The following is a 109983-nucleotide window of genomic DNA, read 5'->3' as shown; positions in this document are numbered from 1 at the left end:
CTGTAAACCAGGCTCATTTGTGATCCGTATCAGCTAAAGTGAACTCTTGGGAAAGATGGTGGTCCTCTCCTGTACCCTGGGTGAGAGACGCAATACCACAATGCTCCCAGGGCTAATGCTTATCTCAAAGTCCAACTCCTACTTGAAAGCGCTTGCTGACTCTCCCAGAAGGATGCCATCTACAAAGACAGTAAGAGAACACTCTCTCTAAGCTACTGTCCAGGCAGGTAATTACAAGAGTTGACAGTGGACCACAGAAAATTGCTGAGTGTAGTCTTTGAGTCTGAATTCATCTTCTAACGATTCATCTTGCGTCTAGACTGCATTTCCTTTGCTTATAAGAATATCCATGGCTCTACTAATATAACAATATCTAATACCTTTTCTCTACTGAAAAGGGGTATTAGCCAGTCCTGATGGAAATTAAATAGATTGAATATATTTTTGACAGGCCTGTGTTGACTACAACTTACCTCCTTTTATTACTCTCCTTTTTTAAAGTACTTACAAATACTTGGCTAGATTTTTAGTTCCAGTATTTTTCCATGCATTGAATCAAAGCTGACTCATCGATAATAATTCCTTTTCAGTCCCTTTAAAGATAGACACTAACTTTATCATTTTCTGCCCTTCTGCAGTAATATCCAATGTCCCTGATGTTAAAAAAATCTATTCAGTTTTTCTGCTAGGCAAACTGTAAGTACTAACAAACTCTCTGCTTGACCCTGTGAGATCATGTCAATTAACTTGATCCTGTTGGATCATGTAAAAAAAAGAAAGTAAGTATTTAATTTTTCACTTAAATCAGAATTAGATATATGGGCATAATTCTATATATTCTACATAGCTACACATAACATTAAAAAATTATTTTAAAATAGAGGTTAAAAGGTAAAACAATAATAGTTGTATTTTCGAGTTCCCAGGTAAGAGGGAAAAAATTAGTATTGGAAAAGAGGGATAAATATGTAAGATATAAGAAGAAAAAGAAGAATAGAAGGGGGGAAAGAGCTAAAACTGACAGGAGAAAGAATCAAAGAGAAAACAAGGCATGACCAAGTAGTAAATTCTATAAAAAGACATATAGGCAACAGACAACAGAAATAGCCTCAGTCACATTATTACAGCAGAAAAAAAACATCAGCATAACAAAAAAAAAAAAGAAAAAAGAAAAAGAAAGACAGATGAGAGCAAGTAGAACAAAAAAAGTGTTATCAAATCTGGATTTAAAGTGGCTTTTAAAATGTCACCATACTCAACATTTATTCTTTAGGATAAAACTACTAAGAAAAATGTTCAAAACTGTATTTTAAAATAATTTTAACAACTTCAAAGGTACTTAATTTTTGTTTTGCAGCTTTGGCTAGTATATTATTTCTCATTTGGTTCACAATAAGACAAATTCTCCAAGTTAGCACAGCTTCACCAAAAGAGAGAAGAAACAGAAAGAAACAGATTTAACGATACCAAGGTCACTCTTCCTTATGTTCCTTGGCCACACACTGCTTCTGAATCCCTTACACCAGCAGGGCTGGCAGAAATATTCTGCTTAGCTTCTCATTAAGCAAAGGACTACTATTGGTTTACAAAGCCTTTTTCTACTGGAGAATCAAGCCCTATGTTTATTCTTAATTTTTAATTTGCTGCAGCCATATATAAAGTATAGGGAATCCTTATCTGGAACGAAGGAGGCTGTCCAGTTTACACTTAACACATGATATGCAATAGAAAGTTGACATATGCATATGTATATGTATAAATAATTATGCATAGAAAACCCTTTTATATATTTGAGGCATCAGATGTTGTAGCATCATCTTATACTCTTTCTGTGGAAAGCTTCCCTCAAAGTTCTGTGATCCCTATACATCCACAAATCTTTACTAAAACATTTAGCTTATAACCTGCAATGTTTTTCAGGTTTGGGGTTTTTTTTCACATCTCCCCGTGTTTCATGGAAATTTCCAGTAGTCCTGAAATAGTGTTTTGTACAGTCCCCCAATCATCGTACTTGGCAAATCTTTAATGACATTGCTGTGGTATTTTGAAGATCATCCAGTGACTTTTGCAGAGCATCTCTATAGTGCAGAGACAATGGGATACAGCACCCTCTCTGACGGTGGCACTGTACCATCCTCACTCCCTGATACTGCAGCACCAAGCAGAGAAGACTCTTATGCCAGATTCTTTTTATGCTAGTTTTACTTATCCTGGTAAATAAACAAGGCAGAATCCAAAGCGTGTGGAAAGGCAGCTCTTTAAAAGATCAGTTAAGGAAACATAAAATAATAATTGGAAAATAGAGATTATTAAGATAAACTGAAGTTCTCCCAGATCACCTTTGCTAATCTGATAAAACAACACGGTTCCATCCCTGCCACCAACAAGTATGAAAGTGTTGTCTGCAGAACACAATTTGTCTGCTGTGATGAGAAAACTTATCAGCAAGCATCCAGTAAAATTAAGAACACAAGTGAGATTTTTCAAGAAAGAAGTGAGTAAGGCAATAGGGAGGATATGAAGTTGCTGACACTGAATTTTTGCATCCAGCACTCCTTTTGGTTGAGCCAAAAAGCTATTTGCAGACAAATAATAAATGCATAAAGCCAAGTAGTAAGTGTCATGTCATGATGCTGTCACATTGCTTTTTTGTGTGAAACAAAAACCTTTGCAAATGTTAATTACACTTCAGGAATCGTTTATGAAAAAATTATTTTTAACAGAATTTAGAGAGGAAAGAATAACATCACACAGAAGTGAAATAATACAAGGTCACGCAGCAAGCCAGTGAAGTGACTGGTCGCTCAGTCAGTTCCCCTGGTCCTGAATTATGCAATGATTTCTCAGGATACCTCAGAGTGATATGAGCAGGGGTATCGCAGAGGAGAAAATATTAAAAGGACACTCTCAGTCCTCAGCTCCACAAGGTGGGATGGTCGCTAATTATTACCAAGCTTCTCCATTTGGCATTGTGCAGGGGACTTTGGCAATGCTCATTTTCCAGGTTCTTACATATTCACATTTCCCCTTCTCTATTTTCCATCTGTACCAGCTTCACTGTTCAGATTCAATACTGAGGACTTAAGGAGGAAAAAAAAAAAAAAAAAAAATCTTCAGGGTTATCACCAGCAGCTTTTCAGACAGATGTTAACATACTCAGTACTTGGGAAACTATTGGCAAAACTGAATGTAATGGAGATAAACTAAGAAAGAAACAGTGAAATTATTTTAATGTACACTCTGGAAAAAAAAAAAACACCAGTCACATTTACTAACCAAAGTTGAATTAGTGACTTTCTCGCATCGTCCTACTCGTTAAGGCAAATGTATGATTGGATATTCTGAAAGTGCAATAGCTTGCTGATAAAATAGGGGAGTAACGACACCGGTCATCGTGGAAGCAGTTTCCATAGCAGCAGTTGCCATGCCACTTGAACACAGAGTACCAGCGTGGTTTGGGAAGAGTGCGCTGTGTGCTGCACAGTGCTGGCTTGCTCAAAGTTTGACGTCTCATTCTTCCACGCTTGCGAAAAGGAAGATGCTTTAAGTGAATTAGGAGATGTGCACCAGCCTGCCAGACTAAACCCCAAGTAATTACGGAGAATAGAAAACTGCTCCAGGGTATATGCTCAGTTACGTGAATACGCGATTCACTGTACATACAGGATAACTATACATTGGCAAGTAGTACAGACAACCTGCCATTGGTGCTGTATGGGTTTCAGGGTGCTTACACTGGACAAGCAATGCAGTCTAACTCATGCACTCCCAAGTACGAACCAAAATGCAGTGAAAGGAGAGGATCACAAGAAGATTTACTTTGAAAGGATATGTCTGATCAAACAAAAAGGATAATACGAAACATCATTGGATCCAGTTGAGATGGAGATCAAATTGCATTAAAATCATGTAAAAGCCCCTTCTACTAGTGTATTTGAAACGTTGTGAAGAAATCTCAAAACTCTACACATTTCACAATCAATTTAAGGTAATAAAAACTGTGGTGACTTTGTGTGGTAAGCATACTGAGGCAAACAAATGCTTGAGGGCTGCCAGATGCACTTTCTACTCTAATTCTCCAATTTCAGATTCCCTTGAGCATTCAGTTGGGTGCCTAAGGGAGACAAATCATTTTGCTGCTACGAACTTTTGATGGAACTTTGTTTCTGTACTCCAAATTAACTAACAGGATACACAGCCTGTGATTACAAATCTTCTTACTGGAATTACTCACACCACGGTTCCTCAAAGCTTATTACCCCCACAATCTGTGTCAAAGACTTGGACGAAAATAGAATGACTTTTCTGTATTCCTTTAAACATAACTGCTTGTTTTTTAAGGATCAGTGTAAACTTGGGTGTGTCTGAAAATTTAATTCTGGAGGAGGGAGGTCAAGATAGGATGATAGAAACAAATTTCTCCTGCACACACATATGCTGTGATATACAGTCTGTGTCAGTTCCTTCATGAGAACTATTTCACTGCAGACAGATGCTGTACAGCATTAAAAATGATCTAATTATGCTGGTTATGGAAAATCACTAGAAGCTAACCATCTTTTAGAGTAGGTGGAGCCTCCTACATCTGAACTGCATTAAGTAGGATGAGATGGACCTCCACAATCTGCTTTCCAAGTCTAGGCCTTGGGAACTCTCTTCTATCCCCTTTTATAGGAGCTAAAAATTGATGGGCCAGTTTCCCAGGGGAGATAAGCAGGGAAATAGTTCTCTACTTCCAGCAAGATTTTAATAAATTAATGCCTGTCCCATTTTAAAGAAAAAAAAAAACAAACCCCCCTCCCCCCAACAACTAATCTTCACATTTAGATTAGAAAACATTGTAATGAATGTTTATAGTTTATTAAACTGTTACGAGGACATAGCATGCTATTTATAAAGTGCCAGATTTGTACAAATACAGAGATTTGGCAGTCATCATGAACAACCATTTCCCTTTTCTTCCCATTTCTGGCCCTCACACTTTGAGGTGCTGAATACTCAGACATCTTGTGGAAAGCTTGGACAAACTCACAATTAGATCCTTCCAGGATCAGACTGAATGGTAATTGCCAAGTAAACCTCCTATCCACCCCCCTAAGCTACTGCAAAGCTGCAACACTGCTCCACAGAGCCTATTTCATCCCAGCAGCAGCACACCAGATTCCTCCTACTGTGACTTACAGTGTATCTTTGGGCTTTGCCAATGCCTCCTGCCCACTTCACCTTGACGATCCGAGAGCCTGGCGAACTAGGAACCCATTGACAACCCAACATCTAGAGTTTTCTTCTTCCTTTCTGTGCAGTGGGAAGAAAAACGTTGCATTGCTCTACTGGATACACCTCCATAACTGCTGAGGTAGGACTTCAAATGCCTCCCACTGGAGGACATAAATGGACATTGAAAAATACATAAAGAAATTGACTCACTAATGCACTGCAGAAAGCCTGCTGGTTACTTTGGTTTCTTTAAAGCTTACTGTTAAATTGAGTGGCGGGAGGGGATTCCAGGCTTTATTATTGCCTGCCCCAGAAGCACCAGTGTGTGGAAATCAGCTTTCCTGTCAGAAAAGAAAAATCTGTGGGATGTGGGACAAAGCAGACAATGGAAAAATATACTACACATAAATATGTGTGATGTTTCCTATAATCCCTAGGAAACTGAAAATGACAGCATCAAGTCGGATACTGACTTCTATTTGTGAAGTAGCACCCTTTAATACCAAGGGGCAGGAGCATCTGCTTTGAGGTGGGATTGAGGGGGGAGGCAGAGTCTGTTGTGCGAGGGGAAAAGTATCATCCTGGCTTCTTCAAAGGTCATCCTTACCGAGCTTTTTATCAACAGACAACTTTCTAAAAATAATGCAGCAAGTAGGATCACTATCAGAGAAAGGTAGAAAATAACCCTGACGTTAGTATATCCTGCTCAGAAAGTCATTCCTAGATGAGCTAAATTTATTGTGCCATTGGACACAGTGAGATCTTTTAATTAATCAGTAAAACATTGAGAATGTGATAAATTGAATATAAATAGGGCTTATATTTGCCAGTTTTCATTCCATATGGACAAATGCTTCTACTTGCAGAAGAGTCAAAAATCTGTAATTATGAACAACTTGCTTGGCTTCACTGTTGAGGTTCCTGGGCTGTTTGGGATTTTTGGTTTGGTTTTTTTTTTCATTCCATTGACATTTTTAAATAAAATCAAGTCCAACATATATGGAAAGAAAAATCTGAAGCAAAGAGTAGTGACTTTGCCTCTCAGGAACTGATATTTTCATAGCTACAACATATTTACTGATGACCTGACATTTTTAGTGTAAAAGCTACGTAACTTCAGATTCCACCAGTTTCAGCTGGTGTTTGCAATACATGTATTAACAAATCCACGGCCAGCAGACAGCTACACAGACATGCTTGTGAGAATGAGAGACAAACCCAGACAAATCAGCTACCAAAACACAAGAGATTATGTGGACTATAAGCAATTCCAGCACTGCTAGTCACAGACCTCTCAAACACTGCCTTCACTGAAGTTATGTTTCTCAGCCTGCTTTGCATTAAAATACATATATATATGTATATATATTTATTGAGTTGTAAATGGAAACCATTGTGGCAACATGCTATGAAATGATCCTTGGATTTCAGAAGGTAAGGCTGATCATTCAATTAAATGGATTGAGGAATGCAAGGGTATTATACCAGTTCTGCTTGAAAGGAGCAATTAATGATAGCCTAGGTTCTCAAACTAGATATTTAGGTTGAATCTAAAGGGGAAGGAGCTCATAGGATGTTTTCAAGTACAGTATTAAAATAATGTTCTGATGCTACTTTTGTTAGGATTTTTTTATTATTATTTTGTATCTTTTCAAGATTAGACTCACAGCTGGGTTTTTTTATTTTTCTTTTTTTGCAGGGGGAGGTCATAGGTTTAAACAATATTGCTGTCTAGGTTAAAAACAGACCTGCAATATGCTTTAGGCTAAAATGTAATTTGCTTTGCATCATTAAGTTGTAACAAAGACAGCTTTAAAGGGTTGCCCTGAATCTGTGAGATTCTGCCAAAAATCAAAAGAAATCTTCATTGTAATACCCAGTTCCTGCTGTGAAGGATCCACAAAACACACTGTGCAGAACTGACATAGATGAAATCTCTCTGAAGAAACATTTACTAGCTCAGCCAATGAGCCCTTCATGTTCCACGAGCTTCAAATGGTCTAAATACAGCATTTTCCTTCACTATTTTTGATCTCCAGAGCATTTTATCTGAGGAGCAGGCTGTGGTAGAAGAGCCAGCTCTTGAAAATAGCCTATTTTTTATCACCTCTCTGACGACAGGAGTTAGTTTGTTAAAAGATTATCATTTTTTTTAAATACACACTCACAGAGAAACAACATTTGATTGGAAAAATAATTCCAATGCTGAAAGGCAAATCGCCCATAAATTCAAGTAGAAAATAGATGAGGTCCTGAAAGTAGTTTCCATGGAATCAGTGAAAACTACTGACGTAGGAAATAAAATTCTGTTCCAAAAAGCAAAGTCGTTTTACCCAAGGGCATTTTAGACTTCACTCATGCCAAAGAGCATCAGGAGGTGATGACCACGCCATTCTAGGAAGTCCTGAGTAAGGACACAGTATCAAGTGGTAAGGCTGTGGGTGAGACAGAAACGTTTAAGATTGTATTGGCTCTTTATTCCCATGAGTCCCAGAGAAGCTGATTTGTTATCAGCAGTAACAGCCTTTGTGCCTAAGAGAAGGGGACGATACAGGAAGCATATGCTCCAAGCTATTTATGAGGATGTTGCCAGAAACGGGTGTAACATTTTGAACGTGGTGACCTGCACCTTTAGATTATAATTATATGTGAAGTCATAAACTGGACAGAAAGGACATGTTAGAGGCACATAGAAAGGAAATATAATGAAAACGATTAATACGTGATAGTTTCCAATCCATTATTTTCTCAGGAAAAGAAAAAAAAAGCATATTCCAGAGCTCTTGGACTCCACCTTTTAGTTCCTTTAGTCAGGAACAACTATATTCAGCTCAAATTTCTGTTTTATCTACTCTAATGACAAACATCTCATCCAGCAGCAGAGTTAATATTTGCTCTAGAGATAGCTACGTATCTCTGGCAATGATTAGGGAATGACTGGGATATAAGAACTGCACTGCTGAGTTCTGTGTCAATGGGGGCTGCCAATGCTTACTTTCAGATACCTATGGACTGTTCATCCCCTTCTAGTATCACTCAGAACAAACTGTCAGTGAATTTATGCCAATTTCTACATAACTTAGGGAATGAGCTTCGTAACATAAGAGTAAGCTGGGGTGAGGTGGCTGAAATAAAATAACATTTAAGATTCAGCTCACATTCTCCTCAGTTATATCAGACATACAAAACTATTTTAATACAATACTCACTACCAATTTCCTTTGTCTTTGCTCTGATACTCCCCAGATCTACTTCCTCCCTGGCCCCAAGAGTCACTAGAGCTGTGGGTATTTGATGCCTATGACTATAGTTTCTCTGGGTTTATTTTCTGTATTACCTTTCTTTCTAGATCCAAATAATAGAACTGACTATTTTACTAGATTGAGTTTCTAATGACAGATGGTTTTCGACATCCAGATTCTACCATTTAGGTCCTTCCATAAAACGTTAATTTTTACTTGGCTTGCAGATTAGCAGTAAGCACAATTTAAAACAAAATAAGAAAAAAGTTGGATAGAAAAAGCTTAAAAAGTCTACTTTATGAAAGAATAGGAAACATTTTAATAAACCTACACATATTTCTGGAAGACTTTGTCACAATTATAGTGCTTGTTAGAGAGACCTGGAATTCTCATTCATTCAATTTTCCACAGAAAACTCATATCCTACTAAAATTATCTTGATGTACACATCAAAAAAACATGAGCTGTTACACATCAGAAGTGGCTGTGGGTTTTTTTACCAGATTGGGTGATCAGCTGGCACTGCTGTCTGATCATATGGACTTCTGCATAGGAAAGCAGTTTTTCTTTGTACAAATACATTAAGCAAGAGTTTCAGACATAAAACCACAAATAGCATTGATGTGGTATTTAGCAAGGAGGAGTCCTCTGTTAAGACCTTCATTCCAGTTACTTATTATGGAAGAAACAGATGGAATTCAATTTTTGCCCAACTGTTATGAACCATGAATATCTTTTCAGTCAATGCTGAGGGAGTACGAAGATGTAACAAAACAGTCTGGAGACCAAAATATAAAATATGATTCAACTTGCAGAATAAATACAACCATCTCCTGAGTTGTTGATTCCACCATGACTCCCTCACACATACTAGGCCACCAGCTTGCAAAAATATAGTTTTAGACCTTTGCTGCTATATATGTTCTGGCATAATAATTTCAATCCAATTAAAAGCCGTAATTCAAAGCCACTGAAATCAATCAGCACATCTCCTTTGATGTCAAAGGTTTTATTGGCCCTAAGAAATCTGATATTTAGGTCTTTGTTTGCCATTCTTGCAGATGGTCTTTGGCTTTAACCTCAGTTTTCTTACTTGCCTTTCATACTATTCCATCATCGTGATTTTTTCTTCCAAACCTTTCCTCTAATTCAGGATATGAGCTTTCTTGTTTACTTCTAGTGGCTGAAACTCACCCTTCATAGTAATTATACTTTTCTTTTGGGGATTATTGCAGCTTCTGGTATTGTCAAAACAGAAATATTTAGTTGCAACACCACTGCATGCTTTCCATATTACCTGTGAGAACCAGTTGCATTAAATGTGGTTTACATTTTCAGTCATTTAAAAGGGGTGGGGGGGACAGACGGACTAAGCTAAAAAATGTGTTCACAGTCTGTTTTCTCCATGCTGGATCCTTCTCTCTCTCAAGCCAGTTGGAGGTTTGCCACTGATTTAAATAGGAGATTGGTAGGGCTCTAAATCAACTTTTCTGAGATGTGCCCCCATATTTTTTTTTTAAACATCGCCCTGATTATTTTCCAACATTTTCTTCTACCATTCTGGAATACAATATAAATCAGAGAACTTTCTCTTTGTTGTTTGTCACATGTTTTCCTGGAAAATTCATAGTGGGGATTTAAAGGAAGAAGATCAGCAATACATGCAAGATGTGTATACACATTTTTCTTTTGAACTCACATCTAAGGTGGTCTTCAGTGATCTATGATTTTTCCTATTGTATGCGGAGTGACTCATTCAGACTTTGGCACTCTTCAATATTTTCCTGCTGTTTGAAAAAAAAAAAAAAAAAAAAGGAGTGTGAAGAGGCCTACGCAGACTGGCTCCATCTGCGCTTCCTCACCGGCTCCCGGGCTGTCGGAAAGTCAAGGACAGCCAACGCTCCTCATGTTCCAGCATCACTTGCTCTTAACGGGCCATTGTTTCCCTAAACGCTATTATTGTTTCAGGTTGTCACTTAAAGGAGATGTTACATTTATGGTTACTTCAGAAATGCCAGGTCACTCTGCCCTCAGAAGCTGTGTTTATAACTTTACCTTTTGCAGAGGATAGCTGGCTGACACCTCTGCTGGCTGCAGTTAAAGGATAGCTGTAAAAAAATTCTTCTTTTACCTAGTGGCTGTTAGGGTTTTTATTTCCCCTCATGCTCCATGCTAAGCTGTGAGGTTTGCACAGCCACCTCCGCCACTATAAAGAGGAATGTTAATTTCCTTTATAAATTAAAAGATGTTTCATAGCTGAGGTTTGAAGGAGCCGGGAGTGGAAATCTCTGTGAAGCTACAGAAAGGTTTTTGTGGGGAGTAGGCAATCGAGCAAAAGAATTTGTTGAATTGCTGTATAGATCATTAGTTAATTATAGGTCTTAATCATCTGCATATTGCAGAAAACAGCAATGCTGCAAATCAGATCCACTCAGCCAGCTTACAGACTGGCATAAAACTGAGAAGTAAATGTATGGGTAGTTCATAAGCATAATCATCGCTAATCTGGTAGCACTGCTGCACATAATGATATTCAGAAAGTGAATCTGATGCATATGACACAACTTTAATAATACTAGGGAAAACAAAATACAGATGTTCCTAAAGTTAAGGAATTGATAAACAAATGTCCGGAACATTAAAAGAAGATTAAAAAGAATTTACCATCTGCAATAACCTAAAAGAATAATAAATCTGACAACCTGAGCTGAACATTTAAAATGTATTTGTATATTTTCCAAATTGCTGTGCTGTTATGAGGAGGAAAGAAAAAGAAAAAAAAAAAATAAAAATCTTTCTCAAACTAAACTATCCTACATTCATCAACCTCTCTCATTATCCAAGGCTCTCACCACACTTGGCTCACAGGTGCCAGACCACAGCACAAGCCATCAGTTGGAGTCCTTCACCCAAGGACTTTCAGCTGCTGTGGAGCACCCATTATGCCCAATTTAGTTCTTCTGACAGTTACATTCATCCTCGGGGGGGGGAGGGGATACACGAATTCATATGACATGAAATATAATCAAAAAAAATGAGATTCAATTCCTATTCTGGGACATTCGCAGAATACTCAAGTTACAACTTTCTGAACAAGTTTGGGGAATGGTCCACGAATGCCCTCATCCAACACCTAGTGGGATCAGGAGAAATTCTTCCACTTGCCTGAGAGGACTTTTTCTTTTTAAATAGGGTCAGTATAGATCAGATTAAATCATTTTTGTGCAAATCTCATGCAGGTCATTATGAAACACCTTCTCATGATGCAATTTCTTTCCCTTTATTTTTGTTGAGCAAGTTATTTCTACTCAGTAGGGTTGTGTAGCCTATTACATGATGCAGATACACGAGACAACTATTAAGTAAGGCTAAGAATTGCTTGCTCCCTACCACAGGGGTCTCTGTCACTACCAACTATGAAAAGAGTAACAGAAAATAACCAGCATCCATGCATCACGTTCAGTCAAAAAATCCCATTGAACGTTTAACTTGAATTAACTCAAGCCCACAAATTACTAAAAAGCGTAGAGCCTACCAACCTAACCATGCAACTGAGCAGTGGAAAACTGTCAGTAAGACAAGCAAAGGCAGTGAATCTGAACAAAACATGTTTTTTAAGTAACCACAAAATAAGCTTCTGGAGCTGTACTGTTGATGAAAAGATACAAAACTACAGCTGCCAGCCCATCTTCAGCAACTATCTTCATCATCACTATGACACCACTTGTCCTTACAGCAGTTAAGAGTCTGCAGTGGACCCCCTCACACTCTTTCTGCAAAACAGTCATTTTGCAAAATAAAGGGTGCTCCAGAGCTAAGAGAAAAGAAATGCATGAACACATTCACTAGCGTGTCTGTCTTTTCTTGGAGCGGGCTTCATAAGCTTCACAAGAGATGAGTTTATGGTTCTGGAATAGTTAAGGCCCCTCTGTTGAACTCAAATTCAATAAACAGATGAAAACATGTATAATTAAGAGAAGACAGACCACTGGCTTTCCAGAAGCAGGAAGTACTCTGCACTTGCAGCAATTTCCAGGACCCTGTAGCACTGGAAATGTAGAAGGCCTGTGCCCAAAAGCCCTCTGCTCTCACCTGCACGTGTCAAGCTGAGCCAGGTGATGCTTCAGTCTATATAGAAGCTGTCGATTTGCTTTACTGAACTGTCCACTTCCATCTTCCCCCATCTTTTACTGCAGCTGAAGGGGTAATCAAGGCATACATTGGTTTGTGCATACAAGCCACCTAAGCTGTGCACACAAGCCACCTAAGTTGTGCACTCAGTGCCTCTTGTATAGAGTTTCTTTGCATTTCCTGACTGCCATATCTGCTCATTGTGCATCATGTATTTAGATGTTTAGTGTTTTGTGGCAGGAACCATCTGTTTGCTGTGAAGAATAGCTAATGAAATAGGTATCCCATCACTAACTGAGACATCTGGTTGTTACTTCACTATTAATTACAAAGAGGAAATCTTGCTTTTCATTTTTTAATAGAAAATGTGTTATTGGTTTTTATTTTGTTTTGTGTCGGTTGTTTTTGTGAGTTTGTTTTGGGTTTTTTTTTTTAAGATCTCTAATGAGACAAATAACACACCTTTGCTGAATGGCAATAGAAAAGTCACTGTAAAAGAAGCTTGCTTACCTCTTCAAAAGCACATTTATATTCTTGCACCACTGGAGATTATGTACATAATATTCAGCAGGTGACAGGGATCCAAGCTGACCATCACCAAAAATTAAACTGCTTTGTGATCCCTTCCTCTTGCATAAATGTGTTTGTATCGTGTCTTATAATGGACACGGTCTGATTAATAATTTTCAATAATAAAGCAGCACTATATTTCCAAGGAAGCCAGGGTTCCTTTTCTGAGTAAAGTAACTAGCAGTCTGCAATAGGACAGATACCTGAACAGAAAGTGATTGGAAGACTAGTGGCAAGGGGGGAAATATGTATTTAATGGAAAAGAAATATGTATTCTGGTCCAAATAATGTGTCCCTACAAATTTACGCAGTCTAGATGATGCACTAGAATTAGATTAACACAACATTGCTCATTTCCAAGTGCAAAGGCTGCGTGCAGAAAATGCTTAATGACAATACTAAGAGGAAACTTGCTGAAGCAGTAAGACACAGATGGCCAGAATTCAGTACTGAAACACCACAGGAGTCAAGTTGTACTGGGGCTGAGATGAGATTTCCCTGTGCACTGATCTGCTCTGTAGAGGACAAAGAGTGATTGTGCCTACTCCAGAGAAAGAAGGAAACGTTAGAACAGCTATGTGCAGCAGATTTAAGGATGGAGATGTGCCAGAAGAAGGTTTAAAATTTGTTTCTCTTGCCAATAATGAGCAAGCAGATTGAACATTTTAACATATAGTTATCATTCTACATATAGTTAAAAGAAGAAAGAAAAATACCTTGCAAAAATCTCTGTATAAAAAGACCCTGGTGACAAGGAACACATCAATAAATTATTTGATATTGCTGGATTTATACTGTAGATGCTTTGGGCATTCTTTGCAAATTAATACTATGTCTGCGTTGAGATGCAAAAATTTCTTTTGCTCTCACTTGATATGAACAGGATTTAGGGATTGGTTTAAAATAAAGGGTATTGTGAAGGAAGGGTGGGGTTAAGCCCTAGGGAAATCAAAATCATCTCATTGGCTTTACTACAAAAAAAATTTGGATAACATTGGGGCAAGTCATTCAGTTTCATTGGATTGGTTCTTTATCTACTTAATACTGAGATTAGAATAATAATATTTCTTCCCTTCTGCTTTCATGTGACTTGTGTATTTCACTCCCTTGGAGATGGTGTTTTCAGCAATACTGGCTTCTCCTAGCATAACAGCTCACAAATCTAGGCTGGAAACTTTAGGAATCATAATTCTAACACAAGGCATGTTTGTAAACCTATCATTTTCTAGTAGATTAATTGGACAGCAGAAGAAAAATAGCTCAGAGGTAAGCACAAGAATAACACACAGGGACTCATTTTTAACACTTTTATATGAACACTGTTATTTCCATACAGAACTATCTATGATACCTTTAAATACTGCACTGAATGCAGATGTAACATGTTTATCCTCACAGCAGGGTGGAATTGCTCAGCTGGCAGGAGGCATTGCAGGTAATTTAAAGCAAAAATGTTTCTGGATTATAGACATTCATGCTAAAGATTTAAATAGTCCCCTGAAATCAAAGTTGATGAGCAAGTTTGCCCTGCCATAAATCTTGAATACAAGGTACAATTACTGCCACTTCAGAGCAACAGGTACTGCCCTTTAATGTAGTTTCAGGTTATTGGACTCCGTTTTTCAACTATGATCAGCGAAATAAGGTCTGAGGAAGGCAGAGGAGAAACAGTGCATTTACTTTGAAATGGAGAAGTAGAGACAACACAAAATGTATGAGCAGCACTTTCTAAGTAGTGGTCTGTTACACCTGCCATCAGCACATTTTCAAATGTGTTCCTGAACAAGGGAAGATAGTACATAGTCCCAAGTTATTTACACACAATATGTCAAAAGTACCTTAATAGAGTCATTTTTAAATGAGTGGCATGCCAGTGTTTAACCTTTTTATTTACTACAGAGAGAGAGGAGGCTTCTTTGGTTCCATACATGTAGACATCTATATCCAAGAGACATTTTAGAAGTTTGAAATGAGACAAACTCTCTGTAGTTTTCTTGCTAGTTTTGTCAAGAAGTTATTCAGAAAGCTATGAAATACTTTATACAAAGTGTCACTCAAAACCATGTGAAACTCACTGCTCTACTACAATCAAGAGACTTCTCCTCCTATCACTAAATTAAAGCCTATATTCAAATATCTATTCTGGGTACTGCAGATTATTGATATTTCATCACAGAAACTTTCATAAGGTAAATTCTACAGCCTTAGAGAATTAAATTGAAGACAGTCATAATGAAACATGGAATTAAACCTATAATTCATATTTGATTGCAGAATTTTGCAACTGTCTTATTCATTATGCTGAGCTTTCCAGTGCTAGACCATAGAATATGCTGGGGACAGTCAGCATTGTAATCAAACATCCAGACACACAATCCCAGACATTGACAATACGTACATGCCTTTATGATGTGTGATTTAGGGCTCACTCAAATCCCAGGAAAGGTCATAATCAGTGTCTTGTTGGTACTGGCATGCACTCAGGTAGCTGAAGTGTCTGTCAGCATCAATGAGGTCAAGTGCTTAATAAATGTAACAGACAGAAAAGTAACATTTAAGGAGAGTTAAAGATGGATGCATCTATCTATCTAAATTACAGACCTGTGTAGTTCATGTTTACTTGTAAAGAGAGAAAGGTTCTGAGAAAGGAACAGAATAAGTAAACACTAAGTAAGGTTTTTGTCAGAGTAAAAATAATTGTCTGGGTTAACAGGTTTGTCCTGTAAGATATTAGTCTGTTCCAGTGCTCACTTTCTCACAAACTCAGTGCTGTGCTTGGCTACCAGCAGATCCTCCTGCCCCCAGGGCTCTTCATCTGCTTAGCAAATACAGCTTCAGCAAGCTCCATGTTCAGTCTGACGTGCACACTGCCTCTGTCCTTTGCTTTTTATTGCTCTTAGGTTACATAAATACTGTGATCTCCTTATAAGAAAACAGCCTATAAAATCTATATCTAATATTACACACTTTTCACAAAATAAATATACGTGGATGGGCACATGAAAGCCAGGCACAGAACAAGACAGAAGTATATGCAATTAATACATTGTAAAGGTGGTGATGACTGGGCACTTTCATTTTCAATACCTCAGCCAAAAAGTACCAGTTTTTCAGATGTGGAGAAATAACTGGATTGTAATTATGATAATTAGACAAGTGTATATAATCATTGATCCTGAACACATATTAATGCAAAATATGTGCATATTTGCTATCGTTAATTGTGCAGTGTCCTTGCTCTTCAGGCTGGCTCAAGCCATTGTACTACACCGCAAGTTCTAAGATAGCTAAGAATTAAATCGTAGTTAACACTAAATAATCTCATACTACTCAAAAGCCAGGGTTGCCAAAATTGCAACCTTCAGATTCTTTTTATGATGTTTATACATGGCCTTTTTAGTCCTCAGCAGAACTGGCTGCTTGCCACAGCTGCTGCAGCCACCAAGTCCCTCCCAGAGATGCCAGAAATTAAGATCTGCACTAGGGTCAGTCCCAGGGGTACCACATCACAGCCATCAGCAGGGGTAGTGAGAGCCTACTCTTCACCAGACAGAGAGGAGATGCCAGCTGGTAACAGAGATAACAGATATCCTGGCCTGATGCGCAACCTGCAAACCAAAGACAGGCAGTCAAAAAAGCCCAGTCACCAGCTCTCTGATACAAAAGAGGGAGGCCAGGGCTGCCGATACCATCCTGACCGGCAGTGTTTGGCTGTGACAGCAACCAAACTGCACAGGGATAGGAAAGTGCTTCGCACATGTATGCTGAAACAGGATTCATTGAGTAGGCCTGGCATCCACTGACTGCTCTCATGAAGAGCAAAGCCAGGTGCCAGAGACCGAAAGTTATGTTGCCTGAAATAATTGTTAGACAAGTCAGCTGCATTAGTCCCTCTCAACAATTCGTTCAGTAATGGTGCTGAATTCTCCCTGGTTGTAAGCTTGCATACACCAAGTGCGTCCTGTAACTGACACCAAATTAAAAGGTACCATGGCACAGACTACTTTTGTTATAAGGCCCTTAGCCTAGGTCCAAACTATTAGGTACAGTCCATGAAAAATTCTTGTTTCCTATTCCCACATACTTCTCAAAAATAATTATAAACAGTTCATAGTGCTGTGACATTGGACAATTGAATTTTAGAAGTAAACTAATCCAAGACTTTTTCTGATCATAGATCACTGCTTCCAGAACCATGCAATCTAATAAAAAAAAGGATATGTACCATTGAATGTGGCTATACCATGTAATAACAGTAAAGACAATACCGCTTTCTCCACTATTCATAAAGCCTTCCTTTAAGCAGTCCCAGCTCTCAAGATATCACCAAGCATCTTGTTTCATAACCCCTTAATCAGAATATTTTTTATTTCCACTTTTTCTGTGATTCAAATTTTTCTACAGAAAACAATAGAGAGAGAGTTTCAGTACAAATCAGGTTGGTTTCTTTTTAATCTGTTTTTGAGAATTCCTTCCTATTGCATAACGTGTATAGATTATTTACAGTCTATAACTTTCAAGTACTCTCAGATACAGCTCAGAGGCTAATAATACCTTGAAGGCACATTCACCAATACATGGAAAAACTAAATTTAAGACCCACTGCCTGGTGGCTTTGAACAGACTGAGAGAACTGTGGTTTCAACAGGAAAACTGAAGTCATTCTCCTACTGAAGTGGTAGTTTTCAAAATAGATGTCTTGTAGTGAACCCCACCAGTCCTGTCCAGATGTCCTTCAGTCACATTTAAAAGACCATTTAGATAGGGAAGAGAATTGACCAAATTTAAGGACCCGCAAACAGCCTGAACACACAAAATTTAGAGTGTATGTCTGCCCGACAAGCTCTTCTTCCTTAAGGAAGAATGAGTGACTGCTGTCTGACGTTCATCATTGCTAGAAGCATCTACACAGAATAATACAGAGTCTTTCTGGATCATCCCAGACAATCAACAAATACTGCTTGGACATACTGCTCTGAGCCATGCTAATTCATAGGAGTTGACATTTGGATATTTATTTAGATAGATGCAGATGACAGAACAGGAATTCTTTAAACCAGTTCTACCTTTGTTTGAGGTTGTATTCACTTGGTCAATAAGACAGAATAAGATTATTATTAATAAATCAATGTATTCTGTTGGCTGGCTCCTGACAAGCTGGTATTTTTCAGTGTTGCTGTTCTCCAAGTTCCCATCTTTTCATGATTATTTTGCTCCCCTGCAATCTTTCTTACTTTCTTCTGGATACCCTGGGAAATGTCTGGATTCTGCATGATTAAAGTTAATGGGAGCTTTGCCATCAGCTTCAGTGAACATGCAATCATGCTCTGTGCCAAATTCCGTAAACATTCTAGTAAGCCACAACACCTGTTTTCCTTCTCCTCCCATGCCCCATTTCTCTTCATTGCACATTTTTTCTCTGCTCTGACACCTATTAATCCATGCACTCTATCCAATCCATCATATTCATCTTTCTTCACCAGTTATGTTGTCCTAGCTCTATGGCTGGAATTAGTAGGAGAGTGTGAACTCAGTTATAAAAGTGCTACTTTTCATACTGCCAAAATAATGTCAGTGCATCACAGAACACGAGTCCAAAATGGTATGCAATATCTTTTCATGCATCTTGATCTGATTTTAATTTTACTTCCAGTCCCACTTGGAAAATCACCACCCTTTACATTTATTTCTAAGATGTTCTTATACCCAAGTGTTAAATCTTTGCCATTGTTCAGTTTGTTGAATTCCAGCCTCCTTCTTCCTAGCAAATGTAATGAACATACTTTATTATTTCTGCCAAAACGTTTCAATATTTAAACTTCAGCAGTTCTTCATTCCTTGTGCTAAAACCCTCCCTGGGATTTTTAGTTTAAGTCCTCCCAAGTTTAATTAAAGACATGTCTTCTAAAAACACCTATTGAGACAAGCAGAACAAGTGAAACTATCTTAGGAAAGCATAGAGCTTCAGCTTTAAATTAATAGTGACTAAACAGAGCGAAAGCAAAGATGATCATTTGGGAACAATCACTCGGGTCAACAGTCTCAAATACGGATTAATCACGGGGGGGGAAGGAAAAAAAAAAAGCGCTTTGGGAACAGTTGGTTCCTTATTGAAGCAAGACCTACTGCTCCGTCTCTTTAGCATATCCTCCCATTTGTTAAGACCTTTCATTAGTTGTGTGAATGTAATCCACTACTTCATCTCCAAAATGCGTGACAGGCCAAGCAGCAGGTGAAGGACATCCTTTATTCAGCTCCTTCTGACTTTGACTTTATTAGAGTGATACATCATTCAGGATTCAAATTAATGTCTATCCCAAGAGACGTATTGTATGGCTCGATATTTACTCTAAAGTGTTCTTTGAATTTGCTGTCTATAGAAACAAAGTATACTGCCATTATCAGAAAATTTATCTTCCCCTACCGGAGACTGTTCTGTGAAACCCAGGCTTGTACTCCTGGTAGTTTATAAGATGTAATTTTTTTCCCCTCCCACATTTTTCTTGGGAAAAATAAAGCCTGAGCAGCTATAGTACTAAGCAAATAGCAAAATGCTGTATGTCCATTCAAAATCTAGCTAGACAACCACAATTCAGAGTACAACTGCTAAATGCTCATTGTTCACTCACTGCTTTTATAAGAAGTTAAGACACTGCCTAAGAGAGGCAATGACGTCAAATATTTCATAATAGTACCACTGGAGCTGATGTTTATCTCTTTATAACTAATCCCAAATACAAAATATCAAGCAGCTTAATCCAATCCAGCATCAGCACCAGATTGCTGGGGTCTCTGTTAAAGTAACCTGAACCGATGAGTCAAAGAAATCACATTGCAGTCTTGTTGCCGCCACTGTACCATACTTAATTTTTAATCAGCTGACAAATGACATCTTACCATTATTGTTTTTTCTTCTGAAGATCAGACTCAAGACTAAGAGAAGCAAAGTAGTTCTGAAACACTTGAACCAGAGCTGAGTTTAAACAGCAACATCCACACAAACAGAAAACCACATAGGTAGATTCTTTTCAATTTCTACCAGGTAGATGTAAAAGCAAAGTACTGAAGCACCACCCTCAAATGCAGAAAAGTGTATTTTCTCCTGAGCAGCACAAGCAGACCAGAGACAAAAGGAACACTAGAGCCTTCACAGCAAGCCCCATTACCATTCACTGGCTCCCAGAGCTACTATTCCTTCCCCATCATCCAGATCAGGGCAGCATTCACTGCAGATGCCCTGATGGGGCTAGATGTGTTACTCTGTGTTGGTTTTACTTCCTTATCTTAATTTCTATTAGCAATTCCTCTTTTCAGCCCTCTGTTAGGCACACGATTCTTTTCAGTAATCAATATGTCTAAAATTAAGTAGTGGTTTAAGCTCTCGGGAAATTCAAAAGAACGTTGGGTAATATTCAAGTTGTTTTACGGGCACAGAGGTTGGGAAACATGTATTTACTGCGATATTTTATCCAAATAAATCCTTTATAGTTAAAGAATATATTTTTAGGGATTTTTTTCCCCCTATTTACAAGTTGGAAAAAAAGAAGCCAGTACGCCAAATGTTAACTTTCGTGGCATTTTTTTAAGTTTTTCTTTAATTTTTTTTAAATTTTTTACAGTTGATTACAAGATTCAGTTTTAGATGTTATTAAACCGTGGAGAGAAAGATCTGCTTCAGGGTAAGTTTTATTCTGTGTCACTATGCTGTAAAATAGTACTACTTAAAATATTTCTCATCCAAGTTTCTTTCTGTTTTGAGGGTTTGTTCTGTACAGTGATCAACATCAGTGTAATTGATATTCTGTCAATCCCTTAATCCACATTCGCGCACACACACATACTATAAACCTGCGAGTTTATAGCAGTGCAATTTACTTCAGCATCAACTGAACTGTACAAAACCTACTTGCACATCAATGGAATCACCCATTGTGGATTGGTTTTGTGTAGACAGGGAGTAAATCACCTGATAATCTAATGAGGATGGATTGTGTAAATAGTTCCACAAAGAGCAAATGTGCATAGATAGGGCAATAAATTGGAATGATCGATGGGACAAGCACCACGGTAAGATCAAAGACGCGAGGCTGCAGCAAGCTTTTTAATCACCAGACCTCGCACTGCCATTAACCACTTCCCGTAAATGCTCTCTCAGCACTCCGGATTGGAGATTTTTTACTTCTTGCTGCCTTACACCATTCAAGTTCAGTAGGACACAGGCTCCAGCAGCACCAGAAACCAGGTGAAGTGCAAACAAGACCGTTCTGAAGCCATGTCTGCTTGAGCTGGGCAGCTCTGCATGCTGCTACCTGAGGGCTTTGCCACCCTGGCTTCCCCCCAAGCTTGTCTGCAGTGCTCACGGTCTTCTCTTTCCCGGGAAGAGTTATTAGCTAAAATTGTGACTGCACGTTGAGGGGACCAGGACAACATGAGCTGACACCTCCCCATCCCCAAACCTTCAGTGCTGTACCATGCTTTGTTTCACAACGAACCACGGCTCAGCACATGGAATGAGCACAGGATGCTGCCCATCTCCCCTCATGATCTTAACATTACTGTGCTTAAAGTGCCTGCCACTGTATCTTGGGTTTGTTGTTGGTTTAAGCTTCCACGTTCTCCCTCTGAAAAGCTGCTCATTCTCCATTTCCTCTCCTCAGCTACTGTCTCCTCCACCCCCAAACCCATTACCTCCGCTATTCCCTTCCCAAATTTCTCCTAACCTTTATCCTTCCCACATCAATAACCCATTGCCAATTTAACCCCATATTTTCTTCTCTGCGTCTGCTTGAGTTTGCAATATCACTGCCTTACCACCCGCCAGAAACTTCTTCCTAAACCTGAGCTCCCTTCTCAGGTGCCCTCCATTATTTCATCTTCCCCAAATGTTTCTTTCATTCCTCAACAGTAGTCAGCTGCTACAGCAACTGCTTCTTTCTCATCCTTCTAATTATTGCAATGAATCTGTACAAGATGCCAAAAGAGAGTGCTGAAATGCAATGAGAAATAAGTTTGAAGTACTCACTGCTCTTCCTCCACCAGATAGAAAGGAGGACATTTTAATTACCTGGAGCTTTGCAAATACTCAGATTATCAAACGATCTCTGGTTCTAAAACTGTTCATGATCCTAAAGATATTTCAGCTACCAGCAGTCACAAAATGCAGCTTCGTAGAGAGGAGAGAGAAAAAAAAGAAAGAAAGAAAGAAGGTGTTCTTTTCACCTAATTCATACATACGACATTACAATTTTATCAACATTTAATATTTTATTTTTTATGTCTACCATCTCTAATCCTTTATCTTTGCGTTTTAATTTCCTTCCACTTAAAGACTTAAAAGCATGCTGGCTGTGCCTCTTTAGAAAAAGGCCATCTTAGCTTTATATGCAGCATAAACACAACCTTTGCTTAGGGGGAGGAAGAGTGAATTCAGCACACAACATAGGCATGATGTACTTTTCAATACTTTTTTTTTTAAGAATCAGTGTCTTAAATATACCAAAATATTAAAGAAAGTTTATACTGAAGAAAAAGAGCCACATATTTGTATACTGAAGAAAAAGAAACATATTTCTTCGTGTTCAGGGGTTGGAGAGGCAGTGCTTTTTTTTGTTTGATTGTTTTGTTTTGGCTTTTCCTCTCCTCTCCAGTGTTTAGGGCAGGAAGATTAGAGATTCTCAATGAAATTTTTAAGATAAACCTGAATGCCTTTTTCACTCTGAGAACATAACCATTACCACCAGCTCAGCAAGGTGGTGTGGTTTTTTGTTGGGTTTTGGGGTTTTTACATGATTTTGGAAGAAGTTTCAAAAAACCCCATACTTTTCACTGCCCACATGGTATCCTCAGGCACATTTAACAGAAGTCTGACTTCCAGATACCATAGCTCTTAATGAGCTCATTCACAAGGCAGGCTCCCTCAGTAAGCTGAGACATCAAGGCAAACGCAAATGCTTGAAGAAACAATTGCTCAACAAAGGGTTGCAGGATTTTCTCTGAAATATGCAGGTCAAATTACTGGAAATGTGGAGTCGAAAATTATTACTACTTAGATTTTTTGGATTTTTCTTGTTTTCGAGGTAATAGCCATGTCACTTTTCTCTCTGGGAATTTCAGTCAGCTGCTGTGTCTTCTAAACTTAAGAGCTTTGCAGATCACCATAAGTACTGTGGGCATTTCTTACTAAATTGGTCAAGATTTGCTTTTAACTCCACGGTTAATCCATTTTATCCTGGAAGACAGAAAGCCAGATAGCAAAGCTGTCCAGTCTGAACATTGTAACTAGCCAGATGCAAAAGATTTGCAGTGGGATGTATTTGTACAACAGGTTTCCTTTTTGGAAATAGAATCACATAATTTTAAAAAAATCCTTATGGGGAAGCCTTTGAACTTAAAGGAAGGGAACTACATCACCAACCAACCCAAAGACTTGATGGGCCAGTGTAAATCCAACCTAAACAGAAAACAAATACACGCTACTGCAACAATCACCACAGTCTGACTATATGTCTAACTTACAACAAAGCAAAAAAAGAGAAAATTCACATCAGATTTGTTACGTTTCACATAACAAACTGTAAATAGCAACAAAATGAAAACAAAATTTCAGCTGGAAATTGCAAAGCAGTAATGGGCTGAGATTCAGTAACTGCCACAGAGCCTGAGCTGACACTCCACTGCAAAACAGTTATTTTAGCATTTCAGTCATCTGTGACTTACTAAATGCTTCTTAATTTTGAGTTATGTTGGAGAATTTGTGATCAAAGAGGGACACGTGCAAGTTTTCATTTTTTATCTCAACAAGTCAGTCATTCTGGAATCAAATCAGTTTACCACTGAAACAAAATTTAATTTTTTATTTTCCTCTTGCTTGAGGAAGTCACTCTGCAGAATTTGCTAGTAAGAACTGTGAAAATTACTTATATGGAAGACTTCTGTCTTGAGGCTAAACCAATTACGCTGACCTTTCACTCCTTACCTCATATACATTCTTTATATGTTAAAATAAAATAACATATGGAATGGCTCCTGCTTTTTTCCAACACTTGGAACTGTGCAGTACCTTATAAAGCATGGAAATTATCTGATATATAATATTCTGATGACATAAGACTATAGCCCCAAAATTATAGAGTGAAACAATATGTCTGCACAAGTTGCCTTGCTTTTCTACACTCAAGTGAAGACTGCTCCTCGCTTGTGTAAAAAAGTTAATTGTATAAAATTAATCTCTTTAATATATTAATCTCTTGCTCTATATGCAGGTGTGAAGCCATCTTTCACCCAAGGCTATTAACCTTATACTTCAAAGGAATCTCTCACTCAGAAACCAAAAGGACAAATGTCTTTGTGTCAAAGTGTCAAATCAAAACATAAATCAAACAATAGAGGTTAAAATACATTTTCTAACCAGCTGTGGTTAAAGTACAGGTATTTTTAATATATATTTAATAGGCTTTAAAAATTTGTATTTTTAACTTGCTGACAATATGACATAACAAAATGTCTCAAATGTAAGATGCCCCATGGTATTTGTGGCATTAGGAATGGAGGAATTTATGCTGTGACCCCTTCAGCAATTAAAAGCACCAAAAGGATTTCATGGAGAATTTTCAACTGACTTTTATCTAAGGCCATACTACCCGGTTAGGGAAGGCATTTTCCATAAATTAATGACTTAATTCTGGTTTCACTTTTGCTTTCTGTTTCACTTTAAAAGAAAACCCTGAGGCTAGCAATACTGCAGTACAATGCAAACCCATGCTGGTTTGTAATAGAGGGCTGTGTTCAAGGATAGCTCCACTGTTGACCTCAACTGCAAGAGCAGGTTCTTGCTAGAAAAGAGGCTAAGGAAGGAAGCATAGTGCAGGAGCTTTCATCACATTAGAAGACAAGAAGGAAGAGGTACAGTCAGGATAAATACATGACAGCAATTAGTCATCGAAATGCAGTGTTAAGCATTCCTAATTAATTGATCTTATGACAGGGTCAAAGCACGGGTATAAAGAAATAGTAATACCAAACCAGCCAGGAGAAAACAAATCTAACTATTTCTGTTAATTCCCTGCAAGCCAATGTATATGCTCCTGTTCCCTGTGAGTATGTTCTACACAGAAGCCAGGCGGGAGGAAGGAAAAGGTAGCTGAAAAAAGCAGATGGGTGGACAGTACGGAAATAATAAACAGAGAGAGAGAGGGACTGCTCTAGTGGGGGAAATACTAGAAGAATTAATTGGGAGATAGAAAATGAAGGCCTGAGAAACAAAGTTGAGCAGCTATATGGGATGTAGAAAGATATTTGACAAGGTGGGTTCTTGAGGAACATGTAGCATTACTGGTTACCACCGCAGCTCTTCATACCTAGACCCCAGAAATACTGAAGAATACCATCTGGAGCGTCCCACTAATCCTTCATTGACTAAAAACAAAAAAGAGAATTTCACTAACTAAGGAGCATTTCATTCTGATTACACAATAAAGCAAGCTGCAAGGGGGATGAATTGAATCAAAACTTAGATTAAAAGTTCAACATGGTATAACTGCAATATTAACTTTTTGGTTTATAATTCAAAAGCTTCAATGCAGTGATTTCCCTGTTTGATTCTTGATGACAGCAGCACTAAGAAAGAATTAATTAGAACCTCTCCTATGAGCTCAGGACAGCAGATCTTCCTTAAATTTTATTTGAATAGTATACAAAACAAATAAATAATAATAATTTTTTAAAAAAAACTAAGACAGTAGAGGAAAAAGCTTCTCAGTATATTATGCAACCTTACTGAACATTCAGATGTATTAAACCTTTTTATACTGGCTATATTTGAATGAGACAATCACCTAAACCTATGAAAAAGTAAAGTACAGTACAGTGTATGTTAAATCAAGTATTATCACAGGCTTATCTATGCCTGGGCTAAATCCAGAAAACCACAGCAAAGCCTGAGAAAGAGGTGGACCAGAAATATACATGCAACAGAGCTTCCTTGTGTCCCAGAAACATTACTGAGCTGTTACACAGGCTTTTGCTCATCGGAAAAAGAGGAAATGAAAAGGGAACATCTGCAATGTCTAAAGTATTCTAAAGGGAATATACAGGAAGGATGTTTCAAAGCTATTTGAGCTAGTGTCAAACAGGGATAAGAGATGCAAAACCTCATGAAGGACATTAAATTACACACTAGCAGAGTCTACCTTATGAAATAATTATTAAGCCGTGTGATAAATATATGCACGGTTCTGAAAATTATTAAACAAATGGGAACAAGCAAGAATCAAACTCAGTGGACCTCTACTGATCCAAACTGGTCCTGTGTTTTTCCCTTGTGTTAGAATATTTGATCACAATAAGAGTAAAACAGCTGAGGTAAAGCTATTACTTTGCAAGAGCTTGTAGTACGTACCTGAAAGCACTTTTTGTTGAACTCAGTGGTAACCTCTTTATGCAGGTATTACATTGCCATCTAGTGTATGCAGTATATATTGTAAAACCCAAGAAACAGACTCAGGGAATTACATTGCATAAAGCAGCTGAATTTTCCCATTAGCTGGCTTTCCTCAATGCATCTTATCTTGCAGAAAGACGGATTTCCTCCAGGCTACTCAATCCCAAGAAACATACGACTGGTGTTCCTGAGAAATTCAGCACCATGAAGAAAGCACTACTCTAGAAGCAGCCACTCTGATGAATACCACCAGTCTGTTGCATTTAGCGGGTACGTCCGCTGACAGTTTTAGGCATCTCAACTGTTCTCATGCAGCAAAAGGTGCTTTGGATTCAACGGTCCTCCCCTGGAGGGGACGTGATCCCTCAGACCGGACAGCAACACAACCACCCCGCTCTGGAGTGACACAGGGTTGAGGAGAGGGGAACGATCCCAGCCTTTCTCATGCCACTTTCTATAACTAATCGAACTGTTATCAAGAAAAGGACAGTGGCTAAGCTGCACCAACAAGTCCCCGGGTGGCAAGGGGGCACAGTCCTCCTTGTGCCGGCAAAAGACTGATTGCTCCACGCAGGAGCCGCGGAACGTTCCCACCCTGCTCCCCGAGCCCTGAGCCCCCACCCCAGGCGCCCGCATGGGAGCCTCCCAATCCTGTTCCGAGAGGGTAGGTTTGGGAGCCTGGGGCTTCCCACAAGCATGCCACCCTGAGCGGACTGCTAGCAGTTACGCGTCCCACCCCTGAGCGCTATCCTTCCCCGCCTTACTTGGTAAGAGTCCCTGAATTCACTAGCTGCGAACACTGCTAGAGGCACGGCAGGCCCAAGTTAAGAACAGGAGATATTTGGGCACTTGCAAAAGCGGACCTCGGCCATTTTGATGTCTCGCAACACCGAGTGCTGAGCAATGCCCTACCACGCATTTAAACGCACAGGCCTCACTCCAGTTTACGAACTTGAGCTTTTAAACCAAGACCTCTGAAGCACCTGTTTCTCCAACCTTTATGGTAAGATTTATCTTTTTTTGGAAGAGTCCTTTCAAAACATAAATGGGCCCATATCCAGAACGTAAAGGTTCACTTACAACATAGCTAAGGCTACAAAGGAACAAGTAAATGCACTAGCACTGTATTCGAGAGGCCCTGGCCACCAGGTTCACAGAGAGGCCACTCTGGCACTGAGCACTCCCACCTTCCCACCCAGTCCTTTCTCGGGCTCCGGTGTGCTGCAGTGAACACTGAGTGAAAGAGAAAAAAAATGGTTTCCTACTCACCCCATCTGCCAGTTCACCTGAGAGAGAAACAGGTTCTCCACTGGAAAGGGAGAACAGGGAAGAATCCTTACTATGGTCAGAAAGGGAAATGGTACCTCAAAAACATGCCTCTGCTTTCAAAATCCAACTTCCCAGTTATGGAACTGAAGAAGCTCCTTTAAGCCCCGACATCAGTTACAAATACCATGTTTTACAAAAACTGGTTGCAGCTGTTCTTTTCAGTACCTCACCATTTTAACAATATATCAAGGGCCTAATGTTACACATACCCAGCAGATTTTACCTTCTTTTTGCTAGCTGTTGGGACTTGAATTACTGGTTGTCCTTGTTAACACATTTGCTTACTTTACTGGTCTTATCATATGATAGATTGCATAGGGTGTAGTAACAATAAATGTATTTAATAGCCTGTAGCCTTTTATTTAGCCACTACATTACACACATGTATCTGTTATTACTACAATTAATATTCAAAATACATCCTTTATCAAATTCAGTCTTGGTTTGTTATTGACCTGCATATATTACTTACATTGTGCTTCAGGACGCAAACACACATGCAGCCCATGAACAGCTGAGCTAGGGGAGGAGGCTAGCTAGTGCCCTAATTAATTTCAGTCTAAAAGAGCCAAGTTAGCAAAAAACAACTGTTTAAGTTAACCAATGTCATCTTAAATGAAACACTACACAGGCTCTGTCAGCAGATCAGAGAGGCCAGTCCCTTCCAGCAGGGAGGGAGGTGAAGGACAATTAGGGCTGGTAACTTCTCTTGTTAGTGCAGCTGTTGGGCGTTATGCCAAGAGAAAAGGTAGCAAGTGTAAATAGAGTTCTAGGGTGATTATAATTCCTTTTTTTCTAAATATGTTGAACACTAATTCAGCAACATACCGATACACGTACCTACCACCAATCATGTAAATATTCCCATTCCCTTTAATAGGACAGCAACTCAGATACAAAAGTGAAGCAAGTACTTAAGCAGCTTGCCGAATTAAGTCTTTAACGTAGTAATCTACAGATACAGAACTAGTGAGAGATTTTAGTATACCTCTTCCATCCCCTCCTGTGGATGTCTCCCTCATTCTATCACTATCCTTAAACTTCTTCCAGCCTTAAATTCACAACTTTTCAGAGGCAGACACAGCATCATCTAAGCTAGTTCAGGTATATCTGTAGCTTTTTGGCATGTAGTCAGAAAAAGCTGCCATTGCTGTAACTAGAGCTTGGTACTTTCCCATTTACTAATATAAAAGCACTTGCAAATTATTACCTGATCACCAGCTTACTACATGATTAGTTAATAGAATACATTAATGTTTTCTTCAGAGAGCAAGATATAAAAAGAAAGTAATTCTTTCTGTAAGTGGAAACATCTGCCTTATTTTTCTAAAAGAAAAATGATTTTTTGCTAAATAAAGAAAAAACTGTTCCAAACAGAAGAGATTATATATAAACTGGATCCTTTTCTAATGATTTTTAATGGGTTGGGGTTTTTTTTAATCCAAAGTGGAAACAGCAAGATGTTTACAGTAAAATTCAGAGGAGAAGGAACTCCTCTGGTTAGATGTCTAATAACACAGAGATTTCAACAGCATCCGATTAATGAGCCTCAGTTCGGTTGCTAGCTCTAGCAAGGCTATTCAGCATTTGAGTTAGCAGCCAGTCTTTCATTTGAACTCTACTAGCATAGGAAAGATGTTTTTCTAAGGAAGTAGAGGAGGGCCAAGAAACTTCTGAAGACACTGTCCTACTAATTCTTAAGCTAGAGCAGAAGATGAAGCTTGTACTAAGCGCACTTCTGTGTGCCAGTTTGATGTCAAGCATCAGTAGCTGCCTGAAATCAAACAAGAGATTTCTCAAGCTGTTCACACTACAACTTTAGAAGAAAATGTTTGCTGATCATATGGTGACACACAATTTTTCAAAGCAAAAGTATACGGAAAAACATGATTGCTAGCCATTCAGCTACAGAACTGTTTCCCAAAGGCCATAGCCTGTTACTGAGCATTCACCACAGTGGATGGCAAAAGTTACACTGAATTTAGCTGTGAGAGATGAATGTCCCCACCTGGAAGAAGAGGATTTTACATTCTTGTCCCAAGAAGTGATGTCTTCCACTTAAGCTGCTGCAGTGTTTTGCATGGTTACTATAATATTTCTTTGTTAAAAAAGGAAGGAGTAAAATATTGGAGGCAAAATTATAATATTGAAGGGGAAATCTTACTGGAATTTCCTATGGTAGTGTGAGGATTTTATTCATGAAAGGGGCAGCCATCTCGAATCTAATAACCAGATGTGTCCAGAACTCAGTGCTTCCAAATATTTCAGGTATGTGAGGTTTCAGAACATGACACGTTATGCCAAAAATGCACACAGGAGAGGAAACAGGTAATTGGGAGGGAAATGTGCACTAGTAGCACATGCCAAACTGCCCTTGCTCAACGTGTGAAAGCTGGGAAAGAGGATCTTTGTGGTGGAAAGAAAAGGGACACAAGGTCATTTTCTAGTCCCAAAGATGGCATTTGTAATCCAGAGTAATTCCACTGAAGTCAATGGTTTTAAATATAGAGTGGAAAACAGACTCTGGCTGTTATCCCTTTTTAAACACAACGGGAGGTGGAGAGTCAGTTCAGCACATCTTTACACCTAGGGACACCTACGATAAGGTACCTAAATACCTGGATTTGCTTACTCACAAAAAGTGTTAGATTAGGGGGTGATACAGAGGATGGTCACTTCATCAGCCAAAATTTGTTTGTCCCATCTCTATAACAGAGGATGCTACCCAGCAGCAGGGATGGTTTGAGTCACAACACATTTCCCACCTCACAGAATTTCAACGTGGAAACATAATAATGTAGTCTTGGCAGTAATAGGTAGCATAGATGTCCAGATCCTGTTTTAAGTTTGGGTCATCAAGTAATAATTAATGGGTATTTAGGGCATTTACATAGTTCTTAATTTTATGCTTAGATTTTCCAGATACTTAGAATCCAAGTTTTTTGTAGCTTTTTTTTTTTAGCTTTTCAAAGCAAGTTTTCCAAATATTAAAGACTTGGGGGGGGGAAAAAGCTGCAACAGGAAGTGTTTGCACAACTTGATTTTTATCTTTTGGTTATTTTGATCTGCAGTTTTCTAAAGGGAAAACATTCTTTGGAAAAGTATGGCATGGGGATTTTTTTCCCCCCATTTTAAGTTTCTGAGTGCATTCCAGACACACACACACACAAAAGAGAGAGTTTATATTTAAGTATCTATTGATTCCTCAGATAAATAACTATGTTGTAGCTTTCCTGTCATTTTTTTGTCCCAGATTGCTGTTTTGTTCTTTTCCCATCCCCTAGGTAGAAAGACAAAATATTTGAATAGCAAAAGAAAACTACAGATTTTACTCTATGTGGTCATAGCTCAGTCCTCTGTTTATATCTTATTCTGATTCTGCAAGTGGGAAATAATTGAGATAAACTCCTTAAATTTACAACACAGATGAGAGTTGCAAGATTGTATAGGAAAGGTTTGTCATCTCCACACAGCTAGTTCCCATCATGTCTCTTCATGTCCCCTCTTTGTAACCTCATTGTAAACAAACCATTGTAGGCATATACATTATGAAGAGGTAGAAAAGACATTGTTGGGATAAGCAAAATGAATATGAGCTATTGCCTCAAAATATTCCAGCAAGTTACTGCTTGGTTGCACACAGCACAGATTCACTGCTGGTAAATATTGGTACGCCTCCACTAGCTTCCCTGCAGCAATGCCAGTGACAGCCGCTGTGGACCTTCAGCCTAACCTCAGCATCCTAAAGTTTCAAGGCATAGTCAAGTTTCAAGGTTTCTAACATAATATCTAGAAGAAATATCTGGGAAACATCAAAGGAAAATATATGCTGATATTGACAGAATCTCAGTAAAGGTAATTGTGACTCTGATGTTAGAGGAACAATTGCTAAGGAATATTAGTTATTTAGCTCATGACAGGGAAGTGTAGAGAAGAGTAAATCAAACAGAATCCCCTTTTTAAGCTTCCCCTCCTCTCCCCCAATAATCTACTTAGGTGTGAAAATCCATAGTGCAATTGTGTGATGCCATGGAAAAGAACTGGTTTAAAATTAAAAGTGTGGTGCGACTTTGTTATTTTCTTTCATTGTACATTCACATCCCCATAAACAAGCAGCTTTCAAGTTCCTAGCTTCGGCTGTGGTCAAGAAAGAGTTTCACTGGGTGTGCTCCTGGATGTTTGTGCTCTTAGCTGCTTGCCTACAGTTAATGAAGCTCATCCTGATATTTCTTCTCATTACTAAACGTGGTTTTGATTCTAATACCCAGGTCCTAATCCAAGACTATCAAACAATAAAGCAGCAGCTCAAACTATTTGGATGAAGAAGTTTTTCAAGTATTGAAATTGATGTGGTAGGGATTAGGATAGGTCAAACAAAGCCATTTCATGGGCCATCCTCTCTTGGAGGAAAAATACGCCTTGCAAGGCAAAATGAGAAATAGAATATGAATAAAACCATGAGATAGTCCTGAAGTCTGAGTCACCTATGGCTGACCATAATATGCTAAGGAAAGTTCTGGGCCTTGTGCCCCCCACTAGTTTAGTGAGAGAAAAGGCTGTTAATTTATTATTGGTCAACAAATACAGAGGTCTGAGATAACCCCTACTGTTGATGTTTTATGAAAGACTAGGTGAAGAAAATGAAGTGAAGCACTGAAATTCAGAGAAGACTAAATATGTGTATATTTAAATATATATAGATGTATATAGATGTGTATATTTAAATATATATAGATGTATATAGATGTGTATATATATGTATATGGATATATAGAGGTGTATAGATGTATATGTATATAAATAAAACATTCATAATCTTTGTTTCCCTTTTGTGTGTGCTTTTTTATGGTTTGCACAATATCCACCTAAGTACCCATTTGTCTAAAAGAAAGTGCAAGTTGTCATGGAGTAGTTTGCTCTAATGTAAGAGACTTAATGGTACAAGGAACTGAGAGTAAAAGGAAGCAGAAAAAGAACTGAACTGCAGTTTATGATCACACCTTTCCAGCCCCATCTTCAAGGAGAAGAATTCCTGAGTGAAGATCTGGCAGGACATTGCCTTCAACAATTTCTATCCAAAGGCCCAGAGTAACAAGGTTGTGCATTAGAAACGATAAAGCAGTGCATGTTCTGTGACTCTATGACCTTCTATTACCAGCAGCAGCTTAGTTTCACCTTTTAGACAATAAATTTCATCGTATCGCAATCTCTTCCACATTTACTGGCCTGGAAACCAGCACCTTCTGCAGTGCACAGGCCATATCAGGATTTTAGCATGCATCTCAGGGATGTTGGAAGGAAAAAGGGAGGTTGTAGAGAAAGAACAATTACAAACTGCTGAAGGGGGGGAGAAAAATTGTATGGCTTTGACATCCCATCCCTCCCCATGGAATTAAGTAGACGGATTTGAGAGGAATGGAGGCTTGCAATATAAATAATTTTCTTGGATGTTATGGGAGCTGAAGCTGCTGACATTGTAAATATCATGCAAGCAAACCAGTCTTTAATTAGTAAATTCTAGGAATAGTGTAATTCCAAGAAAATTGAGAAACATATAAGACTGAAGGTGGAGAGAAAGCCCTTTTAAGCATTTTGATTGATCTTAAAATCAAACGCATTCCTACAACATTTCAGCAGGTTCTGTTATATTTGAAAATTCAGTTCAGAATCAAAGCTAAAAAATGTCAGTTGGCTTCATTCAGAGCACAGATAGTAAGGGAACCAACCCGGAAGCAAACGTGGAAAATCTATACCCAGATATTTGTAATGGCATACAGATACTGCCCACGGAATCCAAGCCTGAATTCTCAGAATCCCGTAATTAATGCATCCAAAAATGCTCTTAGACTGATGAAGCAGAAGCTCAAAGGGATGTATGATTGTCTAAAGCCTCGGGAAACAATTAAACCAGATGGGACAATCAACTGAAAGGGCGTACCCTTGGTTCAGCCAAGGAACACAAACAGCATTTAAACAGTCTTTCAAAAGGACAACAGTCTTATTTAAAAAAATTCATGTGATGAAAAATCTATTGTACAGCTACGTGAACTATTGCAAAGGTGAATTAGCCTCACTAAGAAAATACTGAACATTAGTTCTGCTTCTGGATTTGCCTAGTTTCAGCTGCCAACTATTTGATCTTGTTCAGTCTTTCTTTGCTAGACTCTGGGTTCAATTATGTGGCTACATTAATAAAAACTATGAAACTAGTAAAAATGCTTTTAAGTATAAGCATGATACCATAAAATATAAAAATCTGAATTGACATTTTTATAAATGAAAGATTCAAGTGGAAGCAAATAGTGTGTTTTGCAAAATTTTACTGTTTACCTTTCAATAAACCTTTTTAAAAATTATTTTTCAAACTACAGTTTTCAAAGGCACTTAAGGCATCTCAGGAGTTTTATCATAAGTAAATTGTTTTCGTATACAAATATTCACTGCAATTTTTTTACAATCCTTTAAATTTGTATTTATCTTATTTCCATTTTGGAATTCATAGTGTTTTCTATTTTTATCTTGGCTTCAATTTCCTTAAATTTAAAATGAGGTTTTTGAGATCAATTAATTTTGAAACAGTCTGTGAACACATCTCCACGTTTAATTACTTTGCTGAAGCAAAATTCCACTGCGTAGAAATTTCATTCTTCTGTGACACTTTTTCAAGTGTATTATATGTAGTTATTATTTTTTCATTTGGACTTTTTTCCTGGCAACTATTTATCTGAGAATTCTTAACATAATGCGCCAGCAACTTATGTAAACCCACAACCAATAGTACTGAATATTTTTCATGTTAATTTGAATTTATCTTGGCATCTTGTAATACCATCCAGTGCACTGGCAAACAAATATTGAATGACTTAACATAGAATGTCCTCCAAATTTTGTTTCTTTTCAGTGGAAATCCCCTGCAAGCTATGTCTAACTTTTGAGACATTACAAAAATGATCAGAATATTTTGCAGATGTTTAACATCTTGCATATTACCACATACATTAACAGGCATCTGATGTTGAGGTCTGTCAGACATATGTGGAAATAGAGAGCTGAAGACAGAATCTATACTTCTTTGGAAGGGCACGTATCATGTCCTGGTATAACAAAGTTCAGAACCAGTTTCTTTTCATTAGGCTTTCAGTTTCCTGAAGAAGGCACAAGAAAGCATTCCCTTCAGAAGTTTCTTTTGCAAAAGCCCTACTAAAACAGCTAATAATAGGACTTTTAGGTCAAAATGCCTTTTACTAAGATTCAGGTCTACAGGCTTCAGCACAGTGCATGAAGGGCACCTGGTGCATCAGACGTGATGCAGGGCAGCTTGCATGCTGAGCCAGCAGCCGCCGTTGTCGTTTTGACAGTCACCGACTACATTAGAGCTGTATGTTACATATTTTAAAATACTCCTGTAAGCAGTAACAGGACCCCAGGCTTCCCTGGCCTCTTTGGTAAGGTGCTGCCTGGCCCTCCCCACTGAGGGGCACCTTCTTTGCCCTCTGGAGGCACCCAGTCCCATAACAGAAGGATCTGCCTGGGATCCACTTGTCTCACATAGGCACCTAATTTAGATGTGATTCATAAAACCAGGAGTCTGCGGTCCCTTTATGGCAAACAGAATAGGTGCCTTCAAAGATTTCTGAGCAATTAAGTGCCTAAAATAGCCTAGAGAAGATGAAGTACATTCTTTCCCTGCTCCTTCTCTCCCACACACATTTACGTACGTATGCACACAATGAATCCAAAAGATAAACTTTGCAGCAAGATCTTCCTGGGTCCTAAGTTTTTATACACTAAACATCTGCAAAAACTGCCTCCCAACAGTTTTTATTACATCTGTTAAAACCTAGTAACACCACGACTGGAGTGAATGCCCCTCATTTGCCACACAGTAATAAATGCTGTGCAGCACAAGCCAGTTAATTGTGTTTCAGTGTGCTTCTGCCCCCAAAGCTGTTTCTCTATTTTAGCCCAAACTTCTTTAAACTAAAAAGCATTCCAGCCCCCATAGGAAACACAAAGTAGATATGCTGATATATGCATATACAGCGATAAATATCACTATCATGATAAACCTTCAAATAAATTACCTGAATCTGAAGGGGAAAGAAAGCAGTATTAGGTTTACCACTATTCCTTTTCAGATTGAGTTTCTAAGACCATGTCTCAGAAACCATGTCTCAGACCATGTCTAACCTATGGGATAGAGGAGCACTTCCCAGCCTCCAAGTCTTAATTTATGCCGGCCACCCTCCGATGTGGAGTCAGAGGCATAGGCCGGATCTTTCCTCCGATACCAGCAGGGAGGTGTAGCAGCTGTCTTCTACCTCCATTGGAAGAAAATTAAGCATGCAGGCCAAAAGCAAGCTACTGGTGGGGTCCCCATTCTGGAAACCTGAAGATTCAGGATGCCAGGCCATGCCAGGGGACCTGCCTCACAGTGCAAGTGCAAATTTAGGATCTTTAAACACAAGAAAGCCCTGTAATCCACTCCTGATGGGTCTTGGCAAAAGTGATCTTTGAGCTGCTCAGGCTGGGCTAGTTTTTGACACACCCAGAAAGAGAACTGGAAGCAGCCAAGGAAAGCAACATGAGCAGATATTTAGTGAGCTGAAGGGAGGTAATTTCGTACTGCTCTTGGCAGCCAAGTCCTCTCTTGAACCTTGTCTATAGTTTCTGAAATGTGTTTAATTTACCTTTTGTGTGAGAGGTGCTGGAATGCGGATGAGGGATGTTGGTTCTGCACCCTTGGACACCAGCACACGCACCATGGCAGAGCACAGGACAGATGCTCCTCCGAGTCCATGAACTGGAATCTCACATTACTGGATGGTATTACAATACTGTGAACCCCTCTATTGCTGCCATGATGCAGTCAGGTGAGTTCATCTAGCTCTATATTTTGTCTCTAAATTATGGCCCTGACCACATCCTCAGTGGGTGAATGTAACAAAAATGGCACCCTGATTTACCCTCTTATCTTCCACTGAGCAGCGGTTCAGAGGCTCAGTGAGCTGTAGGTTGCCACTGGTCCAGCTAATCTCCATTATTTCTACTTTAGGTCTTGCAATGGCTCTTAACAAGTTCCGTGACCAATTCTGCACTTTGTGAAAGTGGACTTCATTTCTTTTTTTATTATTTTGCATCTTTCTCCTGGAAAAGATGAAGAACTATTACTGCTAATGCAAAATAAGCAGCCTTGGCACCAGATAGTCCTGACTCCTCAGATTCCAGGCTTGAGGGTCTGATAAAAACCTTAGTGAAACTAACAGGAATCTTTCCAGAGTAGCTTTACCTAAAGTCTAAAGGCATGGACATACTGCACTCCTAGAACCCCATAGGCACATAATCCTATTCATCCCTTTACTAAAGAATGATTAGCAAAAAGGTCTACAAAATCTACTTATTTCACAATACTAAACTGCTTCCAGTGCATTCCCAGATGTCAAATTCCCTCTACATTCCCAGTGCAGGAGCCAAACTCTTCAGTTTCTCTCTTCGACAATTTCCACTGTGCATAGAGGGATGTGTGATTACAAAAATCTGTGGTGGTTTAACTGAATATGAAAGTAGGACAAAGATAAAATAACATGAAGTATTAACCATTAATTCAGGGAAAATCTAGCACTGTGATAAATGGTGCCTAATCGTGGATGTGTTTAAGTCATTGCTGAAATATAATGCCTGGGGCATGGAGAGGCAAGATAAGGAAGGCTGAAGAAAGATCAGCGTTGCAAGGCCATTTAACTCAATTACTATACTTCTATTATCACAGTTAGCAAAAGTAAACAGCAGTTGTTTCTAAATATCTCATTTTTATACTGCCTATTCCAATACTTGCTATACTGCTCAAAACCTTAGCCCCTGGAGGCATAGGATTACATCAACTTCTCAGTTGTCATTTTCTTTTCCCCCTAAAGCAGGCTTTACAAATGGAAACTTGAAGGAAGCTCACGCAAAACCCTCAGAAGCCAGGAGACAAACCAACCCACTGGTTTTTTTTTTATGCCATGACTTTCAGAAAATCTCCTGAGTGTTTTTGGTTTCTGGGTTTAATTTTAGAAGTTAGAAATACTGGAACAGAGGCTGTGTCAATTCCTGAGCTTATGAGTCAAATTAACAAGCAGTAAATTATTCACAACAGATGTAGCTCTACATAAACAGAAATGTACAGGGGGAATAAAATCTCTGCAAGGAGATGATCAGAATGAGCTCTTTGCAAGATTCAGGAAGGCAGAAAGCAAGCGCTGCAGCGATGTTTCTGGGTCCTGTGTTTCCAGTGCTAACTACAAGTAGGAAGCAGGGCACTTCTCTGGTGGAGCAGCTTTACTGAGAAGCTCTAGATGGCTGCTCAAACTCTTAGAGAGGCAGTCATTAAACTGCTGCTATTCTACAGCCTCTGCAGGCCTGAGTGAATCTAACTAAGCTCAGATGTGGGAGAGAATCGGGCTCATGGGAACTGTGCCTTCTAACTTTAAATTCCAGCTCCTCTAAACCTACCTGTCATCCTTCTCTGAATCCTATTCCTTTCATGGGCTAGTTATTAAGTGTTTCTAACACACCTGTTAGATCTGTTAAAAAACCTCAGAGAAAGAAACTTGGTAGCAATTCTTTCTTACATACCATCTCAGGTTTAATTTACACTTTAATGTATGTTATTACCAGCTCAGGAATAGCCAGGACTATACGTGAATTTGCATATATCGACGTGACCACCACAACCTAGGAAAAGGGAAACATAATTCAGACGCAGTGATTTTATTTGGCTGACTTCGTTATTATAAGCCTGACCGTTGTAGTTATAAGGAATGCAGAGTATCACAGGTTTGCAAGCACACTGCGCTTTCTAGTCCTAAGGATTGATATGGAAAAAGAATAGATCTGTAAATACTGTGGAGTGGAAAGATACAGCGAAGTGTATGCCCTGTCCCCACCAACTGTGCATAGATGAAGAGCATCTCATTCTTATCCATGACCTTACTTGAAAACCTGCATGGGAAAAGCGCTCAAAGATGTATATTCCAAAAGGAGGATGTACTGGCACAAAATTAAGGGGCTACAGATGGCTTTCAATGGCATAATGGCACTAATCCCAGCCTCATTTCTCTGTTCAAACAGCAAATTAACTGGCACGTGCACCTCACTAAGGATGTTTATGGCATACTTTGCAGACATGCACAGCCAAAGAGGTCACGTTTTGAACCTGTAAATTACTCACACATTTTACAATTTAAATAAACCTGTAGATTTATTGTACAATAGTACAGCATGTGCCTTTTTAACCAAAAGCTCAGCATCACACAACACTTTAATCTTCCATTTAAACAAACACAGCCCTACAACACAGCTCAGTTCAGCTAGGAAAGCTACATAATGAATGAATTTATTGAGAGTCCTGCCTACACTGCTCTTAAGGATGTTTACCTACAGCAAGAACAGTGGCAGTGGTTCTGGTGGTGCAGCATTTAATCACTTTAACCTGTTCTCAGTAATAGCAAGCAGTCATCTAGAGCAAAACAAAGAGATCATTTAAGGGACACCACATTTAATTGCAAATGCGTGAAACAGTAGACCAGAGGATGTCACACATGCAATACAAGTACGGATTAGAAATCTGTTATGAGATCACTTTGATATAATGTCTGCACTAACTATGCCACACAATCCACCACACAGGAAGACTGGATGCATGACAGGCATCACATCATGTAGTAATATTGTTTGGACTGAAATTGTTAGGTTTGGAAGGGGCAGAGGAGGGTGTTCTGTACAAATATACACTTGCCTTATTACATTAGTTTACAGGTCAGAAACACTCCTGTAGCCATTTGCCCACATGCCAGCAGTCTCTTGTTATAACTAATTTTTAGATTGTTTGCTTTGATTTTACCTGGTTCAGCTGAAAACAGTATTGTTACCTCCAGACACAGAGTGTGTTTTGTGCTACATGTCTTAGCCTTTCAAATTGTCATAAACACCCGAGTTGGTGTAACTGGGCATCCTTTATGCACGCTCTTGTGCATAGCTAGCCACAAGTTGTTACAAAGACATGTTCACATAAGATTCTTCGTTTGCCACAGGGGTTCCTCATCGCAATGGAGATTCAAAGTTCATCACTGCATAATGACTTACAGCAAGTGAAGCTCCCCTGAAGTTTGTAATTAAATATCTACTACCCAAATGAGCTACAGGTTACATAGCAAACTCTTGATCAGAGAGAGAAAGTTTATGCCTTTTTATTGCTGTTCAATTTATCAATGAGTGTCAAACCTTAAGCCTGTTACTTTAAAGGATCAAGTGCTATTTTTATTAAAGAATTTCAAATTCTCAGAAAACAGTATTTTCAGCAGATTTTTAAATACCCAAAGGAGGTAAATTTGGGTCCTACACCTGAACATGTGATTTTTCACTTATGGCAGGAGCATGATAGTGCATTGTTGGTTGGTTCTGAACAGTACTGAACTCCTACAGCATCAACTAAAATAATATGTTAATCAAAACACAGACAGTAATACTAAAGAAACAGAGGAAGGAAGTCTATACAGAACATCTGATCTTGAATTAAAGTAGACCAGCAATAGTGTGTAAGCTTTCAAACAGATGAGATGCTTAGCTGCTATCAGTTATACCAAATTGCACACACTATGGTTCATGTATATTGTCTGACTCTGCAAATTTCACTCATCTTAGACAAAATACTAAAGCAAGCTAATTCAAGTATACTAAAAAAAAGAGGAGGAAGAAGGATCTTTTTAAATCAAAATTGCTTTTTGTATCATCTTCAAGTATTTTGAGAAAACTTCACCACACTGAAAAAATTTTCACTTATCTGTCTTGCTTCTACTTTTAGATAAGACTAACCAGCAGAAGAAACAAAGTTGGGAACAAAACCATTCTTGGCTTGTTAGACTAAATGCGTGTCCTCAGTAGACTTCCAGTTCATTGTCTAAACTGTAATGTTTTGGTAGCTTTCAGTGAACATATGAACTTTTGGCTGATTATCTAGACATCACTGACACATGTAATGATTGTTGAAAAGGTAGTTATCTAATTAAAATAGACATCACCTGAAATGATTTTTTTTCTTGCTGTAAAACAAACACAAGCAGCATATTAACAAGATGCACAAGCTCTTCTTCACCCATTCAGAATTTTTAATTTGCTTAATAAGTAATAAGAAATAATTAAAACCTGATCTTGAAATATCATTAACAGTTTAAGGAATAAAGCTCTCCTATTTCCTGAATTCATTCCATGCCATCTTTAATAAAAGAGCTTACGCAGATTCCTTCTGCTTACTAAAATGAAGTCAGCTTATGTTTCTTACATTTTTAAATAGCCCCAACACCAAAGACATACAAAATGTTATACTGAATTTTAATCCTTGTAAAACATTACACCACACACTGTTATTATAAATCTTTTCAATAACATCCATTATAGAACTCAGTAAAGAGCACTGCCTACTACTATGCACTGTCAAATATTTCTGGCAGTATTGGGAATTGACTACAGCATATTTCTTTTTTAAAATCAAGAGTTAACCTACATATTCTGAACTTGCAAATAATACACAACAGATTGTACTTCCATATAGGCTGCATTCACTCATTTTTTTTCTGATTTATATATAAGAGTAAATTTTCTATAACAATATGAAAGAAAATTAATAACTTATTTATCTAGCTAGGAGGCTAGTAGTTATCTGTAATCATTTTAATCAAAAGATGACTGAAAAATTCCAAGTTAATTATTGTGAAGTGCACAAAATCTAGAATATAGGGACTCTCCACAGTACATTATACTAAGTCGACATATAATAGATTAAAAGCTGTAAAGCCAAAGTCTTCATTTAAAAATTTAGTGTTTCTGACATCATCTTCCACCATTCCATCAACTCTTCTTTCTCTTCTTCTTTTCTTTCAGACAGTGACTCCAGTTCAAAATCAACCTGAGTAAGAGACACAATCAAAAACATCAGTAAGACTTGTAGAAAGAGAGAAGTGTAGGCTTTTAACAGTAATTTATTGAAATAAGTTGTTTAACACAGACATGGGGCTTAGGAAGGTACCTTCCATTTTAGGCTAGGTTTATTCCAAACTGTCTCAAAGCTAATTTAAATATGTGCAATACTTGTATATCAGTACAATAAACTTATCTAAAAATGCACATAGGTGAGCAAAATTTCCAAAAGAAGCCAGACGTATGTCCAGTCTTTGACTTGCCTAAAAATTTCAAAAAATATGGGCCAATGAAATTTAAATTGAATAATAGCCAGTCACATAAATTACCTAGCATATAATAAAAAGTATAGTCAGCATATTGCTGTCTAACACCCAGCAATGCAGACCCCCAGCATATCAAAACACATATTCAATTTTATGCCATGAATAAGATCCAGGGAGCTTTTCTGACACACAGCTCATTAATGTAGATATGATGTGCTAGTGTAGTATATCCTAGTATATGATACACACTAGAGAAATAAGCATTTATTTAAATTGTTAAGAGTGGAATCCACACACCTGTATAGAGGATGAATTAAAAATGCTTCTGAACTCTTAGATGCAGCCTAGGTCTTATTCACCATACATGCTGGGTATCTACACAAAGAAGCGCTCCATCACTATCTTTCTGCAGAGAGCTGAACACTGGTTTTAACCTCTGCAGGTAGTCACTTGACAATTTAAATTAGAAGTATCAGGTCTCATTGAAAACCTCAACATCTCTTACTTTTTATGTAGCACTATTTAAAGATATTCTGTAATCTTCTGATTGGCTATTTACACATCAACCAATAAAAAAAAGTTTAAGTATCACAATATCACCCTTCTCTGTGTCTTTTCATTTTAAATAATACCAGCAGGACATGAAATGAGTTTACCATGAGATTACTCTCTGTGGCTTGTGCAGCAAGTACTAGAAAAGTAGATTTCCAGACTGTCTTCTAAATTAGCATATTCTGAAATATTCTGAAAAATCACCTCCTGCTTATATGTATACATGAACAAAAAAAAGAAAGAGACTTTTTTATATATATAATAGAAGATAAACTAACACACGCGTGAGCACTTACCACAACCGCAGGGCTAAAGGGCACAGCCACTTTTTTAGTTATTGCTAGATAGCCTGGTGCTGAGGCTGTAAGTTTGTAATTTCCAGGCACAAGCAATCTCCAGTAATCACCATCCTTGGCTGTAGAGAAGAGGAAAAAAAATCCACATAAATATGTATAAAACTAATCACACAGCTAAGTAGAAGGGACCGTATATCTTGTCAGACTTCTGTATTCCTGTCAGCCCTTTCCTTTTGTCTGTCTGAAAGGATTCTTCTATAAGGGCTGTACAAATATATTATTACAGATTTTCTTCCCTTCTGGTAACCAAAACACAGATTTAAAATCCGAAGTTGTGCTGTAGCCTCCATGAAAGATTTTGCCTGCTGAGGCTGAAGGCTGTCCTGCACACTGAAGAAAAGGACAATATGGGACATTATTCTACTTTAGAAGCAACCCCTGGCCAATGTACAGCTCCTGTTAAGTGTCTGAGTTTCAGTTTGCAATGCAATGTGAATTTTTAATGTCCCTCAGTATTCTGAAAATCCAAATGTAAATACATTTGATTCTCATCAAATTTAAATAAATAGGACCACCTTTCTCAATTTATCTTGCAGAGAAAGCTATAAATCATCATTTCCTAGAATATTCCATGTGTATCAGCCCTGAATCATCACTATCTAAATGTTTCAGTATCCAGGCAATGTCTAGGTCTTTTTTCTTCTGTTTAGCCAAACAGAGAAATGAAAGTTTGATCCACTCAGGCCAAAGAAAGGCTCCTACTGCACTGAGTGTTACTGCAGATCATCTTTTTCAGTCATAGAATAAAAACACATCATCCTCTTCTCTAGAAATTACCATCTCCCATTTTCACAAAGACTCAGATCCTCCGTCCACCAGCAGTGGGCAATTATCTAATTTGTCACAGGCTAATACTCTGAATTTCTCTATCTCCAGAAAACATTGCAAGGCTGTTCTAAAGGCCAGTTAGCAGTGCCATTTGAAAGACTTGGCCACACTCTTACTGCCAATTCCTTAAATGCTTTTTCAGCACAACTTCAGCTACACAGCACACAGAGGGAAACATTACTTAAATGTCTGCAATTCGCATGGTCAGAAAATGTCAGTAGTCAGTCCAGTTGTTCCCAAACTTTTCTCTTCATAAAACAGAAAGGAAGAAAATACTGCTGCAGAACTACAATAATGATCTATTCTAATTCCTGGCACTGGAACAAAGCTGAATTTTAACTCATGAACAAAGGAGCAGGGGAAAAAAAGCCAAAGCATATTTATCCTTCTTTTTGAATGTGCTAAAATTCAAGTGCTTGTTTTCCTCACTGTTTTGACAATAGATGACTTCCATGATTATACACACACAATGTGAGAGGAATCATGATTACATGCTTTTTTGTACCATAGAAGCATGAGCTGTAGTACCGTATGCATCACTCTCTCATACCTCAAAATACCTCTTTGCATGGCTTATTCCCTTTTTATTATCCCTGAAAAATTATTTCCAGCCTCTATACTTTTTCCTTTCTTATATACAGTGAAAGAAGGTGGCTAATGCTATCATGGACTGTTCTGCTTGGCAGAAATACTGGCCTCTTTGCAGGTGATGTGAGAACAAACACAAATCGAAGCCAACTGAAGGGTCTACCAGTCCTGTTTCATAGTATTCTGCACTTCTGTAACAGTATAGTGAGACATATCATTGAGAAAATGACCATAATGTAAGCTTATGCATAAGGCAATGACATTTTACTATTGTTTTTCTAATTAGTATCTTGTGCAAACAAAAAAAAAATGTCATTCAGAATAAGAAAGCATAGGTCTACAGGGAAGACTGCAAGTTGGCACTGTGTGAGCTACCTTTGAATTCATTCATTTATTCAAAAAGCACAACACCATCGAAGAAGTGACATGCAATTTTCTATGAACACCAACACGATACTTTCCTCTTTTAGAACCGCTCTTCTAAAAAAAGTCACAGAATTGTAAACAGCAGAGAGAATTTATCTTCACAGGAGGAAGTTAATGTAAACTGAAAATCTGGCAAGAATCTACATACCAAAAGATATGGTCACATCATAAGCAATATAACACTTTTGGACCACAATTTAGCCTTCAAACTCAAAACAGCACTGCCGACAGGACTTTAAATCCTGGCAGAGCTGTGAAACACTGCTTGCACCACAAATCAGAAGATAAACTAAGCATGAATAACCAAGACCCACCAGAACCAATTCACGCCAGAGATCCATGAAGTCCCAACAACCAGTCTCCAGCTAATTTGAGAGCAAAACACAAGAGAAAAATTCATGAAATCCTGCAGGCAACAAGCTTCTTGAGGCACAACATGCTTTCCTGGCTTCAAACTTTTGCTCCTTTAAACCTTCAGCTAATAAGATCTGAAATGGCTCCAGGCTGCCAAGCAGAGGGAGAAGCAGCGTATTCCAGCACTTCCTGTTTTGCTGAAGTACAACACTCACCTGATGTAATATCATGGCTTATCCCCTCCACAGAAATTGTAGCATTTGCTATGGGATTGCCCTGAAGATCTTTGACAAACCCCTTCACTCCTCGATGAATCTAAAATAAATAGTCAGCAACACATGGGAAATCACTGGAAAATTCTTAAGAAAAGATGGCATTTACGTCAGTGAAATATCTGTTGATATATCTAACGATGCATGTCATGGATCCCACCATCTACATGCTGACAACTATCAAGGATAATTACTAAACAACATAATGGAACAAACAGTGAAGAAGAAAAATAATTCAGCTGGTAGTGATACTAATTTATCTGTGCAGTGCAAGCATTTCTCAGAAATATGCAGCAATTCATAACATGTAAACGCTGACTTGAAAGTCTTTGTCACTGGGGATTAGTGAATGTGCTGAAAAGCTTTGAAAAACAGCCTAAAAAAAACCGCCCTTTTTTTAAAAAAAAAGTTTCATCAACTGTAAGAATTTAGGGCTAATAATGGGCATAACTGCTTAAAAGTGAAACATTAACAAGGTTAATTGCAGGCACCTGGACTTTGATGGGCAATCCCTGTGTGAGATGCTTGAGCTCTCTGTTGTGCACCCAAAACCTCCAGGTCTTTGAGCTGGGACCACACAGAGTCACAACACTCCCCACGTGGCCTGTGAGAGAAAGGTGATGGGGGGTCATGTCCTAGCTCCTTCTTCCCTCTCAGGCAACATACTCCTGGTAACAGCACCAGCAGTACCTAATCTGTCTGTTCCCAGCACATACAAAATTAAAGCACTGATTTGACTGCAGTGTGGTGACGAGACCAGTCCTGCTGGTACTTCTTGAGCATGGTCTGAAAGCAGACTGAGCTCCTCAGAGGCAGGAGACTGAGGGTCAGCTACCTTTTCACAGCCTGAGATAGGGAGCTCTCAGCGCTGGGGAGAATGGGATGTTTTGAACCTGTGCAGAGATGCATCTCATTGGGAGCCTGGAAATTAAGCAGGGAAGTACTGTGGAGTTCATGCCTCATTCTAATTCTGTGATATTTGAAAAGACTTGTGGATCACAAATTCTGTTTTGAGATTTTGCTGTTCCCCTTTATGAACCTGTATAGTGTATTCAGGTGCTATAATTTAATTCACCAGATTCCTCTAATCTACGCTGTGGAAGAAGCCTGACACAGATTGGCTTAGAAAAGCAGAAAGCTCATATTTGCACTGTCCTCAGCAATCATGGGGGAGCTGGAGCATAGAGCTGGACCTCTTATGCTGTAGGAGGATAAAAACCAGTGCCAGATAGACCATCTGAACTTCAAGGGTGAAGTCAGAAGCTCTGCAGGAGCAAAGGAAGTTGGCAAAATAATCTCTTCCACGTTAGTAACTTTGAAAATGCAGTGACACCATAGTTTTCCATGAGTCAGAGAAAATCAACCCATGGGCAAAGCAGATGAACAATTTGAGATGGATCCCATAATAAATGGGTAAAAACCTGCAGGGTGGGTACAACTTTTTTCCTCAGCCCACATAGAACTGACTAATAGAATGGTATAACTCAAACATTTCAAATATTCAAATATTTCAGATTTCTGGCTAAAACATTTCTGCACAAATAAGATCTTAAAGAAATGAACGTATTAATTGACCAGCTCTGCTAACAAAGTATGTTTCTGACTTTGCAATCCCAGGTGTGCAGCCACTAATGATATCAGATAAATTTCTGATTTTTAACTACAGTATCCAGGTTTCAGAAATTTGATACTCCCACACTGCTTGGAACCACCATTTCAGTGCAGCCTGTTACACTGGCATGAAATGATTAAAAAGCCCCAAAACCAAAAACAAACAGACAAACAAAAACAAAACAAAATAAAAACAAACAAACAAAAACCCACAAACACACACATAGATCTGTTTCAGGAATCTTAACTTCTAGCAACCCATTAGCACAAGATTATCTCAACCCATGACTATGCTTTACACTTTTAACCAGATTTTGTATATTTTTTAATGAAATCATCACACTGACAGCTCTACATTGACTATCAGCAGGTCATGCAATTAGAGAGCAGCGGAGTATCTACAAAACCAGGATTAGAGATGTCCCCCGATGTTACACTGGACTGCCAGGCAGCTACAGTCTAATCCAGCTGTCTAGGCTCCCTGTGCATCCAGAGTGATTCATTCCACATCTGTACACACACTTTCATATCTGTAGAGGGCAATCCATCTCTCTTAGTATACACATCAGTGCTGGGTACATGAATTATACACTCTGGTGATGTGTATTTCTTTTCATTGAGGAAGCCGGCACAATTTCAAATTAAATGTCTGTAACAGCTTAAATTAGGTGAGATGAATTCCATACTATAACATCTGCTTTCTTTTCCCCCCCTCCTCCATATATTTAGAAAGATCACACAGGATTTACCACCTTAGAGACATATAAGAATTATGGAGCACCAATTGGATTAATATGAAATTTTGAATTCAATGTTCACACAGCACAAAGTTTAGAAGTTTTACGTACAACAACTAGAGTTTTGCCATCCTCTTTTTTGTTACCTGCTCGATGTAATTGATAAGAGAATTCTTGTTGTCTTCCCAGTAGCCCTTCAGAGTTTCTTCAGGTGGGAATTTTTCACAGCTAAGCTCCACTGTGATTTCAAAGCAGTTGCTGCTGAGGTAATTAAAATCCTGCATTCCTGCAATGCCACAAAAGAGAGATAGTGATGCATTTTGCATTGTTCTGAAGTAAATACAGTAAAGGGGGGGGCACGTGAGATGCTGGGGCTGTTAAGGAAAGAATAGCTATTAATACAGTTGGTGCGGTTCCATTTCATCAGCTTAGTTCTGAAATCAGAGGCATTAAATCAGAGAAACCAGGAAGACAATTAATTCCCAAAAATATTTTCTTCCCAAGAAAAGTTTAGAAAAGACTTAACACCTGGCCTATATACTTCTACCTGATATTGCACCTGGCCTGTATACTGCTCCTACCTGACATGTGTTTTTCAATAGCTGACATATACTTTTTTATCTCTTCAGGAACAGAAAATTATTTCCAATTATGGCTAAAGTATTTTCAGATGAAAGTAAAAGTGATCACTTTGTAAACCAGGAAGAATGACAACTAATTATAAAGCAAATGAAACATGACAAAGTGCCTTTGAAAAAGAGGTTTATAAAGACTGGTCAAAAACGTGGTGGTTTTTTCCTGAAATTATCGGGTTTCAACTCAGTAACATTTTACAAGAAAAGCATCTGTTTTCTAAGGAATATTCTTTGTCAAGCTTCTCAGCATAGATTCCAAGTATTTTTGCTTTTCCACCAAAAAAAAAAAAATACAAAAGCAAACTTCCTATAAACTTCATTTACATGGAAATTTTTCCATAGATGGGGGTGTTTCCCACCCACTCAGTGCCTCTGCAATATCAATAATCAATACATTAAGAGAAATATCATTATTAATACAACTTTAATGATAGGCATTTACAAATATATACAGTGGTATCATCACTAGGAATACAAACTTTATGGGAAAGATGTACTCTCTTAGACTTCTGAGCATCTCCTCTTACTACATGGAAATATTGGCTATTTTCTCAAATCAGTCAACCAATAACCAAAGTGGTTTCCATTTTTGTAACTGGATCAACCAGCTGGAGAGGGACTGTGACTGTCCCCAGGAGGATTATAAATATATTCTTTACAGAAGCTGATGTAGAATTAGCTCTTGCCTTCCCAGTCTATCTAGCTAGCAAAGTCAGTGGATTCTCAAATGGAGCACTGAAAAGAAAAAGGCTACCAAGCTTTTTGAGCATCCCCATGGAGGTCACTGAGGGATTTAAAAGTGCTTCAAACACAGCTAATTCATTCAGCCCTGTGATCCCCCACACAACCTATACATAGGAGACCTAATGCAGTCTCTTTACCAAAGCACCACTGTTCTGCACCGGTCCAGAAATGTCCAGAGTGCTGGTGTCCCATCCAAAAGGGAACACCAAGGGCAGCAAACAGATTGAGTCAGGTGGGATTTTGCCAACACATTAGGGTGAATCTATTTTCTGCCAACCAGGCAATCAGACTCCTAACTACTGATAGGAACAGGGACTTTTCAGATTCCCAAAGGAACACTTTTATTTCTAAGCCTTTTTTAGATGGCTGAAAGATGAGGACACAGAAGGCAAAGGTCCTCCTGGGAGGGACGGCTCTGATGTCCCACCAGGCAGAATGCAGGATGGACCATTCAGCAGTACACAGCAAGAGAGCAGCGGAGTCATGAGTAAAATGCTGACAGCAGTGTTGACTGCCAGGCATCTGTTCCAGACACTACATAATGTTGTTTTTCTTGATTTTTGCCTTTCTTCTACAAGAAAGAAAGAATCCATGAAGAGGAGAACCGGGAGCCGAAGGGCATGATGTAATTTTACTGTGGTGCCAACAACTCTTGACCGTTACTGCTCCAATTCTCTGGAAGTTTCTCCCTCCCCGCCACCTCCCAAAGCAAGGTGATACTCAGGATTGCCATAGTTTCTCAAGGACAGAATAAAGAAGCAGTATATTTTCCAGTTTTGTGCACAATGTCCATATCCTAGAGTTTGCTTCCCAGCTCCTTGCCTAGGCCACAGTTTATATGTGTGGCTTCTGAAAAAATTCAGCTTGAATCACTGAGCTGCAGGTGATGATCTGACTTTCTGGGGCGGAGAATAGGGTGAAGACAGCCTAGATCTAAACTATGGCCTACTACATCTGTAATCTAGAGAGCATCAGGCTGGCTACATACGATCTGCACTATTTACCTGCCTGTTCAATGTGGCGATTAGATGCAATATCCAAGAAACCAATACATTTCAAAAGATTTATTCAACATTGTGGTGACTTTGCTGCCACTGGTCAAGCTCCTTAACTACCCTATTCCTTCTTGTTATGCACATGCCATACATCACATGCATGCACACCACCACACTCCCAAAGCCTCTCATTTTAACAAAGGATAGCACAAAACTAACTTTCCTATATGTTAACAGGGACCACTCTCTGAATATTGGAAAGTTTTAGTAGACCTCAGGTATAACTGAGATTTCATGCCCTTCACTGCTGACCATGAGTAGGACTTTTCTTTGAAAATGAGCAACACAAACACTCCTCTGTTGCAGTGCTCTACTGTCTTGAAGGACTACAGTGTCTCTATGTTAGTACTCACATAAATAAGCTTAGAATATGGGACAAAATTAATTTCTTTAGCTTTTAAGAAAAGGAACTCCAACCTTCACAAAGAAAGTGGAGTGCAGGGTGTGCCCCTGGAGTCCAGGCATCAGAATTACTTAGACTTTGAGTTACAAGCTACAGCACTAAGCTAGTTCAGCTTCTACACATATAAAGACAGTAACTTTTAGCAGGACTGGATGAGGTTGAGCCTTGGGCGTAACAGGGAGAACATGTGCCTCCTACACGTGTTCTATAAAATCCTAAAAAAATTTACCTAACATTGCTTCCAAAACTGGTAACATGAAAGGTAATTCAAGTTAGGAATGAATTAATTGAGTTCCAAGAATTATTTGAGAGTATCTGAAAATAAAAAGACAGTTAAACAATAGCCTAATGGTACAGCAATGTAAGCTGCTTTGAAATGCTATTTTTGTAATGACACAAATCTGATTAGACTCAGGTGACTTTGTAATGACAGAACAAGCAGAATGGACATGTGGCTAGCTAGTAATTCATTGCTATCTGCTCTTCTCATTTATATTTCCAAATAGATATTCCACACAAAAGGTACATTAAAAAAACTTTATCGATGTTGAGAAGTTATGCATTCAACAGCTAAAAAAATGCCAAAATTAAAGCTGTCTGTGCAAATTTATTTTGGCTTTCTTGAGAATAAGTGAAATCATTAATTACACACTGATAGGGAGAAGTCCAGTGTTCAAAATAGCATGGATTTTGTGTTTTTTCCCCAGGGTCTGGTGGCTAAAAGGGCGTTTCCTGAACACAGAAGAACGACCTCTCCGCCTTTGCTTACTGCTCTCTGAAAAACCTACAAGGATCAACTAATTACAGATGACAACTAATACAAAGCAAGGGTAACAGGCATCATGGTCTCAGATTTAGCACAAAGATGCTGTTGGGGGAGCTATTTTCTCTGTGCCCCTGCTCCATAGAAGAAAATAACTACTAAGCAGGTAACAGTGAGAAAAACCTCACAGCAAAGTATATTGAGTGACAGAAGCAAGTGTCAAATATTCCTGTACATCATCTGCTCTCTCCACCCCAAAACTTGAATGGAGAATTGCCACCTTGCCTGAGGTTAATGAGGAAATCCTGAGGTTTGACAAGAGGGAAGGACAGAACATGAATGCAATGGAGGGTTCATCTTTACTTCCAGTTTGAGACAAGGGCTGCTACCAGACTTTTTGGCCACCAGATGTTCAGCCTTCCAACTGAAAGAACCCAGGTATTCAGAAAAACATATGCAAAAGCAACCCATGCTCACAGGAGAGAGCCACCCATGTATTATCCCCGCATACTAAGGAACCAGCCAAGACTGCTGCTGGCCCACCACGTAGTGCTGTCTTTTACAGAAGGTAGAAGTTCCTGTGGGCGAATGATACGGGCAACGAAATTGATGCAGCACAACTGGGGCACCATAATGTGCTCTATAGGGCAACACCAACTTTAGTAGTTTATTAGAAAGAAAAATCAGCCCTTCCTAGGTCAGAGCTCTTGGTCTGATGAGGAACTGTCCAAGGCAGCATCTAGGAGAGCACAGCCTCTCTCACTTAGCACAGCTGTCCTCCACTCTCTCCTTTTTCCTTCCCTCACCACTGCTCTGCTAAAGCCATGCACTCCTTTCTACACCAAACACAGCCCCAGTACCCACCCTCACCTATTTTCTCTCTATTCCCAGTCACTTTGCTCCAGTTCTCCTCCTTCCTCTATAAACTTGTGGCAAGTTCTCTTTTATTTTGCCTCCATTCAACCCAGGGAGATCAGACAGGGATGCAAGCCTAACCTCTAGATGCCCACAGGACACTGAGCTACTCTCACACCCTCTCAGAGGACCCAGAACAGCCCGCAGCAACCCAAAGGTGCAAAGGCAGAGAAGCACCACGTTAGCTCCAAACTGGCGCAGATGCCATGCAGGCAAGGTCTTGGGAGAGTTTCTCTTGATAAATTCTGAACTCTGGTAAGGATATACGATGCAATACTTTTCCTAAAGCAATACAAATGGCTTTTCAATAGCTTATACCACTGCTAACTTTGAGTGCGTTACCATATGAATAGCAAAAGATCACTGATACAACAGATAACTTATGTGCCACATTTCAGTTTCCAGACACAGCTTTTCGGACTAAAGCTTCCAAGAAAATTTGCACTTGAACTAAGCAATGTTTAGTTATTTTCCTTAACACTAGACATGGAAACAACAGTACTGTTCTCGCTGAATTATTTTTGCTTTTTTAAGTCAGCCTGTGGCAAACATTACCGTGGATGTTGCGTTCAAAAGTCACAGCTTGCCAGCTGATTTCTACACTTGGAAAGAAAAACAGATTCATGTATGGGCCAAAGTATATTGTCACCTTTCCATTTTTTATTAGCTGTACCTTATTAGCATCATAGATCCTGGTTAGAACTAGGATTCCTGTCTACTAACTTCTGTACAAATACATGAGAAAAAGAAAGGGCTCACTTGGGGAATTTGCCGTCTAACTTAAAATAAGATCCAAAAGGAGGAAATAATTCAAACTTTCCAACAAGTTTTTCCAATGGAAAAATGTGCCTTTGGCATGTGCAGTTTAGTCAGAATCAAAGCATTTCATCAAAACAATGGCAAGACGGTTTTTTATAGCATTTTCCTAAGGAAAAAGAAGCTGAAGTTAAATATGTCCATGTTTTTATAGTTAATATTTCATTAAGATAATTTTTGGACTGAATTGAAACAAAAATTAACTATTGAACCTCTCAATATTTTATTTATATTCAGTTTTTTTCAAATTATGCAAACTCTGTTTTGTCAAGGGTGTTTTAATGGTTCCAATTCAAAGTCTGTGGAAAGTTTCATACAAAGGGAAATTTTTGCTTTTCAGTTATATTCCGAAATGTCAACATTTTACCTTACACCCAGTCTGTGGTACCTGTGGTACCACAGCAGAGGAAACATGCTGCTCCTGTGAAGATTGGGAATAACAACTCTAAGTTTAAGCAGGTAATAACGGGCTGTGTGAGCGCTACCAGTCATTGTTCTGCTTCTAATTTCTTCACACAAGCTTAATTATTTTCCTTTTCTAGTGTCCTGGTTTCAGCTGGGATAGAGTTGTCTTCCTAGTAGCTGGTACGGTGCTATGTTTTGAGTTCAGTATCCAAAGAATGTTGATAACACTGATGTTTTCAGTTGTTGCTCAGTAGTGTTTAGACTAATGTCAAGGATTTTTCAGCTTCTCATGCCCAGCCAGCGAGAAAGCTGGAGGGGCACAAGAAGTTGGCACAGGACACAGCCAGGGCACCTGACCCAAACTGGCCAATGGGGTATTCCATACCGTGTGATGTCACATCTAGTGTATAAACTGGGGGGAGTGGGGGCGGGGAATCGCCGCTCGGGGGACTAGCTGGGTGTCGATCGGGCGGGTGGTGAGCAATTGCACTGCGCATCATTTGTACATTCCAATCCTTTTATTATTGCCGTTGTCATTTTATTAGTGTTATCATTATCATTATTAGTTTCTTCTTTTCTGTTCTATTAAACCGTTCTTGTCTCAACCCACGAGTTTCACTTCTTTTCCCGATTTTCTCCCCCATCCCACTGGGGTGGGGGGGGGGGGGGTGAGTGAGCAGCTGCGTGGTGCTTAATTGCTGGCTGGGGTTAAACCACGACATATAGTACCCCCTTTACTGTAACAGGAGCAGAGTTAGTCTACCACCTAAGCTGTCCTAATGTTTTGAGAGATTCTTACTCATTCCAGGTAAAAATTTAAAATTCATTCAGAGACTGTAATTGAGTATTAAGAGGAAAGCAAACAATAAAACTGGTACGTGTGTTTGAGGTTGTCTGGTACAAATCAACAAAGCCAATGCACAGGCAAATCACTCCAACACAAGCTGAGTTTCTAGCTCAGAAATCCCCAGCTCAGTTTTCACTCCAAAGTTTTGTCTGAGTATAGCAGACACAGAAGACCTAAAGATTTAGATATCCCAACACCTTTTTGCCTCAGTTTACAAAGAAAATGACATAAAAATTCTTAGTAAAAACAAACAAAATGTCTCATTTCAGGCTACTCTTATAAGACTTCTCCTTGAAAACTAGCATTGAAGTGGCCGCAGTATCTCTGCTGTTCCTCCTTGCACAGCAGGCTCTACCAAAGTCTAGGGGAACACTACCTGGGCAGGAATCAGGCACTAATTAAGACACAAAGTATGGAGATGGAAGTATCTTCATGGCTGGATTTTGTTCCTGTGGAAATCGAAGGCCAAACTCCCATTGTCAATAACATTGTAAAATCAGGCTTCTCCACTTCTTTCAAGGTTGGATGCTTTCATTATTGAGGTTAAAATGAACAGTCAGTAGCCTGCTGTCTCTCATCAGGGTTTGCTAGGGGATTTTTTTTACTCTTTTTTTAATTAAAAAAAACCCTTAAGCTCTCATGGTAGCATAGCAATCACTCACCCACTGTAGAACTAGTAAATTTGCAAACCTTGAGTGGAGAAACACTGTATAAAAAGCAATAAAAGAGGAATATTTTAATAGGCATTATGAGATTGTGTAGATGTACTGTGGTGAGTGATCTTTCGCTGATTTAGCCTTAACCACACCAAAAGTTGTGAATAACCTGGTGGTATTCCAGTCTGTAATTAAACCAGTGAAAACCCAAGCTTAAAACAACCACCAGTGACACCGAACCCCACGCAGTGGGGCTCACCTCCCGGGACGCTGTACCATGCGCCGCCATTAGTTGTTCCATCCACAAAGCTGCTGTCATCGTCATTTTTGCGACATGGTGGTCTGTTTGGATCAGACATAGCAGGATTAAAAGAAGAATAACTTCGAGCCAGGCTTTGAAAAATAGCATCATCGGGACAGGAGCTGTATTCGTGAGCACTGCCTAGGGAAGAAAAAGAGTTCAGGAACAAGGATTATTAAAAGGGCAGTCATATTGACTGGTTTACAACCTAGATTACCAGCACTGCACAGCAGGACTGTGCCTGGAAATTCTCTGGACACAGGTAAGTGTCCTACCGCATCACAAACTAATACAGCATTACCTTAATAACATTAACATTTCCCCAATACATCATCAATTGCCTGTACCAGGTTGCCCCATTATTAAGGTGACTATTTATATCAGTCCTAATATTTATGAAAATATTAATTTAAAAGTGCACCACAAAACACACGGTACATGGGCAAAAGTGTCTCCCTAGAGAGTTTTATAGTCTGATATTAAAACGATTTGCAATTAAAATGCGATCAAGTAGATTGAAGGAAGACAATCAATCACAAACAATACCATCATCTCATGACCATTTCAGTCATGTGCACATCCTGTACTGGCAGAAAAAACAAACTAATATTGCCGTGTGTTAAATGGTAACATCTCTGCCATCATCTCTGTGATCCTTTTTATATGGGACCAATACTGAGAAAGTGGAAACAATGATAGTTGTTTCTATTAGCACAGTACCACTTTCAGAAATTCATTTTTTAAAGGTGCAAGTAGAGAAACCTTAGATCATACAGGCAGTCTAGACACATCTCTCTTGCTTCAGTTAACAGGGCGCAAACAGCCCCAGCTAATTTAAGTGCTAAGTTGCCTCGATTAAAATATGTGAGGGACCATGATTTCCTCAGGTATTACATCATTTTTATGACATAACTCTACTGAAACAAGCTATCTATCTTCAAAGCTAGAAAACATGGCCATACACTGACTAGCTTTAAATGTCATTAATATGCTAAAATAAGTCATTACAAAGCCATGACATGATGTTTACAGAGTGGATCTTAGGTAGCAGTGAAATAAGTATAGAATGTAATTTATATCTCCTACTATTTCATGTTAACTTCTATTACATACCACTCCGAGTCTCATCATAAGGATAGTTTGCAACAAGGTCTCCTCCATGAAGATTGGCAGAGAGCACAAAGGGAATATCCATAATCCAGTGAATGACACCTTTCGTTTCAGGAGCAAGCTACAACAAATATTGTTACCAGCAGTTACAAAGTGATAATTCAATGTAGAAACTTATTCAGTTATTTATAGTGGTCTTAATTATTCTCACATACATTGACAAGCCATTTAAGTGAACAGCAATTTTATTCTGGCTTCAGAGAGAAATGAATCAGTCCTTTACATCAGAACCAGTCTAAATTACTTCAGCAAGGCCTTTGATACTGTCTCTCATGGCATACTCCTGGAGAAGCTGGTGTCTTGTGGCCTGGATAAGTACACTATTCACTGGGTGAAAAACTGGCTGGATGGCCGAGCCCAGAGGGTCGTGGTGAATGGGGTGAAAACCAGTTGGCGGCGGGTCACGAGTGGTGTTCCCCAGGGCTCGGTGTTGGGCCCTGTTCTGTTTAATATCTTTATTGATGATTTGGATGAGGGGATTGAGTGCACCCTCAGCAAGTTTGCAGACAACACCAAGTTGGGAGGCAGGGTCGATCTGCTTGAGGGTAGGGAGGCTCTACAAAGAGATCTGGACAGGCTGGATCGATGGGCTGAGGCCAACTGTATGAAGTTCAACAAGGCCAAGTGCCGGGTCCTGCACTTCGGTCACGGCAACCCCATGCAGCGCTACAGGCTTGGGGAAGAGTGGCTGGAAAGCTGCCCGGCAGAGAAAGACCTGGGCGTGCTGGTTGACAGCCGGCTGAATATGAGCCAGCAGTGTGCCCAGGTGGCCAAGAAGGCCAATCGCATCCTGGCCTGTATCAGGAACAGTGTGGCCAGCAGGAGCAGAGAGGTGGTTGTTCCCCTGTACTGGGCACTGGTGAGGCCGCACCTCGAGTACTGTGTTCAGTTTTGGGCCCCTCACTACAGGAAAGACATTGAGGTGCTAGAGCGTGTCCAGAGAAGGGCAACCAAGTTGGTGAGGGGCCTTGAGCACAAGTCTTATGAGGAGCGGCTGAGGGATCTGGGGTTGTTCAGTCTAGAAAAGAGGAGGCTGAGGGGAGACCTTATCGCTCTCTACAACTACCTGAAAGGGGGTTGTAGTGAGGAGGGTGTTGGTCTCTTCTGTCAGGTGTCTGGAGATAGGACAAGAGGAAATGGCCTCAAGTTGAGGCAAGGGAGATTTAGGTTAGATATTAGGAAAAATTTTTTTACTGAGAGGGTTGTCAAACATTGGAATGGGCTGCCCAGGGAAGCAGTTGAGTCACCATCCCTGGAGGTATTCAAAAAGCGAGTGGATAGGGTACTCCAGGGCATGGTTTAGGGGGCGTGGTTAATGGTTGGACTTGATGATCTTGAAGGTCTTTTCCAACCGAAATGATTCTATGATAAATAGATTAATATAAGTCTAAAACTGGTGTAAATTAGTTCAGAATGAGACCACAAATAAAGCAATCTTTTACTTCTTCCAATTACAGCTAAAAAAAAGCCTACCAAATTTAAAACCATGGAAAATAAACTAATTCAGAATAAATGTTGGTAGGATGCAGTCTATTCTCTCCACAGAAAGTAAAATTAATTCATTTAATAATTTGAATTTGAAGACAGAATATGGCTATTAAGGCCAGAACCCTATGGGACTGCAGTCACAACACTATACCTCCTGTGGGCGTAAACACAAGAAGATAGAAATCCCTCCAGATATACGTCTGTATATTTAAGGCTTAAGCTTAACAGAAATGCATATGCGAGAATAGCTATCTAGCCAGCAATGTAATTAAGTACAATACACAGCTGAATTTCTGGCAATGGTAAAAATGCAGAGTATCTGCAAGAATAGCTTCAAACCAAGGGAGAAGGCTATGCAATCTCTGGCCTTAAAAATAAAACATGCTTTGAATGAGGAATTGTCTAAGGATTAAGCAATATGGATCAAAAGGGTTTACTACAGCAAGCCATTTTGAGCAGAACTTCAGGAAGCATCAGACACATAAATATAATAAAATGAACAAAATATTTAGAAGAATGTGAATTGTAAAGACCATACGCACAGCTCTTAGAGGTTGCTATAGGTCTGCTTGTGTAAAAGAGAAGAGATGGGCAGGTAAGTGACCTGATACTCAGTCCCTACTTACCTTAGGATTCTGGTCCACAGCTTTTTTCATGTTTTTCAGCAGATGGTTGTTTGGGCCACCTTCTTTCTCATTAACATAGACTATTCTATCAAGATCTGGGAAATTTCGGTTTAGATCTATCCCTTGGGCATTACTTCGACCAACAAACCAGTCTTTAAGTTCACCGGGCTAGATGAGGAAGGGGAACAGAAAGAGAAGGGAGATGGGTAGATTCAGGAGATTACATATCAAGCTTTATATGGATATATTGAGCCATGTAAATTCAAATCATGGGTTTACTTCTCATGTTCTTGAGAATAAGAAGGGATCACGTGGGAGTAAAGAATTCTGAAGCACTAAGAGCTGAGTCACCCCTATTTCTTCCTAGAGCTCTGTGGGAACAAAATCAACCTCTACTTCACTGAGGGTCTTGGAGGAAAGGATCATTCTCATAGTGGTACATCTGGACTAAGGATGGGCAAAATTACCAGCAGCATCAGATTTTTCAGTGCCTGCTGAGTCTTCCCCTGAGACCCAGCTTTTCCCCATTGCCTGATGCCCATGGTCGTGAATTACAGACCTCATTTTAGTGAGCCTCAGAGCAGCTGTAGATTTATCAGCCAGCCACAAGGAACGTTTGCACTTGTTTCAAAGTTCCTCTGAATAGCTTCAGGGTAAAGAAGGACCTTAATCCTTATTTACCTGAGATTTTTATTTTTATGGTGTCTGTCAGCTTTGTTCACTGAAAAGGTAGCACTGAATAAAGACGCAATGAGGATTTTTGCAAAACCTTTTCTTTAAGCTGAGTCTCTAAAATACGGTTTGGGTTGCATTAAGGAAATGCCTTCAGAGCGCATAGTTTTCCCTAGCTTGTCTCTGTAACCTTTCAGTACTCTTTAAAGTAGGTTTAGTTTGATTACTGGCTTTAATCTTGGGGTATAGTGAATCTGTCACACGGACTGTGTACAGAATCAAGATACTTGTAAATTAGAATAACAGTGGCACTAAAGCAACTTGTATTATAAATCGTATGTAAGTTGTACGGCAACCATGTAAAAGCAAGTGTACTTTGATTAAGGAGCAAAAGTTTCAAATAATGTTATTACAGAATCTCTACAGAGAGAGATTTCAGAGAAAAATACTGCACCAATTTGAGGACAGCTTCTGCTTCATTGCCACGAGAGGGAGACATACTACCGAATATGGTTTAAAAGAGGTCTGTGGTTTGGGGGGGGGGGTTCATAGCCTTCATGAGAATCAGTTTAATAAAGATCTTAATGAGGTTTGACTTATTTAATCATAAATAAATAGTCACATAAAAAGATTCAACATTTCCATGTTCATTTAAAAATAAATGCTCCTTGTAAAGCAAGAAAATTCTTATTTTTGTTTAGAACATAATACACACGAGAAGCTGTATATAACAGAGTCCTATTCGCCCTCTGCTAATTATGCATTAACACATTACATGTTTCTTGACTGAGTCGTCATCCTAAAATACATGCTAAATTTTCTTGACTACTGGCTTAATTAAAGTACCTCATGCCTGAAATTTAGAATCAAACTTATTCATATTAAAGAGATGGCTCACAAAGTTTACTTGTTTTGGGATAAAGCTCTGATGAAAGTGAATAATTCATGTAAGAGCACTTACATGAGAATATTCTTAAAGGAAACCTCAAGTTTCCCTTTTCTAACACTTTTGAAACATCATGTATCACTAGAAGTTACTTGTTTAGGAAACAGTTTGGTCAGTGAACTTAGATGAAAGAACATGCATAAACCATAAACATTATATTTTAAAATACAGTAAACTCACTTACAAGAGAGACGGCTATTTGTTGAAAACCCAAGCATAAAATCCGCTTTGTTAAACAGAACAAGCCTACTGTACTATTAGGAAATACTTCAGTTATGTTGTTCTATTCAACAATCACCACCAAGAGTTCACGAGCCTGTAAAACTGCTAGTCCAAGTGTCATTATATTCCTAAGGTTGATACAGAAATTGATAACTATTCTTATACACATAGCCTTACAAACCTGGGACGCTGCCTTCTCAAAGCCATCTGGGTTCAAAGATGGCATGATATGGATACGTGTGCTATGGATCAAGTTGATAATAGTTTCATTGCCTTTCTGGTATTCGTTACACAAGTACTGAGCCAAGAAGATGAGCAACTCCCTTCCAACAGCTTCATTTCCATGCATATTCCCAACATATTTAAATTCCGGTTCTCCTGCAAGAAAAAGGAAGAACGTGTCTTAGACCAACATATAAAAATCACCCATGGACTGGATCACACAGCCCACCTGAGATGTGGGTATCACTATTACTACAGCTGGTCACAGTATCCCCAGGAAGCTACGAGCCTCCTTCAGAAAAGTGGATTTAGGTTTTTTTCTAAACTCTGGCTAAACAAATAGTAATTCATATTCAGCTATTTGCCAAAGGCAGAGAAAGAAAACTGGAGGACAACACAGTATGCCAAAATAAATGCTAAGCACTGCCATTAACATTGCTACTGTTGAGATCTAATACAATTGATGCCTCAATACTACAAAAGAGTGTCTTGATTAAGTAGTTTTTAAATATATATACTGACACTAACAGAGCTTCTTATCTTTAATGTTCTCTCCAAGATTAGGTTAAGCTTATCGCACTACACAGGCATTAAACTGCAATTCTTCTACTAAAGCATTGCCAGTGAACAGCTGTTGATCCTAGTGATCTGAAAAATCTTATGCAGCAGATGCTTTGGATATTCAGCTCAGACTTTATGAAGCAAGTGTAATAACCTAACTCATAAAATGAATCATTCCCATTTAACATTCCAATAAACAGTCCAGTATTAAATATATGCTTAAACATTCCATATATATATTCATTAATATGTATGCAATGTTTATGCACATATTTAATGATGATTTAATATATATTGTATAGTCATATATAATATTCAATGTGTAATATGTATTCAATATATATTCTTTATATATAGAATACATATAAGACGTCCAATATTCGCAATTGCTCATTAGTCTCATTCTCATGACTGGAGACATAAAAACCACGCAAGATATGTCTTACAGAGCTCTGAAGGATTTACCTTTTAAAAGACTACATGTTGGGCCCTGATTCCCGAGAGGTTTTAGTATACATGTAAATACCTGAATGAGATTAAAAGGATTGTCCTGGAACTAAAATGAAGACTATGTTGTTTTCTGGGTTGAAGCCCCTTTTTCCTTATCCTTTTCCTTTTTAAATGCAGTTCCTCTGTTGTTGTAACAGTTTTAATTGAACATTCTGCTGATTATATGCTCTGAATAGTCTTTGAGCATACTTTGTGATAGCCTTTAGCACTATCCCAGGGGCAAATTCAAGCCAGGAAGAGTGTTACACAAAGGAGGTCTAAATAATTGCTAATCAAGCACACAGACGTATCTACTTATGACTCTTCAGTCTGTGCTTGTTAACCTTAATCCAGTGAGTGATAAGATGCTAGCAGACACAGTGCTATTAATACCGTGACTTCTTTCCTTCCAGCTAACATGGTTTTGTACATATGGATTTGTCCCTGAAATTTTTTGCCAGGTAGGTTACGAAGTTTTCTAGTTTCAGTGAAATAGTTTCATTTTATCTCATAGACACAATGCCATGACTGTGACTAAAACCCTCCATTTTCTCTTTTGGCACTGAGCTCCTATTTATTGTTTCTTCCTACCTGTTAATACCAGGGAATGCAAGAGGTCTAATCATCAAGAGTAATCAGACCGTGCAATCAACTGGATCCCATTAAAACAGATGGCTACTATTTAATAAAATACACAGCACTGCACATCACATATACTCAGAATACTCATGCATATGTATATTGGCATGTTACTTATGGGAAGAGTGCTTCACAAGCTAAGAGGCGAATTTGTTGCTGCGGTAAATATGAACACGGCTGCATTTTGCATTTGTGGTTTTCCCTAGGACATCACTAAAGAAGCCTGAAAGAGAAATATTTTCTCCCGATTCCCAGCCCTGTGCATTAATCACCTACCTTTCTCTCCTACTTGAATTTTACAGGCCTGGTTCAAATGAAGAAACAGAAACATATATTTACCATAGGGTACTGCTTGGCCTCCTCCCCAGAGAATTGTTAACAGTGTTTAGAAGGGTTGAAAACAGTCATGGGGTCTATAGTGAACCAAGAGTACAGCCTCATCTACAGTGTATCTTCAGTGGTAACGACCTATCTCAAATGAGCATTAAAAGCTAAAAGGAGTTCAGGAAGAGGTAAAGAGAGTCATTGGAAATATGGAAAGTCTTTCCTATGAAAAGTGATTGCAGATATCAGCCCCATTTTCCTTAGGAAGAATAATAAGGGACAGTCAAATATACCAAACATTATGGCATGGAGGAATCGGTCTGGAAAGCAGCACTTCCCTACACCACGAAACAAGAGACAGTGATTTTCAGTGAAAGGGAACAATGACCATTTTTAGATGGATAAAGAAAACATTACTTATAATACAATGTGTGAAACCAGTGTTCAAAGAATCCTGTTGGCAGCGAGATGTCAGCAGAACTCCAAGTTTTGCTAGCAAACCAAGACTTAAAAAAATGATCTAAATGCAAATGCAAAAGAATGAAAAGGGAAAGATAACAGCGAGATGAATAACAGCCCTGTTTCAAAACTTAACTTTGTGTTCATATATTACCTCCCCTGGGCATTTTCTTACACCTTTCTCTGAAGCAAAGAAATCCATCTCCTATCCATCCTGTGGCTGCAGAGAACAAGGCTGCGCAGTCCACATGCGTGGGAACTGTTCTCTGCCAGCCTCCAGCCCTGCCCGTTTTCTTACTTCTGGGCACAGCAACCAAAGAAATACTGGGTTTCTGCTCAATATCAGAATACATTGAATGTCAGACTGTATCTGACAATCTTAGGAAAACTTGTCATCATTTCAACAGTGTAATTTACATCTAAAAGAACAATGGAAAGAATGGGTCTTTCTCATACCTAAACTTTGCAGCTGCTCCAAGGGAAACAAACTCGATTTTTACTGTTTATTTCAGCAGAAACAAATTAATGCTACAAGCTGGCTGTGGGGGCATTAGCAGTTCGTTCATTAGTTGTCCAAGCCCATCATGGGCAAAGTCAGGGAGTCCATTCTAGAAAAAGGGACAATGCTGCTAAAGTCATTAGTTATCATCACAGTGCCCAAAAAGCCGAGGGAGCTTCCACAGGCTACGATCTGCTGATACAACTTTGCAGTTAATGAAGCCCTTAATTTGCATTTGCATTTCTGCCTTTCTTGTTAGAGTAAAAACTGCAACTCAGGGTGTACTTTCTGGAAACCTTTTTTTTTTTTTTGAGTCACTTTTACCTAAATTCTTTCCTAATTGTCTTTTTCTCTAGGACAATGAACTCCAAGCTGGAGGGCAGACTGCTAGCTGAGGCCAACAAAAAACCACCCATCACTCTGTTGGCTGAGTTAAGCAAGCTCAGCTGCCCGAGTTTTAGTGAATGACTCTGCGATGCAGCCAGCATCCCAGGCCCACTATGGCTCCTGAAGGAACCAGCTCCTTGTCCTCCACTGCATGGGCTAACACAGATACCTCAAACGCTGAGGCTGCCAGCCATCTGGTCCTTAAGCCTTAATGCTTTATGGGTTCCCTGGTCTATTCATTGAAATATGTCCTGCCACACCATTTCTACATGCTTGAGGCTTCTCTGGAAAACAGCCCACCCCATGGGGAAAACAGCCTTCGGTCACTTGTTGCTAGCATGCTACTTAGCTAGAGGAAGAGCTGCCCTTCCCATTAATCGTTCATGAGCCATTTAATGCAGACCTTAATCACCCTTCATAGGATTCTGCAACTGTAATTGCCTCACAGAATTTTTTTTTTTATTAAAAGACTCTAAATGTCAATTTGATGAAGAACTTTTAAACGGTTTCTTCAAACTAGTAGAAACACTTCTGTTCCACTGCAGAATGGGAAGTAGCTTTAAGGGAGAAGAAACTTGAAGAAATATAACTGGCTTTTCTCATTTACTTCACCCCCGCAAAAAAGTAAAATTGTTTTAATGGATTCCCATGGTCCAAGATATGATAAACACAAAGGAACATTTCTGTTGGTTGAATATTTAAAATACTTATTTAATGAATTTTATTAATTTTCTGATTATATATCTTGACAAACGATAATCTCTCATTCACAATAGCAAAGGTGTATCTTGTCTAACAATGTGAGTATGACATTTACAAATGCTTACATGTAATTTCAGCTCAGACACGGAGGTTTGTGATAATGAATGAATGAGTGGATACTAACATCTTTCAGGGCAAGTCATAAGAAATGAAATGCAGCAATCAAGTTTATAAATATCTTCGTATCTCTGGTGAAACCTAAGCCATCACATCATTATGGCTTTTAGAAGGCTTTTACATCCCTCTTAGACTGACTGCATGGTACATTACAACCTGATAAACGATTGAGGAAAAAAGTATTTTAAAATGTCGTGCCTTTCTGCTGCCTGACAAACATTGTGAAATGTCACCATTCGTTTCTGTAGTTACTGTCAGCTAAGGTCTTCTGCAGTTTCCTAGGAACAGCATGTACATCGTTAATATTAGACAGATCGTCCAATTAAAGATGACTAACCACTGCCATGATCAGGTCAGGCTGTATTTGTACAGTAAAGACAGTAATTTTCTAAAATGTAGGGACAAAAAGTCTAGCACCTACTAATTATATATCCTATGAGTCAAGGTAATGTCAGGCCACTAGTCATGGTCTAATGTCAAGCAGTCAACTTTAAAATGTACAGTATTTCACTCATGAAAGTGCAAGCCATATGGAAGAAAAAAAATTAACTACTGGAAAGTTTAAGTGCTTAATGAACTGTTTTGCAAATCAGCCTCAAATACCCTTAAAAACTAGAGTCCTTCTTCTGCTTTCCTGTATTTCTTATGGAAAAGCCAGCAACGTTCCTGAAATAACAGACTTAGTGTTTTTGATTACTTACAGTTGCTTGTCATTTTTAATATGGCAACCAGTAGACTTTTCTTGTAGATAAATGGCATGGAAAATCTCAGAACCCCTGCTGGCAAGAAATTCATTCATTAAATGTGATTGAAGACTTTCTTATGCTCCACATTTTTGTCAGTAGTTTAAAGAGAAAGAAATTCTCTGGAGATCAGATAAATGGAAAACTGAAGATTATAAAATGGGTGTCTCCTTCGAATATGAAAAAGTAAGAGAGGGAAAGAAGACAATAAATGAGGAGATGAGATAGGAAAGTGAAAGAATTATAAAATTTAGTTTTCTAACACCCTGTTAACTGTCTGCAACATGCCTCAACAGCATTTCAATAGAAATGTTGATCTCCACAACTTATGTGAAAACAACATTGAAAGATAGAACCGCAATGCAGTATTAGTTTCTAAATCATTGTATAGGCCTTATATAGTAGTAGGGCAACATTTACTGAAATGTAACATTGGTCTAACCTTGCTGAAAGAGAAACTACTGGAAGTTTCACAGGTGGCTTACATGAAAACAGAAACAGATCAACACTGAAGGCCTTTGAAAAATCCAATCTTTCACCTTCTTGCCATTAGCTGCTAGAAAATACACTGAGAAGAAAACAAGGGGAAAAAAAAATCAAGGATCTTTTGGCAATCTTCTGCTTTGAAAAAATGCGTGCATTTTTTTAACAGCTATGATTCAAGAGTGTTCCCAAGCCCTTTCTGGAAATTTTCATAATTGTTTGAACACTACTGCTTAAAATTAAAGTTAACAACAAAGTCTGTACAGCACATTAAACTCAGAGTGAAAGCTCACAAAGAACAGCCATGTTTCTGCTGGCCTTGACACATACAAATTAAGATGCGATCTCCATTCTACTGAGTACAAAGTCTGTCAGTCGGGCTTCAAACTAGGATCTTACACGTCTTTGTGTTGGAAATTAAATTCTCCAGACAGATTACCACATGCTCAAGACAGTTATTTCCACCAAAAAGGTTCTGCGTGACTGGATGCTTTCTCCAGGTTTCCAACAGCCCACTCTCACCCCTGCAGCTATGGGACTTGGCACAGCCTCCCACAAGAAGTGGGCAGAGCATCTGCTCTGCTCCTGCAGTCCCCACCTACAGCTCTTTGCTGGCACAACCCTATGGTGATCTTTCCATAACACCCTGTGCTTACACTGAAGTTCAGTATTCAGTTCAAGCCCACTTGCTTTACAGGAGAGTAGAACAGGTTTTGCCTACTAGATTTGTGTTACTGCCCATGAACTGATGGTGCTATCCAATAGAATTGATTCTTTAAATCATAACAAATCATTTGTAAAGCAAAACAAGTTTACTTATTTAATCAAAAGTTTTAACTTCATAAGAAACACTGAAATGTGATATGCACAAAACCCTTGTTTTGTGTAAATGTGTTAAAAAGCCCTCCCTGAAGTTCAAAGCAGATTTAAAAAATCATCAGCATTTTAGAAGTAACAAATAACCATCTATATATACAACAGATTAACCAGATTAGTTTTACAAACAATTGAATTTTTCATGCTCCAGGAAAACTGAATAGGACTTTGCATTTACAGAATTAATTACAGTGTTACAGCAGCAAGTATCATTAGCTCAGTGTTGAAGATGAGGTTCCTAAGAAACCAAACATGAAATGAATTCTCCTGAACCACCCTTACCAGTCTGCGGCACAGTATGAGACAGGTACAGTTTTTTTACCTCCCAGTTTTTGCTCTCACTGCTAGGAAAAAACCTGGACCAAAACATACACTGGGGTTTGTGAAGAACACTGGCAGTATGCAGATGTCATGAGTAACTCCCTCTCTGTCCGCTGTGATGCTGGCTGTGGGATATAACAGATTCAATTCATCTTTTCCACTGTGCTCAGTAAGAGGGGGGGCTTTTCCATTTATAACTGTGTGTGACCAAGTGAATTTTCATTTCAAAGGCACTCGCTGTATCCCTCAAGTTTTGGTTGGCACATAGAGCAAAGATATTTTTTTTTTAATCCATCAATTCATCATCAAAATAGACCTTCTGATGAAGAGAAAGTTGATACATAATTTAAACGTATATTTATGGTGGTTCCTCATCAAGTTCACTTAACAAGCTTTCTCTCTTCAGCAAACTCTAGAATTGGCTTTTTCACTTCAACTGCGAAAGTACTTGCCAGCCATCAGAGCACTTCAAAAGGACTGAGCTCGTCTATCTCATTCCTTTTGCATGCAACAAATATATGGGAAATTTCAAAGCTAAACTAGTTCAAACGCCTGCTGCCAGCAGGAGATACATTTGGGCTCTGCATTTCCTCATCCTCATTTCATGAAGAGAAGAAATAAAAGTCAGAAACAACCCATTTATATCCAGATCCCAGACTCTAAAGTCAAAGAGGTAGGCAGAAATGCTGGACAAATAAGCTGAAGAAACAAAAGCTCTCCCCTTTCACTGGAAACAAAAAGTCAATGAAAAGATGTAAATAATTCTTTTTGAATAAGTTATACAGGCCCAATTCAACATTGCCATGTGGCTTCCCTCTCCCAAATGGGTGGCCAAAAACATGGAAGCGCAGACACGAGCTCGCTCGGATGCTATTTCCAGGCTGGAAATGACGGGCGCTGTGATTTCCCCAGCAGCGTCCAGAGCAGAAAGCAAATCTGAAGAGGGCTGAGAGAGTGAAGTCAGGCCAGGGTTCCTCCTCTGTAGCATCGTGTCCCAGTACTCGCTGCAAGGCCATGTTTCAGGAGGAAAGCAAGCTAGGGCAGCTTTCGGGGCTGCGCTACCTTGGGGCCCGGGCTGCACCAGCATGTGCAAGGAAAGTGCACTCACAGAGTTCACCTTCACCGAGCAAAACTCTTTGCCCTTTTCTCTCTGTAGAGAGCTATTTCTGACTGAAAAAAATTCCCACCAAGAGGACATTCTGGGTCCTTGGGAAATACACTTTCTGTGCTTAAGGTAAGCCCCCAGACTTCCTCCCTTGATTTCCAGGAGCATTTCTGAGGCATCGCAATGGCACTTGTTACTCCACCAAGGCTACACATACTGGATGCTCCTTCTTTATTGGTAACTGGAACATTATTTTATTCCACTGCTGTTTTGTCACAGTCTAACACTGTGTGAAAAAACCTGTGGGCTGCAGATCTGTGATTCAGACAGATGATGATGAAGTGCATTGGTCATTGCTAACAGATGGAGAGGTATAAAATATCCCCATAAATGCACATCTGTAACAACTCCTTCGGGTAGACAGCATGTTACAGAATAAGAGTTTATTTTGCGCTGGCCTATTTATTTAGCTTCCCTTGCTTAGATGAGCCCTAATATTTATTGACCATAGCTTCTGTGATTATTGGCCATGGAGTTTACAGAAAGAGTTATAAAGCACCGCTTTTAAAATAAATTACAGTAAGAAAGACGTAGGCAAACTGCAAAAGCTAATTATGCTGTTACCTTGCTCCTTTGTGGAAAAAAAAATATGGAAGATTGACCCGTGATGACTAACAGAGGACACCATTTATGTCAAAACATAAACAACCTGACTTATGTTAATATCCTCAGAAACCAACAAATACCCAGGTAGCTTCTTTTAGTCCTAACACTGTTTTAGCATCACCCTTTTGGTATAAATAATTTTCAAAAACAGAATTCCATCATTTTAGAAGTTAGGGGGTTTTTTGCCCAAAAAACTGCAGCTGCATTGTAGGCCTAAAAACCTGGTAAGCTGTCTGAAACTCTGATGAAAAAGTGGCTTATTGAGATCTGTTCTGGTGCTGCACTTCACCTCCAGCCTGATTTTAGCAGCTAATACTCTCTCAAGTTTCTGCATTTAAGGTATGAATGCTATGTGTTAACCAGCAGTAAATCTTGATTGTATTTGTTCTTGAGATAGCAATGATTAAATCAGGTCAGTATGAAGCAGAAGAAAATAAAGGTTAAGTGGGTAGAGAGTGATCAAGATTGGTAGTGCAACACTACATCTCCAAACATTGCAACACTTGGCTTCAGAATTTTTCAATGGTATGTAAAATTTTATTTAAAATTGGTATTGTACCTTAATGATTTATTTAAAGCCAGTTTAGGTAGAAACGCAGACCTGGATGCTTGGAGGGGGTCTATCTCTTCACACTCACATATGTTTGAAATATAGATACCCTTTAGAAAATGCCCCCCATATCACCTTAAACATTAAAAAAAATGAAAAAAGTTGATGATCCCTAGCAAGACAGTATAAGGAGAGGAAGCTAAACTGGTGCAGAGGCTAATAAAATCAAGCTTGGTGCGTAAGAGGAAGAAGTGAATCATATAACAGCTTGTTGACTCAAGAATAATGATGGAGATGATTGAACCAGACAAATCCTTTGTTTCAATAGCAGATGGGAGTGGATCCAGAAGGCTTTCAAGAGATTTTTGCCTTTAGATGAGGGAGCTTCAGACAAAAAATCCCCTATGGATACTGACCCTGACACTGCAAGCCAGAGCACAGCTGTATAGCTGCGAGACACAGAACACCCTTCATAAGATAGAAACAAATGCTTAACAAAAAATCTGTAATGGCTTTTAGGTCTGTTCAGGGGCACACATGCTAGTGTCCTAAAAACAGACAGATTTTTTTCCTCATATAGGGAACAAACTTGAAAGCTTGGTACCTTCTCAGCTTTCCTCAGAGCTTCCACTGGGTTTTCACTCCAAAGAGTACTAAGACAGTTCTGTGTTAAGAGAAAGGAGAGAGGGGTACCTGTTGTCCATATGGTCTATAGTCAAGGACAACAGAAATCGCAATCCTGTCCTTGAATGGCACCTATAAGTGCAGAAAGTTAACTGGTGGCTGAGCAACTAGCTATTTCGTAATGAGCTCTATGTATGGCAATAGAGCTTTGTGCAATTTGATATAAAAACCTACCTAGGGTTTATTCTAAGTGCAAGCAGAAAGGTTAGTTCAAAGCAACAAGGCATGTTCCTCGCAAAAGGGCGAATAATTGCCATTTCCTACAATTATACCCACTATGCCTCCAATATGCCAAGCACATTAAAGTGCAATGACCAGCAGGATCAGAAACTAAGTAGCTCTTCCTAGCACTGTCTAATTATTGTTTCCTCTGAGCAATACAAAAAGCTACAGCAAAACCATCTTCTGTGGTCCCTTTCATCTCACTTGAAACTTTCTGTCTCTTTTATGCTACTACCAGTACATCAGACAAGCTCCTTCCTGCCAATGCAGGAGGAAACATCATGTTAGTGAAAATGTACGTGTTATCCGAGGGCAAATTCCTTTACCAATAAGAGTCCAAAGGGCTTTTGTTACTTTTATCAGTGGTATCTGGTATGGTCTGAGAGTATTCACCACAATTCCTGTGTAGTCATTTATATTTTTTAGTAAGTGTAATAAAACTGAATAGGAGCTTAAATATTTTGCCATACTTCTGTAATTCAGACTAATATTAAAGCAGTGAAAGTGAGAGGAAAACTGTGTCCTACCTTCCAGATTTATTGCATTTTATTTCAATTTTATGCAGGTGTAGAAGGCTGGTGAGGTATAATGAAAAGGTGTAATAAAGTCTGGCACTTTTTAAAAGCTTATTTCATGCATTTTGTACCTTTATTTATTAACAAATATTCTGAGACTGCTGAAATTACTTTTCTCACACATACTGTCATTCTTCATGGCTAAAGACCCCATGAAGTAGCTAACTAGCCAGCCCACAGAGGAGAGCACAATACAGCCAAAAGGCACCTCCTGAGAAGCCCTACAGCAATAGTTTCACTTCGAGGTTTCAGGCATTTGAGGCTTTTTGAGAAGAAAAAGTTCTCTAACGAAGAGAAAAGGGAATCTAGGAAATAATTATTCCAATCGGATAGGAAGAAGATGTGGTACCTGATCCAACATGCATTTGACAAGCTTTTAATTCAACAAACAACAGAGGAACAGTGCTGAGTAGTGTGGATGCAAAATCTTTTCTGACTGTATACAAGCACTTCTCTACTATTGTGTGTGTATGCAGACATGTACATCTTACAGACACGCACTAACGTCCCTCATCGAGAGACTCAGGCATCAAGGAGGTCATCCCCAGGTCATGAATATATTTTTCATGTTTCTGTTTGCCAACATCTTCTTAGATCTAAAGCACACTTCTAATTTTAACTAAAGAAATTGCATTTGCAGATATTCAAAATCATATGAAAAGACAGATTTGGCACAGTTCACAAACAAAATCAAAAACACATGACTCCAAGGGAGAAAGAAACTGAACCCTTTAGGAAGAGACCCAGTATTCCCTGTCTTTATTAACCCTCTTACACCTTATGATTCAGTAGTTCATTCTTATTTAATCAAAAAATATGAAAGAAAAGTCTTTTCTTATAAAATGATTATATTTTTGCATTAAAAATAAACTTAAAGCTGCTTGGATTGTTTCATAAACTATTAGCTATCCAGTCTTTACCATATTTTCTACTTCTCTTTTTTTATATGGATTTTACTTAACTTTCTCTTTCAGCCTGGGCTTAACTTTTATGATCACAGTGTGATGACTGCCAAAGGCATGTTTCAGTATGTTTTTTCCAGAGGTCTGCTAAGCTATAAAGAAAAAAAAAAATACTTACAAAATGTAAAATAATCTAAAAAATTGTGTTCAGATTATAGGAACACAGAAATGGAAAGGCAAAGAGATTGAAGATTACCACGTTGTCCATTAAAGACCGCACCTAATGAAAGACAACAAATTTGGGAAAGAGCAGCCAGTGTATAAAACTCAACCAAGACACGCTACTAACCCAGCAGGTAGGAACAATACTTTTCTCTAAAAAACATCCCAGTGATATTTGACCTGATATGGCTCTTCTTCTAACCATAAAGACTTCTATATTTATATAATAAAGAATTTTCCCTTTTAACTTTGCTAGCAGCAAAAACTACCTTTGAAATATGCATTGAGAGCTCAGTTTTATCGTCTGTTCCCTTCATTTAAGACTTGAACCAGTGAAGCACATAAAACATATGCTTACCTTCAGCATATTAGCATCAGAGGGGTTAGTCTGGAACACCAAATCAAGCACATGCTCAGGATTTTGCCAGAATAAGGCATTACGGTCTCATGCAAAAGCAAAAACTTTGAGAAGAGATTTTCCACTGACTGCTGTAAATTCTGGATCAAGTCTTTATTTCTGAAAAACTTCTTTCTGGATGCAATTATTCTATATTTGGTTTCTGTCCACACTTAACTACTATTTTTTTTTTTTTTAAGCAAAAGCTTTTCACCTATTTATAAACTATCTGGGGGTAAAAAAAATATAGGCCCTATTAAGATGACATTTTTTTGCAAAGATATTTTCTTTGCACTTGTGTAACCCAGGAAACAAATTAATTTTTCATGTTAAAATTCTCCAGGTGGCTTGTTTTCACTCAGACCTTCCCTTCAAACCAGGCATGAACCAATAGATTTATAAAAGCTTGAAAACTCCATCTTGCAGTAGGCAATATGAGATTTAGAACCATGACACTATCTGAACAGCTACTAGAAAAGGTATATGTAAAGTATCATTGCTAGGCACACAGTTGTAGTGGGGTGTTGATGCTTAACTGCCTACTGTGCAGACTCCAACTGTAGAAAAGCACACTGAGATTAGTACAACATTAAGCCTTTTTTCTCTTACTTTGCTTTAAAAGGGAGACAGAAAGTAAAATTACATCTATATTTTACTATTGCTATGCTAAGACAACTATTTCAAACCCTTCAGTGTTAAAGAATGACACTTTTTTACAGAAGGAAAACAAAGCAGTCCTTAGTGATAGAGCTATGCTGGGAAAAACATGTGCTAGGCTCTCAGGGTAATCTTTATTTCCCACATTGGACATGGTAGTCCACTACTGTAACCCCATGAAAGCGACAAACTCAAAACCGAGGTTTGCTCATAAAATATTTCACATTGGGAACACTGCCATTATCACATCTCACACTATTCAGAAGGCCCCATCAGATTCAAATAATCAACTCAATGTGTCAAAGGAAGCAGGATATGAGGGCAAACATGTCTTTCATGGCAAGAAGAAAAAAAAACAGCAAAAAAACCCCCAACCCCCAAAAAACAAGAGAGAATTTCAGGAACTGTAAGAGTTCCCTGACTAGGAACAGCTCCAAGACTTCCATCGAGATGTTGTTCTGTCACAGCTACATAACTTACAAACTACCAAGGTAAAACCAAACACTGTGCAATGTAGGAAATCAGAATTTATCAGGCTTTCTGAGCTATGTGTTATACATGCCTGTTATGAGCAGTTCATGAGTTACAGCTCTTTCCAACCAGGCAAAAATTGTCTGACCATGACGTTTTTTCCCAGAAAAAGAAAGGCTCCTATTTTAGATTGTTTGTCAATGGTGAGTGGCTTGAGTCATGTATCGAAAAACAAAAAAAATCTATATAGTTTACTGTATTGATCACTAAAGAGCAGGCTTTTTTTTTTTTTTTTTAAAAACAAACCCATCAGTCAGAGCCAACAGCCCTCTTTCCCAACACATATGCAAGCATGATTACAAGTCAGTATGCAAGCACGATAGTCACAGTGCAGAAAGCTACGCGGGAACCTTAACCATGGGTTCCTCAAAGCTGCCACTCCAACAGTGCGAGACTTTCCATACAAGTATTAATAGTATTGTCACAAAACCTTAACAGTCTCCACGGCAGGAGAGACATCACTGTGCCATCACTGGACAAACAAAGATTGTACCTGCTCTCAGAGCATTTGCTATCTAAGCAAAAGAAGAAAAGAGAATAGAAGCACATGGCAAGCACAGGGCAGGCGATGATCTTACCGTAGATCTCATTAACCCCTTTTCCTCCCTTACCTTCAGGAACTGCTGTGACAAAAGTAAATATTACGGAGACATCTGAAGAAGGGCATCAGATCATGGCCTCTGATGCTGGTGTGGGGAAGTTGTTTGCTACCACAGATGTCACCACAGGAGCAAGTGCAAGGAAGATGGTTTGAAAATTTGCTCAGTGGACAACGGAAGTGATCATTAATGGCTCAGAAGTACAAATTAATATTTTAATGTTTACTAATATTTTGGCAGTTAATGTCTTAACAGTTACAAAATCAAGTACCAATCCTAAATGATGCTCCAAGCCTTTGGACTCAAAGAAACCTCCAAAATAGGCAGAATAAGCAACATTTAGCTCAAATAGACAACTGAATATGAGTACATTTTTTCTTAAGGAACAGTTTACTTTCCTGTGTAATGTAAAAAATGAAACAGACAAGTTTGTGTAAGAAAAGCAAGAGTGTACAAAATGAAAATCAGTTCACTGCTCAATTAGTATAAAAGCAAGTGAATACTGGCAGAGGAAAAAAATACATAGCACTCATTTCTCATTACATTGCAATTGTTTCTGAGTATATTGTTAATATGTTTCCACTAAACAAAAATTCAAGGGTGGTGGTATAACATTTTTGAAAGTCTGGACAGCTGTACTGCAGAGCTCTTTCTTCATGGATTTTCACTACAGAAATACCCTAACAGATGTCATTTCAGTATCACATCGATGCGCATGAGAGAAAGCAGGATGACGTGTGATGTTCAGCTGTTATTTGCTTATCATTGGGCTTTAGAGCTATATGTTTCTATTTAAATGAAGGAAGGAAATGTGCTATCTTATGGTTTTATCTTAGGATTGCTGAATTGGGATTACACCCACACAAATCCACCTACAAAGGAAAACGCAAGGTTTGTGAAAAGAAATGTCACACCTGGTGAATATAACATTTTTTCAGGTAAATTAGACAAAACTAGAGAAGAAACCATGTTTTTGTTATGCCCTTCATGTGTAGTTTCGTTTAAATCCCATGAATATTCTAAAACTCAACATACGAGAGTGAAAGACAACTATTTTTTTTTTTTTAACCAGGTAAGTGAAGAAGCCAGAGAAGCTGGCAAAGTCTACTGGGATATTGTGTATTCTCTGTCTGCCAGATTTTGCTCTAAAGCATCCTTCAAGGTTTACCTATTTATTTTTAAATAACTAGCTCCTGGCACCCTTTGTAGACTATTCCCCAGTCTGATGAACCTTCCAGGAAATTTTTCTTTATCACTTTGACCACTATAACAATTCCTTGGACTGAGCTACTTGATACTCCTGTCAGTTGATGTAGGTTTCTCACTGCCATTTTCTTTCACTTCTCCTTTAAGTCATAATCTGCAAAACATCTTCCAGTTCTACAGAAGCACCCCGTCTTGGGGGAAAAAAGGGGGACACGAGAGCATGAAAGCGACGTCTGCACCGCCTTTCAGCACTGACCTCCAGGCACGAACCAAGGTTTCATGATGAGGCTCTTTGAGCCAGGAATGGCCACGTCGCTCAAAGGGGCACCACTCAAGTGTGACACTACAGACAGCCTGAATTAGCTGTCCTGCCCCAGAGGGGTCTCAGAAAGGCGGCAATCACAAACAGGTGAAATTCTGCAGCTGGACAACACAGCACCATCAGCAGAAAAAAGCGGACTTGCTGTTTCACAGTCTCCCCCCGTGGCTTATATGGATTGAAACCCTCCTCCCACACAGAGTTTTTAGGCCTTTTCCCTCAACTCCATCTCTCTTACGAAGTGGAAATCCTAGCTAGAACTAGAGTAAGTCTCTTCTTCCTATGAGTGAACGATTTAAGAGACTGCAAGCATCCTAAAGAGCCAGTATCCAAGCACCTGTCAAAGGAAAAGGTCCATGGCGCAACAGTTTTATTTTTAAACCAAATCTGCCTGTTAAATTAATCAGTAAGAGAGTAAATGCTGATATTCAAATTTATTGCGAGACTTCAGTCACATCTTTCTTAATATGGAAATTAGAGTCTGTTATGGTTACTGTTTGAGTCTGCAAACTCAAAAAGCAGTTCTGGCTTTTTTGAAGGGCTGGAAACATTAATTCACGAAAAAATTTAACATTATACAGAATATGCAAGTGTTTTAGCACATCTGAGATTTCACAAAACAGTGTCAAACCAGGTTACTTCAAAACCTGTGCTAAATTATCTATTAATTAAAGAAGGATCATTGCCTGAAGTTATTAGACTTCCATTCAATACCACACTTAAACCTGTTTCTGATAGTGAGTAGAAAAAGTAGCCCAAACTAAGTTTAGAGAAGACTTGTCATAGAAATCACCATACTGGTTCACAATAGTGATTTATTTAGTTTGTTTGTTTTTTCAGTGCCCACTTTTTAATAAAAGGATGGCCCAGATATTTGAAAGTGCAAAACCTCTACATTTCAAATGTATAAGCACATATATAAGAAGTATGGGGGTAAGACCTGGTTAAGTAACATTTCCCATTTTTTAATTTTTTTTTCATTACATGTGGTGCTAGCTGTATTATTTCATATAGAAAGAGAATCTTGTTCTTTGGAAGTTTGCCATGCTGGACTTTTTGTTATGGTTTAGTTTGGTGGGTTTACTCTTTCAGTTTTGTGGTACGGGCTTGCTCTATTACTCCAAGATCTGACTGCAACTTGTTGTCAGTTATAAAGGAATAACAGACCTAAAGATGATGGACACGGCTGAATATGGGTGGCAGCAAACCACAGAAGTAGCGCGCTACTGGTCTAATGAGCCCCCATGTAACACAGACGTGCCTTCTGTAAATAATCCACTCTGAAGATACACTGTTTTCAGTGACACTGTACTTTTCAGAGCACTAAAGAGGCAAGACAGATTCTGCTCGGAACACATTTTCTATGTTAGATGTATTTTTCTGTCAAATACAGGAAATTTAGATTTTACTTTGGCATCAATATTCTATGCCTGGGGATACTGGACACTGAACCTGCCACATTTTGCTGGCACAAACTCCTAATGTTATTTTTTTCTTACACAATCCCTGATGTAGGTAATTTCACTGAATTATTCTGGAAGCAGAATACTTGGTAGCAGACCAAACTAAACTCCACTTCTTCTTAAGAAGGCCTGTTCAATGCAAGTTGCTACACTGTCATACTAGCAACAGGCATTTAAGGATCCTGACAAGTTTATCCCCCTGCTATGCAGGGGAGGCTAGGTATGGGATTTGGGATCTATTCTAATCTCCTTTATGTGGTGCACTTCAATTGCCTTCGAGAGGAATTGCACTATACCTTCATTTTTTAGGGTACCGAACACTGACATACAGCAGAGAGAAGACAGAATTTATTCATATATACCCTACAGTATATATGGTTATCACCCAGAAAAGCAAAGATCTAGACACTAGGAAGAGAATCTATGACTTGTTATCACCATGCCTAATGTACTATGCCTAATTTGCTCTCAAATCTCTCCACCAGATCTATATGTTGTAGAAACTATCCACAAAGCAGTGAAGCAAGTATGAGACAGTTCAGCAAGCCCAAAGCATCCTATCAAGGTTTACATTGTAGCTATAAATCCTACTTTACATCGCAGTGCACACAAACTTCATTTCACATATAATGGGCTTGAAGCAGGTATAGAAAAATATGCTTTTTCTTTTTTAAAAATTGTAAGGCTATGGTATTATAATTATTTTCATCAACCATTTCATATATATATATGGTGTTGCATTAGACAAAGTATGTTTCTTCCAAGAACTTCCAAGCACTCGTCTTCCTTCAGAAACACTTGTGGGTTTTTAATTTACCTTACCCTTTACAGAATGCTAGAAATGGAAGAGAGAGAGGCATATTTAAACTGCTAACCTGGAGGAGAAGCAAAGAACGCACTTATAAGAAATTCTTAAAACAAAGAAAATATTTAATACGTGCTAAGATTTTTCTCTGGAAATCACTGTGGAAATACCAATGCTGCTGTGCTCCTGTAGCACTTACACGTCCTTCATTTTGGGGAACAGGAGGGCGGGATTTCCTGAGCTTAAAATACAATGCAGAAGATCATCACACTGGACTTTTTTTCCACCAAGTCAAAATATTTCAGAAGTTATTGTGGACTTCAGGGAGAGTTAAGCTAAGCTGCCATAAGAGGTCGATTAATAAAGGCAATTATAGTGAAGAATACAAGACCAGGATAAGCTAACCCCTGCAGACAATAAGATGAAATAAGAAATAACATACCATGTCAGCCTCTGAAAGGCATGAGTTCAATTCTGCTGCAAGGCTTGTAAGCGAACAAAGGGAGTAGTCTCACAGCATCACAGCGGCTGGAAAGCAGCACTTTGAAATTCAGTCACTTACCCAGAAGGCTATTCCACGATTCAAGCTGATGTTTTTGAGAACAGCAAAGGAATCCTTTGAAGAAATTGGAGGTCCTCTGAAGTAAAGGGGGGGGAGAAGGAAGTTACACTGCATGGGACCCAAAAAGAGGGAGGACAACAGGCAGAAGGTGCAAACCCGGGAGCCTGTGCTCAAACAGGGGGTCTCTTCTGAAGCCAGAGAAATAGAGGTGCCAGTGCTGAGCAACCCGGACGCAGGGCCCTCAGACGAGCGGTGCCTCAGCGTCCCACACTCCTGGAGATGGTACACTGGCCGGCCCTGGCTGAGTGCCGCGCTCAGGCTCAGCGACAGGCTGCACCGGGCCGCAAAGTTAACGTTTCCATGACCTCGTTATAACCTAGTGACCACACTACCGGCTTTCCATCATCATTCACCCTGTGAGATCACACCACCCGGAGCACGCTGCTGTTTTCACATCATCTAAAATTGCAAAGAATTGTTATGCTGGTAATCAGAAGGAAAAAAAAAGGGGGGGCAAAAAAAATTCTTCATTGCCTTCTCATGCCACAGACCTAACAAGACCAACAGGCACTGCCCTAAGAACAAATGGGGAGGGAACACTTCTGGGAATTTGCTCATATTTGTTTTCATAATTTAATTTCCTAACTTGAGTATTACTAGATGTTTTTCCCATCTTTTTTTACACGACTATTTTCTTAATTCATGTTTTTACCTTTCTCTCACAAACCGTCTCCTTACTACTAAGTTTACACAGTTTATTACTTTCTCTCTGATGAGGTATTCCACACTGAAAAGTAGTTTCCGTATGTGACCTCACCACTGCTTAATCCTAATCCTTACCCTTTGGTTTCTGTCCATCCACCCTGAAAAATATTCCATTTGGCACAGTAATTAGCATCTATTCACTGGAGACCTGTTGGACACCCGGGACAGCAGCAGCTAAATCTCCCAAGCGTTACTGCCAAACTAATGTATTTGCATTTATTCTCTTGATGGCCTTGGCAAGTGGTAAAGTAAAACTAGGGCTTAGCCTCCCAGAGGACCATAACGTTAGGTTTTTTTCAAGCGCTAGGAACTGATGGAACACCACGTGCATTGAGACAATGATGGGACATGCATTGTCCCAGTTTACGTGTCAAAAGGTGAAATTATTCTAGCTGCTACCTCTACAGGCTTAGTGCTTTAAAATTACACACTGTTCTTTCTGAACCATTTTAAACCTTCCTCTCCTACATTTTTACATTATATCCATCATCACAGTATTCCTACCCCTGAAAAAAATCTTGCAACCAATTTCTACTTCCACTTAAGTAGCTGTGCAGTGTGTAACTGTTTGTACAAAAGCCAGCTCATTTTTCCACTGTTGTGTTGACTTTACTACCCAGGAACAACGTGCCCATCTTTGTTATGAGTAGAATAAATGCCAATTAAGGAAAAAGTATCCTTAATAGTGATGTTTTGGTCCACAATATGGACCAAAACGATATTTCAATTACAGATCACTCTCAAAAGTGAAATTAATCAAAAAAATCATGTATACTGTGATTTCACTTTTACTACAGTTATGAAGATTTTTGCACAGTTCTTTCTCTTCTGATCGTTCTAAAAAAGACAATGCTTAATAGTTAGCTAAAAACACTTCTTAATTCATTGTTTGCATTCCACTTATCAGTGAAATGTAATTCCACAGAATGTATCTACAAACACTGCTTATGATTCCCGGTTCCTGAGGAAATCCTACAGAGACACAGGTTTGAAACCATAGTCATGACATTGTGACAACTTTATGACTTGGCATGTCAAATGCAGTTCAGCACTTACATGGGAAAAATTAAAAGGTCAGGAATTTCCTTCCAGAGTTCTGATTAAAAAAAAAACCATAACAATGTAAAGAAGGAAGGAACAGAGAAAAACCTTTAAACTTACAGTTAAGTTTTACACTAATTGCCAAAGTTTTCTTTGAAGAAAGAAAATGTGAACTAAACCATAATAAGTATAATTATATTCAATTTGACTACTTTAATAAATTATATTTAATTTAATTATCAGGAAAATGTGGAAAAAATCCATTTTAAGATGTTTAATAACATAGCGGCATCAACAAGACAATGAGAACATTCAACATCATCTTTGTCATATCAGCTGGGGACATTACTTCGCACAAAAATGTCAAGGGAAAACCTAATAACAACATCATCAGCACTGACAAAGCAAGACATTTCAACAAAGACGACTTCTTTCCTTGCCTATTTTCACAGAATATCTGGATATTACAATATCTCCAATCCCATTGGAAATGAATGCCTCACATTGTTAAAGATCACCTCTTTCTGAAGGTATCAACCTCCAGGTTATTAGGAAATATAATAAATTCATATCTGTCCTCGTTAAAAATTCTGTGACACTTCCTTAATGAATGGGTTGTTCATCCTGGTCCTCTCTCCAGATTTCAATTTCAACAACCATCCTGCATGAGGAAATCTTGTAAATGAAGGTGTGACAGCAGCACGGACAAGTTTAACCTACCTAAGTCGGTTACCACAGTGACGAAGATGCAGGTTTAAGCACAGGCTAGCAACAGAATAAGCACCCCAAAATCTCAGTCAGCTCAAAACACCGTCAGGAAAAGCTCTATTAACATACAGGAAAACCTCTATCAGCATATTTTCATCAATACCATTGGATTCAGCCACTTGAAAAAGTATAAGTATACTTTCTAGTACTACTGCACTTTTATTTATTTGGTAGACGCCCCACAAAGTGATGGGTTTGTGCATCTCTCTTCTGAATAAATTTGTCCTCCACACATAAATATTACCCATATATCAATAATTAAAAATAATGAAATTGTCCTTGAATGTCTTCTTAACTCTTAGGCAATTTTAGAGTCTGTTTGAGTCTTGGTAAATAGGCTTGCCGTGATTCTTCAGAATAAACATAACTGAACAAATCTCACAACATGGACAGATCTTTTTAACTGGCATCAAAACACTTCTTTCTCTTTTGATATAGCCCACACAAAATCCTTCCTAGAATAGTGGGCTCTCAGTAAACATTTTCTGCTACTGCATTATAATTGTTCACATAGCAACACACTAACACTCTTGGGAGAATTTTTTTCTTTTTATTTAAAGAGCTTTCACAGACTTTAACATTAGGTAGATTCTTTTATTTCTTTTCTCTATTTGTAGAGAAATAAATAAAACAGTTATTCAAGATGCACCATATGCCTCTAACCTATCTGCTCTTACCCCTTCAATACATGAGAAAGTTTTAGAAAGTTACCTTTGATATTTTTGTTCCCATTCTCTAAGACCACTTCCTTTTTAAAGTTATTTATGTTTTTCCCCTTTGAAATTACTGAATTGCAAACAAAGCAAGCTCTTGACTTGAACACAGTTTAGGCTTAGGAGATCTTAAAGGCTTTTGAGCCCACTGTGAACATTTGAAATTCTGTTTTCTGGGGATATCTTTCATTCTGCCACCTACTAATGGTATTCTGGTTTGCCTTGATCCCCTGGTGAGACAGGACCACTGTGTCTGCAGTGTTACAGACACTGGCCTCACTTTTGCAAGTCAAGCAAGCACGCTGACCTGAGAAACCTCCCCTGCGTACACTGTAACTTTTACAGAGTTGCCACAAAGTTCAAAAGATCTTTTTCTACAACATATAATAATGCTTGAAGTCCTGAAAGATGGGTCAACGTATGCCAGGAAATCACCTGCAAAAAGAATAAACAACTGGAGAATTTTGATGCACTATGCAAGCATGGCAAACTGAGACTTGAATTTCAACTGTACCTTCATGCTTCAAACTCTGATTCATAGTTGGGTAATTTTACATGTTTATTCATTTTTATTAAAACCTATTTAACCAAACTGTATTAGGAAAAAAAAATCTCTTTCTTCAAGGTGGAGCCTTGCCACTGGAGAATTACGACCACTCCAGGAAAGACCACTCCACAGAGTCTCGACTGATCCAGGAAATCAAGGAATACAAATAAAGACACAAGACTTGTGATTTTTGACATTTCAAAGTCCAAAATAATTTTTTTTAAAAAAAAACCACAAGACTGTCATGATTTTTATGTGGATAATATTATTCCTCTTTTCCTCTTCTGGTAATTTTTCACACAGCAAAATCCAAAGGAATAAAAAAAAATACATTTTTGTTTTGTGAGGCTTTAAAAATAAAAAGCAGCTTTGGAAAGAGTGTCTTGTTTGGTTGGTTTTGGTGTTCGGGATTTTTGGGTTTGGGTTTTTTTTAATACCCCCAAGAGCTTAGTGAAAAAGACTGGTTTTTGAAGTAATCTAAAATAATAATTGCTACTAGGGATAGTCAAGCAAACAGGAAAGAAAAATCAATCAATGTTGCACACACTGAAGACACGAAAGCTTTGCTAATAACATCAGGGAAGGCAGAACGTCACAAATTAGCTATGTAACTGACTAGAAACAAGGGAAGAGCATGGGCTTCATGTATTGTATCTGTTGTTAAACCTTTGACTGTGCACACTGTTAGCAATATAAAACAACTTACAACACAAGATCAGGCATAATTGTGTGTTAATTTGTACCTGCATATTATCTTTGGATGATCTGGGATTCATTTGCTTATTGAACAGAAGAATTAACAAAATCTCAAAACCACTGGCTGCTTCTTGGCTTGCCCTGCCCATAATAATTCAGAAGTCTCCATGAGACTTCCCTGCTGTGGCCAATGAATGCCATCAGTGCTACTTTACTAATGTTGAAATAGAACATTTGCCATGCTTCTTTTCGCATTTTCATATCATCACTTTATGAAAAGGTAATTGCAGCATGAATATGAACGGCTGGAAAGTTTACCAAGTATCCAGTTTTTAATGTGGAATCCTACTTAGGATAAGGACTAGTGTAAGTTTTTCCAGTCTTTTAAATTTACTTTCTCGTGAGTATTCAATGAGCTTTAAAGATCAGCTCAGCAATTACCCCACTGATCAGTGCACCTTCACTTCCACATTGATAAGCTTCCGCTACAGCTCCCAGGAAACGGATCCTCTACACAGCGAATGGTTGAGACATCTGATTTTTCCTTTCTACAAGGACCTTTTGGGAGATTTTTGATATAAAATGTATAGATACCCATGAATATTCACATGCAATCATGTATGATTTTAAGCTACTATAAGTTATTTTGTATTATTAGTAACGGCTTATGAAGACACATACAGCCCACTCTCTCGTCTCGCTTCCATAGTACTTTATGGTATAGGTAATACGTTAAATTCTGGATCCCCTGATGTCATTGGCAAAGCTTCAGTGAACTTCATTGTGTGCAGAACTGAAACCCATACAGATTTTCATGCTATTTAATTTTGACTGCTTTCCTGGAAGATGCATTCGTCACTATAAACCAGTTAGTGGGAAAGCTGGAAGAAATAACGTTCGACATACACTTCTTGAAACACACTTAGTGCACTTCTGATAAAATCTTTCAAAAATTAAATGTGTGCTACTAAATTTGCCAAGTAAACACAAAGAGAAATTATGCTGCATTAATCTCAATGTATTTTTAAACAACAGAGAATAACACAAGGGCAACCAAAGGGAAAGTAACAGAAAAGCAGGATGACTGCATTGAAATCAACCTCTCTCACACCTAAAGCAATCAGAGGGAAAAGTTTGATCCACGCTCCTGTTGACTCTGCACGTGAAAATCTCAATAACCAATTCAGCATTTTGCTGTAAAAATATTAATGGGGAAATTATCACAATATTTTGCTTGCTTGCTTCCACTCCTGTACGCTAGGTAAGACCCTGTACACTTACTGCCTCTTGTACTCCTGTGCTCTTATGCTCAGAGGTTTCTATTCAGACACTAACTGCAGTGACAGATCCCAGTTTATTACAGATTGCAGCAGTCCTCTCATCATCAGCTGAACCACTGATGTCATTATTTGCCTATTCCTTTTATGTATGTAAATGTAAATGTGATTTCTATCTCCGTTCAAAGCTTTGAAAGGGACATTTAATGACAAAGCTATAAATGGCAGAGGAGGATCCCTGCCTGTGGTTTCTCCCTGCCATTTTTAGTATACATTTCCTTTTACAGCCGCAGCTGCTTCAGTTTTCCTGAGATTCTGCTGAAGATCCTCCTACAGAAAGGGCAAGTTCTGCTGTAAACCACAATGTTATAAACGGATTGCTGACTAAGATGCCATGTTCTTGTTGTAAATTACAGCTACAGCTTCCTTCTAGATAGTACAATCTTGATACACCCTATAATGCAGCCTTAAGGCTGGAGAAAACTGAAAGTCTACAAAATCTGTAGCAAAACCACATTTTCTTTAGTCTTTTCTGTTTCTTCTCCTCTATTTCACCTTTGCTGTATTTTGAGAAGCGGCTTTAAAAAAACAACTGCAGCAATTTAAAAAAAAAAAAGAATTGAGGAAAAAAAGGATAGGAATAGTGAAAAGAAAGGAGGAGGAAGAAAGAAAGGAGGAAGAAGAAAGGAAAGAGAAAAATGTTTTAAATTAATCCTTGTATCAAAAAAATACATGCTATTCACAGCTTTCCAGGGTGCAATGAGTTTAAATTACAACTGGGAACTCATAAAGGTTTCAACCTACATTTTTTTATACCAGCAGTAGTGTAAGGTCTATGTAACTCAATGTTCATACAATTAATTTTAACAGAAATAATCTGGGAAGTGCTCCCAGATGACAGGCACCAGTAATAAGCGAACTGTAAGTTGTTCAGCTCTGGATGAGCACTTGTCCTTTGCTAAATACAGCTCTCTTCCTAACTCTGGTTAGTAGTGTGGTGCTCAAGGTTCTGCCTTACACCACTCTATTTTACGTTGGAAAAAAACCATGAGATCTATGATATATATTTAAAGCAATTTAACGTAAATTTTGCTACTGAGTGAATAAAGAACTCATAGAGACACCATGCTCTGGGCTAGCCAGTCCTTACATAGCGGATGAATAAGAGCAGAAGACAATGCAACTAGTCATTAGAGAGGACACTAAAGAACCCTTAAGCAGGACCTGCAACAGGAGACTCCAGCTCCTCTGGCCATGTCAAATCTTTTTTTGGTTCAGATTATCTTAATCCTTTCAGTTCCTAGGAATGAGAAAATGAAAACTGGATTGGACTGCACTAACCAATATCTCCAGTTTCTGTGGTGTTTGGGCAACACAGACATCAGAGGATTCCCTCTCACAGATTCCTGCAAGCTGTGCAAGCATTATTGCTCCAGGGTCCCAAAGGGTGAACTGAGGCCTAGGCAGAAAAAATAACCTTCTCAAAGTTGCAGAGGAGGTCAGAGGTATAGATGGGCACTAAATCTTTGTCAAGTCTTAAACACCAAAGCGCTCCAGAATGACCTTATATAGTGATTTCACTGGGATTACAGCAATAGCACTGGAATGCTATCCAAAGGTGCAATTTACCTGGGACAAAGCTTAGGAAGCATAAATCTAATAGCAGCTCTGTTTACATTTAAACAGAGCATTTCTGGAGCCCTTTATTGATTCTTTGCACAGGAGACATTTCCTCTTCTCATGATTCAGCTGTTTCTAACTACAGGTTCCTGAAATTTCCCCCATAATACAAAATTATATTAATTAGTCCACTGAATGTAGAAAATGTATTGTTATAATAGATCAATTGGGTCTCTAGAGCTATTGTAACGGTATTGTGAGATGAACTTGTCATTAGCCATTTATGGCTTGTTGTTTCAAAAGCACATTTCCATATCATTAGTTTTCGGGGCTACCAGTAAAATAGATCACAAAATATATGATAAATTCATCTATGTTCATTCCACTTCACATTAGCAATAAATTTAAAGAATTGTGTTGGACACTCCAGACAAGAAAGCCTAGTTGCAACTATTTCCATTTCAGACACTCCAGGTCACCAGACTTTGCAACTCAGTAAAATGTTATGGAGCCCAACCACTATTCCAGATGTTATTGTTTCTCAATTCTATCATCTTTCCTCACAATGAAATAATCCGTGAATAGTTTAATCAGCTGCAGTAGGCTCCATTAAGCGCTATGGAAATGCAGCAAGAATGGAAATGGCATTCCATCCTTGGAAATGAATGGAATGAAGAACAGAAAAGCTCATTCCCAGACTATAAATATTGGTATGTCAAATTTCAGTATCTGGAGAACTGAAACAAACCAAATACTGCGAAGGAATGAAGTAGCATCTGGCCAAAATCAGTGGCTTCAGAAATTAAGCTTTTAAGTTAAGTACAAATAATTTTCAAGAAACTATAATTTCTGATCATAAAACTGGAAACCAACAATTATGGCTATGCCTACATTGCTAAGGACACCCAGGAGACCCCTCGTGCCAAGGGGTGTAGGTGGCTTACACCCTCGCTCCTCAGGGCCAGTCCCTCCTGATCATCCCCGCGGTTGGACAGGGCTACGGTGGGCCCCACAGGGTGTCTTTAAGAAGTAATTACTTGTGGGTTTGTCTGGTTCAAAGTGCCTGCAATCATGCAAGGGCTGTGTCACAGCCTCTCAGGCTGATTTTAATAGCACAACACTGTGAAAGCGTGTGGCATGCCCTGGGTGTGTTGTGAGAGTAGGTAGATGTGTGTGATGCTGTGAGACATGACGAGGTAACACTGCTAGACTGCTCAGGGATAACAGCAGCAAGCAGTCCTGTGGCAGTCCTGTCCATATCACCCCGAGGTAGGTCTTGGGGTGAACTGATCCCCAAAACTGCACCCAAGCTTTGTCTCAGGGAGAACTGGATGACCAGATTCAAAAAGAAAAAAAAAAAACAGGGAGCAAACTGACTTGCAAACAAGGAACTGGGGGTTGGGAGTGGGCTGGGCAGTTATTTGTCTTTCTTTATGTGCCCTATATTCATTCTGACAGAGTTAAACAGAACTAAGCTGTAAAAATATTAAGCTTCGAATATCATCATTCTAAAGCTATTTAAAGGAGCTAGGACATCCATGGCTATGTATTTCTTGGGTCTTGCATTTGACATGAAATTATATGAAGAATTTATTTTGGCATCAAAGTCAGAGCTCCAGAATAACAGCTTAAAACCTAAAGATTTGTGAAATAGATCCCCAGTCCTTGTTTCATTTTATTATTGTACTAAACAGTACACCATCAATATCCAATAAATATCATATCAATATCAGTGGACAAGTGTTACACAGCTGCAGAACACCATTACGAATGCTTTCCATCAGTAACTTCAGAACATCAGTAACTTGAGAATGTAAAAATGCTTCCATTCCAATGCTTTCATAGTGTTCATTATCAAGATTTAACTTAAAATTCAGTTTGGTTTTAAGTCTGTCCAGGAGAACAAAGCCTCCAGCTAGTTTTCCCTCCAGCCACTTTTCCTATCGTGCTCAGCCCACAGACAGACCTCTCCACTGGAACTGATAAGCTCAGACAGGAACATTTTCTGGCTAGTATTTGGTCACTCTTTAATCATCCATCTCTGTCTGGGGAAAAACTCTTGAGAATAATTAAGTATCATGATAATAATTATCAAAGAAAAAATAGTGAAAATTTACAAGCATCTGAGGAATGTCAGCACTGTGATATAAGCTCCTTTGGAAGATAACTCCCAGTCCAGAGTGGTATTAAGAAAAGCAGATGAAGACTCACAGCTATAAATAGATCAAAGATAAACCTTATCTTAGTCTCTACAACCTGTCTTTCTTATCAAATACTTTGCTGCAAAATATGTTTTCAATGGTATATAGTCAAACTAAAGAAAATGTTTCTTCTTGAAAGCATGGACTCTGAAGTAACCTAGACAGGCTCTGTTTGCTTAGACCTTATTTTGTTCATTTAACTCTACAACATACTTTTCCTTAATACACAATACGATAAGCAATATGATCTCGTGCTTGTTCAAGGTGGTGGAGTTGTAGCTCCCAAGCAGCTTTGCAGCGTACAGTGAAAAGGCTTATTTTTGAAAAGAGAAACATGGCTGCCTCCACATACACACCTGAAGAAACATGCGAAAGTGCATATTTGTGCAGTGAATACTTTAAATGTGCGCTGACTGAGTATAAAACAAACTTCTGAAATTCCCCGTGCCGCTTCCCAAAGCCCCACTTCATCCCTGTACGTGCCGTGACTTTTTGGAATATTTTTAGTGCATGAGGCAGCTTTTCAAAGACCTCTTAACTCTTGTAACTCATCTTATAAGCATAAATCAAACGATGTTGGCCAACTCTTTCCATAACAGAACTGCACCTTTAAATACCACTAATGCCAGATGGTCTTAGCATATAAAGCAGCATGAGACAACATATTAATGCTACTCAAACAAGCAACTTGTGCTAGCAGCAGACCAATGAAATCAGTCTCAGGCTGCTAATCCTCTCTGTCACCATGGCAACATCTATTTCAGACAATTCTTCAATTTTCAAGTCAGATGAGCTTGTTGGCCCTTAAACTTCTCTATTCAGGGGGTCTTCCGTTGTCAGGTACTTTTTCATTTTGTATTGGCTACTGTTATAATACAGAATTTATTTTTATCAGCTGCTCCATGGAGTATCAAGGAACAGATGCTCCTCTGTTTCTGTTTATTTATAGACTTTTCCACTAAAGATTTGCACTATAAGATTTCCACTAAAGATTTGTACTATTTATTTCCACTATGGATTTGTTCCCCTAACTGTAACACATGGAAACCTTGCAAATATAGATGTCTCTTTTGACTCTACCTACCAGCACTGGAAGAAAAGGAAGAATTGGTACCTTCTTCATACTCCTCTGCTATCAAGGCAGATTTTTAAACAAAAACAAAAAAGTGTATCTGCAGCAGGTGAACAGGGAGAGAAACTCTTGACTCTTTACTATGTCTGTTAGCATAGCTGAGTCAGCACAAATACTGGGGCTATTTGCTACTAGGAAAAATCTGACAGGAAGCAGGTAGCAACTGCATCTTAAAGGTAGATCAAATGCTGAACCACATGCTATCTATCAAGTACCTATATACTGGGTACATGGCATAGCCACACACTAACCTACAGCATGGAAGATGAGAACCTAAGCACGTAGATGAGAAGCTGAGGCACAGGGAGAGGATGTTCTTATCCGAAAAGATGAAAATACACAGCAGAGCCAGGAAAGAAGCCAGACATCCTTTATCACAAAACCACTTTTCCTCTCTGTGAAACAACTTCCTACAATGACAATGTTTAAAGTTTAAACATGTGATAGCCCCGCTCCCAACCCCACAGCTTTGTTCTTCTCTCCATTCCACTATGTACTGATGTCACCACATTTCATTCAGAAAGGCATAAACTTTGATCACTCTTTCATTAAGTGCAGGCTATTACAGAATCAGTCACATTAAGCCTTCTTTCTTAAGGGCACACACACAAGTTGGCTTGAACATTAGGATTTACAAACCTCCTGCTTATAATGAAATTCAGATGTACAGCTCCCACTGACTTCAGTTTGATTTGTGGATGCTCAGCAGCTGGATGGGAGGAGAAATTAAAGTACTGTCTAGTCTATATAAGGTGAAGATCTGACATGGAGAGTCAGACCATAGTCATAAAGCTCCCTTTGAAGTAACAATTTTTTACATGTGTAAAAAGTGTATATTTAGGTCTTAGACTCACCATAATTTCCCTTACAGTTCTAGAACTGTGCTTTTGTGCAATAAGCCAAAATGCAGAGCCAGCCAAAACCACAAAACATTCAGTTTAGCATAGGAAAAAAGGTTAATTTTGAATGATAAATGTGCAAGGAATACATAGTTCATAACACTGAAGGACAGTAATGTGTAACAGAAGGACAGTCACACTGTGGGTTCCCTTTACTTTTGAGGGACACAAAAATAAAAGGACATTCAAATGACATGTCTTGCAGCTAGAAATCTCAGGGGAAAAACATGCAGTAATTCACACACTTTTTATCTAGTTATTTCTAATGTGATGGTACAGGAAACACAACTACGCAAAAAGTTTTGATCTTTGAAATGTCTCACTGTCCTTTCGCTTTCTTTGTATCTTTCAACTATTAGTTGTATTTCTCATAGCAAAGTACCGCATAATTTGTCTTTTGTTTGGAGAACTAATATGGCAAAAGTCAGGGTCATACTTCCCAGATAACCAAAAAATTCTACCAGATCATTAGACTGGTATACTAGCAAGGATATCTTTGCCAAGAAAACAGCTCATTAAACCTTAGCCCATCAGATGTCCCACCTGATCAAACAATTCTTTTCACTTGGCTTTAAGGCAGACCGATACCTAAGGATAAGTACTCAGAATGGCATACGATGGCTGTTCTTGCTGTAGGCAGGCTCTGCAGCCAGAGCAGTATCTTTCTTTGGTGGTAAATCAGGCAGCTCACGCTCCACAGTCATGAACAGCTCCAAACAAAGAATGACTAACTCAGCTTGCTTCATGGGACTTAATTTGTGAGTAAACAAGGATGTCGGGTTTTGCTCATAATTCAATATGAACAACTACCAGGAAGCAGCTACTAGCTTATACAGTTATAAATGTCTGGTTTCAGAAAAAAACCTAATTAAAATCAAATGTTTACTGCCTTCGAACTGCCAACCACGGGTTTATGATTCAAGATTCTCTCTTACCTGGCCATTGTAGCTACACAGACACATTTCTAATGTGTGGAATTTTGGTAAAGGAATTTGGCAGAAAATAAACCCTCTTGCATTCCAGCTTATCCTCAGATGTCAGAGGGGCTGGGGTGGCTAGGCTTAGTTTCTGAGTAATGTCCAGTTCGGCGCTATAAGTCCAGTCACGTCACCATGACAGATGCACTTATAGCACGCTGCACTCTCAGCTTAGCCATGTTCAACGCATGATAATTACCAGACTTAGGGAGTTTCGTTGCGTTAACGAACTATCACGACTAGATTAATGAGCAGCGCAGTTTATTAAAGCAACAGTACAGGTTCTTTTGGATTGCCGGTGATAGATACACTGTCTGCAAAGCACGTGCAAATGATAATACAGTTGACTACAAGCGCATTAAATTATGAAAGAAAAGAGCTCTAAAGAATTCTAAGTTTCCTGGGGAAGCACTCGGTACAGCCGAGTGTTTGAATCTCACCCAATAGGCATCCCTATGGGGGGGGGGGGGAAGAGAGTTTCAGCCCATCGACTTATCTCGACTTGTCTATGATGGTATCTTCCTCAATAGTCTTCCTCTTTTGGGGTCTTTTTATCCTATTTTTCCTTTCAGGTGGAGCTTGAGTGACTCTAGTCATACATACCTTTACTTTGATTGGTATAAAGTTCTCTCGCTTTGCCTTTAGAGGTATATGCTAGAAAAAATTCATAGTGCATGCTCCATGGGGGTGTGGTTGCACCTTGAAGGTGGGTAACTTTTGGGATGGAGGTGTGTTTTGGTATTATAATGATATTATAATGAGCAAAGTTTACCCAAAGGATGTGGTGTTGCACGTCAGTACCCCAGAACTGGGCATGTGTGATATAAATCAGTAGTAGGGCATTAGGTCGTCAGAACCCCCATTATTTTACCTCCTTGCTTCAGTGGATTCAATGCAGGGACCAACTGTTCTTGTTCCTATCATTCCAGTTCCCTATCCCTGCAATCACAGAGCCTGGCCACGGCGACTCTACTCCACTCCACCCTCCGTGTTACTTTTCAGGGTCAGCATACCAAGCTCCCCTGGTGCTGCTAACATCTAAAGTTGCAGGTTATGTTGCTTAGGGAACTACCATGGAACCAATTCTTTACATGTCCACTGCATTCCACCCTAGAGGTTCACCCTCCTTTGGGGGGAAGGGGGGGATGTCATATTGGTAAGTCACCTCCAGCAATCATTCCACAGAAGGGCACTATGGACCCAGACCACACTTTTAGCCTGGTGTCCTCATCCCCAACAGTGCCCCGAAAGGAGTAAGCGAGGTGACAACTTCAGTGCGACAGGACGGCTATCACATCATGGCACGTACGGTCATTTCTTCGTTATATGGCAGAACTCCGATTCCAAAATCCCAAACCCCAGCAAGTCAAGCTACTTTTTCCAGCACTGCTGTCCTGCAGAGCTCCTAACCCACTCCCAATACAGCACCAGCTTTCAACCTTAAACCCGAGATAATACATGCAGATCTATGGCAGCCAGAAGAGCTAAGATTCATGTCACATGGCAAATCAAACCTGCCCGCTCTGCTACCGTTTTACTGACAAGGATTTTTTTTTCACCCTTTTAACTACAAAGACCCTTAGTGTCTTCATTTAGCCTCAGCATATCAGAAAGTAACCTTCAAATATAACATCCCAATCATACTGAATTCACTGAACCCTGGTTTTTGATGTGCAACTTACTCCAAAATGAAGTATATCAAGTATACACCCTTTATTCCACTGCTCCTAACTCTACCCATCATTTTCATTAACTGACCCAGCAGCCTTAAAGTACACACTGCAGTTTTCACTTTTCCTTGATTCCACAAAATTGTAAGAGAATTCAGCTACAAGCCTTCTTTCCAGTTTAATTCCCAACTCAATGGAAAAAAAAATAAGCAAGAGTCTGTGGTAATACATGCATGAGACTTTTGTTTAAAAAGAAAATGTAGACCAAAAAAAGATGCGACACATAACTTTTTTTTTTTTTTAGGTGGAATATGAATTAAAATAGGTATGAAGACTTAACAATATAAATTAATCTGCTGAGAAAAGATCAGACAGGGTTCATAAATAGTGTGTTTCACAAAGCAAGCATGTAAAGCACAACAAGGTACCTTTGATGATGACACACGAAGGCTGGGATTCATCAGGTCTTCACCATAAGCTCTTGCACATGTTCCTAAGTTAGAAGCCTGCCCAATGTCGGCTCCTTTTACAGTCAGTAGAGAAAACAGACATTTTTAGAGGGCACTGCAGCCCAACGAAGAGGTCTACCTGCTAACCAGCAAAGGGAGATTATAGCATGAATATGCATGCACAGCATGTAAGCTTCTAAATCATGTACCACCTTTGAAAACAAAAATTAGGTCGAATGAACACAGAACTAATTCTAAATTAGTTTTCGTACTAAATTATTGGCTGACCCTAGTAGCAACTTCATTGTTACAACCAAAAATTTGTGTTTATTCTGACATAGAACGACCTGTCTTGCACTTTTCACCCTCTGTGTAATTTAAAGGCTTGAGATATTGATCACTAAATTATAGAAAAAGAAACAGTTTCTCCTGAATAAAGTAAATCAAGAATTAATATACTAATGAGGTCACATTTTGATAAATCACACAATTACAATTTACTGCCTTTAACAAAATGTCTCACAAAAGCTTAGGAAATCCCTGTGCTTTATAGGCTGCTCATTAATTCTCTGGAGTTCGTGTTAATGTCACCATAATAAAACATCCCTTTAATCCAAACCAACAGCAAAACAGGCTCACCTCCTGTTTTCATTGGGAACTGTTAAGGCATTCTGCAGGTGTGGGAGGTGATGACAACTCTTCTCTTTAAAAGAAATTAAAGTAATCGACTCTTTCAAAAGCAGCAGGGTTGTCAAAACCAGCCTGGGTCAGATCAACAAACTCTGAATGCTCTGCATACTCAGACTAATTTTAAGCCTGAAAAATAAAACAGTTGCCTTCTATGGAGTCATGTTTATTCCTAATGATTACAGCCCTTTTTACTACAGCTTGTTTGCCCTTTGTGTTATTCCAGCAAATAAAAGAGAAACTTCTGAGATGCAGTAGCTGGGATCTCCAGTGTTTTTGCAGGTAGCACACAGCCTTTCTTAACCCTTTTTTAAATCATCTAAAAAAAAGAGGGAAGTCTTTCAATACCTCAGCCAGTGAAGCAATTTGGAGTAAAGGTATTGTATCTCCAGGAAACACTGCAGAGACTGCCTAGCACAGCTGCCTAACCACACTTACTGTGAATTTCCATTGACTTCAGTGGGAACATGAATGGCATTAACAACTAGCTGTGAATGTGATCTGTAAACATGCCTACCTCTCCTTGATTTTGACCAGAGTTTTGTGCGCACATTTTTCTCTTGGTATTCTACACCTTTATTTTTAGCTGAACATCAAAACTGAGATAGGATGAAATCAGAAATATTAAGGAAATATTATTTATTTAAGAAAGTAAATATTAAGGAAGAAAAATCTATTTTCAAAAAAACGCGTGTTACGAAGTACATTCTAAAAAAATATGAAGTTATTCAAGACTCTTAACAATAAAACAGATGCTTCTAAAAAACTCGCTCAGCACGTACAGACAGCCATCTTATTGCCAGCAAATCCTACAGCCCTCCCGAGACCTGCGCAACCTACACAGTCTGCGAAGGACACTGGACACGCCACTCCGAACGCAGGCAGCATTAAAATCGTGCTGCCAGAGACTACTCCAGGCCAAATCCTGCCTGGGAGACTCCAGGGGGACTACCCTAAGTGGCACTACAGCTCGTAAGGGATTTTGCTGGAACGTTAATTACAGCCCCTCTGTCTTCTGCGGAATGAGCGAGGTACGACCAGCCCCAGATTAGCACTCCCAGAAGACGAGTCGGTAGCATATCCCCTGCGATGTTTGATGGGAAAGCCGGAATGTCCTCACAAGCTCTGAAAGAAAATCTGTTCCCTGGTGCTCGAAGGAAAGAAAAAATCCAAACGTAGAAGGCTACATGTATAAGAGGTTCAACCACGTTTTAGTCTGCATTTTATTTTATACATCCCTGCCGAGACACCAGCAGCTGCCCCGCTCACGCTCTCGGTTTGGCGCCAAGGGTCCTCTTGTTACCCTGCTGCCCGAAGAGCAGCTCGCCTTAAAGAGCATTGCAAACGTAAGCCATGCGAGAAGGACAGAAGCTGAACCACAGCTGACTGAAAAATGCACCAGCATAACGTGGTCAGCACACACAGCATCTCCTGTACTCCTGATACAAAGTGGTTTGCTTATATCCACCTATTTACAGCCCCTACCTTTATGCGATGCAGCTGGATGAATATGAACTTGGCGCATTTGCATTTACCAACAACTAGCCCCATATCCTTCAACACCTCCCTTCAGAAAGGGAATGCTAAACGAGTGGCCATTGATAAAAACTGGACTTTGCTTAAATCTCAAGCATGCAAAAATTAGGTCTGCTCTCTAATGTGTAGATTTAATAACAAGCTCTTGCCATATACAATTTGTATTAATGCTGTGCAAAATTGGGAAATATTAACAGGGGTCATCGAAGAGCTCACAAGATTTTTACTTGCAAATCCCAAGCGTAAGGAAGAGAAGCTTTAGAAAATCAAGTGCAATTAATCGTAAGTGATAAAATTGGAACAGCTGCATCTGATGACATCACCGTAACCAAGAGACGAGCTGCATGCTTTCTGACATCACCGCTGCTAAAACACCCTGCTGCAGACCCGAGCGCTGCATTCGCCTATCTGAAGCGGGGCTGCCCATGAGACCCACAGGTGATACCGAGTGGTCTCCCCCCTCCTGGGCTCCCGTGCTAAGGCGGCACAGCAGATTCCTGCCCATGCTGGGCTGAAATCATGGCAGCCTCTCGCACGTTTATTTCTTCTTGCTGCTGCTGTTTCTCTTTTTCAAAGAGCAGCACTTGCTTGCGGTTCTTTGGAATGGCTGCAGAGTCATTTAAATTACAATCATTTAAAAAATATTAAAAAATGGGGTTTGTGCAGCAGGGGAATACAAACATTATGACCAACAATTTTTTCCCCTGTGAATTTGTCAGCTTTACTTATCACAATTTCTTATCACAGAAAGTATTAGCACACATGGCTGGTGCCGCAGTTGGATGAGGGAGCACTTCAATGACAGAAAAAAACCTAGGTACGGTTTCTGTACTAGCAGACAGATCTTGGATTTCCCCATTCATTAATATACAGTAGAGGCATGTTTTTCAGTTCTTTTTTAGTCACCCTTTAATTATGTTTTTGCAGGAGGAAACAGCTCCAGCACTGCAGGGCTGGAGTGTGAGAAACCGAGAGCCCAATGTTGGGCAACTTTGGGGGGGCCAGTACAGGAGCTGCAATTTGGGAAGTCAAGCAGCTGATTTAGGCTCAGTGCCAACACTGACCCACCCAACCCATTTCCTCACAGTGCCAAGCGGGGTCTTTGATAAAGTGACGGGTCCAAGGATTAATGTAGCTGAGCTGCACCTCATAAAATTGACTGAAGTCACACCCACAGGGTCCTGCAAATGCTCCAAGTCACAACTGTGCTGCTCACCTCATGCACAGTGTGCTCCTGCCTCACCAGCTCACAACATTTTGGTGTTGTTTGAAACTTGAAAAGCCCAAAGTACGTAATTTTCTAGAAAATCAGATGTTTCACTCAACTACCAATAAACCTTTTCCTTCTGTTCGAAGTATTTTTAAAGTTGCTTGTGGGGAGAAGGATGAACAATAAAATCATTAACATTGAAAAAAAACTTCTAAATTAAATGCTGCTTTGAAAAAACATGAAATATTTTGTTTCCAAACCACCATTCTGATATTTTCAGGACTTCTGTTTCCTTTTCGCTAGTATGAACAATTTGATGAAAATGTCACAAATTTACAGATCATTTTGTTGCCACAAAATCTGTATTTTTATCCATCCTCTCTCCCCTCCATTTGATGCAAAAGTAATGTTCAGAGCCTGTACCTGTAACACATGTAACCAGTCAATTAATAAGCCTTACTTGGAGGATTTCTTCACAAAACTAAACACTGAAAAATAACCACTATAAAAATCTTAGTAATTTATTAAAAAAAGCAGGAGTTGAGAGAAATTTTTGTCTGCAATTGTTTCAAGTAAACAGAAAAAAAACAACTTAGGAATCTTGAAATTATCAGAATGTTTCGTTTTCGCATTCAAAATGAAGCAGTAATGGAGGGGACTGATCTCGCACCACCGAAATCAATGGTACAAATGAGTCAGAAGTGGCAGCATGCCTAAACAAGTGGCTGAACATTAACGGTGGAGGAACTGTTTTTGGCATTAATCAATTCTAAATATATTTCATTGCTGTTAAAGAATACAAATACATTATGCTCAAAATGAGGTTAGTTATGGTGTTAAAAAAAGCCTCAAGAAATCAGCATCCATTGGGTGTTTGTTCAACAGAACATCAGACATCCAAAGCAAGAGCCTGCTTCCTCTCCCAGGAGTAGTCAGTATTCTCCTGCACCTGAATCAAGGCAAAATATTGTTTAGTTTGTCCCAGAAATAATCTGCGCTTTACTATCAACTGTCCTCTGTTTTCCCTTGGTGCATCATCAACTTCCCACAATCTCTTTCTCCTCGCTTTATCTCACCTTGCCATCCGCCATCTTCTGTCAACTTTGCCAATTTTTGGCAAGCACAGGGACAAAATGGTATTTTCTCAGGTTATCAAAGCTACTGCAAAATGTTTTGATCACTAAGTCTAGGTTCATACAACACCTTCTATACCTAACCACTGATATAGTTTCATTCAAGTATTCCTCTGCCTTAACCATCTAGTCCCCACCGACTCAAAGTGAGGTTATCTGCACGGAACAGCTGCCTCAGTATAAAACTGTTCAAGTTCAAATATCTTCATCTCCGGGTTTTGCTTCTCCTTATTCAAGGGTTTCTTTTCCATCAGCGATTGCAGGTTCTAATCTCCCATACGGGTGCAGTATCAGCCTAAAGAAATTGCTGCCACAAAAAAACAAAATTGTGAAATATTAGACCAAACTCTGTTTGCCATGAACCACAGGGGAAGCACAGGTAGTGTGGTGTTCAAGTTTGCAGAGAAGATGGCACATTCTCTGAGTATTTAATGTAGGCTCAGAAACTTTAGGCAGTCTCACGCTTCTGGCATTTAGCATGTCCCTGGGAAGAGCTCAGTGAAGGCTCAGTTCACATCTTCCAAGTGACTAATCCGGGTGTCCAAGATCTGCCAAGACACTTTGTGTGCTTATGCAAGAAACCAGAGTGGCTCATATGGAGTCATTCTGGCTTCCAACGTAGTACCAGGACTTCAAAAAAAAATCCTCATAAAGTATATTTACCCCAGCAAAAGATGACGCCTTAACAATTCCTTCCAGTTGCTTTGTTCACTAAGGATTTGTTCCAGTTGCTTTGGAAATCTAAAGCACATTTCTAAAATTTTCCTATTTCTCTCATGCATTTTTTTCAAATATTGCACATATAATAGAGATTCATTTTCAAAAAAAGCTGATATTCTAAAATTAAAGTTGATTTATATGCTTGCCTACAATCAAATGCATTCACACAGCACTGCACAGCCATGCAATATGCATGATTATGCAATTTATGCATGTATGTGCAGTATTCAATTTACTCAGTACAAAGCCTCTTTACTCAGTACAGAGTCTTTACTGATGCTCTGCTGACACTCTCCTGATCTATTTTGTTACCAACTTGCTTACTAAGTGAACAGAAACATTCTTTTTGTTTTTGCAGCAGCTCACTAGATAATTCAGGTATCATCGCTGCATGTTCACCAGGCTTCTAGAAGCATGAGCTCTCTCTCTGTGGGCCATAAACGTATGAGCCACAGCATATATTTCATTTATACTTATATATATTTAAAAATAAACCCCATAACACTCAGGATATCTTGTAGGAACAGATTACGTTCAGGAATAACAACTTCTTAGCCTGTTGTGAAAAAATTAAAAATAACTATATGTATGTGTGTGTCTGTGAATCTCTGTATCATTTTTTAATAATACATGATGATAAATCAGGTCCTGATCCTGCAAGCGTTAATCACACAAAATATCCTTATTCCCGTTGCTGGCCTGGGAACCAAGCGTGGATGCTCAGAGTGAGTGAGGATCCCCCCTCAGGTATGAGCTGCTGGATCAGCCTCATATTTCCTGCCAAGGCTGGTACAAGGCTCCACTTCTTTTACTTCACAGCTTAAAAAAGCTCACATAGAAATATAAACAGTGCTACCTTTTACTACACAGTAGAAGAAAGGGCACGTTATTAAGAAGAAAACACCTCTAATGCAACCATTAGAATAACATGTAGGTGCTTAGCCTCTGTAACAAAGAAGCAGGGATGTTATCGGTGCCTTTACAATTATTTCAAAGGAGCACAACCATAACTAGGCACAGGGTCTGGCTCGTTGCCCTTCCTAAAAAGACCCCGAGTTTCTCTCATGTGCCACTGCAGACAGTGAAAGCTGCAGTAGCTCTCCACTTTTGGAGAAAAGCTCAGCAACTCACAGAATGAAACTGAGGATTGAAATAAAACAATGAATTTGCTCGGGTTCAAACCCTGGTTAATCCTCTCCAAAAACCCAGCATTTTCAGCATCCCCCACTAAAGATTGCCAGGACTCATCACATTCCCTGACATGTGATTTGGACATTACAACACATGGCATTTTCATCTATAGGGCTCTCTTTGTGAGGGACAGAGCACATTCTAGGAAATGCTTGACATTCGCTGTAGCTTATACGTGGATGCAATCCATAGGAAATTTTCTTTTCTGCAGTTTGTTACCGGTCATTGATATACAGTTGGATTCTGTTTTGCTTGGGCCCAATGATAAACCCTTTCTCACATCACTGACACCAACAGGAGAAGCAGCGTGTCTCTAGGAAGAGCCACAGCCCCATCTCAGACTGCACAGAGTGCTCTTTTTGTCCCTGTTTCAGCTGGCTTGACAGAGGTGCCAAATAAATAAGCTGTAGCAACTGTCCCCGACAGTAACAGAAAGTCACAATAATAATTGCCTATCATTCTGGCATGCAAATCACATAGTGGCAATAGATTAATTCTTAGCTTCAGGATCACCCCTCATATTGAGATGGCAACATACCGCAAAGAAATTTTTCAAATTTCTCTAAAATTCCTATATTTTTCATTTCAAGACAATGCTTTGCCGCCCTGCCTTCCTCTTCTGTCTTCCTTATGTCCAGTATCCTATAATCTCTAAGTTTTATCAGTAGCCTTAACGCAGGCAGTAAAAACCTAAGTCCCTTGAGGATGTGAAGCAAGGTTATGTTCAGGTCATAAAGCAGAACACTAAGCACTAACTGTACAGACCAAATCCCCAGAGACCCACAGAAGCCACATCTCCACCTAAAAATCACGGACTTGCAGACCTGGTCTGTGACCTACCGAGGGAAATGTGAAGACATGGCTGCAGGTGGCTTATGGTTGGGCCTCAGGTACAGAGCAGCTTTCAAGATGAAGCCTTTTCACATCTACACATAAGTGATACCGTCAATTCTGAAATGGCAAACGATGAAAAATGCATGCTCGTAGGCACGAAACAAATGCACGGCGTCAATAACATCCCCTTTTATAAAAAAAGGGTCTCAAACCCCAGCTACACATAACCACGTCTCCCGAGACATCTGTGCAAAGGCCGGTAGCGTGCGGCGGTCACACAGTTTCCGCAGGCAGCCCGGCCACGTTACACAGCTGGCACAGGCATATGCATACCTACTGCTTTTTTTCCCCGACAGTTTGGTTCGTGCCAGGGAAGCGGGGAGGCCAACGCCTTCCCTTTCAGCACATCTGCACCAGGTGCTTGCCTGCAGAGCAGTCGGGAGCGTGTTCGTTCCCGGCGGCTGCTGCTGCTGCTGCTGCATCTTCCGATGTTTTACGGGGAATGCAGCGCGTCCCTCTTTAACAGGGCGCTAAACCCCGCGACGGAGCCATACGGACGCGTTAGCGCTGAGCGCGGCCGATCGCCGACAGCCGCTGCCGCAGCGAATATTTTAGGGACGGCGTCTGCCCGCTGCCGCCGGACCCCGGGCCCAGAGTAGCGGCTCCGCACCGCTCCGCTCCGCCCCACCCCGCCGCTACCTTGCCGCCAGGTGCGGGCATCGCCGGGGGCCGCCGGCCGTCGCCCCCGCTTCTTACCGGGCTCATGCTCGCCGGGGCGGTCGGAGACCTCGATGACCAAGAGCTCTCGGCCCTCGGCGCTGCGCCCCACCGTGTAGATCCTGCTGATGGCGGGGCACTGCAGCCACACGGCCACCAGCGCCTCCCGCAGCTCGGCGTAGCGGTGGTACTCGAAGGAGATGCCCTCCTCGGCGCTCAGCCGCCGCCGCCGGCTGGCGACCCCGACCCCCGGCCCCGGCTCCGCCGCCCGGCAGGCAGCCAGCACCCCGCAGAGCGCCAGCAGCACCCGCACCGCCATCCCGCCTGCCCGCCGCCGCGCAGCTGCCGCCGGCCCCGGCGGGAGAGAGGGAGGGAGCGGGGGGCGGGCGGAGGCGAGGGGAGGGACCGGCAGGGACCGGCAGGGACCGGGAGGGACCGGCCGCTCCGCCCGTCTCCGCGGGCCGCGGCGGGAGGAGCGAGAGCTCCCCGCGGAGGGCGGAGGCGTGTGCGCGGCCCCGCCGTACCGGAGCCGCGAGGTGCAGGCGAAAGGCACTGAAGCTGTTTTCATCACCCAGTATGCGGGAAAAAAAAAAAAAAAAAAAAACCCAACACGTTTTCTACATTGCGTCTTTATCTTGCTCGGTGAAATCCTTTCATCCTGCGCGGCATGCACGCAGTCCCACCGAGTGCACCACCCGCTGTCAAAAACCTAAATGAGCAGACAGAGCGCTCCGTGAAAGATTCCAATAGTACTATCGCAGAACAACACAAATGTATTTCATTGACCTCACAAGGAGAGCTATAAAAAATCATCTATAGGGTTGCTGTGCTCATCAGCTATAAGGTAGTTTTGCTGCATCACAGAAAGTGAAGGATAAAGCAAGTCTTACTTTCTGATACTGAGAATACTTAGCACATCCCATTACGTTCAACGGGAATGCTCTTGTGAGGAACCATTCGCAATATAATAATAAATTGCAGTCTCTGCTACAGGACTTCTGAAGCCATCTGTTTTTTCAAGCTGTTTTTATAAGCATAGGTGTTTAGACTGCATCGAAACAGCCTGTCAAGGACAACTGATAAAGGCTAAATGCTAAAGAGCAACTTCCACATCAGGGTTTTTTTATTATTTTTAAAGGACACAAAGCCTCAGTGGGAAATTTTGAGAGGTTCAATATATTGAAAAGTTTGAAAATCACACATCCAATTCATCCTTCTACAAATAGAATCTTGTCCTCAATAATTTAATACATGTTTTACCCTGCTCTTCTGATCTAAAAGGGTGAGCCTGTATAACATCCCCTTCAATCACCAATTTATACTGAATCAGTTTTCAGGAAGATTTGTTAATAATTCTTTGTGATCCTATGGATATTTTCTTAAATTATTGATTGTCTAGTTCTGACCAAGAAGAAAATGGAAATAATGTCTTCTAGGAAAACATCTGCATTGATGCTTGGTGATATACCAGCTCGGAAACTCATCCAGCATCTGAAACTCAGACCTGAAAATGCAACTACTATATACAAATACTTATATATTCACCTACACTTGCTAACTTTCAGTGTCCTCTACTGACAGTCCTGGATTACTTGATGCGTTTCTTCATAGCAAGAACCAAAGGCCAGCTCACCCAGCCCTTACCAGCCTTCAAAGACAACTGGGTTCAGAAGCTTCTCTGCCCAGTTTAATTCCAAGGTTACAGGAATGCAACCATGTGCAAAGGCACCTTCAGAGCACTTCTTGGAGCCTTCAACTCTCTGTTCTTACTGCTAGAAAACTTTGGGAGACGCCTATCATATCATGTCACATTAGCTCTGGGGTTGTGACAATGCAAATGAAAATTTGCTCTAAGCATTTTGCAAGACTTGGATGTACAGAGGCTCCCTGATACATTGTTTTCTCTTACCAAGATCACTGTTCACATTTAGGATCACAGAAGTGCCATCCCTCTGACTTCTCTCCTCCCTAACAGCATGAATTGTATTACAAATTTGTTTACGACTTCACACCACTTTAGAATTATGTGCAATATGTGCAACGCTCTCAGAGCTGCAAAATGAACTGCAAATAAAGGTAGCTGACATAGCATTCAAGATTCACATTCTTTATCAGTTTTGTTGGCTACATTCATCACAGGCTAAATATTCCTTGTTTTCTTCATCACTTTCCCTTGCACCTTATACACAAAGGAAACAAATCTGCTGATGCTGTGAACTGAGACTTACAGTATCATTTTCTGCGAGAACTTTCTGATCAGTCAAAAAAACCCTTGTGCAGTGTAGCAACTCTCATTGGCTTCCCTTCAAATTTACTTACCCAAAATACAATGTCACTAAAAGATACAAGTAGGCTCAGAAATAATCTATTTCTTTTAATCTCTTCAAGCAGTGGATTATTATTCCACTACACAAAATTAGTCTTACAGCTGGGTCTGAATGGATTTACATTAATTTCCATACTTATTAACCCCCTACCCCTTAAAAAATTAAGGGAATGAGTACTTATAAAAACACATGCATATACACATCTTGTGTAAAACAGGACATTTTCTATATTACCAAATATTTCGAGTTCATATGTACTAATTTCTTTTTAATAAGGGATTAAGAAACAGTGATTAGATTCTCAGAGAGCATAGAAGCATTCGCAGAACTGAGCAGGAGGAATAAATTGATGAGTTCCTTTGTATCCAATCCCTCCTGCTATTCTCCATAGTTCAGAGATGACGACTATTATCACAGGCAAAGGCCAAACTTCCTTGTAATATGGAAAAAGGTTTGGCACTTGCCTCAGTCTCAGAGGAATTACTCTAACCCCAAGGGCATCCCCAGCCTATACGCATAACCAGGCTCCGGGGTGTGGCCTTGTAAGCTAATAATACTAATTAGAGCAGGGAGTAGAGCTCAAGAGCCCCCTGTCCAGAAAAGTGTCCTGATCAGCAGATTTCAAATCTGGTTTACCTCTCTCTTATGTCTGTATATGACACCGAATAGTAGATTATATTTCGCTAACAGACGCAGTCTAAATAATTTGGTAATGGTGAAGAAAATTTCATTGACATTCCCAAAAATACTTATTTATAGACAAATATATATATACATACACACAAACATATATATAATATTCATACATATTTACATATCACTCTATTCTTTTGGCCAAAACAATTTGCTAAATGTGATTCAAATTTTCAAATACTTCTGACTTGCCTGAATCTGCCTTTTTCAGCAAATCATGATTCACCAGCAAGTATATAAATAAATCTTCCAGAAAACCTCACAGTCAGAGAGTTCTGCTTACAAGACTTGAGTAACTAACTTTTTTCATTCGTGTGGCAAGACAAGCAGGCTGAGGCAACTACTTTCTTCTATAACCCAAAATGAGAACCCTAACGCTATGTCCATTAGAAACAATAGAAGTACATTAGGAACAACAGAAATCCTAAAAACAATCTATGATGGAGATCAGATATTTATGTTATTAATAACAAAGTACTGTTAATAATTGTGCCATGGAAATACTCAATAAACTTCTCTAGTTTGTATTTGAAAGAAGTGAGAAGGTGCACTATCCTGCAGGAGGAAGAGAGTGTTTTCTAACATACAAATAAGCAAGTAGGATGCTGAACATAATGCATAAGGGAGAAGCATGTTGAGATCAGCAAGGCTAAATCACTAGTTGGTCTTTAAGCCCCCCTCTGGGGAGGGCTGTCTTTGGCCTGCTAATATCCAGTTATATTGCATTTTCAAGCCTTGGACAAATTCTGAAAGACTAATCAGGGTATTAACACAGCACAACTAGAAAAACCAGAAAAAACACAGAAAAAACAGCTACAGACCACATATGTCCTAAAAGACCAGGTAAAATCTGGTAAGGGTTTCAATTAAGAAATTAATGATAGGAATAGAATAGCTCCAATCTAATTAGAAAAGAGAACAGCTGATCTCAGTGTTGACAAATTACTGAGCAAGTAGGTAGAGATAACTTGTGAGCTCTTAGAAGCTTTTACAAAACTTCTCTCAGTGCTGATTATATACGCATACTAAACCTGAAGCTATGTCTTCAAGACAGAAGCTTCTATTACCAGCCTCCAAAATGTCTTGGACAACTCAGTGGCTCTGTTTCTTGGATGCTTGCAAAACAGGGTTGATATAGAAAGTTGCAGCTTTTCCAGCAGCTTGAGAACAGGCTTAACATAAGGCAGGTCAAAGAAAATATAAACAAAGAAAGAATGAATTTTTAAAAATCCAAATACAGACGGGGCAGTTACGCAGGAGGTTACAGAAAAAGAACAGAAAAAACCACTCCTTCCAGTTATGTACTGCAAGACTGAATCTTTTATTGTCTCCACCTGTTAGGTGACACCCATGTTACTGAAACTCAACCCTACCCAGTATTTAAGAGCTTACTGTGTTCTTGCTGGCGTGGGGTGGTGAACATCCTATACATGTAACAATTCTGCGTAGAGCCTCTTTATAGACTGCAACTTAAATTTCATGGAATTATAGAATCATAGAATCGTTTAGGTTGGAAAAGACTTTTAAGATCATCGAGTCCAACCGTTAATCTAGCACTGCCAAGTCCACCACTAAACCATGTCCTTAAGCACCACGTCTTTTACTCTTTTAAATACCTCCAGGGATGGTGACTCAACTACTTTCCTGGGGAGCCTGTTGCAATGCTTGACAACCTTTTTGGTGAAGAAATTTTTCCTAACATCCAAACTAAACCTCCCCTGGTGCAACTTGAGGCCATTTCGTCCCATCCTATCACTTGTTACTTGGGAAAAGAGACCAACAACCACCTCGCTACAGCCTCCTTTCAGGTAGTTGTAGAGAGCGATAAGGTCTCCCCTCAGACTCCTTTTCTCCAGACTAAACAACCCCAGTTCCCTCAACCACTCTTCATAAGACTTGTGCTCCAGGCCCCTCACCAACTTGGTTGCCCTTCTCTGGACACGCTCCAGCACCTCAATGTCTTTCCTGTAGTGAGGGGCGCAAAACTGAACACAGTACTCAAGGTGCGGCCTCACCAGTGCCTAGTACAGGGAAACAATCACCTCCCTGCTCCTGCTGGCCACACTATTTCTGATACAGGCCAGGATGCCATTGGCCTTCTTGGCCACCTGGGCACACTGCTGGCTCACATTCAGCCGGCTGTCAACCAGCACCCCCAGGTCTTTCTCTGCTGGGCAGCTTTCCAGCCACTCTTCCCCAAGCCTGTAGCATCGTATGGGGTTGTTGTGACCCAAGTGCAGGACCCGGCACTTGGCCTCGTTGAACTTCATACAATTGGCCTTGGCCCATCGATCCAGCCTGTCTAGATCCCTCTGTAGAGCCTTCCTACCCTCAAGCAGATCAACACTCCCACCCAAAATTTCATAGAAAATGTACCCGACATTCGCACTTACACACTGCAAGCCTACACAAACGGCTGTGGCTTATTGCGGCCCCTTGTTTCAGTTTGCAGGAGTAATCACTGCTTCTGGGGTGACACTAGGTCCTGGACACTGACCTGCAATGCTGTTTCTGAGAGGTGGCGTGGCTATAGCACCAAACACTCAGAAAGAAACACACAGAGAAACTACCATGCAGGATCATTGTGAGAGTTCACAAAAGTGGCTGGGGGGGGGGGGGGGGGGGGAGCGGGCGGTGTTAAGTGGTGAGTCATTATCTAACAGGAACATTCTTCTGGTCTTCCACAGGGACTGGTATTTCAAGTCCGGGGGCTAATTTATTCAGTGATGACATAAATGTGAATCAAAACTGATTAAAATTTGTGGATGACAAAGAATGGTGAATAATAAGGAACACTGGAATGTGATTTAGATTACTTGGTAAGTCAAGCACATTTAACTATTTCAGAGCAGCAAATTGCAAGTTACACTTAAAAGCAAGAAATATAAAACACGCTTGTAATGGCCTGGCAAGCAGCATGGCTAGAAGCATTGAGAGATCACAATAGATGGGTAACTTGGCTATATTTTCCAGTGCAATGCTGCAGAACAGCTAATTTTATTTTTGAATGTTTAGACAGAAGGACAATGATTAAGAGGATGGATGTGATTATACCACCAAGGTGGTATTAGAGACACAGATCTGGACATGCAGTTCTGGTATCTACAGCTGAAACAAGACATCAGAAATTCAGAGACAAGCCACAGAAGTGATTTGAGAAACAGAGGAAATGCCTTACTGCGGAGGACATGATACAATCTGGTTAGCCGGTGAAAAATACAAATGAAAAGCGATTTGACTGCTGTGTTTATTACCTTCACAGACAAAAAGTTATAGCCAGAACCAATGGTAAAAAGTTGCCTTCTCCCTGGACCTGCCAGTTACAGGTTTCAATGGCTGAGATTTACCAGAAGGCTGCAGCTGACAGAGAGAAAGAGGGAGCAGTAACGGGATGGAGATTTGGAGGCAATGAACCAGACACTGTTGCCAGCAGTAACTATCTGTAGTTTCAACAATATCATTTTTCAATAAAAATGAATGTTAAAAATCTAGAAACACAGCACACTCTTCTTTAAAATTATCTTAAAACACTCAGCAGTCATTTATTATCAACTCAGTGAGGAAAATAAATGAAGTCATATAATCTACAAATATAATCATAGTATCAATCACTATTAACATTTTCTGGCAAACTGTGCTGTAGTGTAATATAAACCTCCTTATTTAGTATTCCACATCAGCAGCCAAAAGCAGTTGATTATTTTGCAATCCTAATCTTAACAATTTATTATACTTTTTGAGTTTTCATGGTTTTTTGACACAAAACCCAAGAAATTAATTCATGGCTTTCATGGGACTTAATTATTGTCATATCCTAAGGGACAGTGCAAGCTGCTGTTTCCCACAGATGAGCCTTACTTAAACTAAACTGGACTTTCAGGAAAAGATTAAGTTGTGGAAAATGTTGCTCCCCCACTTATTCCCCTCTACCCTACCACTTTTAAGAGTTAAATCTGTCTCCTTGCTAAAGAGGATAAAGGACAACAGATTGTGTAAGGTTTTGTTGTGCCTTGCAAAGAGCCAAAAACCATTACCAGTATTGCTCTCATTTTTTTTCTACTGCACAAAACCCTCTTAGTTTCCAGAACTCCACATACTCATAGCCTCTCTCACTGAACATGGGAAAAAAACCCCAGTGAAGTCTTATTTAATAAAGGTCTAAAAGTTCAAAAATGTAATTGCCTCATAGTTTTTGATATGCATAAACAATACATAGTAACAAGGTAGGTTATTTACTAGGGAGCATGGTGTTCAGTAATAAATACAAGGTTCCGCTTTTGAAAAGGTGGTGGGGCCGTGGCAGAATGCAGGTCTGAGTCCTGCAGCAAAACAAGCCTGTCATTTTCAAATGCAAGTTCCTGTGTTAAGAGAGGTCCAGTGGGCACATTTTTTCAGAAAAAAAAAAAAAAGTTATAAAGCACAGCTTGCATAATTCTCTAGGGATTTGTTAAAGAAAGAGAATCAAAAGCAATAATGTGATCACATTGTACACTAGAGATGTACATAAAATAGCCCCGAAAACCTGAAACAGCGACAGCTGTCAGAAAAATATGGATTCAAGTAATGAGCAAAGAACAAAAAAACCCCCATGCACACTACCTAAAAAGATGGCATAAGTAATGTGTTAAAATTACATTCCTTATTTTCAAAACCTCTTGAAGAATGGAACATACATTGTAACTTTGTAAGTCATCCTATCAAGCTTGTAGTGGTCCAATTGAGCTCTCCAATAGCTGAGGAGGCGCCAAGCTTTTACAGATACTTTACTGAAGTATTTAAGCAATTGGCTCACAGCTGTACACAATTTTGCAACAGTGTGTGTATAGGCACAAGCCAGTGGGCTGAGAACCAGTGAATAGAATCATGTACACAGGGAAAATCTGAAGCACTGAAAGCTCCTTGTATTTTTAGGCTGGGGGTTCAGTAAAATGAAGCTAAGTATAACTGCAGCTGCAGGATGAGAGTGGGAGTTGACAAAGCAAAGAGGATAACGGCCATCTTTGAAATCTGATTAAAGAGGTCACTTCCACCATGGAAAGTTCAGGCTGGCAGTGTGTATGGATTCAGGAAGTCTTAAGTACAAGTCCCTGCTAAAAACTGAACAATACAGGGATTTCAGCTTCCATTCACCTGCCACAGTCAAGTATTTTACTTCCTTTCAGAGGGAAGAGGAAGAACATCAAATTTCAACAGGGATACAGATAGAGAAGTAAAAGCTTCTACAAAACACATGCAGAGGAGGAATCTGAACCACTGCCACATCTCAAGTAATATTTGAATCACTCTGAATGTCATT

General features: G+C 39.4%; 1 protein-coding gene across 1 annotated transcript; it reads right to left on the bottom strand.

Moving 5' to 3' along the window:
* Positions 1-39142: 39142 nt before the first annotated feature.
* Positions 39143-102590, bottom strand: CPE (carboxypeptidase E). Its single transcript, XM_052781007.1, is given in 11 exon segments — positions 39143-41872; positions 42998-43116; positions 45469-45568; positions 48020-48159; positions 55372-55554; positions 56527-56644; positions 58698-58865; positions 60719-60915; positions 101707-102094; positions 102096-102284; positions 102558-102590. Coding segments are annotated over 11 exon segments (1734 nt in total). The 3' UTR covers positions 39143-41773.
* Positions 102591-109983: the final 7393 nt, after the last annotated feature.

This window comes from Harpia harpyja, chromosome 2 (genome assembly GCF_026419915.1).
Source record: "Harpia harpyja isolate bHarHar1 chromosome 2, bHarHar1 primary haplotype, whole genome shotgun sequence".
Lineage (NCBI taxonomy): Eukaryota > Metazoa > Chordata > Aves > Accipitriformes > Accipitridae > Harpia > Harpia harpyja.
Note: the sequence above shows the minus strand (reverse complement) of the source record. Positions and strands in the feature narration are given on the sequence as shown.